Below are 143,156 nucleotides of genomic sequence, written 5' to 3' on the forward strand. Positions count from 1 at the left end.
GACAGGGGCAGGGGCAATAGGGGTAGGGGGTGCAGCCAGGGGCTGGGGGAGGGTGACAGGGGCTGGCTGCGGCGAGGGGGTGCAATGGGGGGGCAGGGCCGGGGGTGCAGACAGGGGGCTGGGGGCAGGGCAGGGGGTGCAATGGGGAGTGGCAGGGCAGGGGTGCAGACAGGGGGCTGGGGGCAGGGCAGCGGGTGCAATGGGGAGTGGCAGGGCAGGGGGTGCAGACAGGGGCTGGGGGCAGGGCAGGGGGTGCAATGGGGGTGGCAGGGCAGGGGGTGCAGACAGGGGGCTGCAGGCAGGGGGTGCAATGGGGGTGGAAGGGCAGAGCCCATCCAAGCGACCCGGCTCCAGCTCCCCCTACCCCCTTCCCTGCCCTGGCAGAGACCCGGCACCTCCTAGAATATCAGGGCTGGAAGGGACCTCAGGAGGTGTCTAGTCCAACCCCCTGCTCAAAGCAGGACCAATCCCCAACTAAATCCCCAAATGGCGCCCGCAAGGAGTCAGCTCCCAGCCCTGGGTTTAGCAGGCCAGTGCTCCAACCACTGAGCCATCCCACCCCCACGCCAGGGGCAGCCATGTGCTGGGGAATGACTCAGGGCAACAATTTCCCACCTCAACAAGGACAAATCGCTGCAGATAAAACGGGTGGGAAAATGCCCCTCACTAGAGAAGATTTTAAACTGACGTTTGAGACTCATGGGGAGAACGGGGGAAATCGGGGGAGACGGGAGAGCTGATCATTGGAGGGGATGGGGGGGAATCGCCCCAGATTTTATAGCCCCGTGTGAGACACTGAGCGAGAAAAGGGGCAGAACTAGAGAGAATTTGTATCGGGGGCGAAAGGCAAGTGGCACAAACAGGGACAGGATCCAATTAACTCACCTCCCCCCTTCCCCCGCCCGCCACTCCCCCCCCCGGGAATTTCCTGGCTGCCCAGAGACAGTTCAACACCCCCGCATCCCACCGACCTTCCTCCTACAACTCCAGCTTCTCCCCTCCCTGCCTGACACCCCCCATCTCCCCCCCCACCCCAGGGGATCCCCCCGCCAGGCCCCAGTCTCTGCCCCCCAAATCCCACTGGGGCGGAGGCAGCTCTGAGGCTTCTCCCAGGTTCCCCGGGGCAGAGTCACTTTCCTGCCCAGCCCCAGTGCCCCCCCCCGGGGTCTCTCACTCCCCGGGGGGCTCCGTGGGAGGCTGGACACCAGGGATGCAGGACGGCAGGAATGGGGGTGACAGGCCTCCTGTTCCTCAGTCTCACGGCGGGACCCAGGGGGCTCGTCGCTCTCCGGTTCGGGAGCGCTGGGAAGACCCGACCGTGGAGGGGCCGTCGCTGGGCGGGGGGGGGGGGACGGCCCCGCGCAGGCGCTGAGCACGTCCTTATATCACTTCTGTGGCGGGAAAAGTGCTGAGGAGATGGAACGCTGAGGGCTGGTTTTGGCGGGAAAAACCGGTTTGGACTGGTTTGAGCCTGTGTCCTGATGGTAAACAAGTCCCCTCTCAGAGCTGGAGTCCAGGGGTCAATAGTTCATATGCTCCAGATTGGATCTTATTTTAAAGCCAGTGATTTACTTCATAAACATCTTATTAACCAACTAATGGAACCTATTGAACAGTTTATACTTCTCACACCTAACAAAGCGATAAAAAAAAGATCACAGACAAACCTTGTCAGTAACGGCTAATGTCCCAGCTGGGAAGCACGTGAGCTTGTTGCAGAGCTGCTGCTCAGGGACGGGAACCTCCTGGCACCCAGCCTCCACTGACCAGGTGTCTGCTGGCTTTAGAACTGTGAGCTGAGACTAGGACCACATGCCGTGACTGGTGACATGGGGGGTACTGGAGACATGGCTAGAGAAGGTCTGAATGAGGAAGGAGATAAATCTGTGGGGAGTTTCCTTGGTCACTATGAAAGTTCTGCTCACTGTGGACACTGGTAAACCCACTGGGTGCACAGCTCAATAAGAAAACCCGGGGGCTGAGGGAGCTGTGTATAGCAATGCGTACAGTCATGGAGAGGTGTGTGATCAAAATGAAAAATGTCTCTGAGGTTCAGTACCGGGTATGCTATGGCACCAATGGCACTGCCCCACCAGGCTCACACTCGGAGCCCACAGTGACTACATAGGGGCCTACAAATATGTTTGGTACCAGGACCCAGAGAAGGTTAATCCGGCCCTGATTGCCTGAGCACTATTTCAGCCCCACATTTTTGGGTGGACCTCCCACAGTGGGAGCTGCAGAGCACTCCCCCGCAACACACACACACACACACACCTCCCTCCCGGTGTTGGGAGGGGAACAGGAGAAAGAACAAAATAAGCAAGAGAAGAAGAGAAAGGAGGGAGGGATGGATGGAGGAGAAGGTGAAACAAAAAGGACAAACCCTAATGTCCCCAGTGATTCTAAGGGACAAAATCCCAGGTGCGCAATAAAATTCTGCCTCTTTAAGCTCGTGTTTTCCATGCCTAGAATTCAACTCTCACCAGATGGATCAGACTGAACAGGTTTCAAACCTCCAGGAGGCTCTTACCTTCTAAACAGGGACGGCTGTTTTCTAGTAAAATCACTAAAAGGGAAGGAGAAAACTCGAAAGAGGTTCGTCCTGGCGCTCACGTCCGTGAACCCTAATACTCCCTCAGTCCTCGAAGAGAGACCTGGAGAAGGAGACTTGCTGAAGCAAAGCCACAGGGGTCTCTGAGGTTTCCCTGGCCCCTCGCCCCTGTCCTGCCTGGCTGATGTCAGCATCTCTCTGTGAGGTCACCACCTCCCCACCACCTTGGACCAATAGTCTGAGGTCCTGCAAAAGGCCTTTGTGATGTCACTGACACACCCCTCCCTTGCTGTGCCAATGTCCTGCCCCTGGCCAGGCACTTTGGAGGTTTGAGCTACTCCCTGTGGATCACCCCACTCAAGGAGCGTTCGTTCTAGGCAGCAAGCCAGCTAGACAGGGAAACATCAGATGCTGCTCCCAATGCTACACTCAGATTTTCAGAAATGAGTCAACTTTATGGCCAGAAGAGACCATTACAGCATCTAATCTGACCCCCTGCATATCACAGGCCTCCTGTAGGACACAAGAGCTACTTTTGGGGCAAACACATTCCAGAAAGGCATCTAGTCTTCATGAAATGACATCAAGAGATGGAGAATCCATCACTTTCCTTGGTAGCTTGTTCCTGTGGTGAATCATCCTCACTGTTGAATATTTGTGCCTTAGATGTAATATGAATTTGTCTCTTTTCACCTTCCAGCCATTGGGTCTTGTTATGCCTTTCTCTGCTCGCTTCAAGAGCCCTTTAATACCCAAATCTTTTCTCTCCATTAAGGCACTTCAGCACTTCAATTAAGTCACCTTTCAATCTTCTTTTGATAAGCTAAACAGGTTGAGCTCTTTCAATAGCTCACTAGAAGGCATTTTTCTCCAGCCCTCAGAACATTTGGTGGCTCTTTGCTGCCCCAGCTCCAATTTCACTGATGCCATGTCACCTCCTGTGACATTATTGACATAATCTGTAACTGTATAGATCACCGTTGCGACCGCTGTTCTATATTCGAAGCCAATATTGTAGAAAGGCTGTTGTGTAAGGGGTCTATGGAGAGGTTCTGATTGGCTGATTATAATTATGCTATCTCTAACTGTGTATCATTTTTGTAGTTGATGTTATGAATATTGGCTCTATGCTGCCCGTATTTCAAACTTGTGCTCTGCTTCCAGGGAACACCCCAGCCAGACAAGTTGGTGTCAGTTCTGCCTAGCCTGCTTGATGGCCCATTACGAACCATCAGCTCTACAATCAACCCACTGAGAAAAGGCAGATACACCTTGTGACTCAGCAAGCTATGCAAGGACCTGCCTATGCACAGAACTCTAAGGTTTTTCTATGCCATGTGCTTAGGGAGATGTATTTTCCATGCCCTGGTTCCTCGCTGACCCAGAGAGAACAAAGGAACACGAGAACAGAAACCTTCCCCCACAGATTTGAAAGTATTTTCTTCCCTAATTGGTCCTTTTGGTCATGTGCCAACCAGGTTATCTGAGCTTTTTAACCCTTTACAGGGTATTTTATGCTACCTGTAGCTATGACACCCTGTAAATAGCAATCTGCAGAATCTGATTCTGAGAAAGGGCAGAGTGAAGGGCAGTGGCTTCAGCAGATTTACTGAGCATGCTCAGTTCATGTGAGCATGCTCAGTGCACCATAAGTAGGAAATTCCTACACGCAGCAGTTTCTCACACTGCACCTGAGGCAGCATGAGGCAGGGGCTCCATCGCTGTCCAGACCCCACCCAAGAGCAGATCCCCAGGGGCTGCGAGACCCTCAGCTTCTGGGACCTGTGTGTGGAGTCTCTCTTCTGCCCACCCAGGGTTGCCCCTGGGGTCCCTCTGGCCCCTGGTGCCTGCGGCCCTTGGCCAGGGGCAGCAGAGCCTGGGACTGGGTCCAGCTGGAGAAAGTCCCCACCTCGGCTGGGCACAGAAAGTGCTTCAGTGAAAGTCTGTCCCTGGAGCAGCCCCTCTGGCGCCGCAGCAGCAGCAGCCCGGAGCTCAGCCCCGGCTCCCAGCGCACACTGGAGGCAGCAGCACCAGCAGTATCTGGTACCTTCCAAAGCCCGGCTACCAGGAGCTGCCCTATGGCTCTTTTCCTTGTTTTTCCTGCTTCCTTCCTACCAGCCCCCCACTGCTCCAGCCCCTTCCTGGCTCCTTCAAGCCCAACCCAGGCTGCAGCTGCCACACTCACCAGGCCAGGGACTGTCTGAGGTGGGAACTAGCCCCATCTCTGCTCCCCCTCCTGCCCCTGTGTGTCCCAGAGCCGCTGCAGGGACCTACCCGCACCCAGGCTCTCGCTCCTATTAGCACTCGCAGGGGCCAATCCAGCTACGGGAGAGTGAGCGCCCCTGGGAGCTGGGAAGTGACCAAGTCTCCCTGCCAGAGGGTGGAGGAAGAGGGAAGAAAGGGAAAGAGGAGAGACTGAAAGGGGATAAGGAGAAATAAGTGAGGAAAGCAGCACCCAGCTCTTTTCTACTGCATCACCCCTGAGCAGATTGCTCCTGAGCTCTGGGTAAATAGCCCCCAGTGTCCCCCAGATCCCCCTGCTCCCAAGGCAATGCACATAGGGATCTCCTTCCTGCCAGGCGTGATTACAAGCAGGTGTAGGTGTCACCCTTATGCCATGATTGGAGAAAGACAGCAAAGCTTGGGGACACGTGTCTGTATTTCCAGTCCAGTGTGACAATCCCGGCTCCAGGAGGGGTTTGTTCTCTGCTCCTGCTGGATGGGCACAGAATGGGGCAGCAACAGGTCTGTGTCAGTTTTTGTTGCTCCACGTTCCTTAACTTAGAACAGTGTGAAATGAAGAAAATGGAGATTGAATTAAAGGGAAATACACAAAGAAAAGTTCCAGCCCCTGTTGCTTATTGAAAGAAATGACTCAACTTCCCAGTTACATGTTTTATTAACACGAACAAATAAAGCCAAGAGCGCACGTCACTGAGGCTAAATGACTATAGACACCACTCAGCTAAGGGTTAAACAACACAGTGATAAAGTTCAGGTCAAATCAGGAAATCAATGAGTTAACAAGGATACTGCGTTGGAATTAAGTTGTCAATTTAGTCCAACCATCAGATTAATACAGTAGAAAAACCAACCCCCACGAATCCTAAAAGAGCAACCCAAGAAGGCACGTGCACATTTAGTGATGCCGAAACCCCAATCAGAGATTTTCACCCAGGCTGTGCAACCCAGATTTAGCCAGCTGAATATTTCAATACCGAAACCAAATTATTGCTTACATTTAACCCACAACCTCAAGGCTAATTAGTTTTCTCCTTAGATTTCACTATTCTGTAGCTAATACTTCTCCTCACCCTCTCGCCCCAAAACACATACAGACCTTAGAGAGACCTTAGTAAAAGAAGTTCAAACAGCTCTTGCTGAACAATATGTATCTGACTACTCAATTCCTTCCAATTCTTCCTTAGGTGAGGAACATGCGTTCGGTCATTTCATAGGGCAGAGTTTTTAAGGCTATTAAGATCTGGGGAACTATTTTTCCTAGCATCTTCCCTGTGTAGATTTCAGAGGTGTTCACACACTGACACCCACTGAGCCGCACTGTTACACCCCAAGCTAATAGAAAGGCTGGGAGGTCTCCAACTTCATTAAAAGAAACAGACAAAAATAGAAAAGGGAACAAAGCATTTCTAAGATTAGAAGGGGTTGGATCTCTGCACCTCTCGGGCTTTGGATTCACTGGGGTAGGAACTGTAGCTGCAGTTTAGGAACCAGGTAGTGGCATAGATGCTCCTGCACGCTGGGCTAGCAGGCTTTGCAGGTACAGGGAGACTAGTACAGGCTGCATAGCCCATCGCCATTGTGCTTCATTCCCCAGAGGGGATCAGTCCTGGGATCCTGGCAGTCAGTCTCTCTGAGGCTATGTCTACATTGACAGAGTTACTGTGCCAGGAGTTACAGTGCCGCTCAGAGAGCGCTGAAGGGAAACCACTATTGTGTGTTCACACTGTCAGCTGCCTGTGCAATAGCGTGTTCACACTTGCAGCAGTGTTCGGAGCGGTGCACTCAGAATCCCACTGAGCATCTCTTCCTCTTATGCTGCTAAGAGTTGTGGGAAGGCGGAAGGGGTCGCGGAGCATCCTGGGTCCTGTCCCAATGCCCCATGATGCATCGCTTCGCAGCCCAGCAATCCCTGTGTTTCCATTCACATTAGGGGCCATCTTTCAATGGTGGGTGTACTGCGCATTCTGCCCCTTTGGGCAGCAGGCATGGACCCCGCACGGTTGACCTATATGCTGCTCGCTCTCTAACACATCACGAGTGGCAGTGGAGTTATTCTTTAACCTACAAAGGCAAGAGGAGTTCGACATTGATCTCGCCACACGTAGTAGCTACGACAGGAGATTACTGATGGCATTCACAGAGCTGCTGACCACAGTGGAATGCTGCTGTGGAAACAAGCGCTGAGCGGCGGGATCACATTCTCATGCACATCTGGGAAGATGAGCAGCGGCTGCAGAGCTTTTGGATGAGGAAAGCCACATTCAAGGGACTCTGTGATGAGCTCGCCCTGGCCCTGCAGCACAAAGACATGAGAATGAGAGCTGCCCTGTTGTTGAAGCATGTGGCAATAGCACTGTGGAAGCTGGCTACTCCAGACTGCTACCAATCAGTCGCTAACCAGTTCAGAGTTGGAAAATCGACCGTTGGACGCATGTTGACAAAAGTGTGCCAGGCATTAATTGAATCCTGCTCTGAAAGACCCTGATTCAGGGCAACGTGCATGCCATTGCAGATGGCTTTGCACAAATGCGCGTCCCTAACTGTGGCGGGTGATAGATGGCACATATTCTAATTCTGGCACCAGACCACCTAGCCCCCGAGTACATTAATCGCAAGGGGTATTTTTCTATGGTTCTCCAGGCAGTAGTGGATCACCATGGGCATTTCACAGACATTAACGCAGGCTGGTTCAGAAAGGGGCACGGCGCATGCACCTTTCAGAACACTGGCCTGTTCAGGAAGCTGCAAGCAGGGACTTTCTTCCCAGACCAGAACATCAGCATAGGGGAAGTCAAAATGCCCATTGTGATCCCGGGAGACCCTGCCTACCCCTTATGAAGCCATACACAGGGCACCTTGACAGCGGCAAGGAGCGGTTCAACAACAGGCTGAGCAAGTGCAGAACGACAGTTGAGTGCTTTTGGCCATTTAAAGGCCGACTGGCACTGCCTAGATGGAAGGCTGGACCTGGCCAGTGACAATATTCCTGTGCTTATAGCCCCATGTTGTACACTCCCTAATATCTGTGACGGGAAGGGTGAAAGCTTCACTCAGGGCTGGACCACTGAGGCTCAGTGTCTGGAGGTTGAACCTGAACAGCCAGAGACCAGCACTATTAGAGGGGCGCAGAAAATTGCCTGTTGCTTTGCAGGGCTCTGTTCACTTTCAATTAATGGAATGAAGATTGCTTCCAAACCAGAACTATTCTATTAAAAACAACCACTGGAGGAGACACACACACACACACACACACACACACACACACACACCAGCACAGTGGGGGATGAGGGAAAGGAGTGTCCCATGAGTAGATGAGGTTAAAGATTTGTGTCAGTCCAAGTATCTATACAACCATATCCTTGGGAGTACAGTGCAGCAGGTACTGTGCTTCGGCAGGAATGAGCTGCAGAGGGACGGGTGTTGAGTGGACTGGGTACTAGGAGTCCGCAGGGCTGGACGCGTTGGGGCAGGAGTGGAATGCAGAAGGGTCCAGACTGGAGCCAGGAGGTTGATAAGAGTGCGTTGGCCGTGTCTGGGGGCACACAGGAAAGAGGTTTGCGACAGTGGCTGCAGGGGAGGGCATGCACAGCGCTGCCTGGTTTGCAGTGCTAGTAGCACCTGGAGAGTGTGTCCGCTTGGCACTCCATAACTCCTGCTTTCTGCAACCCTCCTGCCCCCAACAACTCGCTTCAGTGATTCCCAAAATCAAAGCCACTAGCCAGCTGTGAGTGGCTAGCCTCCTCCAGGGCAGAGAAGAACTTCTGGCTGCAAACATCTCTGACCTGCAAGTCATTCTCTGCCTCTGGGTCCCCCTCCACCTCCAAGTTTTCCTCCTCCTGGCTCGATCCACTCTCAACAGGCACGCAAGCCACCGAAATACCCACAGTGGCCTTTGCAGGGGAGGTGGGGTCACCACTGAGTATCGCATCCTGCTCTTTGTAGAATCTGGAGCTCGTGGGCGCAGCCCTGGAAAGGCAGTTTGCCTCCCACGTCTTGCGGCAGGTGTTCTGCAGGGCCTTCGCTTTGACCCTGCACTGCAGTGTGTCCCAGTCATGGCCCCTTTCTCTCATGCATCATGAAATTTGTCCATAGGCGTGATAATTCCTACCGCTGGAGCACAGCTGGAACTGGACAGCCTCCTCTCCCCAAATGCTGATGAGGTGCAGCAGCTCGGCCTTGCTCCAAGCCAGGGCTCACCTGGTGCGTGGAGCAGGCCTGGTCACCTGGAGAGATGCGCGGAGACCACGGCAGGCATCACCAAGCAAACAGGGAGGGGACTTTGAAAGCGTGCACACCTTGGAAGTTACAGGGCAGACAGCGGCTTTACCGTGCAGAAACTTGCCAGCGCAGACAAGGCCGTAGATGGCTTACGTAACATAAGAACCCAAACCTGGTCCTACTGGCTCAGACCAATGGTCCATCTAGCCCCGTGTGCTGCCTGAGAGTGACCAGTGCCAGATGCGTCAGAGGGAATGAACAGAACAGGCTTGTTGCCCTGCAAGGTGAGTCTTTCACCCTTATCTTTAACTTCATTGTTGTCAATTCCTACTGATGTTATCCTACCACCCCTCCCCCGAGGTTACTGCGCAAATCCGGTGTGAACCACTCCTTTGATACAGACGTGTCCCAATCCAGCTGAACTGAGGCAGACTTTGAGTCAATGTCCGTTTGGAAAAGGCCCACTTAACCCAGCAGGTTTCTCAAAGTACCTGTCGCTGTGAACCGCATGTAGTGTGGATGTGTGGACCCCAAAGATATCAAACATGAAAGAAACACAAGGCCAGCACTGAGGAGGTTTCCAGAGCCAGGCCTGAGGGTTAAACAGCTGTGCTCAACAGGAAAAGGGGCCTCCACACCTATAAAAATAACTGGTTGAAAAACCAAAAAAAATTAAATAAAAAACCCAAACCAAAAACCAACCCAGAAAAGCTCCCATCACACATCCATCACCATTGTAGATTTTGACATCTGCTGCCTGATGTGACGTCTTTGCTTTGCAAACAAGAGACCTGGGGAACTCTCTGGCTGTTACCCTCTAACTGGGTAAAAGGTTACACCTCTTGTATTAAGTAATTTTCCTCTTAACAAAAGATTTATTTTAAAATTTATCAAAATGAATTCCACTTGAAATAGAAATAATTACAGTCTATACTGGGTCTCTATTCTCACACAGGCTATTTCTCTCACCTGTTCCCCCACTCTAATTCCTTTGGAGGGAGGTTTTAATTTCAGGATTAGCCTCCATTTACGATACAGTAGGAGGAGGCAGGGAGAGAACTAGAAGAAAACCTGATGACTAACGGTTGCTGTGAAATGGGGGAACAGTACAACCGTGATGCTCAGGGTTTGTTTAGACTAGGAAAAGTGATGGAGTTTAGGTCAGGTCAAGGGGAAAGCTAATGGCAACCACTGCACCTGGGCTGCTTCTGCTCTATAACTATAATTGTCTTTTTACCCCAAGATCATTAACTTGAGCAGCCAACGCCATGTACAGCCCTAGTGGATGTCAGGCTCAGGTACTTTTTGCCTCAGTGTAGCTTGTTGGGATCAAACCTCTCTCCCACCTGGAGCTGATGAACATTCCTGGCAGGACGGACACACACTCCTGTGACTCAGAAGGAAAGGAGTTGATAGAAAAGATCACAGGACTGACCCCAAAGACGGGTGAGCTGCAAAAGGCAGAAGCAGGCAACTGATCTGGTGGAGTTGAGACACCACAGTGAAGATGGTGCAAAGATCACTATGTGGGAATTAGCAAATGTGATTTAAAAAAAAACAAAAAAAAACCCACCACTTTGGCCAGCCCTAGTCAAGGCATTTGCTACAGTTCTCTCTCATGTGGATTTTCTGATGTCTAATGAGGCTTGAGCTCTGATTGAAGCTTTTCCCACACTCAGAGCATGTGTAAGGCCTTTCTCCTGTGTGGATTCTCTGATGTAAAATGAGGCCTGAACGATGAATGAAGCGTTTCCCACACTCAGAGCATCCATAAGGTTTCTCACCCATGTGGATTCTCCTATGTCTGATAAGGTTTGAGCTCTGATTGAAGCTTTTCCTGCACTCAGAGCATGTGTAGGGCGTCTCCCCTGTGTGGATTCTCCGATGTGTGATAAGGGCAGAGCTCCGACTGAAGCTTTTCCCACACTCATGACATGTGTAGCGTGTCTCTTCCAAGTTGATTCTTTCATGTGTAATAAGGTCTGAGTGGCTACTGAAGTTTTCCTCTGGCCTGTGCTGAGTCTCACAGGATTTCACTTTTTCTGGGAGTGCACAAATCCTGGAATCATTCCCTTTGGATCTTCCTGATAACATCCCATGTGGTTCTTCTTGCTCAGCATCTTCCTGCTGGGGTTTCTCCTCCTCATTCTCACTCACCAGCCCATCACCTGATAGGAGACAGAGAGAATCCAGACACAGGTCACTCCCCGCACCTGAGAGAAAGGAAATCTCAGAGAGAGGAATGGAAAAAGGGGGGGAACAAACCAAAATATGTGCAGGAGAGATCAAACCTATCAGGTGCTGATTTTCCCCAAACCCTTCCACAGAGGAGAGAGGAAGGGATCAGTTTTGATCCACATCTCACCAGAACGCTCAGGGGAAAGAGAGATGGGGAGAGACCTGCTGCTAGTTGTCAGTCAGAATAGGAGGGAAGCCATGAGTCACATCTGCCTAATGATTCCAGATCTGCAGCGAACAATCCTGAACTTGGAGATCTCATAAGGTCTTTGTAGGGCATCCCAAATATTTCCTGTATTCACTGACAATTTTTGAGCTGGTTTAACCAATTCCCTACCTGTGCAGGCAGCTCTTGGAAGCACTTCTTTCTCAGAGCCCTGAAGGTCTGGGACCCACTGCACTACCCCTCGTTCCAGCTGGGAGATCACATCAGGTTTGGAAACTGGAATCCCTACTCAAGGCAAAGAAAACAAGGGAGGTCAGTGGAATTTGTGGGATACTTGTCACAAGGAATAGTCTATGGTTTTAACCCCAGCTCATTTTTAAGCAGTAACCTCCCAAGACCAGCTTCCTTGGCTCAAAGTGGCAGGAGAGTTATTATGATTATAAATCACATTCATTAGCTTAGTGCCTAAGGACCAACTAACAGTGGGTCTCCATTGTGCTAGGCAAAGTACAACAGAGAATAGTAGCTGGGCCATGCCCTGAAGAATTTACAATCTGAATAGACAAGACAGACACAGAATGGGGGAAGGGATAGACCCCACTGTTAGAATAGAGATATTCAGGCCTGCCTGTAAAGTCTATACTTTAAGAACTTAGGTGTATTTTTATCACTTAGCTACTTACAGGGGTATAAAAACAAAGAAACAAAATCACTGTCTGTATTTGTAAGGGCCTTCTCTTACTGTGACCATCTGAGGCCTTGTTCTTAGGCTAAGGCCTTTGGCTAAGCAGCAGGGGCACCCATAAGCTGGGAAGCGCAGGGTCACATCCTCACATCCCAAACCCGTCACACTGAAATAAGGTGCTATTGGGCTGTTAGGAAGACGATCCTGTCCTGATAGTGCCCATCACCACCAGATAAAGAAACAGATCTTAAGATGGTTAAAGAAAACTTAGTTTGACAGCAGCCGGTCTGGCAAGAAATCACTTCTCAATGGTTGTGGTTGTGAAACCCTCATTTCTGTATTGTTCTATCTTTATGGCCCCCACTTTTCCATTGTTAATCTGTCTGATTCTGTAATTATTTCTCTCTGCTGTACAGTTAATTTTGCTAGGTGTAAGTTAATTAGGGTGGTGGGATATAATTGGTTAGAGAAGCATGTTACAATATGTTAGAATTGGTTCGTTAAATTTCAGTAAAATGATTGGTTAAGGTATAGCTGAGAATATTACTATATAAACGGGGTCCAACAGGAGGGGGAAGGGAAATTGGAATCATGTTTGTTAAGGTGTGTGTGGGGGAAACAGGAACACAGGCAAGGCTCAGCTGCATCAGAGCTGGGAAGGGAACACTGGGGAACAGACTATCAGTAGATCAAGATAAGCCCGACTGGTGTGAAGGGCTTCGGAATATGCTTCCTTGGAAACTAACCCCAATAAACATGGCATTGTCTGCGCTTTGGACTTCTGGTCTTTTGCTGCTTCCTGTCTGCGTGACAAGACCCAGGGAAGTGGGAGGGTGAAGGGAAAACCTCTAACAAAACCAACATGACCTGATAACCAAGAGGTGAGCCTTTAAGGAAGGTTTTAATACACTTTGGAACGGATCAGGGATTCCCATGAGGACTGAGAAGGAGCGATGGTAAACACGCATTTAGATCCTTTTCTTGTTTTGTATCTTTTCCCCATAAGGCTGAACCTCTGGCACTGTCATGGATCCATAGGATCTGTGCAATGCCCTGGCTTTGAAACAGTCCTTGGGAGGTGCCCCTTGCGTGCACTAGACCCCTAAGGGCTCCCACTCTTCCACAAGGCCAGGCCATGTAGCTTCAACACCCGAGACTGAGCCTCTGGCTTCAACACTCCTACTTCAACCTGCGAGCTCTGCCAGCAGGTCCGGCTGAACGACACTCCTGTTCAGAGACTGTTCCTCATTCATGCTTCAATGCACCTCAGCAAGTTTTTGCTGTGACACTGGGCAGACTTTTAAAACATTGCAGGGTTTATTAGTCAACCGAGACACAGCACTGGAAAGTGTTTTCATTAGCACAGAGAAGCAATGAAGACAATATAGTCCACACTGGCCAATGCCCTTGAGCCAGGCTGCTGTAGAAAACAGTTTGGTTTCTTTTCACTGTGTCTGTCCATTTCTCTTCACTCTGGCAAAGCTCCCTGTGTCCCCGAGCCCAGTTCTTCCTGCTCTCAAAAACATAACGAGTCCATGTGTGCTTCACTCAGCCAAGCTGAGATCCTCCCATGGACAGGTGACAATTATTCCCTTGTCTCTGTCGGGTATTCCATTGATCTAAGTTGGCCCCAGCCAGTCCTTAATGACCCATTCATATCACCCCATGACAGCTACATGACAAAACACCTCATGTCTCCTGCTCGTTCTAATCATAGCAATACCAATCACAGAGGGAAACTGAGATGCGTATTGGCAGGGCCACCCAGAGGATTCCGGGGGCCTGGGGGTCTTCGGCGGCGGGGGGCCCCCGCTTCGGCAGTAAGTCGGCGGGGGGTCCTTCCGTTCCGGGACCCGCTGCCAAAGTGCCCCAAGACCCACAGCGGGGACCCCCCGCCGCCGAATTACTGCCCAAGCGGGACCCGCCGTCAAGGTGCAGCCCCCACCGCAGGTCTTCGGGGCACTTTGGTGGCGGTTCCCGGAACAGAAGGACCCCCCGCTGCCGAATTACCGCCGAAGACCCGGTGGCGGGTCCCGCTTCAGCGGTAATTCGGCAGTGGGGGGTCCCTCTGTCCCAGAGCGGAAGGACCCCCGGCCAGCGAAGATCGGGAGCGAAGAAGCTCCGGGGGCCCGGGCCCCGCGAGAGTTTTCCGGGGCCCCCGGAGAGTGAAGGACCCTGCTCCAGGGGCCCTGAAAAACTCTCGTGGGGGCCCCTGCTGGGCCCGGGGCCTGAGGCAAATTGCCCCACTTGCCCCCCCCCCCCGGGCGGCCCTGCGTATTGGCATCATACAAGTATCACCAAAAGTCCCACCTCTGTCTCAGACACACTGCTCACAGCCCCTGGAGAGAAAGCAAAGCACAGGAACTGGACGTTAGTCCAGCAAACACAGTGGAGGACAAGCTGCAATCCTCACACACTGATCAAAAAGGAGAGGCAGGTGGGTTCCTGCCTATAGAGAGGGGCTGGCTACAGGCCTGATACCTGAGGGGCCATTCCGTGAGCAGACCATGGAGGCAGGTGAAAGGCTTTGCTACCCCAGAACTGTGACATTGCAAAAGCACATTTTGGGGAATTAGGAAATCTAGTGACTCAGGTGTAATGGGAGGGAGAATTAAACTCCCCCAGTGGGAGGGGAAGGCTGGGGAATTACACACTAACATTCAGGAGCAACAGCCTCTAATTCTTCCGGAAAAGGAGAAGGTCAGAAACAAGAACTGGGCCACGCAGCCTCAGGAGGGACAGGCTCAGAGATCCAAGGAGCCTGGAGGGAAGACAGCTTGTGGCTGCTGCAGATGGGGAGAGGGGGGGCAAGACTCTCTCCAAACTCTCACTCTTCTTGACCCCGACCTGATTTTACGATCTATGACCCAGTCTCACGTCTTGTGGGCAATTTCATACTCACTAGAGGTAAGATGTCATGATCAGAGTATTGCTTATGAGCTTGGACCAAGTGTGGAGGGGCAAGGAGGTGAACATAGATAAATGGGTTATTCAGCTTGCTACAGTTAAGGGCCTTGTATTAGGCGGAGGCTTTGTGGGAGAAGTTCTGCTGAAGTCTGGGATTTACCTGAACAGGCCCCTAAGGAGAGAATCCCAGGTCAGATATTTTACACCCTCATTTTGACAGACTAACGAGGAACCACAAACAGGTGCAACACGCCACAGGATTCTGAAAGAAGAAAGTTTGGGGTGGGCTTTAGCAATTAGGTTGCTATGCAGGATCTCAGCAGTTGGTCGCATTCATATCTTGGAATTAATAACTAAGTGATGTAAATCATGAGTATTAATGCTTGATGCTTAATTATGGACTTTCCAAAGGCCACATACGGGTTGGGGCAGCTATTGACATTCTTGTAATTACAGTTAAGGAGCAGATATGGTATATAGCCATCCTATTACCATAAGGAAGTGGATAAATTACCTCTCCTAGTGACCATTTTTTCATTTTGTCAGGTCCCCGAGACAGTGTAAACTGAAGCAGGGCCTCCCTTCTGATGGGCTCCTTGCCCCTTGATCTTTGTTTCCATTGGTGTCATAACTTGTAAGTCCGCACAGTGCAAGCCCCTCTTTACTATACTTCTGTAAGGGCTAGTCTACACTTACCAGCTGGGTCGATGCGGTGAGTTCGACTTCTCGGAGTTCGAACTATTGCGTCTAATCTGGACGCGATAGTTCGAACTCCGGAAGCACCAAGGTCGACTCCGGTACTCCACCACTGCAAAAGGCGGTGGCGGAGTCGACCTTGGAGCCGCAGACTTCGATTCCGCGGCGTCTGGACGGGTGAGTAGTTCGAACTAGGGTACTTCGAGTTCAGCTACGCTATTCACGTAGCTGAATTTGCGTACCCTAGTTCAACCCCGCTTCTTAGTGTGGACCAGCCCTTAGTCTAACTGTTATGTGGATTGATCCTTGCCTGTGATTTCAGTTATAACTGTCTGTATTAAATCAAATTTCAGTGTGTTTCACCAAATTTCATCTTCTCAATTAACTTTGCGTAGCCATGTACAAGGGCGAGCTGAATCCCAATACGTAATCTTATAGGTGTAAAAATTGTACAGGCTACACCACCACCCTGTGACATCATCAACGAAGTGCCCATTTGTGCCTGGGAAGGGGCCCTGCTCTGGGAGGGAGGATGCAGCAAGGACTCAGGATCGGTGGCCAGGGTCTCTGTGCATAGAGATAGGGAGGTTATGTGGGGAGGGGGGTAATGAGCGGGAGAGGGAGGTCAAGAGTTAAAATAATAATATTTGGGGGAGGAAATGTATAATGAAGTGAAACTGAACAGAAAGAAAACTGGAGTGGAGGCTCTAGAACAACAAGGCTTGGGTAGGGATTCGGGGTTAAAGGTCTGGGATCCCCCACAGCTCTAGATTCCCAAACCTCTCCTCTCTCCCACTGACCCACCCAGCCCACTTCCTGGGTGCCCTTCCCCCACACTCCCCTCCGCTTCTTCCCATTACTCTCAGCCAGCACCACCTCCCGGCACCTTGGGAGCTTCTTGTGATCCCTCCGCGTCTCTCACAACCTCCTCCTCCCTGCTGCGTCCCTGCACACACCCGCCCCATGTCCTGGCACCCCAGGATTATCTACCCCCCCTTCTCTGCCCCTCCCACAGCTCTGTTCTCCCTTCACCCGTGGGGTCCTGAATGTCAATGTTATACTCTCTTCTATCAAAAGATCAGCTCATCTGACTGTCACACAAGCCATGCATCAGTCACACACCTATTTTTATTAATTAAATTATTTTTTAATAATTTTAAAAATATTTTTTTTATTTATTTATAATTTTATTAATTAATTAAAAAAACATTTATTAATGTAGTTACTAATATAGCCAATAAGGATACATTAAATGCAATTTCAAAATGACTGATGACAAATGTCTAAAAATTATTCCAGTAGGTGGGAGATGAGGCAAAAAAGGGGGGGCAAGGAAACTTGTCAAAACTTGAATGACAAATGAAGGTATAAAGTTATTACTACTCAGGTTCTTTAGAGACCCCACAGCTTCTAATAACCCAGGGGACAGGACTCCTTACCCAGCGAGGTCACAGTCTCATAGTTCTCCTGCATGACACCCCTGTAGAGGGCTCTCTGAGTGGGGTCCAGCAGAGCCCCCTCTTCCCTGGTGAAGTACACAGCCACCTCCTCGAAGGTCACCGGCCCCTGAAAGAGCAAGAGTCCAACACTCAGGACCTACTGCATCACTCACACTTTCAATCAAATGGAAGCTCTGGTGGATGATAGTCAACAGAGTCCCATCCCACCCCGCTCAGAGCAGCCAGGAAACGCCAGGGGGAGGGACGAAGCGAGAGCCCCTTGTCTCTCCCAGCAGATCCACCCCCCCCCACTAGCCACAGCCGGACACAGGAGATGGAGGCCCTGGCAGGGTGCAGGGAGAGCTCGCTGGCAGGGAGCCCAGTGCTGTTCTCATTGTGAAGAGCTGGACGGGGCCAGACTCAGTGGGGGGCAGATGACACGACGGTCCAGGGGGGCCGTGCTGAAGGGGTTCCTCCAGCAGGGGTGTCCTGTCTCTCCTCCCCCCACTTCTCTTCACCTCATAGAATCATAGAATTCAAGATCAGAAGGGACCATTATGATCATCTAATCACCTGCCTCCCCTGCAACTGTTCCTGCAGCCCTGCCCCCCCCCCACTTGGAGCTGCCCCGACCAAGCTGCTCCCAGGAGCCTCCTGTGCTGTGCGGGGGCAGGGGGGGGGTTGCTGATGTCGGGGTGGCCCCACCCTCCTGCCTCTGTGCCCAGTCTCTGCTGAGCTGAGGTGGGGGGACAAGATTCTGTGCTGCTGCCTCTGGGTCAGGAGTGGGAGCTGCTGGCCCCTGCTGCCGTGTGAACGAGCCTTCGGACTAGTGAGTGCCGCTGGGCTGGAAGTGACAGCGGGTGTGTCTCACACTCCCGCACCACACACACTTCAGTTACTGTTGTTACTTCCTTTTACTTCCTGTCAAAATGCACAAAGTACATGTAGTCTCTGTAATTTTATTCTTTCACATTCGGTCAGGATGACAGTGCTGGTAGTTTAGCTTTTTAACTGATCTCTGAATTTCATCATTTTATTTCTGTCTTATGCTTAAATTCAGTTCTTTGAGTAACAAGTTCTAAAATGCCTCACCTGGCCTCGCTGGAGTAATTATCATTATTACTGTTATTGCCGTATTGTGCTTTGTCATTTGCTATTTACAATATTTACAATCAAATAACAGACTGTACATTTTGCTTGTACTTACCTTCGCAGGGCTCGTTTGAAAAAAAAATAGCTAAACTCAAAACTTTAGACACTGTGCAGATGAAGATCATTTATCTTCAAACTGTATTTTTAAATCTGTCTGTAAAGTAACTTAAAATTTCTATGAAAATAAACGCAGCTCCAAGTATGATACTAATAGCAATGATGGAGTCAAATCTTAGTGAATCACATACATGATCGTGATATGCAGAGAACCAGGCACATGCAGGGCCGTGGAGTTTTTATAGCACATTGGGGGCCTTAGAAAGAAAAAGGTTAAGAACCTCCCCCCCCCCCTCCAGCCTCCCTTGCGGGTGCCCCCTCACATCTCACAGCAGCCGCTGGTTAATCAGGTCAGGCTCCAGCCCTGGGAGTCTTGTCTGTTTTCCTAGCCCCACCTAGGCAGGTTGTTTCCTGTCCCACAAATTTTTCCATGTATAAGACGCCCCCACATTTCTAACCCCAAATTCAGGTTTTTTTTTGCTCCCCTGCTTTGCCGCTCCGGCCATGCCCCAGGTTTTTTTGTTTTGTTTTCTTTTCCCTCCAGCCGCACTGCAGCTGTCCCCCCCGACTTTGCTGCTCAGGCCCAGGAAGAGGACGCGGAGGTAGGGGTAGAGGGAAGGAGGAGGGCCGTGCGCCCGGCTGGTCTCCGGCAGCAGCCCTGCCCGGCTCCTGCCGCATCCCTCCCCGGCCGCGCAACTCCTGCCGCCCGGCTCCCCCGGTCCCCAGCCGCCCGGCTCCCCGCGTCCCCAGCCGCCGCTGTGCCCGGACCGCACTACCGGAGCCGGGCAGCCGGGGACGCGGGGAGGCGGGCGGCTGGGGAGGCGGGGAGCCGCCCGGCTCCCCGGTCCCCAGCCGCCCGGCTCCCCGTGTCCCCGGCTCCCTCGGTCCCCAGCCGCCCGGCTCCCCGTCTCCCCAGCTCCCCGCGTCCCCAGCCGCCCGTCTCCCCGTCTCCCCGGCTCCCTCGGTCCCCAGCCGCCCGGCTCCCTCGGTCCCCAGCCGCCGCTGTGCCCGGACCACACTACCGGAGCCGGGCAGCTGGTGACGCGGGGAGCCGGGGAGCCGGCGGCTCCCCGCCCCGCGTCCCCAGCCGCCCGGCTCCCCGCCCCGCGTCCCCAGCCGCCCGGCTCCCCGGCTCCCCAGCCGCCCGGCTCCCCCAGTCGCCGCAGTGCCCGGACCGCACTACCGAGCCGGGCAGCCGGGACGCAGGGAGCCGGGAGTGGGCGGCTGGGGAGCCGCCTGCCCCTGGCTCCCAGCCGCCCGGCTCCTCGCGTCTCCGGCCGCCCGGCCCGGTAGTGCGGTCCGGCACTGCGGCAGCCGCGACCCCACCTACCCGGATGCCCGGCTCGGACACTGCCCGCCCCGCGCTCCCAGCTCCAGCCGCGGATGGATTGTAGCGCCACCAGCCACGTGCAGGCAGCGCGGTAAGGGGGCAGGGAGGGTGTTGAGAGAGGGCAGGGAGTTCCGGGGTGGGGGTGGATAGGGGTTGGGGTCAGAGGGCAGGGAACAGGAGGCTTACTTCCGTGTATAAGACTACCCTCAATTTTTAGGCTAAGGATTTTAGGAAAAAATATAGTCTTATACACGGAAAAATACGGTAGAGCATTTCCACCCTCTAACCTCATGGGTCTGTTCCTAGAATGGAAACCACATATTAAACAAGTCCCAACAGGTTTACTACACCCTGGCCTCCTCCCATTCTCCACCCTGGGAATTTCCTGCCCCGCTCCAACCTCCAAACCAGACTGCCCAAGCCTCCCTCCTCTGGTGCATTTGCTGCCCCTCTCCCTCCAGCAGGAACCCACCAGCAACCCCCCCAATAACCCCTACCTGAGCCGGCTCCACTGCAGCCATTTCCCTTCCCTGTCCCATGGGAGGATGGGATGAGCTGGAGCGAAACATGGACGACATCCTGCAGCCTGGCAGGGCGAGAAGGGCAGTTGTGGAGGTTTCAGAACAGGCTTTAGTTCATGTCACATCACGACTCCCCCAGGATCTTTCCCTGCAGAGACACAGCCTAGGCTCTGCCATGCTGGGAACATGCTCCAGCTCTTGATTGCAGGGGAGACCTGGCCCCTCCTGCCAGGCTAAGCCCACAGGGAGATTTTTCAGCCTCCCCAGTAATAAAGTCTCTGAACAAAATGCTGGAAAGGAGCAGAACCAAAGGGGCTGGGCAGGCTCCATAGGGACACTGGCTCCTCCCTTCCCCTCCTGTGCGGCCATGTCCTGTCACTGGCAGAGATCGGCCACCCCATCTCCCCCCCCAGAGGCAGCCGTGTCTGCGGGCTCCCCCAGCCAGCACCTACTAACCGCCACCCACGCTGGGGGAGTGACACAGGACAGCAAATTCCACCTACCCAAGGACAAATTGCTGCAGATAAACGGGCTGGGTTCATGTCCCAAAGCTGAGGAGAATTTAAGAATTACAGAGAAAATAAGGAAAATAAGAGACTAGAGAGTCAATAATTTTAGGGAAAACGAGGGAATCTCCTTGGATTTTCTAGCCACATGTGGGGAGGGGAGAGAGAAGGGGAAGAACTAGAGAGAATTGTTCTCAGGTTTGAGACGGAAAGAAATGGCACAAACAGGAAAAGGATGCAAGTAGCTCACCCCCGTGACCATAGGCGTGTGCAGCACATTTCATTAGGGTGTGCACCCAGGGAGCCCCCCCCAGCCCCACCCCATTCACTGCCTCCCCCTTCCTGCCCCCTGGCTGCCCCCCTCAGAACCCCCAACCCCCCCTGCTCCTTGTCCCCTGACTTACCCCTCCTGAGACCCCCCCCCCCACTGTAACTGCCTCCTAGGACCCTACCCCTACCTGTCCCCTGACCCTTATCCACACCCCTGTCCCCAGACAGACCCCCGGGACTCCCATGCCCCATCCAACCGCTCCCCGCCCCCTGACAGGACCCCAAGAACTCCCGACCCATCCAACTCCCTCTGCTCCCTGCCTGCCCCGATCCCGCTCCACCTCCTGAACCCTCAACCCATCCAACCCCCTGCTCCTTGTCCCCTGACCGCCCCTCCAGAAACCCCCACCCCAATCACCCTCCCAACTATCCAACCCCCTTCCCCACCTCCTGGCAGCTCTGTCTAGTGGCTGCTCCCACCCACACACTCAAAGTGGCGGAGGAGGTTCCCTCTCCTTCGGGGGGAAGGTTGCCTAGTGGTTGAGGAACAGGACTCAGGGTCAGGTGTTCTGGGTTTGAGTCTCTGCTCTGCCACAGACTCCCTGCTCAGCCTTGGGAAAGTCACTTCACCTCGCTGTGCCCTAGATCCCGCCTGCCCAATGGGGCCAACACTGACCCTGCCTCCTGGGCTAAATCCATTCATGGCTGGGTGATGGTGGGGAATGGAGATACCAACATGGGGAGAGTTGGGCTGAATTTCTCCACAGCCAGAGAGTGGGAGCCAGCTCCACAGGGGGGATGGGAGCGAGAGGGGCTCAGGCCAGCTCAACACAGAGGGGGGCGGGTCAGGGCTTCAGCCCTGCAACTTCTGCCACTAAGGTGTCTGGGGCTCCCGAGCCGGGGACTTCAGCCCCGCATCTTCTACCAGGGTCCGGGGTTCTCCTCCCAGCCCCAGGGTGGCTCCTCTCCCCCTCCATCCCCCCCGCGGCTTCTGGCGGTATCTGGAGCTTCTCCTCCCCCTCCCCCTCCCCCAGCCCAGCTGGGCTCCCCGGGGCACCCGCCGCTGCTGTGGCCGGAGCCGAGCCTGGCGGGCAGGGAGCAGCGATTCACGCGGGGGCCCTGGCAGAGCCCCCAGCCCGAGCGGGGCGGGGCAGCCCCAGGGGAGCGGGGGGGCTCTGCTGCTGCTGGCCCCGCCCCCCCCCACCGCCCCCTGGGGCTGTTTGGGGGGGGCTCACTCAGCCCCCCAGGAGCGGGGGGGGGCAGCGGAGCGGAGCCTGCCCAGCAAACAGCTGATCGCAGCTGCGCCCAGGCCGCCCCCGGGGAAAAGCTCCGCGGAGGAGGCGCCACAAGCTGCCGGCAGCGGGTCATTCCCGGGGGGCCGAGCACCCGCCTGCAGCCGCCGCAGCCTCCCCCCCCATCCCCCACGGAAGGGGGGGAGCAGCCTCCCCAGCCGGGGCTCAGGGCATTGGGGTGCCGGGGCTCCCCCCCTGCGCACGCCTGGGCCCGGGACACTCACACACACACTCTGCCCCGGGGCTCCCCTGGTGCCCAGAGACCGATCAACCCCCCGCCTGCGCCCCCGCCCTTCCCCGCCCGCAGCTCCGGCCTCTCCCCTCCCGCCCCGCCAGCCGCACCCAGGGGAGCCCCGGGCCCCAGGCTCTGTCCCCACCTGGAGCCCAGCGGGGGCAGCTCCTGCTGCAGCTGAGAACAGCGGCTCCGCTCCGGCCCGGGCGGCTCCAGCGCTGCTGGCAGCACGTGGCCACCAGGAGCAGCTGCTGAGCCCGGGCTCCTGCGTCACAATGTGCCAGAGCCCCGCCCCAGGAGCTGCCCTGCCCCGGGCTGTGCCAGAGCCCCGCCCCAGGAGCTGCCCTGCCCCGGGCTGTGCCAGAGCCCCGCCCCAGGACCTGCCCCGCCCCTGGCTCTGCCAGAGCCCTGCCCCAGGAGCTGGCCCGCCCCAGCTGTGCCAGAGCCCGCCCCAGGAGCTGCCCCGCCCCCGGGCTGTGCCCGAGCCCCGCCCCAGGAGCTGCCCCACCCCGGGCTCTGCCAGAGCCCTGCCCCAGGAGCTGCCCTGCCCCGGGCTGTGCCAGAGCCCCGCCCCAGGAGCTGCCCCGCCCCCGGGCTGTGCCCGAGCCCCGCCCCCAGGGGCTGCTCCGCCCCCGGCCTGCGCCGGAGCCCCGCCCCCCGGAACGGCCCCATGTTGGGTCTCTGGGCTTTGTTCTCCTGCCTCCTACGTCCCAGAGCCGTAACTAGCTACTTTTACACCCAAGGCAAAAATATAAAATTGCGCCCCCCATAGGGTACAGGTGGGGGAGGGGGAGCCCAGGGCTGGGGCAGCAGAGGGTGGGGGGGTGGGCGAGCACGGGTGGGGAGGGGGAAGCACAGAGCTGGGGCAACGTGGGGTGTGTGGGGGGGAGAGCCCAAGGCAGGAGGGTGCAGGTCAGGGGGGCAGAGCCCAGGGCTAGGGTGGCAGGGGTGTGTGGGGGAGCCCAGGACTGGGGCAGCAGGGGGCTGTGGGTGGGGGGAGGCCCAGAGCGGGGACAGCAGAGGGTTCAAATGGGGGGGGAGCCCAGGGGTTGGGCAGCAGGAGGGTGTGGGTGGGAGCAGCTAATTTTTTTTTCCTTTGGGTGGCAAAAAAACTAGAGCCAGCCCTGCCTCCACGCACTGTGAGGTAGGTAGGAGCGGATCATTTTTATCCCTACTTGAAAGAGGGAGAAGCTGAGGCTGAGAAAGGAGAATTGACTTGTCTGAGGTCACACAGCCAGTCAGTGGCAGAGTTGGGGATAGGACCCAAGAGCCCTGATTTTCAAACTATCCATCGGATCTTGAATTTCAGACATTGAATGACCTGAGTAAAGTGCTCTCAGATGAGCTCCAGACCAACAGTGCACAGGAATTATTCAGCAAGTATTTGAGGAGAACTGCAATGTTAGAGAGAATCATGAGCTGCTCAGAGACAATTAATGCAGAGAAGCAGCAAAATTCATCAAACACAGAACTGGTTCTGACTTATTTCCTTGGTCTTAAAAGAGAACAACAAGGACCTGAGTCTCCTCCCTATCAATAACCCCCTGCTCAGCCAATCAGGGTAGAGACTGAGGGCGGGAGGCTGAGGGTTCTCACCAGAGAGCCCAAAGGATGGCCCAGGTCACTGGTGGGGATCACTGCCCGAGCACTATTTCAGCCCCACATTTTTGTGTGGACCTCCCACAGTGGGAGCTGCAGAGCCCTCCCCCGCAAAACACACACACACACACACACACACACTCTCCTCCTGGTGTTGGGAGGTGAACAGGAAAAAGGACAAAAGAAGCAAGAGACAAAGAGAAAGGAGGGAGGGAGGAAAAGGGGAAACAAAAAGGACAAACCCCAATGACCCCAGTGATTCTAAGGGACAAAATCCCAGGTGCAGAATAACATTTTGCCTCCTTAAGCTCGTGTTTTCCATGCCTAGAATTCAACTCTCACCAGATGGATCAGACTGAACAGGTTTCAAACCTCCAGGAGGCTCTTACCTTCTAAACAGGGACAGCTGTTTTCTAGTAAAATCACTAGAAGGGAAGGAGAAAACTCGAAAGAGGTTCCTCCTGGCGCTCAAGTCCGTGAACCCGAATACTCCCTCAGTCCTCAAAGAGAGACCTGGAGAAGGAGACTTGCTGAAGCAAAGCCACAGGGGTCTCTGAGGTTTCCCTGGCCCCTCGCCCCTGTCCTGCCTGGCTGATGTCAGCATCTCTCTGTGAGGTCACCACCTTCCCACCACCTTTGACCAATAGGCTGAGGTCCTGCAAAAGGCCTTTGTGATGTCACTGCCACACCCCTCCCTTGCAGTGCCAGTGTCCTGCCCCTAGCCAGGCACTTTGGAGGTTTGAGCTACTCCCTGTGGATCACCCCACTCAAGGAGCGTTCGTTCTAGGCAGCAAGCCGGCTAGACAGGGAAACATCAGATGCTGCTCCCAATGCTACACTCAGTTTTTTAGAAATTAGTCGACTTTACGGCCAGAAGAGACCATTAGAGCATCTAATCTGACCCCCTGCGTATCACAGGCCTCCTGTAGGACACAAGAGCTACTTTTGGGGCAAACACATTCCAGAAAGGCATCTAATCTTCATGAAATGACATCAAGAGATGGAGAATCCACCACTTTCCTTGGTAGCTTGTTCCTGTGATAAATCATCCTCGCTGTTGAATATTTGTGCCTTAGTTGTAATACGAATTTGTCTCTTTTTATCTTCCAGCCATTGGGTCTTGTTATTCCTTTCTTTGCTAGATTAAAGAGCCCTTTAATACCCAATCTTTTCTCTCCATTAAGGCACTTCAACATTTCAATGAAGTCGCCTTTCAATCTTCTTTTGATAAGCTAAACAGGTGTCAGTTCTGCCTAGCCTGCTTAATGGCCCATTAAGGACCATCAGCTCTACAATCGACCCACTGAGAGAAGGCAGATACGCCTTGTGACTCAGCAAGGTCTGCGGGGACCTGCCTATGGACAGAACTCTAAGGTTTTTCTGTGCCCCGTGCTGGATAGAGTGTCCTTGGGACAAAGAAAGCAAAGACCACATGGCAAGAGACTATAAAAGGCTGATGCCTCGTCTCCATCTTATTTTCAGTCCTGCTTCATGTCTCTGGAGGGACTTTGCTACAAACTGAAGCTCTATACAAAGGACTGAATGACTCATCCCAGCTGTGGATGGACTCCAGAGACTTGATTTGAATCTGCAGTTTATTCCATCACTGCTACAAGCCTGAACCAAGAACTTTGCCATTACTGTGTGTAATTAATTCCTTTAAAAATTTTAACTCTCACCTATATTTCTTTCTTGTTATGAATAAACCTTTATATTTTAGATGCTGTAAGGGAAAATCCAGTGTTATCCAAGGCTTTGTAGGCCCAGGCCTCATGTCAAGCTGCCAGGGCCGGCCAGACAAGCCAAGTAGGGGGGCATGGAGGAGACAGTGGAAAGTCCTAACAGTCCCCAACTGAAAAACAATTTTGTAATATCCCCTACTGTCAACACGTAACCGCTGTGATGGAGCAAGGCCGGATGGCTACAGGAAAGTATTGAGAAGCAGGTATGTTAGCTCCAGGCTAAGCAAATCCCTAGTACCATAGGAATCAAAATGGCAGTTGCTCCAGGCTAATCAAGGCACCTGGGACCAATTAAGAACTTTCTAGAATATACCGGAGAGAGCTACATTGATTGGAGCACCTGCAGCCAATCAGGACAGGCTAATCAAGGCACCTGGTATAAAAAGGGGAGCTCTCTCCAGTCTGAGGAGGAGGAGCCAGAGGAAGGAAGTGCGTATGAGGAGCTGGGAGTCAGAGACACTAAGAACTGAGAGGGGGTACTACTGGAGGATTGAGAAAACACCATGCAATCTAGCAGCATCAGACACCAAGAGGATCCTGTGGTGAGGATAAAGAAGGTGTTTGAAGGAGGCTATGGGGAAGTAGTCCAGGGAGCTGTAGCAGTCAAGCAGCGGTTACAAGTAGCACCATAGAGACTGCTGCAATTCACAGGGCCCTGGGCTGGAACCCGGAGTAGAGGGTGGGACCGGGTTCCCCCCAAGTCTCGCTACTCCTAAACAGACATAGGAGGAGTTGATCCAGAGTGTGGGTTTCATCCAAGGGGAAGACCACTGAGGGGAGGAAATCCGCCAATAAGCGCAGGACCTACTAGGGGAGAGGAGGAACTTTGCCACACCGCATAGAACAGATAAGTAACAACAGGAAAAGCCTAATATGGAAGAAATTTACTCCTGCTCCAATCAGCATTAACTTTGCAATATTTTTTTAGCAAAATAATAAGGAAATTATGTGTGTAACTTGCATATTACAATTGTAGTTTTAAGCTTTATAAGGCTGTCTGTAACCAGCTTCAGGGAGGCCGTTTCCATAACGGTTCTCCCCTGCGTGCTTCTAATCAATAAAAGGCCTCAGGCTGATCTGATTGAAAACACAACACATGGATCAATTTTTCCATAACAATGCTAAAGGATTTGCAAAAGCGTGATTTGTGGGTAAGATCTGACTCATCTATTGACCTGCATCTGGGGCTTGGTCCTTTAAGAGAACCTTTTTTCTTTTACTGGGGTATTGGTTTTCATAACCATTCATCCCCATAAGCAGCGGTGCTGGTGGTGATACAAGGGAACTGGAATAGCTGAGGGAATTGCTTGTATTACGTCCGATTCGCCAGTGGGGTAAAACCAAAACCCTCTCTGCATGGCGGGTGTGACGTGCTTTAATAGTAAAGGGCACCCAGCCTCGGGCTCTGACTGCCCTGCTCCAAGCTATTTGTCCTGAATTGATACTCTCAGCAGTGTCCCGCCAGTGGTCGCATTGTTACAGGGGTCGTCCGGGATTACAACTGGAAACTCTCCGAAGCTCAGGATGCGCTTCCTCAGCTAGGGGAAGTGCGTAACCCACACACCTCCAGGGTGTGGTGGGGTGTCCCAGCTAGTGGCACCGAGATCACTTAGAAGGAGCAATAAAACGTGTCTTCTATACAGCCCTCGCCAACAGCCGGGTGGCTTTTAGTTCATGCTGTAGAGGCCCCCACACTAAGCTCCAGAGGTCCCCGGTTCAATCCCGCCCACCACCGCGTCACCAACCTGGATCCGTCAGCATAACAGAGGCAGCTGCCACCCCAAGGAGAGAGCTGCCATGCCATGCCCGGCTGAGAAGAGGTATCGAGCAGTGAGCTGACACCCTTCAGAGCTTCCTGTGATAAACTGTGAACTTAGGACAATAGCGGGGTGGTAAGAAGTGTTGCCCTCAGAATGGCCTGGGTCAGAGCCCATGGGAGGCCCTGGGCTACCCCCCCCCCCCACACGCCATCTGCTGCATCCTTCCCCCCAAAAGGGCCAAAACCCTGACCAAGAGGCAACATCCCCATGAGCAAAGGCCATCATGAGGCACCTGTCTTCGAAAGTTTGCAGAGGATGCGGGAGCAGAAAGGGGAGCGAGGATGAGGGTGGCTCTTGGGAAGAGGGAGGGAGGGAGCCTTATGGGAAGCTCTTGTTTACCGCCATCAACCCAATAATCAGATCATTGATGCCTAGAATCTTCCCGGACATGTTGTAATTGATTGGATCTAGGTTTTAAAATGGGTACCACATTTGCAGATGGAGAAATGTCAGGGAGTTGAGTGGAAGGCCATTGCAAGCTCAGCTAATTAGGCAATGTGGCTTATGCCCCATCTAACAAGCTCCTTAAACAATACCTCCCAGTTTTCATTCGCATTGTTCTGTTTAGTGTTTTTCTCCAAAACACTTTTACTAAACCTTTGGGTCAGCTTTGGAAAGTTGGCCCTTTCAGTGCACCAAATATAAATATTGCTGGTGGGGACTGCCTTCTATTAGTCATAAGAACAGCCATACTGGATCAGACCAATGGTCCAGCCAGCCCAGAATCCTATCCTCCCACAGTGGCCAATGCCAGGTGCCCGCGAGGGAATCGACAGAACAGGGAATCATCAAGCGATCCATCCTGTCGCCCATTCCCAGCTTCCAGCAAACAGAGGCCGGGGACACTTCAAGAGCATGGTTTTGTATCCCTGCCCATCCTGGCTAATAGCCAATGATGGACCCATCCTCCATCAACTTATCTAGTTCTTTGGTGGACCCTGTTATAGTCTTGGCCCTCACAACATCCTCTGGCAACGTTTCCCCAGGTTGACTGTGTGTGGGGTGAAGAAATACTTCCTTTGGTTTGTTTTAAACCTGCCGCCTACTCCTTTCATTTAGTGACCCCTAGTTCTTGTGTTATGAGGAGTAAATAGCACTTCCTTACAGATCCAGACTAACATGGCTACCCCTCTGATACTTCCTTATTTACTTTCTCCAAACCCGTCATTTTATGGACCTCTATCCTAGCCCCCCCTTAATCATCTCTTTTCCAAGCTGAAAACTCCCCTCAGTCTTATTAATCTCACCTCACATGGAAGCTGTTCAAGACCCCTAATCATTTTGGTTGCCCTTTTCTGTACCTTTCCCAATTCCAATATATCTTTTTGAGATGGGGGACCAGCTCCAGTATTCAAGATGTGGGCATACCACAGATTCATATACAGGCACTATTATATTTCTGTCTCGCTAGCCATCCCTTTCCTAAGGACTTCCCAACATTTTGTTGGCTTTTTTGACTGCCGATGCTCATTGAGTAGATGTTTTGAGAGAAGTATCCACAGTGACTCCAAGATCTCTTTCTTAAGTTGTAAGAGCTAATTTAGACCCCATCAGTTTAGATGTAGAATTGGGACGCTTTCCCATGTGCATTACTTTGCATTGATCCACATTGAATTTCATCTGCCTTCTTGCTGCCCAGTCACTCCGTTTGGTGAGATCCCTTTGTCACTCTTTGCACTCTCTTTTGGACGTAACAAACATGAGTTGGTTTGTATCATCTGCAAATGTTGCCACCTCAGTTTACCCCTTTTTCCAGATCACTCAAGAGTATGTTGAACAGTGCTGGTCCCAGTACAGACCTCAGGGGGACACCACTATTTACCTCTCTCCATTCTGAAAATCAGACCATTTCGTTCTTGCCTTTGAATCAGTTACCTATCCCAGAGAGGACCTTCCATCTTATCCCATTTTGCTTCAGAGCCTTTGGGGAAGAGACCATGTCAAAGGTTTTCTGAAAATCTAAGTATACTATATCCACGGGATCACCTTTATACACATGCTTGTTGACTCCCTCAAAGAATTATAGTAGATTCGTGAGGCATGATTTTCCTTTACAAAAACCATGTTCATTCTTCCCCAATGTAAGCGGGGGCAGACTCACCCGGCGGCACCTCCTGCTGGTCATCTTGGGAATTAGCTCTCCAGCCGTCAGAGCACCCTCTGCAGGCCGGTATTCGCCTTACCGCAGCTGGCCCCGTTCCTCCCAGGACCCCAGTGCCCCTTTTACCCTGGCAGTACCCCCCCCCAGTTCTGGGTCTCCCCCTCCCAGGGGAATCTCCACCCACTATCCCCACTTCACCTCAGTCTTGGCTACTGCCCAGTCTCCATCCAGCCCCCGTTCACTGGGGCAGACTGCAGTGTGAACCACTCATCACAGACAAAGGGGTTTGGACCTGCCGCCTCTGCTTCCCCCTGGGCTGCCCCATTGCAGTCCTGCACCTATTCAGCCTAGAGTCAGGCCTGCAGCCTGGGGCTTTCCAGGCCAGAGCTCCCAGCTCCTCTGGCCCTTCCCCAGCCCTACTCCCAATCTAGGTGTCTTGCTTGGGTCCCTGCAGCCAGGCCCTTCTCTCACTACAAGCAGAGGGAGACTGACTGGGCTCCTGGCTCACAGCCTCTTCTAGGGGCCAGCTGGGCCTGACTGGGGCATGGCCACAGCTGAGCCTGCTTTCCCCCAATCAGCCCAGGCTCCTTGCCCCAGCCCTCTCCTGGGCGCTTCAAGCCCCGCGGGGCAGGAGCAGGTAACCACCCGCTACACCCAGCAAATTCCCTTCACCGATGTGTCTAATCATTGGGCTCTACAATTCCACCCAATTTGCCCGGTACTGAATTAGCCTTAGTGGCCTGTAATTACCAACTGCATTTCTGGAGCCTTTTTCATACACTGCTCCAGCCAGGGACTAAAGGCCGCCCCAGACTTTCCCTTTCTCCCTTCTGGGAAATCAAGTTCAAATTCTACAAGCAGCTAAAGAAGCCTCAACCCTGCATCTGAATTAATGTCACATTTCTCACTGCCCGACACAAACAAATGTCATTTCAATCCTAGGTGAGTCCACTTCAGTCATTCCTCAGCCCCATTCCTTCACCCTCCTGCCTTAGCTTAGGGCATTGCGCCACCCTGTGGGCATTTCATGTCCCTCCTCAGTTTCACATACAGACACAATTTCCTTTGCCGTTCAACGAACAGCAAAACCTTTCTGTCTCTCTAGGCTGAGTCAGGGTATTCAATTCCATTGAAACCTTCTCTCCTGCAATGGCAACGGTCAGACAGAGGGGACGTGGCCACCGTCAGCCCTGAGAGTGAGATATTCACTCTCCTCTTTCTTCAAGCTGCTGTTGTTAATCCATAAAACATGTACCATGGAATAAAAAGCTGAGTTTACTCCAGGCTGAGGAAAGAAAGGAGCCACCAACTCCCCGAAAAATCTCTGTGCCCAGAGAGAACCTGCCCCTCCTATTGGAATCACTGATGTGCTTAAGCTACAATGGGGAGAGCATCTGCTCTCATGGGGGTACAGCTCAGTGGTAGAGTGTTTGACTGCAGATCAAGTGGTCCCTGCTTCAAATCCAAATGCTCTCTAATAAGCCTCTTATTTTTTTATTTTTATTTTTGAAAAAAGGGAAAACATTTTCATTTCCATTCTCCATTATGTTCAGGAGCTCCACTATACGGGGATGCTTGAAATGAATGTAACACTCAACATTTCACTGTCCAAATGCATAAAAACCTAGCAAACCTGTCCATCAGCTGAAATCAGCTCCTAGCCTCTAAGTGTCTAGTTTATGTTTTCATCAATTAAACAAAGGGATCATATGAATTTACATTTGCAGACCCCTCCTCTCCAGGGCTGTGCTGTGCAGGAGAACAAGAACCACATCCAGTTGGGGTTCAGGAGTCTGATGAGCAAAGGCCACTTGGTGCGGGCTAAAGTCACCAGCACTTTGGCTCCTTCCCATTCAACCAGCAGCTGGGCCCCCAGGACAAGGCATGAGAAGAAGACAGTGGCTGTGAGCAGGAAAATAGCCACCAAGAAGCTGGCTAAAGCTGTCAAGATCCCCAGGGAGGTCACCATGCCCATGTCTAGAATGTACTGACTGCAGCGGGGACCAAAAAGGCAGAGAAAAGCCCTCAAAAGTTCTAAGCTGCCAAGCCCCAGAAGGTGATCAAAATCCTACCTAAAATCAAGACAGGAGTAAGGCTAATGTCATCTCCAAAGCCAGGGCTAAGAAGGTAACACTGAGAAAGAAGTGGAGAGATTTCCATTGGGATGACTCCTGCTCCCCTAATGGCTCTGTTATGAATCACCACGGACCACCCGGAGAGATCAAAGTCCTGCAGGACAAACAGCCCCATGGCCAGTATAATGAAGTGGTGGCAGTGGGGGGAAGTGCTGTGTTTTGTGTAACACCTGCCAGGTGAGTGATGCACTGACAGGGCAGCTGCCCATGAGCTCATTCTCTTCAATCTGCTTCTGCTGTTATTTCAGAGCCGGCACTAGCGGGAGTGTCCCCCTGTCACTTCACCAGCTATAGAACAGGCTCTGTCTGCAGCCCAGCTCTGATTAATCCCACTTGTTAATGTATTCCTACTGCGATCCTTTCCCAGTTCTCTGCCTCATTCGAACATTCCAGTCAGAGACTGAATATGGGGAGGGATGGACTAATTTGTGTGACATTCGGTAAGTGGCCATCGTATGTGACTGAAACCTCTGCTGCAGGTGGGCAGGAGCCTGTTACACACATAAAATAGCTAAGCTTTACCAAACTACCTGCTACACATTCAAACCTTCCTGTACACACACAATAGAAATTGAGGCTCTGAGAAATGGCAACTTTCCTTTAACACAGATCATTGTTTTCTGTACTTCCAGAGGCACTGAAGTAGCAGCTGTTTAAAGGTAATGTGCTTTTATTTCATGATCAGCAGCAGAGCCTCTGTCAATTTACCACCCGTAGAGCTGATTGTTTCTAACTGCAGGGTTAGCCAGACCATTCAATAACATTATTGCTCTGTTTACAAAGCCTTTGGTTAGTGACGAATCATGAGACTTATCCCTTCCTGCTGTAATTCCACTGACTCCAGTGTCTCTTTCCCCAGTTCTGGTTCCAAGAAAATAAATTAAACCAACCTTCAAAACTAACATGCTGTGGGAAAGTGGAAATGTTGATAGCTCAAATAATTCAGTTTCTTCTGTATCTTGTGTGTGTCTATCTGCTTTGTGTGTGTGTGTGACCGACCAGTGGGGCTTTTTGTTTGCTCCTGGCAGGTGCAACCATGTCAGATTTGTCTGTGGGGAGGGGCCAGAGAAAACAGACACCCTGGCCTTCCAGCTTGGGTTAGGCAAAGGAATAACAACCCTGTCCCATAAAAAACAAAAAATGTTACAGAAACAGTGGTAGGAACAGTGCTAGAGAAACTGGTAAATAATCACAGTGCCCAGGCTTGAAGTAATCGGAAACACAGAATTCAAAAAGCAAAGCTCAGGGGCTATTGGGGGTTTATTCTCTGAGCTTAGTCATGTGCTATAGCACAGGGAGCACTTTTGGAAGTCTCCCATCCCGCATCGGGGGAAAGGAAAAGGATTCTTAGGTTCTAGCACGGATTGAAGGAGGATGGTGATGGGGAATAAGGGAATCCCTCTGACTTACCCTAACTACGTCTGTTGTTACAGCGGGTGAAGTGACATTTTTCCCTATCCCTGCCCTGTTCCTGCTCTTTGTTATAGTTCAATATATTTTAAGTGTGGAAAATGATCATAAAAATATCTGCTACCCAGCACAACCTGCAGCAACATCAGAGCAACTGGGAATGAAACAATTGGTTCCCCAAGGGAGAACTCGATGACTAACAATTGCTGTGAAATGGGGGAACAGTATAACCAGGATGCTCATGGTTTGTTTAGACTAGGAAAAGTGATGGAGTTTAGGTCAGGTCAAGGGGAAAGCTTGACCTGACCTAAACTCCATCACTTGACCTGGGCTGCATCTGCACTACAATTTTTTACATTAAGATCACTAACTTGACCAGCCAATGCCATGTACAGCCCTAGTGGATGTCAGGCACAGATAGTTTTTGCCTCAGTGTAGCTTGTTGGGATCAAACCTCTCCCCCAACTGGAGGTGATGAACATTCCTGGCTGGAGGGACACACACTCCTGTGACTCTAAAGGAAAGGAGTTGATAGAAAAGATCACAGGACTGACCCCAAAGAAGGGTGAGCTGCAAAAGGCAGAAGCAGGCAACTGATCTGGTGGAGCTGAGAGACCACAGCGAAGATGGTACAAAAATCACTATGTAGGAATGAGCAAATGTGATTTTTTTGAAAAGAATTTTTTTTGGCCAATCCTAGTCAAGGGATTTATTACAGTTCTCTCTCATGTGGATTTTCTGATGTCTAATGAGGCTTGAGCGCTGATTGAAGCTTTTCCTGCACTCAGAGCATGTGTAGGGCTTCTCCCCTGTGTGGATTCTCTGATATAAGATGAGGTCTGTACGATTAAAGAAACATTTCCCACACTCAAAGCATCCATAAGATTTCTCACCCATGTGGATTTTCCTATGTTTGATAAGGTTTGAGCTCTGATTGAAGCTTTTCCCGCACTCAGAGCACGTGTATGGCTTCTCTCCTGTGTGGATTCTACGATGTGTGTTCAGGGCAGAGCTCTGACTAAAGATTTTCCCGCACTCTGAGCATGTGTAAGGCCTTTCTCCTGTGTGGATTCTTCGATGTGTGATAAGGGCAGAGGGGCGATTGAAGCTTTTCCCACACTCAGAGCATGTGTAGGGCCTTTCTCCTGTGTGGATTTTCCTATGTCTGATAAGGTTTGAGCTCCGATTGAAGCTTTTCCCGCACTCAGAGCATGTGTAGGGCGTCTCTCCTGTGTGGATTCTACGATGTCTGATAAGGTCTGAGCTCTGATTAAAGCTTTTCCTGCACTCTGAGCATGTGTGGGGCACTTCTCCTGTGTGGATTCGCTGATGTGAGATGAGGGCTGAACTATCGATGAAGCATTTCCCACACTCAGAGCATTGAAGAGGTTTCTCACCTGTGTGGATTGTCTGATGTCTGATAAGGGCAGAGCTCCAATTGAAGCTTTTCCCACATTCATGGCATGTGTAGCGTGTCTCTTCCAAGTTGATTCTGTTGCGTGGAATAAGGGCTGAGTGGCTACTGAAGTTTCCCTCTGGCCTCCCCTGAGTCTCACAGGCTTTTGTTTTTTCTGGGAGTGCATAACTCCCGGAAACATTCCCTTTGGATCTTCCTGATAAAGTTCCATGTGGTTCTCCTTGCTCAGCATCTTCCTGCTGGGGTTTCTCCTCCTCATTCTGACTCACCAGCCCATCACCTGATGGGAGACAGAGAGAATCCAGACATAGATCACTACCTGCACCGGAAAGAAAGAAAATCTCAGAGACAGGAATGGAAAAAGGGATGAACAATCCAAAATATATGTGGGAGAGATCAAACCTATCAGGTGCTGATTTTCCCCAAACCCTTCCACAGAGGAGAGAGGAAGGGATCAGTTTTGGTCTGCATCTCACGAGAACACTCAGGGGAAAGCGAGATCGGGGAGGGACCTGCTGCCAGTTGTCACTTATGGCTTCCCTCCTATTCTGAATGACATCTGCCATAATGATTCCACATCTGCAGGGAACAATCCTGAACTTGGAGAGCTCACAAGGTCTTTGTAGGGCATCCCGAATGTTTCATGTATTCACGGACAGTTTTTGACTTGCTTTAACCAAGTCCTCACCTGTGCAGGCAGCTCTTGGAAGCACTTCTTTCTCAGAGCCCTGGAGGTCTGGGACCCACGGCTCTTCCCCTCGTTCCAGCTGCGAGATCACATCAGGTTTGGAAATTGGAAACCCTACTGCAGGCAAAGAAAACGAGGGAGGTCAGTGGAATTTGTGGGATACTTGTCACAAAGAATAGTCCATGGTTTTAACCCCCAGCTCATTTTTAAGCAGTAACATCCCAAGGCCAGCTTCCTTGGCTCAAAGTGGCAGGAGAGTTATGATGATTATAAATCATATTCATTACCTTAGTGCTAAGGAGCAACTACCAGTGGGTCCCCATTGTGCTAGGACAAGTACAAACCCAGAATAGTAGATGGCCCATGCCCTGAAGAATTTACAATCTAAATACACAAGACAGACACAGAGTGGGGGAAGGGATAGAACCCACTGTTAGAATAGAGATATTCAGGCCTGCCTGTAAAGCCTATAGTTTAAGAACTTCGGTGTATTTTTATCACTTAGCTACTTACAGGAGTATGAAAACAAAGAATCAAAATCACAGTGTGCCTGTGTCTGGGCCTTCTCTCACTAGGATAGCCTGAGGCCTTGTTCTTAGGCTAAGGCCTTTGGCTAAGCAGCAGGGGCAGCCATAAGCTGGGAAGCGAAGGGTCACATCCTCACATCTCAAACCAGTCACACTGAAATAAGGTGCTATTGGGCTGTTAGGAAGATGATCCTGTCCTGATAGTGCCCATCACCACCAGATAAAGAAACAGATCTTAAGATGGTTAATGAAAACTTAGTTTGAAAGCAGCCTGTCTGGCAAGAAATCACTTCTCAATGCTTGTGGTTGTGAAACCCTCATTTCTGTATTGTTTTATCTTTATGGCTACCACTTTTACAATGTTAATCAGTCTGGTTGTCTAACTGGTTTTGTCTGCTGTACTATTAATTTTGCTAGGTGTAAGTTAATTAGGGTAGTGGGATACAATTGGTTAGAGAATTATGCTGAACTTGAATTAATATGCAAACTAGACACAATTAACTGTGGCCTAAACAGAGACTGGGAATGGTTGGGCCATTACACTAATTGAATCTATTTCCCTATGTTAAGTTCTCCTCACACCTTCTATGGGCCATCTTAATTATCACTTCAAAAAGTTTTTTTTCCTCCTGCTGACAATAGCTCATCTCAATTGATTAGACTCTTCCTGTTGGTATGCATACTTCCACCTTTTCATGTTCTCTGTATGTATCAAAATCTCCTGTCTGTGTGTTCCATTCTATGCATCCGAAGAAGTGAGCTGCAGCTCACGAAAGCTCATGCTAAAATAAATTTGTTAGTCTTTAAGGTGCCACAAGTACTCCTGGTTTTTTTTATGTTTCAATGTGTTAGGATTGGTTAATTAAATTTCATTACAATGATTGGTTAAGCAAAGGTATAGCTGAGCATATTACTATATAAACTGAGTCAAACAGGAGGGGGAACAGGAACAGGGTGTGACGTTATTGATATAAATGGGAACCATATAGAACATGGGTTGCAACCAAGGTCCTGTGGTGGCACCAAATCCTAAGTAAAGGGGGTCATATAAGGTGTCTAAGACCAGGTTCTGGGTTGCTGGTTATGATTATGCTGTCTGTATGTCTGTGTATCATTTTGTAGTTTAAGTATAAGTATTGGCTCTATACTGTCTATATTTTGTATTATGCTCTGCCTCTGGGAAGTGTCCCAGACAAAGCTAATGTTAGCCCGGCATAGCTGGCTTGATGGCCCATTAAAGGGCCATCAGCTACACAATTGACCCATGGAGAGAAGGCAGACACGCCTTGTGACTCAGCAAAGTATGCAGGGACTGGCCCATGTGACTCCAGGCTCCATATTATTTTTGCTGTAAGTTTCCACCGTGAGGACAAAGGGATTCTTACACCTGGAAAAGTCTATATAAGGCGGATGCATCATCTCCATCTTGTCTTCAATCCTGCTTCTGACCTCTGGAGGAACTTTGCTACAAACTGAAGCTCTACACCAGGGACTGAGGACCCATCACCAGCGGGGGATGCATTCCAGAGACTTAAATTGAACCTGCAGTTTACTCCATCACTGCTGCAAGCCTGAACTAAGAACTTTGCCATTACTGTATGTAATTGATTCCATTTAACCAATTCTACCTCTCATCTCCACCTTTTTCCCTTTGTAAATAAACCTTTAGATTTTAGATTCTAAAGGATTGGCAACAGCGTGATTTGTGGGTAAGATCTGATGTGTATATTGACCTGGGTCTGGGGCTTGGTCCTTTGGGATTGAGGGAACCTTTTTCTTTTATTGGGGTGTTGGTTTTCATAACCATTCATCCCCAGGACGAGTGCACTGGTGGTGATGCTGGGAGACTGGAGTGTCTAAGGAAATTGCTTGTGTGACTTGTGGTTAGCCAGTGGGGTGAGACCAAAGTCCTTTTGTCTGGCTGGTTTGGTTTGCCTTAGAGGTGGAAAAACCCCAGCCTAGGGCTGTAACTGCCCTGTTTGAGCAATTGGTCCTGATTTGGCACTCTCAGTTGGGTCCCGCCAGAATCGCTCCGTCACACGGGGACACAGGGTAAATGCTCTGCGGTGTCAGAGCTGGTAAGGGGGACACGGGGAAAATGCTCTGCGGTGTCAGAGCGGGTAAGCGGGACACGCCGCCGAAGACCCCAGGCCCCCTGAATCCTCTGGGTGGCCCTGGGTGACAGTCATTCCCTGGTCTCTGTCGGGTATTCCATTGATGTAGGTTACTCCCAGCCAGTCCTTAATGACCCATTCATATCACCCCATGACAGCTACGTGAGAAAACACCTCACGTCTCCTGCTCTTTAGAATCATAGCAATACCAATCACAGCAGGAAACTGAGGTGTGTATTGGCATCATACAAGTATCACCAAAAGTCCCACCTCTATCACACACACACTGCTCACAGCCCCTGGAGAGAAAGCAAAGCACAGGAACTGGGCGTTAGTCCAGCAAACACAGTGGAGGACAAGCTGCAATCCTCACACTCTGGTCAAAAAGGAGAGGCAGGTGGGTCCCTGCCCACAGAGAGGGGCTGGCTACAGGCCTGATACCTGAGGGGCCATTCCGTGAGCAGACCATGGAGGCAGGTCAAAGGCTTCGCTACCCCAGAACAGTGACACTGCAAAAGCACAGTTTGGGGAATTAGGAAATCTAGTGACTCAGGTGTAATGGGAGGGAGAATTAAACTCCCCCAGTGGGAGGAGAAGGCTGGGGAATTACACACTAACATTCAGGAGCAACAGCCTCTAATTCTTCCGGAAAAGGAGAAGGTCAGAAACAAGAACTGGGCCACGCAGCCTCAGGAGGGACAGGCTCAGAGATCCAAGGAGCCGGGAGGGAAGACAGCTTGTGGCTGCTGCAGATGGGGAGAGGGGGGACAAGACTCTCTCCAAACTCTCACTCTTCTTGACCCCGACCTGATTTTACGATCTGTGACCCAGTCTCACGTCTTGTGGGCAATTTCATACTCGCTAGAGGTAAGATGTCATGATCAGAGAATTGCTTATTAGCTTGGACCATGCGTGGAGGGGCAAGGAGGTGAACATAAAGAAACGGGTTATTCAGGGCAGGTCGACACTACAGCCGAGATTGACGCTCTGAGATCGATCTAGCTGTGGTCGATTTAGTGATACGATTTAGTAAACGTGGCCTAAGCTTGCTACAGTTCAGGGCCTTATATTAAGTTGAGGCTTTGTGAGAGTGGTTATGCTGAAGTCTGGGATTTACCTGAGGTTTGGGTAGGGATTCAGGGTTAAAGGTCTGGGATCCCTCACAGCTCTAGATCCCCAAACCTCTCCTCCCTCCCACTGACCCACCCAGCCCACTTCCTGGGTGCCCTTCCCCCACACTCCCCTCCCCTTCTTCCCATTACTGGCAGCTGGCATCACCTCCCAGCGCCTTGGGAGCTTCTTGTGTTCCCTCCTCGTCTCTCATTACCTCCTCCCTCCCTGCTGCCTGCTAGTCTATGGGAGATAAGGAAAGAAAGGGGGGACAAAGAAACTTGTCAAAACTTGGGTGATGAATAAAGGTATAAAGTTATTACTGCTCAGGTTCTTTAGAGACCCCATAGCTTTTAATAACCCAGGGGACAGGACTCCTTACCCAGCGAGGTCACTGTCTCATAGTTCTCCCGCATGACATCCCTGTAGAGGGCTCTCTGAGCGGGGTCCAGCAGAGCCCATTCCTCCCTGGTGAAATACACAGCCACCTCCTCGAAGGTCACCGGCCCCTGAAAGAGCAAGAGTCCAACACTCAGTACCTGCTGCCCCACTCACAGCCCCACTACTCACAGAACAGCAGCACCAGGTAAATGGAAGCTCCGGGAGGCCCATGTTAACAGAGTCCCACCTCACCTAGCTTAGAGCAGCCAGGAGGCATCAGAGGGTGGAAAGAGAGAACCTTTGTGTCTCCCAGCTGACAGACGGAGGCAGGGTCATCACATTTATCACATAGCTACTAGCCAGGACTTGATATGGGGCTGTCTCTGGACCCTGCTGGTGGCTCCCTGGTAGGAATCCCAACACTCTCCAAATAAAATATATGGAAGAAAGGGGAAGTCAATAGTAAAGAATCTAAGTTAGAAGGTCAGAATTGTAGAAAGCTGGCAAGGGAAGCTAACAGAAATCAATGATCAACCAATGAAAATAAGAAGGAAGTTTTTAAAAGTACAAAATTAATCCTAACAATGGTAGTGCTACCTTACTAGATGGAAATGGCAGAATTATCAACAATCATGGAGAAGAGGTAAAAGTGTTCAATAAATATTTCTCTCCTGGATTTGGAGAAAAACAGATTATGTAACTCATATCATAAGATGTTGGGATGGAAAGACTGTCAGCGTCAACAATAGCTCACAAGGACGTTAAACAGCAGCTATTAAAATTAGATGTGTTTAGATCAGTGGGTCCAGATAACTAGAGTTTTGAAAGACCTGCTGGAGGAGCGTGGTGGACTGTTAATGTTGATTTTAATTAGGACTTGGAACACTTGGGAAATTCCAGAAGACTGGAATAAATCTAATGCGGTGCCAATATTTAAAAACTATAAAAGAGATGACGCAGCTAATGACAAGTGTGTCAGTCTGAAATCGATACTGGGCAAGAGAATGGAGCAGCCGATACTGGATTTCATTAATAAAGAAAGGAGGGTAATTTAATTAGTACCCATTAAAAAGGTGTAGGCACAATAGATCCTATCAAACTAACTGGATATCCTTACTGGATGAGATCAAAAGTTTGGTTGCAGCTAATAGTACTGATGTAATATACGTAGCTTCAGCACAATATTTTGACTAGAAACTGGGATTTTAAATAGGGAACCATGGTCGAGTGGATTTCTTTCTAGCGGGTTCCCAAAAGGATTGGATCTTGGCCCTGTGCTATTTAACATTCTTATCAATGACGTGGAAGAGAATATAAAATCATCACCGATAAAGTTTGTAGTTGTCACAAAGACTGGGGGTGGGGGAACTAATGAAGTGCCAGTAGGTTCAGGTTTCAGCACCGGGAGTCTGGGAAGTTGTCCCAGCCCTGGCTGGAGGGTTATTTCCTGTTCCACAAAGACAGGAAGTTTTATTCCCAACACCTGTGCCTTGAAATTAGGACCTATCTGACACTACAGCCCATATTCAGCATAGTGGCAGGATTATAATATGATTAGGACATGAGGCATTTTGTACAAAATGAGTCGTGTGGTGTCACTGGAAAAGTTATGATTTGCTGAATATGATTATCCTACCTGTGTGCATGGATCATGTTTGTACCTGAAGTTATGGATATTGACTCTGTATCTGTCTTTCAAAGGTGCTTACTCTGGGTAACAGCCACAACGAGCCTTTCAGGTAGAACAATGAAGAAACCAGACAGTGTTCATGGATCACCAACACAGACAATGGACTGTGGAAGAGCTTAGCCCTCCTGTGAACGTTTTTGCCAGCCTATGAGTCATGGCTACTATCACTCAGCAGGGCACTCTAGGACATGTGACCAGACCACATGACAATGAACTTCATTTTGGTACCTGTATTTTTCCACAAACTGGACTGGGAACTGAGTTTAGAACAAAGGGTTCCTGCCATATGGAAAAGGTACATAAGGTGGGGTGTGACATCATCTCTCGGCCTCATTCCCCACAGAAAAGAACTCCTGGAAGCACCTGAGGAACAAAGATTGAACTGGGGGAAGTGCTGGTTCCAGGGTAAAGGGATTTCTAGCTTGTGTATGGAAACTTGGTGGACTGCTTGTATCATCAGTCAGGGTGAGAAATTGCTAATTCACATTCTATCCATCTAGCATGTCAGGCTTGGTTTGAGTTTACTAGTGGAGTTCCTCAGGGATCAGTTTTGGGTCCAATCTTATTTAACCTTTTTATTACTGACCTTGGCACAAAAAGCGGGAATGTGCTAATAAAGTTTGCGGATGACACAAAGCTGGGTGGTATTGCTAACACAGAGAAGGACCGGGATATCATACAGGAAGATCTAGATGACCTTGTAAACTGGAGTAATAGTAATAGGATGAAATGTAATAGTGAAAAGTGCAAGGTCATGCATTTAGGGATTAATAATAAGAATTTTAGTTATAAATTGGGGACACATCAGTTGGAAGTAACGGAGGAGGAGAAGGACCAAGGAGTATTGGTTGATCACAGGATGACTATGAGCCGCCAATGTGATATGGCCATTAAAAAAGCTAATGCAGTTTTAGGATGCATCAGGCGAGGTATTTCCAGCAAAGGAGGTGTTAGTACCGTTATATAAGGCACTGGTGAGACCTCATCTGGAATACTGTGTGCAGTTCTGGTCTCCCATGTTTAAGAAGGACGAATTCAAACTGGAACAGGTACAGAGACAGGCTACTAGGATGATCCGAGGAAAGGAAAACCTGTCTTATGAAAGGAGACTCAAAGAGCTTGGCTTGTTTAGCCTAACCAAAAGAAGGTTGAGAGGGGATATGATTGCTCTTTATAAATATATCAGAGGGATTAATATTAGGTAGGGAGAGGAATTGTTTAAGCTTAGTACGAATGTGGACACAAGAACAAATGGGTATAAACTGGACACTAGGAAGTTTAGACTTGAAATCAGACGAAGGTTTCTAACCATTAGAGGAGTGAAGTTCTGGAACAGCCTTCCAAGGGGAGTAGTGGGGGCAAAAGACATATCTGGCTTTAAGACTGAGCTTGATAAGTTTATGGAGGGGACAATCGGTTCTAAAAAAGCTTTTAAATTTAACAAAGGCTCGGGCAGCTGTCCACCCGGCCCCCGGCCCCAGCTCACCTCCCCCTCTCCTCTGAACGCTCCGCCCTCCTTCTCCTCCCCCTCCCCTGCTTCCCACGAATCAAATGTTTGCGCGAAGCCTGAAACAAGCAGCAGGCAGGTAAGCCAGGCCGGGGGGGGGGGGGGACCGTGTGCACGGCCCAGTCCGGCTCCACCTGAGCGGCTCCCCGTGGCCCCGGCCGAGTGCCCCAGCCGGGTCCCAGCCAAGCACCCCTGGCTCTGGCTGGTCCCGGCTGAGCGGCTCCAATCCGGCCCAGCATGGGCCCTGCAGCACTGGTCCCGGCTGAGCGGCTCCATCCCGGATCGGGGAGTCGGATCCCGTGGCACCAGTCGCGGTCCTGGCCCCAGGCAGTGTGGTAAGGGGGCAGGGAGGGGGTGTTCGGTGGGTTGTGGGGGGCTGAATAGGGGTCGGGGCGCTCAGAGGGCAGGGTACAAGGGGGTTGAATGGGGTCCTGGGGCAGTCAGGACGGCGCTGGGGTTGGATGAGGTGCTGGGGGGCTGTCAGGGACTGAGAGAAGGGGTGGTTGGCTGGGGCAGCGGTTCCCGGGGCGCATCAAGCCTGAGAGGCAGGGTTTGATGTGGCGGCAGCGGGCACTCAGGGGCCAGGGAAGGAGGGTGATGGGTCAGGGGTCCCCGGCGGGGTGTCAAGGAACCCAGGGGGTTGGATGTGGCATGACCCCCTCGTGAGGTGAGTACAAGGGAACCTGTTGTTAATATTTTGGCAGCTCATCACTGGCTCCCACCCTCCTATACATTTACTGCTCCTCTCCTCCAAGCAGAACCCACCACCAGCTCCCTGAGAATCCCTTACCTGAGCCAGCTCCATTGAAGCCATTTCCTTCCCCGTGGGAGGACGGGATGATTTGGGGCGAAACGTGGATGTTGTTATTCTGTAGCCTGCCAGGGCAAGAAGGGCAATGTGAGAGAATTCAGACAGGGTTTCTGTCCTTTCCACATGTCGATTCCCCCCAGGTTTTCCCCTGCTAATGGACATTCTAGGTTCTGCCACACTGTGAAGCACAGAGTGACCTTATCCCAGTACAGGCCTAGCCCCCTCCCACCAGGGTGTAACCCTCTGAGACAGGGTGACACTCTCCCAGGAGCAGAGTCTTTCTCTTACACTTATCAAGTTTGCGGGCGATACCAAGCTGGGAGGGGTTGCAAGTGCTTTGGAGGATTGAACTGAAATTCAAAATCATCTGGACAAACGGGAGAAATGGTCTGAAGTAAATAGGATGAAATTCAATAAGGACAAATGCATAGTACACCGCTTAGGAAGGATCAATCAGTTGCACACATACAAAATGGGAAATAACTGCCTAGGAAGGAGCGCTGTGGAAAGGGATCTGGGGGTCCTAGTGGATCACAAGCTAAATAGGAGTCAACAGTGTTGCAAAAAAGCAAGTATCATTCTGGGATGTATTAGCAGGAGTATTGTAAGCAAGACACGAGAAGAAATTCTTCCGCTCTACTCCGCACTGATTAGGCCTCAACTGGAGTAGTGTGTCCAGTTCTGGGGGCCACATTTCAAGAAAGATGTGGACAAATTAGAGACAGTCCAGAGAAGAGCAACAAAAATTATTAAAGATCTAGAAAACATGACCTATGAGGGAAGATTGAAAAAAACTGGGGAAGACTCAGAGGGGACATGATCACAGTTTTCAAGTACATAAAAGATTGTGTGATAGACCCAGGCCAGGTGGGTACAGCAGAATAGCCCTATTAGCATCCAGGAAGTGGGCGGGCTTCTTAAAGGACCTCCCCCCAGCCTAAGGGGAGGATCCACAGGTCCGGGACACTAACTAATTGCGTGGGACAACCAATGAAAAAAAACAGGAGCGGGAGTGAGGTCATAGGGCTAAACGAAGGGAACCAGATGGGGACACCGAGCAGAGAACCCCGGACAACGCCCACTGCTCCTCGAAGGCGTCAAGGGAGCCAGTGGACGCCGCCCAGAGGAACTCCACCCGGATGCGTGAACGGACGGAGGAGCGGAAATAGGCCCCACAGTCGCAGGAAATCCCGTCGGCCAACCTCCTCTCCCTGGTTTTATAGATGGCCAGTTTGGCCAGGGCCAAGAGGAGGTTGACAAGGAGATCCCGCGACTTCGTGGGGCCACGAATGGGGAGTGCATAGATAAACAGGTGAGGAGAAAAGTGCAACCAAAAACGCAATAGGAGATCCAAGAGGAGCCGGAACAGGGGCTGCAACCTGGCACACTCTAAATAAACATGTGCCAGGGTCTCCTTCACGCCGCAAAAGGGGCAGGTGTTGGGGACAGGGATAAACCGCGCCAAGTACACGCCCGTGCTCACGGCCCCGTGAAGGAGCCGCCAACTGACATCCCCGGCAGGCCTCGGGACTAGGGCAGAATACAGGCTGGCCCACCGGGGCTCCTCACCCTCGAGAGGTGGCATGAGGTCCCGACATTTCGTATCGGGGCGGGATGCGAGGGTGAGGTAGTGAAGCGTGTGGAGCACGAGCGTGTACAGATGTTTTCGTGGCGCGGTCTGGAACAGAACCGGCTGCAGATCGGGCAGCCGGCTCGCTGTGAAAGGGCAAGGGGGGTGATTGGGTCCACGGGGCAGGGGCCCGATAAAAAGGTCCACAGGGCCCGGGGTGGAAGGTGGGCGGGGCGTGCCCTCTCGCAGGACCCGGTCGAGGTAAACTCGAGCAGCGGGCAGTAAAGCGGCCTTCACCTCCTGAAGTACGCGCCGGGGGGTACGAGGGCTGGAGAGCCCCATGCGCTGAGCGAGCGTCAGGGGATCCAGCCAGTCTCCCCGGTCGTAGTCCAGGAGGTCTCCGACCCTGGTGACTCCTACCAAGACCAGCCTCTGGCGCACCGCGGGGGACTCCGCCACCTGCACACGGAGCTGGGGGTTGTGTAGCAGGGGCTCCGCGAGGAGATCGACCCCCACGGTGGCCGCCACGGACCTGGTCGTTGAAAAGAGCTTCCAGGTCCGGAGGAGGTCTTGGTAGAAGACCGGCAGCCCGGAGAGGTCTCGCGGAAGGCCCCTCGGATCGAGATAAAGGAGCTGCCGGTCGTATCGGAGCCCTCGGAAGCGGCGGAGGAAGGCGTGCGCCAATACGCTCCACGCCGGACTACCCGCACCATACAGGAGTCTCTGCAGGGCCTGGAGGCGGAAGACGCGGACCTGAGTGCGCAGGCACTTCAGGCCCTGCCCCCCCTCCTCCAGGGGCAGATGAAGGACCCCTGCAGAGACCCAGTGCGTTCCTGGCCAGAAGAACTCCAGAACCGCCGTCCGGAGGTTGGCCAGGAAATCCGGGGCCGGGACCAGGGTGTTGAGCCGGTACCAGAGCATGGACAGGACTAATTGATTCAGCACCAGCGCCCTCCCCCGGAGAGAGAGGCACCGGAGTAGTCCTGTCCATTTCCGGAGCCGCGCCCTCACCCCGCCCTCTAAACCATGCCAGTTCTCCGGCGGAGACGGATGCGTGGCAGAAAGGTAAACGCCAAGATAGAGCAGCGGACCCGCGCTCCACCGGATGGCCTGAAGCGTGGGTGGGAGGGAGCTCGCCTGCCACCCGTCCCCGACCACCAGGCCAGAGCTCTTGACCCAGTTGACCCGGGCGGAGGAGGCCGCCGAATAAATGGCCTGGCAAGCCTCCACCCGCGCCAAGTCGCCCGGGTCCTGGACCACGAGGAGCACATCGTCGGCGTACGCCGACAGGACCAGCCGCAGCTCCGCCCCGGAGCACCAACCCCGTCAGCCTCCGACGGAGGAGACAGACGAAGGGCTCGATCGCCAGAGCGTACAGCTGACCCGAGAGGGGACACCCCTGCCGCACTCCTCGCCCGGCTGACCGGCTCGGTCAGGGTCCAGTTGAGCCTGACCAGACACTCCGCGGAAGCGTACAGCACCTGGAGAAAACCCACAAACTGGGGTCCGAAGCCGAACGCTTGCAGAGTGCCCAGGAGATACCCGTGGTCCACCCTGTCGAACGCCTTCTCCTGATCCAGGGACAAGAGGGCGAACGACAGACCATCCCTACACCCTAATTCCAGAAGGTCCCGGACCAGATACAAGTTATCAAAAATTGTGCGGCCCGGGACGGTGTAGGTCTGGTCCGGGTGGACCACGTCCGCCAGCACGGACCCTAGCCGCATCGAGATGGCCTTCGCAACGATTTTGTAGTCCGTGCTGAGGAGCGAGATGGGACGCCAGTTCCAGAATCGCGGAGGTCCCCTCTTCGGCAATAAGGCGAGCACGGCTCGCCTGCACGAGAGAGGGAGGACCCCGCCCCGCAAAGACTCGGCCCAGACAGTGACTAGGTCTGGGCCAAGGACGTCCCAGAACACGCGGTAGAACTCCACGGTCAGCCCGTCCATGCCCGGAGATTTATTGGTGGGCATGCGACGGAGGGCTTCTGAGAACTCGGCCAGAGTGAGAGGCAGCTCTAGCCGGTCCCGGTCGCCCGCGCTGACCGTCGGGAGTCCGTCCCAGAGCACTTTGCAAGCGGCAGGATCGGTCGGATCTGGGGAGAAAAGAGCCGCGTAGAAGGCCCTGGCCCTCCCGCATATCTCCACCGGATCCGTGAGGGGGGTGCCATCCTCCGCCAGGAGGCAGGTGACGTGCTTTTTGGCCCCCCTCCTTTTCTCCAGGGCGTAGAAGAAGCGGGAGCCTTGATCCATCTCCCGAAGGAGGTGGATGCGGGATCGAACAAAGGCACCCCGGGCTCGATGATCCTCGAGGGCCCGGAGCTCCTCCTGCTTCTCCCGGCATGCCTCGCAGAGGGATGGATCCTCGGGGCTGGCGGCCAGATGCCTCTCCAGCTCTAAGACCTCCCGCTCCAACTGCCCTATCGCCGCATCCCTCCGTCGGCTGGCGCCCCGGGTGTAGTCGCGGCAGAAGAGCCGGGCGCGCACCTTCCCCAGGTGCCACCATCGCCGCGCCGAGGGAAAGGCATGCCTCTGCCCTCGCCAGGCGAGCCAGAACTCCCGGAAGGACGCTACGAAGCCCATGTCCTCCAGCAAACTATTATTAAAGTGCCAATAGGCCGGCCCCGGCCTCTCCGCGCAGAGAGAGGCCGTCACGGTGGCAAGGTGTTGATCCGAAAAAGGGGCCGGCCGGACGCTGGAGGAGAGGGCTCGTGAAAGGTGGAAACGTGACAGGTAAATGCGGTCCAACCGGGAGTGGCGCGACCGATGGGCCTCCACCCGGACGAAGGTGAACGTCGAGACGTCGTCCGGTGGTGGTCGCGCCAGACGCCCACCAGGAAGTGTCGTTCGACGATCTCCTGGAGGACGTCCGCGGCGGCCGGGCACTGCTCGGTCCCCGAGCGGTCCCGTTCCTCGAGGGTGGTGTTAAAGTCCCCGCCCAGGACCAGGCACTCATGAGGATCCAGGGAGCCGAGGAAGGCGGATGCCTGCTGGTAAAAACGCAACCTCTCCGGGCCCAATGTCGGGGCGTAGACATTGACGAGATTAACCACAAGCCCCTCCATGCGGACCCGGAGGTGCAGCAGGCGGCCCGGCACAGCCTCGGCGACCCCCAGCACCTCGGGCCGTAGGTCGGGGGAGAACAGGGTCGCCACTCCTGCCGAGCGAACCGAGAGGTGGCTAAAGTAGATCGTGTCCCCCCACTCCAGCCGCCAGCTAGCTTCAGCGGCCGGATCCGTATGGGTCTCCTGCAGGAAAACCACAGAGTACCCCCCGTCCCGAAGGAAGGAGAGCACCTGGCTCCTGCGGAGACCCATCCTACAGCCCCGGGCGTTCAAAGTGGCAAAGACGATCGGCGCCATGAGGAGTGTTGGGGGGGATCCTCGCCGGCAGCCTCTGTTGGGCCGCGCAGCAATCCGTGACCAAACCCGTAGGTGAGCAGAGAGTCACGGAAAAAGCAGACCCGCCGGTAGGCCGCGGCGGCCTGCTTCCCGGTCCCCTTACCCTCCCCCATGAGGGCCCTTGCGGCCCGGAGGATCAGGTGGAAATCCCCCCACCGCTGGAGCACAAGATGGACTTTGTTGCGGGAGCCACGGATGTCCTCAAGGAACTCCCGCAGCTCCTCCCTCAGCGCATGGGGGGGTGGGATAACGGATCGACGACCGTCCCCCAGCAGGGCCCCCGTCACAGCCCCGTGGCCCACCGAGGCGGGCAGGCAGGGGGAGACCCTCGACGTGGCGCCTGATGGGCCGACGCTACGCGGCCCGCCCCGCTCCCCAGTTCAAGAGGGGGCGGCGGAAGGAGAACAGCAGCCCCTGATGGGTCAGGGCAGGGAAAAACAACTAAGGTCGTGCCCTGGGGAGTATCCCCAGGGGCGGCAATGGCATCACGGGAGGTGGAGGGGACAAGGGTGGGGCCAGGGGTCGGGTGGCCCACACCCAAGAGGGACACCCCCTGGGAATCGGGTCTGGGTAGCGGGGCACCGGCCGTCGCCTCAGTGGGCACGGCGGCCGTCAGTGAGGTGCCACCTGCAGATGGGCTGATGGAAGACCCCAGGGGACCCTCAGAAGTGGGAGCAGAAGCATCAGTCAGGGGTAGGGAACCCGGGGACAGGGGGACCGAGGTGAGGTCGCTCAGATCGAGGCCCGCTAGCAAAGGGTCGTCCTCCCCCTGCGCAACTGGGGTCAGACCCAGGGCCTCGATCTCCTCATAGATGGAGGGGAGATCGCCGTCCGCCACACCGGGGCCCTCCCCGCCAACACCCGAAGCGACGCCCACCGCAGCACTCGCAGGGGCTGCGGATGGCAAGGGGGCAAGAGGGGCTCCCTCGGTGGCTTCTTCGGGAAGGGACCCCGGAGGAGGGGCAGCGTCACCGTCCGGTGCTGCCACGTCGTGCCCAGCCAGCACCACAAAACGGGCGTCGTCAGGGGGCAAGGCGGAAGGCTCGTCATCAGAGACCCCCTTCCTGCTCTTCCAGGGGGTCTCCAAATCCGAAAGATGTAATGGGGCCTGAGCCTTCCGCTTGCCCCGCTTCCCCTGTACTAAGGACCAGCCCTCCATGGCCTCATCCGGGGGCTGGCTAACAGGGGTCGGGTCTGGGGGCAAGGACGATGGCTCAGAGACTCGGGGAAGCAATGGAGGGGCAACAGGAACAAGGGAGGTGTCTCCCTGGGGCGGGCCCTCTCCCAAGCCCGGCGTTAATTCTGCCACACCCTCCTCCACAGCGGCGGAACGAGAAGGAGGAGGGGCAGCTTCAGGTGCCGCTTCAGGTGCCGGGCAGCCAGGGGCACTGGCGGTGATAGGGCCGGTGCTTTGCTGGGGCTCGGGGGTCTCGGACGCTCCTCCATGCCGGGCCAAGGGGCAGTCCCTCCGGACGTGCCCCATCGCCCGGCAGAGGTAGCACCGGGCCTCCCCATTGAATAATGCACCGTAGCGGGCTCCTGGTAGGGGACCACAAGGACCCCTCGAGCGCCTCTCACGCGCCGCTCCGCCGGCGGCAGATGAAGCTGCACTTGCCGGCGGAACGAGAGGACGTGACGGAGGGCGGGGTCCTTGCAGCCCAACGGGAGAGGGCTGATGACGGAGATAGGGCGCCCCAGGGCAGAAAGGGCGGGCAGCAGGGCGGCATTGGGCAGGAAGGGAGGGACGGAAGTCAGGATCAAGCGGACTCCCAGGTCTTCCAATGGCTCAAGGGGCACGAACACGCCCCCCACCGCCAGACCCGTCTCTACCGCCTCCTGGGCGGCGGCCTCCGACGCCAGGAAGAAGACTACCTTCCCGTACATCTTGGAGGCCGCCACGATGGCCGTGGGCCCCACCACCCTCGCCAACGCCCGCACGTAGGTCTCCACGTGGGGCGAGGCGGGCACCAGGAGGCAACGGACGCCGTGCTTCCGGGTCAAGGTGGGGAAGGGGCCCCGGCCGCTATAGATGGAAGCGGAAGCGGCGGTTGGAGGAGCAGCGGCAGGCGGGGGGGCTGCCGCCACCTGGGCATACGCCCTGGGGGCCGGGGGAGGGACACCCGCGGAGCTGGTGGAGGGAACAGCGGGGAGGGATGCCGCGGCCGGTAGTGGGGCCGTGGCAGCGGGGGTAGTCCCTGCCATGGAGGGCTTGGTCTTTTTAGCGGGGCCCTTACCCTTCTTCCCACCCCGACCTTTCCCACCGGCTGGGGGGGCTCCCCCCGAAACGGAAGGGGCGAAGGACGTGGCAGCAGCGGACGCTTCCCCGGTACTCGCCGTTGCCGGTGCCCCAGCGGGGGCAGTGGCAGGTAGACCGGCAGCGGCGGTCGAGGTAGAGGCTCGGGGAACGGACATGGGGGTTTCCGGAGGAGGGGTGGTGGGAGCAGCGCGAGGGGTCTCCCCCACCGTGTCCCCCGCCATAACGAGAGCGGGGAGGGGGACAAACAGCGAGGGGAGGGGAGGGAAAGGAGGCGACCACCCCTCCCCGCTAGGCTGCAGGCAGGGGAGGAGGGTGCCAGAAAGGGAAGGCTAAAGGACCGAGGGGAGCAAGCAAGGACCCAGGGGCGGGAGGGTGGCAGGCCACCGACCCAGAGGGGAATTCCGGCTCCTCTAGTTGCACTAGGGGACCAGGGAGGCTAACAGCATGGGGGGGGTGCAGTGAACAAGGGCAAACTCAAATGGGGGAAGGGCACAAGCGCATGGGAGGGGGCATGGGCGCACGAGGGGAGGGGCCAATCAGGGCTGGGGGATCACAGGGCTGGGGGGGGAAAGTCGAGCTAGGAACAGGGCAGAGGGACCACGGGGCTAGCTGCAGGGCTGGGGCAGGACAGTCAGGGCCACAGAGGAAATGGGTGGGGCAGACAAATGCGGCAAAGGAGAGGGGGCCAGGCCAAGGGGGTGGGAGTGGGGGGTGCGCCCACGGGCACTTGTGCAAAAAAGTCAATGGTGGCTGCTGCTGTTGCAGGCCCAAATGGTGGAAGTGGGCGTGGCAAGCCAGGTGAGCAGCTCAGTCCCAGAGGCAGGAGATCGAGGTAGATGGAAAACAACCAGCAGGGGTGGTGGAGGGGGCAACGATGGTGGTGGGGGTGAAGGGGGACACGGATGGACCTGGGGCAGGCTCCACGCCACACCCCCGGCGTCCCAACAGACACAGTCCAAACCCCCACCACAAGAGCACAGTCTGAAAAATACTCAGTCCTTTAGTGCCCCCTCCACGGCGGTCTGCAGAGTCTCCATGAGGTCCTCCAGCAGCAGGCAGCTCTCTCCTCCTCCTCCTCGGGGCTCCAGCAGCTCCCCAGCAAACACAGCAGCTCCAGCAGCTCCAGGCGGTGGTCTGGTGGCCAGGCAGGAGGGACCCCACTCAGAAGATGGTGGTGGTGGAGCCCTCAACAACAAGGGCTGGAGCTGGGGTCCTCACCCTCCTCCGGGAGCAGGTTAGCAGCCTCCCAGGGGCTGTAGGTGGAGTAACAGCAGCAACTGGGTGGGGGGGGGAATCTACTAGCCAGCCAGCAAGCAGATAGCAGAGAAAGGGGGTGGGTGGTGGTGTCCAGCCCAGCCAGGGAAGCAGCCGGAGCAGTAGCAGCAGCAGTAGCAGCAGCGAGGGCCCAGCAGGAACAGCAACAGCAGCCCTCTCCCTCCTACCCTCTACAGCAGAGTAGCAGAAGGAAGGTCTTCTGGCCACTGGAGAAAGAGTCTTCTGTTCCCTGACTGACCAGAGCAGGGGCTGCTCCAGGCTAATGAGAACACCTGACTAATTAACCTGTAAAGAGTCAGGTGAGGCCATTCAGTTAATGTGACCACCTGACTCTAATTAAGGCCCTGCTGATACTATAAAAGGGCTCACTCCAGTCAGGCAGAGGAGAGCCGGGGAGCCAGAGGAGAGGAAGTGCGGCTTAAGGGCTGGTTACTGAAGACACCCTCAAACCATCGTTAAGGGAGCCCTAAGGTAAGGGTGAAGAAGGGAGAAGCAGGAGAGCTGTCGGGAAGTGGCCCAGGGAAATGTAGCAACTCTGGCAGTGAAAGGTTGGCTGCCAACAACTGCTACCATTAGGGTCCCTGGGCTGGAACCCGGAGTAGAGGGCGGGCCCGGGTTCTCCCCAACCCACCACTACAGGAACAGCTCCTGGAAGGGGAGTCAGGTCCATGTCAGGACAGGAGGCTGAACAGAGACTGTGGGAGTTCTCTCACCAACCTCCTTGCAGCCTGTGATGAAAAGGGCTCAGTAGACTGTAACCCTGGCCCTAGAGAGAGAAGGGCTACGTGGAGGGTCACAGTGAGTCACTGAGGCAGCATGAAGCGCAGGATCCACCGGAGCAGGGTCAGAGCTCTGCCACAGTTGTTACAAACATGCCGGAGAAAAATTGTTCTTCTTAACCTCTGAGGATACGACAAGAAGCAACGGACTTAAATTGCAGCAAGGGCGGTTTAGGATGGAGATTAGGAAAACAACTTCCTAACTGTCAGAGTGGTTAAGCACTGGAATAAATTGTCTCGGGAGGTTGTGGAATCTCCATCACTGGGGATATTTAAGAGCAGGCTGGACAAACACCTGTCAGGGATTGTCTAGATAATACTGAGTCCTGCCTTGAGTGCAGAGGACTGGCCTAGATGACCTCTCGAGGTCCCTTCCAGTTCTATGATTCTAAGAACCAAAGGCCAGAGAAGAGCAGAATCCAAGGAGTCACTCTGGCGATTCTCCCTGTCACTGTCCCCAAGGCAGCTCTCTCAGGTTTACAAAGCTGTTTGATGCTCCAGCCTTTATCCAGTCTCTCCTGGGAGTGCTCCTTTCATGGGCTGGGCCTAGTTTTAGCCTTTGGGAAGCGTGACTCCAAAAAGGGCTCTGAGACTGGGCCTTCTTGCCTCAGCACATCTTGTTTCTTTCTGTGGCTCCCCAGTGAGTCCAAATGAGTAGATACTCCTGATTGTCCTGCTTTGAGCAGGGAGTTGGACTAGATACCTCCTGAGGTTCCTTCCAGCCCTGATATTCTATGATTCTATGACTGGCAGTAACCTGAACATTGCTGTGATTCGTGGGGTAAGGCAGTGGTTCTCAACTAGGGGTCCTGGGCCCCCTGGGGGCCACTAGCAGGTTTCATGGCAGGGGCCAAGCAAGGGCAGCATTAGACTCACTGAGGCCCAGGGCAGAAAGCTCCAGTCCCAGCGCATGGGGCTGAAGTCCAGGGCCCTGAGCCCCACCACCCAGGGCTGAAGCCAAAGCCTGAGCAATGTAGATTTGTGGGGCCCTGTGGCATGGTGCCCCGAGAGAGGAAGAAAGTGCCCTGAGGACGCAGCCAGAGGGTTGAGCCCTGACACACGACTGGCTCAGAGGGTCTCTGCAGTCAGGAAGGACTCGCAGCAAGGGAAGCCTGGCAACTGATGGTTGGAGGGATGAAGAGGTTTGGGGTATGGTGGGGGAAGAAGCGTCTGGGACTGGATAACCTGGGGCTGGGCACTCGCCATAGGGGACACTGGCTCCTCCTGTGCCCTTTCCACACCCTCTTGCGAGTCGAGAATGACCACCCTGTCCCCACCTCCAGCGGCAGCCGTGTCTCAGGACTCTCCCCAGTTGCACCCACTAACTCTCCTCCCATTTGGGGTATAGCTCGGGGCAACAAATTACCACCAAGATGAACCCAGCTGGCTGCTGCCAGTTCTGGTGCAACACGGGCCTCTGGGGGTGAAAGGCAGAACTGTAGCACTTCTCAGGCAGAACATATCTTCTTCAAGCCAAAAAAAAGAAATTCTGCGCTGGACGTGAATTCTGTGCATACACAGCGGTGCAGAATTCCCACATGAGTAACTCACACCTGGCACAAACACAGCCTGCTCACTCCCATCTCTTCTCCCTATGTGTCGAGTCCCAGAGCTGCTGCTGTCATTAATGCACACAGGCTTTCCCTCCCGTTAGTGCTGGCAAGACCCAATCCAGCGACAGGACTGAACCCTTATTTTCCTATCACATGGGACAGTCTCAGCTGAGGGGGAGGTGAGATGGGGAGGGGGTACAAAGGGGAAAGTTGTTGTACCCATGTTGGTCCCAGGACAGCAAAGAGGTATTTTTAATTGGTTCTAAAACAATTACCTCACCCACCTTGTCTCTCCAAGAGATCTGAAAGTGGCAGGAGGAGACAAACAGGAAGACAGAGCTCAGGACTCTAAACCAAACATTTCAAACCCCTGGAAGAAACTACATTTCCTTCTGCCCCTGGGTATGTTTGTATCCTCTATGAGGACCACCCCATTCCCCTCACAGCAGCAACGGGAGACTGCAGCCAGCCCCAGATGGTCTTTCCCAATCCTGGGATGTTTGTTGTGACAAAGACTGTGTGTGGTGGGTGCACGGGCTGGGGACAGCCGGACTGATCTGCAGATTGGAAAGTCAGGGCAATTCTAGCACAGCTTGGAGGCTGTGGGCAGGGGGAGCAGTTCTGGAGCTGGGCCTCTGTCCTCTCTAGCTCGCATGGCAGATGGCTCTGGCAGCATCAAGTGGGTCCATCACTGCAGGGGAAGGTGGGGTAGTGTCTGAGATCAGGGTGAGAATTGGAGGGGGGTCTATGCCCAAGAATGGGGGATGGAATTCACCTCCCCACCCCTCTGCAGAGCTCAGCAACTAGGGATTTATCCAGTGAAGTGAATTTCACTCTGGGTGACTTTGAGTCAGCCACTGAAAGATCCTTGTGCCTTCGGTTCCTCACTGGCCACAGGAGTTTACTAGTTCTCCATCCCCAGACTGCCGGGGGCAGCCAGGGATAATTAGTGGGTTATGGGAATTAGAAGATGAAAATTCACTAAGAACAATGATATTTGTGTGTTTATTATTAAATCCCCAAACGCCCACCAATCCCCGTCCTCCTTCCGATGAGCTATAAATATCTAAGGGAGTCATCTACTGATCCTGCAGTCAGTTCCTGCCCTTCCCCACTTTCTAAAACAGCACTTTTAAGAACAGGGCAGGGAAACATGTAAATACTTTGAACCAAATTCCAGAAGCTGCTGAGCATGGAGAAGTTAAAATGCAACCAAGGTTCCGTCTCTCCAAGGACCTGGCCCCTAGTGCAAAATAACAAACACTCCCAAAAATCTGAAATGGCCACTTCATAGCTGATAAAATGTTATTAATCTGTTCACTTCTGGGAATTACCACTAAGAGAAACAACCCAGTGACAGTGATATCCTTAGGAAAAGATCTCATGTGTCTTTGGATCATACCGATTTGTAATCTGGAACGATATACACTAAAATGCCTAATTCGTAGCCCTACGGCAATTGCCTGGTGTCACTACAGGGCAGAATTAAGGTTGGTGCCTTAGTTGTGAATTCCCATCCCCTAGCATATTGCAATTGCTGTTAAGTGGGTTTGACAAAATTCATTGTGTCTATTTCTTTCTTTTAATTTCAACAGATAGAGATATTTATTTTTAAGCCCTTTTTTCAATGTTTACAATTTCAGTGTTCAGAGCTGTGGGAAGTTATGGGGGTCATCAGACAATTATTTAATAACAGTAACTGTTGAGAGTCCAAAAGCCAAATCATATAACTGTTCAAAGAGAAATTGTCTGTCACACCTAAAATATACAGTGTAAATATCCTTAAATCAAACTCCACTTTCTCTAGAAGCATTTCTGTATATTACCTATATAAATATTTTTTCATTTGTGTGTGTACAGTGAAATTAACATTTACTGCAATTTATTCATAAAAATCCAATCCTTTCAAGCATAATTTTAAGTAATGAAGTACTTGAATTCTTTCGCTTCCTAGACTGGAATGTTTCACTTCAGGATAATTACACCCTCTCTGTGATGTATTTCACTCTCAGTACTGTAACCCCCTCGTGATGTAGCTCCTGTCTAGGAGCTCTGCTGAAGCCAGTGGCATTATGATCAGGTGACACACTGACACAAGAGCAGAGACACATGGGGGAGGGTGGAGGATGAGGCAACATGGAGGCTACCAGAGTTGAACGTGGCCGTTAGAGCAAACGCTCTCTCAGCCTCTCCTCTCTCCCATCTCCCAGAGTCAGTAATTCTGAGAAATCGTTCCCTGAAATCTAAATAGCCCCAGTATGAGAGACAGTGATTAACGCAGGTACCTTAGGGGCTGCAGCGCCAGCCCCCTGCCTGGATGAGGAGGGTGAAGAATTGCAGTAGAAATGGGTTAGGCTGGGAGAGGGCACAGCTGATATGGGACTGGGAGCTGAGTTGACCAAGAGGCCAGAACTCATGGGGGGTTTGGGAGAAGAAGTCAACAGGACGGGTAGAGGCACTTCAGTGTATTTTCCCATTAACCATTCTGCCATGTATTTAATTTAGAAACTTTTCATTCCCATCTAAACACCTTGGAGCTAAGCTGGGTTGATACATTTCCACTTACAGTGGTACAGTTGTAATTAGGTGCTTAATCAGATGCTCATGCAGCACAAAGCAGTCAATAATGGGTGTGCTTCCATTCATTAACTTGACTGTGTGCTGTGCATCGCTTTGAAAAAAAGATGCTGTGAGGGAGTGTCAAAATTTTAGGCAGTAAGAAATGGTAAGTAGGTGTCAGTTCATTTCTCATGCGTTTCTCTCCTAATTTTAATGTCAGTTTTGAATCAGTATTAATACCATGTTGTTTTAACAGCAGTAGGGTCCATTTGTATAATTGTTTGCAAGATTTCATTGGATATTGTGACCCAGCCGTCTTCACCTTTTATTTTCAGATTCCTAAATACACCCCAGCGCACCTCTCCTGACAGACTGCAGGCCCTGGCCGGTGACATGTTCCTTAGAGAGCAAACACCTGACGATCCCTTTCGCCCTCAAACGTGCATCTGGCCCTTTGACGTTGCTTTATCCGCCCCACCAGAAAACGCTGTAGGGAACCCGGTCATTACAGCCGACCGTCACTAGGTACCGTTCTACCAGCTCTGGGCCAACATTCAAATGGTTCTGTTTGTTTATCTTTCATTCAGCTTTGCAATTCTTAGATCCCATTTAAAAACTGGAAGTGAAATAACTGAAGCAAGTTACGAAGAGAACGGCACCTGGCATAGGTGGGGGTAAAACAATAACTGGAAAGAACTGACTATGCAAAAAGGAACATCGCAAACTATCAGAGCCCCAGACCCCCGTCCAACTGAACCCACCCCAGCCAGGCATATCAAGCTGGGTCCCTGAAAAATCGCCCAGCCCGTCTGGCAGTGAACGCTGCGTGTTCTAGGCAGAGCTACGGTGTGTGCGTCTGCTCTGCTGACATGCTGCTTTGGTACGGAACGTGCCACGGCCACAGGGAGCAGAGACATGGACTCCTACAAAACACAATCCCAGATACACCTCCAATGCCGCATCCCTCCAACTCCCCCCACTGTCTGCCATCCCCGCCCCCACCTCCACATGGCCATTCTCAGCCTACTGCTAACAGTTCCTCCCAGCCTTCAGCACTATAAATAAATAAAACATGGTGTTACAAAAGGTAGATTGTGCCACAGAAACCTGATCTGGATGTCAGTGAGGCTTTTGATACAGTTCCACATGGGAAACTATTCATTAAATTGGAGACGATGGGGATTAATATGAGAACTGAAAGGTCAAGAAAGAATTGGTTAAAGGGCAGTCTACAAGGGGCTCATATTGAACGGTGAGTTGTCAGGCTGGAGGGAGTTACTAGTGCAGTTCCTCGGATCAGTCTTGGGACCAATCTTACTCAACACTTTTATTAGTGATCTTGGCACAAGAAGTGGGAGTGGGACACAGAGCCGGGAGGGATTGCCAATATGGAGGAGGACAGGAAAATCATACAAGAAAATCAGCATGTCCTTGAAAGCTGGAGTAATAGAAATGGGATGAAAATCAATAGTGCACAAATTCTAGTTGTTAGTCTCCAAATGCATAATTTTGCAATAAGCTGGGGATTTATCAATTGGAAGTGACAGAGGAGGAGAAAGACCTGGGTGTATTGGTTGATCACAGGATAATTATGAGCTGCCAATGTGATGCAGCCGTGAAATAGGTTAATGCAGTCCTAGGATACATCAGGTGAGGTATTTCCAGCAGACACATGAAAGGGTTAGTGCTGTTATACAAGGCACCGATGAGACCTCATCTGAAATACACCTCTACCTTCTGCCCTTAAAGTCTGTGAGTCTATAAGCTGTGCCTTGCGTTGCACAGACACTGATGGAGATCAGGGCCCCATCGTGCAGCACATGGCAGAGAACCTGACTGAGATCAGCAGCCCCATTCTGCTGGGCACGGCACAGACAGAGCGGGACAGTCCTTGCCCCAAAGAGATCACGATCCAAGTAGACAACAGGGAGGAGGAAAACAGAGAGGGGCTGTGACTTCCCCCAGGTCACCAAGCAGGTCAGGGACAGAGCCAGGAACAGACCCCGGTAATGCCAGAGCCCCGTCACCCGCAGCTTGGAAAGGTCCCCAGACCCCATTGTATTAGGCTTCAGGAAGAGGTGGTTTGTCCATGGATGCACAGGCTGTCTTGGCAGGGCAGCTCAGCGGCAGTCCCTGCACACAGCTGGGGGGTGTCCCCTGGGTCAGGAGAAGTCAGTGTCCAGCCCTGTGGGGCTGTGCTCCTGGCTCATACCTCCAGCACTCACTGCTGCCCCTCCCTTACCAGCTGCACTGTTCAGCCAGCCCCAGGACTCAGGGAGGTCACTGCCCCCCATCCTCTGCAAGCTTTCAAACAGGGACATGGTGCACTAGTGCCAATCAGAGTGCACTAGTGTAAATTCTGTCTGTACTAAGGGTTTGCACAAGTGCCTAAAACACCAGGGTGGCAGAGACCTTCAGTGCTCAAAACAGCAGTACGGTGGCACTAGAACTGGGATCTATTTCTAGCTCGGTCACAGACAGCCTGGGTGACCTTGGACACGTCAATGTTTCTCCTCCCAACTTTAGTCTCTTTACCCAGCCTGCCCACTCACCGGGGTCTCCTCTCTTTCCAGAGCTGCTCACCACTACAATCTGTGTGGGTGTCCCCAGAGCTAAGGCAGGTCAGCTCTGGAATAGTCTTACAAGGGGAGCTGGGGAGTCTCTGTCCCTGGAAGTTTTTAAGAACAAGGAGGACAAAGCTCTGTCAGAGATAATCTACATATACTTGGTCCTGCCTCGGCAGAGAGAGCTGGACTTGATGACATCTTGAGGTCCTATCTAGCCCTACATGTCTAGGATGCTATGCAATATATACGTATAAAACAACATACAGAATAAAACGACAACATGATGTCAGGCCATTCAAAAAACAACAACAATAAAACAAAAACCTACATTGCACAGCATAAAATGACACAATACTAAGGAGAAGAAAGCAACACAATGCAAACTAACACACCTTAGGACAAAAGTACACAATGCAAAATAGGTCAACTCAAATCAACACAACACAGACACCAAACACGCTGAGGCAAAACAATGCACCATAAAACTATGCAACACAACATGGGGCAATCACAGTTCCAAATGGCACCATGCAAAACAGCTCAACGTAGAACAGGACACAGCACAAAAGAGAATTATTTCAGTGTAGGCCTGGAAGGGATCCTGAGAGGTCGTCTACTCCAGCCCCCTATGCTGAGGCAGAACCAAGTGTTAGGATATAGATATTCAGGCCTGTCTGCAAAGGCCTGTACTTTAAGAATGTAGGTGTATTCTTATCACTTAGCTAGTTATAAAGGTATAAAAGAAGGAATCAAAGATCACTGTCTGTGGAATGGCCTTCTCTTACTGCGACAGGCTAAGGCCTTCAGCCAAGATGTAGTTAGGCAGCCATACGCTGGGAAGTGTCTGGTCACATCCTCACATTCCAAACTAGTCACATTGAAATAAGGTGCTATTGGGCTATTAGGAATACAATCCTGCCCTGATATTTCTATCACCTCCAGAGAAAGAGAAGAGCCTAGAAGATGTAAAAGGAAACCTGGTTTGATAGCGTCCTGTCTGGCAAGAACTCACTTATCAGTAGACACAGCTGGAAAACCCTTATGTCTGTATAAATGTAGTTGTGAAATCCTCACTTCTGTATTGTTTTGTATGTTTATTTGTATGGTCTCTGTCTGGTTCTGTGATTGTTTCTGTCTGCTGTACAATTAATTTTGTTGGGTGTAAACCAATGAAGGTGGTGGAATATACAGTAATTGGTTAAATAACCATGTTACAATATGTTAGGATTGGATAGTTAAATTTCAGTAAAATGACTGGTTAAGAAATAGCTAAGCAAAACTCAGGTTTTACTATATAGTCTGCAGTCAATCAGGAAGTAAAGGGTGGGGATGGGAACAGGGACTGGGGGAATTGGGATCATGTTTTGCTAAAGGGGGGAATGGGAACAGGGACAGGGTGTCAGAGCTGGGAAGGGGGACACTAAGGAAGGATACTGGAATCGTGCTTGCTGGAACTTCACCCCAATGAACATCGAATTGTTTGCGCCTTTGGACTACAGGTAATGCTGCTCTCTGTTCATGCGAGAAGGACCAGGGAAGTGAGAGGGTGAAGGAATAATCCCCCTAACATCAAGTTCCCCTAGACATTCCCACACTGGTGTATCTCTAACCTGGTCTTAAAAACCTCCAATGAAGGAAATTCCACAGCCTCCTTGGAAGTCAATTCAATGCAAACACAGACCAAAAGAACGCTGTACACACACACAAGCTGGGCTTGGGGTTAAGGGGAGAGGCAAGAACTGAAACAATCTGGGTTAAGTTCCCAGTTTTGCCCCAAATTCTCCATGAAAACTTGAGCAAATTACTTCAGCTCTCTGAGCTTCAGTTTCCCCATCTGTAAAATGGAGAGTCGCCTCCCACCATTGGCCTATTTAGCCTTTGAGCTTTTTGTGGCAAGGCCTCTGTCCCTGTGGGCATGTCCACACTGCAGTCAGACACCGGCGGCTGGCCCGTGCCACTGACTTGGGCTCACACGGCTCAGGCTGTGGGGCTGTTTAATTGTGGTGTCCATGTTCCGGCTGGGGCTGCAGCCCAAGCTCTGGCACCCTCCCACCTCACAGGGTCCTACAGCCTGGCTCCAGCCCGAGCCCAGACATCTACACTGCAATTAAACAGCCCCCTCGTCTGAGCCCGTGAGCCTGAGTCACCTGGCATGGGCCAGCTGGGGGGTTTTAATGGCAGGGTAAAGATACCCTTGGTGTCTGTGCAGCACCTGTCACAATGGGGACCCTGATCTTGGTCAGTGTCTGTGCAGAGCCCTCCACAACAGGGGGCCTGATCTCAGTCGGGGGCTCTGCAACTCCCAGCATTACAGGATCCCGGATTTTATTTAGGGCCGCTGCAGCAACTGGCAAAATGTGGGAGCAGGATCTCTGTCAGGGTCTGTGCAGTGCCCAGTACAGTGGTGGGGCGGGATCTGTTACTGCGCAAAGCTGCTGCTGCCGCTACCTCCGCCTCTGCGTGAGCCGGGCCCGGGGGGGTCTGTGCGGGGGGGCCCGGCCGGGGGGGGCGGAGCTTTCTCCAGCCGGGCCCCGCCCCGGGCTCTGCTGAGGCTCCCGGTGACGGAGCCCGGGGGGCGGGGCAGGTCCCGGCTCTGCGCGGTGCCCCCCCCCCATCGCTGCCCCCGGGGGCCGGAGCTGCTGCCGCGCTGAGGCCGGGAGGATCCTTCCCGCAGCGAGTCTGAGCCGCCCCCCCCCCCGGCTCTGCTGTGCCCGGTACCGGGGGCGTGAAGCGGGTCCCCCCGCCTGGTGCCCCCTTCCCCGCACGGGCGGAGCGGGGCAGCCGCGGGGAGAGACCCCGGGAACGGGGCGGTGACCCCGGCTCCCAGCCCGGGGCAGGGCGCTAGGGAAGGGGGGGAGGGGGAATTAGAGGGGGGGGCAGGTTCCCAGATCTCTGCCCCCCCCCGCACACTCACTGCAGCGTCCCTGCCCAGGGTCACTTCCCTGTGACCGAGGTGAGGAGCAGAGAGAGGAAGAACCAGCCCCGGACTCTCCCTGTTCCCCCTGCGGCAGGAGTGCGCTGCCCTGGGGGCAGGGTCAGGGGGACCCCCCCAAGGGGCTCCTTTGGGTCTGGTCTGGTCCAGGATTTGATTCACACCCTGTTGCTGGGAGGGCTTCAAAATGTCTTGGTTTGTTACTGCTGCTGGGGGGAGCACAAGGGGGAAAGGAGGGGCCAGGGGCCAGGTCTGTGCTGCACTGTGGGGACTGAGCATGTTCCCAGCCTGGCAGAATCTACAATCTCTGTCTGCAGGGAAAGGGCCTGGGGGAATCGTGATGTGAAATGAACTGAAGCCTGTTCTGAAACCTCCACAACTGCCCTTCTCGCCCTGCCAGGCTGCAGAATGACGCCCACCTCTCGCTCCAGCTCGTCCCAGCCTCCCATGGGACAGGAGAAATGGCTGCAGTGGAGCCACCTCAGGTAGGGGTTATTGGGGGGTTGCTGGTGGGTTCCTGCTGGAGGGGGAGGGGCAGGAAATACTGAAGAGGTGGCAACTTCTGGGGAGTTAGGTCTGGGTGAGGATAGGGAGTGGGGACAGAGTGTGACACACCTGCTGGGACTTGTCCTAGGACCAATCCTATTCAATTTATTCATAAATGATCTGGAGAAAGGGGTAAACAGTGAGGTGGCAAAGTTTGCAGATGATACTAAACTGCTCAAGAAAGTTAAGACTAAAGCAGATTGTGAAGAACTTCAAAAAGATCTCACAAAACTAAGTGATTGGGCAACAAAATGGCAAATGAAATTTAATGTGGATAAATGTAAAGTAATACACATGGGAAAAAATAACCCCAACTATACATACAACATGATGGGGGCTAATTTAGCTACAACGAGTCAGGAAAAAGATCTTGGAGTCATCGTGGATAGTTCTCTGAAGACGTCCACGCAGTGTGCAGAGGCGGTCAAAAAAGCAAACAGGATGTTAGGAATCATTAAAAAGGGGATAGAAAATAAGACTGAGAATATATTATTGCCCTTATATAAATCCATGGTACGCCCACATCTCGAATACTGTATACAGATGTGGTCTCCTCATCTCAAAAAGATATTCTAGCACTAGAAAAGGTTCAGAAAAAGGCAACTAAAATGATTAGGGGGTTGGAGAGGGTCCCATATGAGGAAAGATTAAAGAGGCTAGGACTCTTCATCTTGGAAAAGAGAAGACTAAGGAGGGATATGATAGAGGTATATAAAATTATGAGTGATGTTGAGAAAGTGGATAAGGAAAAGTTATTTACTTATTCCCATAATACAAGAACTAGGGGTCACCAAATGAAATTAATAGGCAGCAGGTTTAAAACAAATAAAAGCAAGTTCTTCTTCATGCAGCGCACAGTCAACTTGTGGAACTCCTTACCTGAGGAGGTTGTGAAGGCTAGGACTATAACAATGTTTAAAAGGGGACTGGATAAATTCATGGTGGCTAAGTCCATAAATGGCTATTAGCCAGGATGGGTAAGAATGGTGTCCCTAGCCTCTGTTTGTCAGAGGATGGAGATGGATGGCAGGAGAGAGATCACTTGATCATTGCCTGTTAGGTTCACTCCCTCTGGGGCACCTGGCATTGGCCACTGTCGGTAGACAGATACTGGGCTAGATGGACCTTTGGTCTGATCCGGTACGGCCGTTCTTATGTTAACATGGGCCTAGATCCTCAGAAGAAACACTTGGGTGTTGGGGGAGAAAATTCCCTAATTTGTGAAACAGGAAACAGACAAAGCAACTCCCTGGGCGGGGCTGGGAAAGCTGACCAGGTTTCCAGTGCTGACCCCTCAGCCTGCTAGCCAGAGGCTGGTGTGACATGGAAAGGGGGCACCCAGCAGGGAGGTGTAGGGAAGATGTCCCGGCCCCTCACATCCAGCTGCTGGCAGTGGGGAGGGTGTTGGGTTCCCTGCCATGGGGCTGTGCCTGGACCCTACTGGGGGCTCCATCTCCTGTATCAGCCTCTGGCTAGTAGGTCTGTGGTGGATCTGCTGGGAGAGACAAGGGGCTCTCACTTCGTCCCCTCACCCAGATGTCTCCTGGCTGCTCTCAGCAGTGTGGGGATAGGACTCTGCTGACTCTCTCAGAGCTTCCATTTGATTGGCTCCTTTCCTCCCTGAATAGTGGGGCTGTAAGTGGAGCAGCAGTTACCGAGTGGTGGACTCTTGCTCTTTCAGGGGCCGGTGACCTTCGAGGAGGTGGCTGTGCATTTCACCAGGAAACAGGGGGCTCTGCTGGACCCCACTCAGAGAGCCCTCTACTGGGATGTCATGCAGGAGAACTGTGAGAATGTGACCTCGCTGGGTAAGGGTTCCTGTCCCCTCGGTTTTTAGAAGGAGAAATGCAGAGTTAAGGTTCATGCCCTTCCCCCAATGCCACCTCTGCTCTGCCCTGTTTCAGCATCACCCTGACATGCCAGAGACACCCACACTAGCCCTCTCCCCTCCCCTGTTACAGAGCGCTCTGGGAACAGAGCAGTACAGCAGAATGTCTAACATGTTCTTCTCTTTGCTAAGATAATATTTGGGTTCAACTCCATCATGGCAAACAGAAGCTTCCTCCCCCTGGCCTGCTCTCCAGTACTGAACCTCCTGCACCCAGGCCATCTGAGACTTGCACAGTGTTACTACCCCCTTGCCCTCAACCTGAGTTTTCCTTTTGAGTCACTGCCTTCACTTACCCCTCACTAAGCCCCACAGATCACTCGAACATACGCCCCCAGGGTGCTGACAACCCCCATGGCAAGAACACGCCCTTGGACACCTTTGCTGACCAAGCCTACAACACTCAGCATGGAAATGAGGCAGAATTGCCCCCCAAGTTTCACATGCACCTCTCTGCATAGCACAGGCACAGCTCTGCCCAGCTGCTCCAACCCATCCCTCCATCAGCCAGTCACAGCTACAGCTGGCCCAGTGCACACAGCTGGAGGCATGCGGATAAATGCTGCGATTCCCACCTGTGAGCACAGCACAGACAATGTCTTTGTCTTAGTCTTTCCTCGGGTCGATTATAGGTTCATAGATTTTAAGGCCAGATGTGACTATTAGGTCGTCTACTCTGACGTCCTTCATACCACAGACCATAGAATTCATCCCGTTACTGCTGCATTGAGCTGAATACCTGAGTCCCTGTGGTAGTTGGTTAACCTTTGCAGCCCACACAGAACCATTCTCACTGGTTCTGGCCAGCTACAGGGTTAAGGGTTGGGGGAAAGTTTACATTAACTTTTCATTTCCTGGTCTGCAGAGGTTTAATTTTACTCACCGTCCATATGGTGCAAGGCAGGAGACAGCACTGGGCAACCTTAACGCTGCATTAATGTAGCTTATGAGCATTTAGTTTCCTGTTTTAAAAAATGGGTGCTTTTGCCGCTATAGCTGTGTCTGTAATTGAGCTTTGGCCAGCAGAGCCATGTTGGATGGTGTGCGTGTGTGCGCATGCGTGTGGGCACTTTTTCACAGCTTTAAACAATAGAGCTGGACGGGCAAAGCTTTTAAGAGCTACCTAAGACCTACCTAACTAGTTCTTCGACAGACACCTGACACGCCCCCTTTGGGTGAACGAATATGCGTGTACCTGGTCTGTGGGATCCCAGTAAAACATTAGGCACCCTGTGCCCTCTACCGGGTGGCATCAAGAGGTCCATGATGAGTCACATCCTTCTCCTCCTCCAGTCGCTGCATTAGAGTGTCTTTAGAATGAGCCGGCTGACCCCCGTTCCAGCCTTCTGTTTGGGTTCCACGGGGCTCTGTCCTTGGGCCTTTTCTTTTCTTCCTCTGCACCTTATTTCTGGGAATCTCATCCGCACACACACATTCAACTACCATCTCTGTGCTCCTAACTCCCAGTTCTGCCTCTTTGCTCCTGGCCTGTCTCCTTCTGTCGCAACTGAAATCTCTGCCCTTCTCTCTCTCTCATCTCCTTGCTGATGTCCAGCCATCAGCTAAAGATCAACAGCTGAAGCAAAGCTCGTAATATTCCCCAAGCCCTCCCCACCTTCTTTCTCTACACCGCAGACAGCACCATTGTGCTGCCTGTCACTCAGGCCCATAACTGTGCACACGGAGCTCCCTCTGGGGCCTCCTATCCAGGCTGTGCCTACACCTGGCATTTTCTCTTTGCGTAACATCCTTAACAATTGGCCTTTCATATCCATCCGCACAGCTAGAGCTCTTAGTCATCCTCTCCTGTCTCAGTTACTCCAACATCCTTTTCTCTGACCTCACCTTGCGCATCTCCATTCAGAAGGGAAAAGCGCCCTCCTGGTCCTCGAACATGACTTATGAGGGAAGGTTGAAAGAACTGGGCAGGTTTAATTTTGAGAAAGAGTGAGTGAGGAACTGAGAACAGTCTTCAAATATGTCAAGAGTGGTTATAAGAGAGCAGTGATTAATTGTTCGTCACGTCCACTGAAGGTAGGAGGAGAAGTAATTGGCTTGATCTGCTGCAAGGGAGGTTGAGGGTGGGTAACCAAAACCTTTCCAACGATAAGGATAGGGAAGTGCTGGAATGGATTACAAAGAGAGGTTGTGGAATTCTTGTCCCAGGAGGGTTTTAAGAACAGGTCAGACAAACTTCTGGCATATTTACACCTGATCCTGCCGCAGGGCGATGGGAATGGAGTAGATGACTTCTTGAGGTCCCTTCCAGCCTATATTAGAAGATTTTAGGATTCATTGCCTTAGCCCTTCGCTTTGATCACGTCTCCTGGTGGAGAATTCGGACCTCTTTTGTGGATCGGCTGCAGGTACAAATTTTGTTCCTAGAGCCCTGAAAATCTGCAGATCTCCATGGACCATTTTTGCGGATCGCAGATCGGATGCGGATATAAATTTTGTATCCATGCAGGGCTCTACCTGTCTTACTTCTGTCTATACCTACAACTTAAATCTATTTCGTACACAGTGACTACATCTGAAATAACATATGAGATCACCATAACAATGATCAATGAATGATAAAACGAACTAATTGGCTCCATGAACCACAGAGACTCTTCCTTTTCCATCCCCACCTGCAAGAGCCGCCGTCTCTCTTCTCTGCATGTTCTTTGGATCTTCAATTTGTCCCTCCTGAAGTCACATGGCCTGATTCTTATTTTTCACATTCTCCTTTGGCAGAAGAATTGGTCTGTGGCTCTTGAACTACACCATCTAATTTGCCAGCTTTCTCCACACACAGTGTTTTTTATGCTCCCTCCCTTTATACCTGACTCGCTAGGTTCCCTAATGCCGCAGGATGTGCTTTCCTGACATCTAATGCTGCTGAGATCCTGCCTTCAGTGATATCCCTGCCCTTCCTGGTCCTTACTCCACTGAACCCCCCAAGCCCACGCTTCCTGTTCCCAGCTTCCCCTGGACTCTCTCTTTGGCTCTGGACCTGTCTGTCAGCAAGAAGCAGTGCCAGGGACACTTGCCCTCTGTCTGGAGTCTTCACTTTCTGGGAAATGCAGTTCCAGTCTCTGTTTTTTAGGAGCCTCTTTGATAATGAGTGTCTGGCTGTGTGTGTTCCCAGCAAAGATGGGGATAGTTAAATCCCTCCTAAGCAGAGTGTTCTGCACCTTTGAGTACCTGGGGAGCTGGCCCTGCGATTTTATTGTTTAAAATGGACTGGGGTTAAACTAATAGAATGTTTTTTATGATAATAGATGGCCTATGAATTCCCCTGATCTCCTTTGTTTTCTTTCCCTTGAGCAGGGTTTCCAGTTTCCCAACCCTCTGTGATCTTCCAGCTGGAAGGAGGGGAAGAGCCGTGGGTCCTGGATCTCCCTGGTTCAGTGGAAAGCGAGATCCTGGGAAGTCCCTGCACAGGTGAGGAACCATCAAACCAACCCAAGAACTGTAAGTGCCTGAGAGAACCCGCTGGGATTCCCCACACAGACCCTGTGAGCTCAGGACAGTCCCCAGCAGATCTCACTCCTGGCTTCCTACAGATGATGATTGACACCTCGGCTGGAGCTCCCTCCCTTCCTACTGAGTGTTTGGATGGGATGTGGGCAGGGCCGGCCTTGGGGAAATGGCACCTGGGGCGAACTTGCATTTTGGTGCCCCTGGCTCCCATGGGCTCCCTAGGCAACCCACGTTCCCCTCCCCCCAACCTCTGCACTGTGTCCCTTTGCCCCAAATGCCTGCTCCCCCCCCTGCACCCCTAATCTCTACACCCATTCATTCCTAACCTCTGCCCCCCTCGTGCACCACAACACCTGCCCTCTCCTGAGCCCCTAACCCCAGCCCTGTGCCCCCTTCACCCCAGCCCTTGCACTCCACTCCTGTGCCACAATCATTAATGATCTGGAGGATGGCGTGGACTGCACTCTCAGCAAGTTTGCAGATGACACTAAACTGGGAAGAGTGGTAGATATGCTGGAGGGTAGGGATAGGATACAGAGGGACCTAGACAAATTAGAGGATTGGGCCAAAAGAAACCTGATGAGGTTCAACAAGGACAAGTGCAGAGTCCAGCACTTAGGGCAGAAGAATCCCATGCACTGTTACAGACTAGGGACCGAATGGCTAGGAAGCAGTTCTGCAGAAAAGGACCTAGGGGTTACAGTGGATGAGAAGCTGGCTGAGTCAACAGTGTGCCCTTGTTGCCAAGAAGGCTAACGGCATTTTGGGCTGTATAAATAGAGGCATTGCCAGCGGATCGAGAGACGTGATCGTTCCCCTCTATTCAACATTGGTGAAGCCTCATCTGGAGTACTGTGTCCAGTTTTGGGCCCCACACTACAAGAAGGAAGGGAGCAGAGACATGGACTCCTACAAAACACAATCCCACATACACATCCAATGCCGCATCCCCCTGCCTCCCCACTGTCTGCCATCCCCTCCCCCACCTCCACATGGCCATTCTCAGCCTACTGCTAACACTTCCTCCCAGCCTTCAGCGCTATAAATAAATAAAACATGGTGTTACAAAAGGTAGATTGTGCAGAGAAACCTGATCTGGATGTCAGTGAGGCTTTTGATACAGTTCCACATGGGAAACTATTCGTTAAATTGGAGACGATGGGGATTAATATGAGAACCGAAAGGTCAAAAAAGAATTGGTTAAAGGGCAGTCTACAAGGGGGTCATATTGAACGGTGAGTTGTCAGGCTGGAGGGAGTTACTAGTGCAGTTTCTCAGATCAGTCTTGGGACCAGTCTTACTCAACACTTTTATTAGTGATCTTGGCACAAGATGTGGGAGTGGGACACAGAGCCGGGAGGGATTGCCAATATGGAGGAGGACAGGAAAATCATACAAGAAAATCTGCATGTCCTTGAAAGCTGGAGTAATAGAAATGGGATGAAAATCAATAGTGCACAAATTCTAGTTCTTAGTCCCCAAGTGCATAATTTTGCAATAAGATGGGGATTTGCCAATTGGAAGTGACAGAGGAGGAGACTGGTTGATCACAGGATAATTATGAGCTGCAGCCGTGAAATAGGTTAATGCAGTCCTAGGATACATCAGGTGAGGGATTTCCAGCAGACACATAGAATCATAGATTATTAGGGTTCGAAGGGACCTCAGTAGATCATCTAGTCCAATCCCCTGACAGATTTTTGCCCCAGATCCCTAAATGGTCCCCTCAAGGATTGAACTCACAACCCTGGGTTTAGCAGGCCAATGCTAAAACCACTGAGCTAGACATGAAAGGGTTACTACTGTTATAAAAGGCACCGATGAGACCTCATCTGAAATACACCTCTACCTTTTGCCCTTAAAGTCTGTGAGTCTATAAGCTGTGCTTTGTGTTGCACAGACACTGATGGAGATCAGGGCCCCATCGTGCAGCACATGGCAGAGACCCTGACAGATCAGCAGCCCCATTCTGCTGGGCTCTGCACAGAGAGGGACAGTCCTTGCCCCAAAGAGATCACAATCCAAGCAGACAATGGGGAGGAGGAAAACACAGAGGGGCTGTGACTTCCCCAAGGTCACCAAGCAGGTCAGGGACAGAGCCAGGAACAGACCCTGTTAACGCCAGAGCCCCGTCACCCGCAGCTTGGAAAGGTCCCCAGACCCCATTGTATTAGGCTGCAGGAAGAGGTGGTTTGTCCATGGATGCACAGGCTGTCTTGGCAGGGCAGCTCAGCTGCGGTCCCTGCACACAGCTGGGTGTGTGGGTCATGGGTCAGGAGAAGTCAGTGTCCAGCCCTGTGGGGCTGTGCTCCTGGCTCATACCTCCAGCACTCACTGCTGCCCCTCCCTTACCAGCTGCACTGGTCAGCCAGCCCCAGGCCTCTGTCAGGTCACTTCCCCCCACCCCCACCTCAAACCTTCAAAGAGGGACATGGTGCACCAGTACCAATCAGAGTGCACTAGTGTAAATTGTGTCTGTACTAAGGGTTTGCACCAGTGCCTAAAACACCAGGGTGGCAGAGACCTTCAGAAACAGCAGTACGGTGGCACTAGAACCTATTTCTAGCTCGGTCACAGACAGCCTGGGTGACCTTGGACACGTCAATGTTTCTCCTCCCAACTTCAGTCTCTTTACCCAGCTGCCACTCACTGGGGTCTCCTCTCTCCAGAGCTGCTCACCACTACAGTCTGTGTGGGTGTCCCCAGAGCTGAGGCAGGTCAGCTCGGGAATAGTCTTACAAGGGGGGCTGGGGAGTCTCTTTCCCTGGAAGTTTTTAGGAACAGGTAGGACAGAGATAATCTACAGAGACCGGATCCTGCCTCAGCAGGGGGAGCTGGACAGAGACATGGCAGCTGAAGGCACTAGGCTGCCCTACAATAGATACGTATGAAAACAAATCACACAGAATAAAACCCACCACAACATAACGTCAGGCAATTCAGGGAAAACCAACCCCCCCCCCCCACACACACACGGGGGGGGGCAGGTGTCGATCAGGGATAAGAGCTGAGCGGTTCCCACCAGGGTCTGACCGAGGAGCGGGGGGAAAAGCGGCGCCGTTGGCCCCAAGGCCCGTCCGCGGGGACCCGGGCACAGGGTCGATCCGGCGGGGCCCAGCGCGGCAGTCCGGCGGCAGCAGCGAAGGCGGGAGACCGGGGCGGGGGTGGGGGGGTTGGGATGGTTTATATCCGTGTCTGAGAGTTGGAGGGAAAACGGGTCACAGACTCCGCCCCCGGCAGTGGGGAGACAAGCCCCCAGCGCGGGGCGGGGTGAGGGCCCGGGGGATTTACGGGGCGCTCCAGCGCGCGGGCAGTGACGGTTCCCCCTCACACGGGCCGCAGGGAGCCCGGGGGGGAGGGGGCGGCAGTGGGGGAGGGGCAGGGGCGAGACACGGACACACACTCACCTCCCCCCCCCACGGGGGTTTCCCGCCCCCCCCGCTACGGAGGCCGCCCCTGCACCCCCATCCCCTGCCCCAGCTCAGAGCCTGCCCCCCTCACTCACCCTCCCCACAGCCTGCAACCCTCCCGCCCCCCAACTCCCCCAGCCCGCGTGTCCCCCTGCACCCCATCCCCTGCCCCAGCTCAGAGCCTGCCCCCTCCTCAACCTCCCCAGAGCCTGCAACCCCCGCCCCCAACTCCCCGAGCCCGCGTGTCCGCCCCTGCACCCCATCCCTGCCCCAGCTCAGAGCCTGCCCCTCACTCAACCTCCCCATAGCCTGCACCCTCCCGCCCCCAACTCCTCCCCCAGGCCCGCACTTCTGCACCCCCTGCACCCCATCCCCTGCCCCAGCTCAGAGCCTGCCCCGTCACTCAACCTCCCCATAGCTTGCACCCCTCCTGCCCCCAACTCCCCAGCCCGCGTGTCCCCTGCACCCCACCCCTGCCCCAGCTCCAGGCCTGCCCCCTCACTCACCCTCCCCATAGCCTGCACCCCTCCCACCCCCAACTCCCCAGCCCGTGTGTCCGCCCCTGCACCCCATCCCTGCCCCAGCTCAGAGCCTGCCCCCTCACTCACCCTCCCCATAGCCTGCACCCTCCCACCCCCAACTCCCCCAGCCCGCGTGTCCGCCCCCTGCACCCCATCCCCTGCCCCAGCTCAGAGCCTGCCCCCTCACTCAACCTCCCCATAGCCTGCACCCTCCCGTCCCCAACTCCTCCCGAGCCCGCGTGTCCGCACCCCTGCACCCCATCCCTGCCCCAGCTCAGAGCCTGCCCCCTCACTCAACCTCCCCATAGCTTGCACCCCTCCTGCCCCCCAACTCCCTCCCCGAGCCCGCGTGTCCGCACCCCCCCTGCACCTCCATCCCCTGCCCCAGGTCAGAGCCTGCCCCCTCACTCAACCTCCCCATAGCCTGCACCTCCCGCCCCCAACTCCCCCAGCCCGCGTGTCCGCACCCCTGCACCCCAACCCCTGCCCCAGCTCAGAGCCTGCCCCCTCACTCAACCTCCCACAGCCTGCACCCCTCCCGCCCCAACTCCCTCCCCAGCCTGCGTGTCCGCCCCTGCACCCCATCCCCTGCCCCAGCTCAGAGCCTGCCCCCTCACTCACCCTCCCCATAGCCTGCAACCCTCCTGCCCCCAACTCCCCTGAGCCCGCGTGTCCGCACCCCCCTGCACTCCCATCCCCTGCCCCAGGTCAGAGCCTGCCTCCCTCACTCAACCTCCCGTAGCCTGCAACTCTCCTGCCCCCAACTCCCTCCCAGAGCCCGCGTGTCTGCACCCCTGCACTCCATCCCTGCCCCAGCTCAGAGCCTGCCCCCTCACTCAACCTCCCCATAGCCTGCACCTCCCACCCCCAACTCCCTCCCGAGCCTGCGTGTCTGCACCCCTGCCCCCATCCCCTGCCCCAGCTCAGAGCCTGCTCCCCTCACTCAACCTCCCCATAGCCTGCAACCCTCCCGCCCCAACTCCCTCCCAGAGCCCACGTGTCCACACCCCTGCACCCCCACCCTGCCCCAGCTCAGAGCCTGCACCCCTCACTCAACCTCCCCATAGCCTGCAACCCTCCCGCCCCCAACTCCCCCGAGCCCGCGTGTCCGCACCCCCCTGCACTCCCATCCCCAGCCCCACGTCCGAGCCTGCCTCCCTCACTCAACCTCTCCGTAGCCTGCAACTCTCCTGCCCCCCAACTCCCTCCCAGAGCCCGCGTGTCTGCACCCCCCTGCACCCCCATCCCCTGCCCCAGCTCCACCTCCCCATAGCCTGCAACCCTCCCGCCCCCCAACTCCCTCCCAGAGCCTGCACCCCAAACAGGGCCGGATTAACCTTTTGTGGGCCTGGTGCTAAACATATCTGTGGGCCCCCATGGGGGAAATGGGGGCAGAGGACAGGGGGGCAGAGTCCTCAGAGCGAGGGGCTGGCTGGGGGCAATGGGAGATGGGTCATGGCACGGCAGGGACAGCCCCACTCCACCCAGCCCAGTACAAGGGCCCTGTTTACAAACCGGGAGCTGCCAGACCCACACTGTCCAGCCCAGCCCTGCACTGCCATCGTGCTTCTTCCCCTTGGGGGCAGGTCTATGCTGCACCATGCTACCCCCTGCCCGGCACCCCTCCGGCTCCCTATGCCCAGTGCCGCACCACCCAGAGACCCCCACAAACCCCCTGCCCGGCACCCCTCCGGCTCCCTACGCCCAGCGCCACACCACCCAGAGACCCCCACAAACCCCTGCCCAGCACCCTCTGACTCCCTACGCCCAGTGCCACACCACCCAGAGACCCCACAAACCCCTGCCCAGCACCTCCGGCTCCCTATGCCCAGTGCCACACCACCCAGAGACCCCACAAACCCCTGCCCTGCACCGCTCCAGCTCCCTTTGCCCAGTGCCGCACCACCCTGCGACCCCCACCAGCCCCCCGCCTGGCACCCCTCCGGCTCCCTACGCCCAGTGCCGCACCACCCACAGACCCCACAACCCCCTGCCCAGCACCCCTCTGACTCCCTATGCCCAGTGCCGCACCACCCAGAGACCCCCACAAACCCCCTGCCCTCCACCCCTCCGGCTCCCTACCCCCAGCGCCGCACCACCCAGAGACCCCCACCAACCCCCTGCCTGGCACCCCTCTGGCTCCCTACGCCCAGCGCCGCACCACCCAGAGACCCCCACAAACCCCCCTGTCCGGTGCCCTCCCAGATCACTCCCCACCCACTCAGAACCCCCACAGATCCTCTCACTGACCAGTGCCTCTCAGCTGAAGACCCCCATAGCCCTCCCACAACTGCACAGTGCCCCCTTCCCACCCAGAGCCCCCTACAGATCCCCTCACTGTCCAGTGCCCCCGCCACAACTGCACAGTGCCCCACACAGACCTCCCACACTTCCCAGCACCCTCCCCACTGACAGCCCCCAACACACAGATATCTCCCCACCCCCACTGCCCAGCACCCCGCAGACCCACTAGAGACCTACTCTCCCACACCCTAACCCCCAGCCACAGTAGCCGGCCCTGATGGGAGGTGACTGTGTCTGCCAGGCTGAGATGGCAGCGCAGCCAGAGCTGGTCCTGGGGCAGGAGAACTCCGGCCCCTTGGGAGTGGTGGAAGCAGCCAGGCTGGAGCAGGAGCAGAGCCTACCCGGGCCAGGCTCCCTCAGGACCCAGCTGAGCCTCCCCCCTCCCCGACTGTCCCCTGTGAGTGGCTGAGACTGGCCCAGCCTCTGCACCAGTCCCAGGTGGCTCTTCCCCCGGGGAGGCAGGTGGGGCCCCGCAGGTCCCAGGCAGTGGAGACAGCTCAGAGCTGGAGCAGTGCTGGGGAGCGGGGCAGATCCCTGAGACGTGACTCCCGAGATCCCACCCAGCCCACCCACACCCATTGGCCCTGTGGCCAGCAGCCCTGCTGAGCCCGCATGGTGGCCCCCAGCTGCTGGGTGATGAGCCCTCTACAGCAGTGGCATAGCCAGGTTCTAACATCAGGGGAGCAAACACATAAAAAGAGGCACCACCCAACATATCAAATTACTAATTACATACGTTTAAATTTGTTATACGTATTTATTTTGTACTTAAAATAAAAACCCAAGAATGATCCAGCCACAGAAGGATTTGCACAGCCGGCATTTTGCAGGAGAACTTTAGATTATACTTAGATATACTTTTGATTCTAGAAAGTAAACGACAGAATACAGTAGCTTATAATTGTCACAAGTTTAAAAAAAAATACCGGCCATTTTTTCCAGTTACTAATTTCATTTTAAAATCAATCAATGAAATGCACTTTATTTATAATAGATCATAATACTAAAGTCACCAAAAAGGCATAGCAAATACAAGTTTTTGAGAATTGGTGAGCAAAGATCTAATAGCTCTTCAGGGTTGGACAAAGCAGTAATTTCCCTTAAAGTAGCTTTATTCATGGGGTTTTTAAAAAAAAACAGAAGATATCTCTATGACACAGGTTGGCAGTCTAACGTTTTTGAAACACTGAGTACTGAAAGTGAGACTATTTAACCAATTTAAGCTGTACACACACAACCCCCCCCCCCCTTCCTGCTTTCCTATCACCAGTTCTGTTACTACAGGAATGAAATCTAGACATCCTTTAAAAAGGACAGTTACCTGTTCTATAACTGGTGTTCTTTGAGATGTGTTGCTCCGGCCTATTCCACAGTAGGTGTGCATGCGCGCCACGTGCACCGGTGCCGGAAGTTTTTAGAGCACTGCTGCGACCCCTGGAGTGGCGCCTCTATAGCGCTATAAGGGGAGCTGTGCACTCCCCCCACCCTCAGTTCCTTCTTGGCAGACAACTCCGACAGAGGGGAAGGAGGCTGGGATGTGGACTAAACAAGAGCAACACATCTCGAAGAACGCCAGTTACGGAAGAGGTAACTGTCCTTTCTTCTTCGAGTGACTGCTCCTGTGTATTCCACAGTAGGTGACTCCAAGCTATATCTGATGGAGGTGGGTAGGAGTTTAAAGGTTATCGGGACGGAGTACCACCCTACCAAACCCGGCGTCATCCTGTGCTTGGGAGACGATCGCATAGTGCGAGGAAAAAGTGTGGACAGATGACCATGTGGCAGCCCTACATACCGGGTAGTTGTGCTCAACAGGAAAAGTGGCTTCAGCTCCTATACAAATAACTGGTTGCAAAAACCAAACCAAAAATTAAATTAAAAAACCAAACCAAAAAAAAAAAAAACAAAGAAAACACCACCCAGAAAAGTTCCTATCACACATCCATCACCATTTTAGATTTTGACATCTCCTGCCTGATGTGACATCTTTGCTTTGCAAACAAGAGACCTGGGGATCTCTGTGGCTGTTACCCTCGAACTGGGTAAAAGGTTACACATCTTGTCTCGAGTAATCTTCCTCTTAACAGAAGGTTCATTTTAAAATTTGTCACAATAAAATTCCATTTTAAATAGAAATAATTAGTCTATACTGGGTCTCTATTCTCGTACAGCCTATTTCTCTCACATATTCCCCCACTCTAATTCCTTTGGAGTGAGGTTTTAATTTCAGGATTAGTCACCATTTCCGATTTAGTAGGAGGACGGAGGGAGAAAACTAGAAGAAAACCTGAATTATATTGTAACTCTGAAAGTTATCATTTAATCAGCCTCTTATGTTACACTAATTAACTTCATGTTTAATTTCATTGTCGCTGGTAATAACTTATTCAAAGATTACAAAATATAAACCTATAGGGCAGTTTTCTCTTAATTCCCATTTCCATCCAGTCAGCTTTGTGTGAAGTCACATTCTACAACAACAGAGGAGCCTTCCATTTCTGTGAGTTCATTTCTCCCTGGGACTTCTCCCATGAGTGTGGGTGGAAGGCGTCTCACGCTATGTGGGAAGGCTGCATTATGAGAAAAATCACCTGTGCTCTATTTTCACACTTTCTAATCTTTCAGAGTAGCAGGAGGTGGAGAAGTGATAAAAATGCGTAAGACTAAGTAGCAAACCTAAGAGACCAAACCACAGACTCTGGACTCAGCATTCATGTATCCTGCAGTCTGAACTTGGAATTTGATACATTCCCTCATTAGGTACAATCATCTCCCCAGCAGGGAAGTGCTTCTTGTCCAACAAGGCAGCCAGATTGGGACCCGTAGGCATGGAATGGCTCTGAAGGAATCAGCTGTTTCTCTCTGTGCTTCATAAAACTTTGGTTCCAAATGGTAAAAGTCAGTTTTCTCAATTTAATCATGGCATCTTTTAGGAGTGTGATCAATGCCACTTAACTAGGGAGCAGCATTCTAAAAGTAGTTTACCTGGGCCACAGGTCACCATAGCTTCCATCTCTGGGGCAAAAATCAACCACTAGTTCTTGTCAAATCTTCCTTGGAATAATTTCACACTTCTCTGGCATAGAATTCTTCACCAACCATACAACGTATCAGTAGCAATAGTGGGGTATAACTTCCCCACATATACCCACTATACACATAGTTCTTTAATCTCATGGCACAGATTTAAAATAGGGATTAAATTCAGGTGCATTTTAGAATCTCTATAAGACACCAAATATCAGGTATGTTTTAAAAGTAGATATCTTTCTGCAGCTATATCACATTCAACACAAATTTCATTTTCTACACATTTGCAGCATCTCCCAAGGTGAACAGAAATGTCACTTCCATTTTTCCCATCTCAACCTAGACAGGAATTGCATTTCCCAAATAATAGGCAACATGCATCTGATTAGGAAGGAGATATCTTCAGGAGCGAGCTCCTGCAGGGCCTGGGTCACAACTGCTTTCGGAGTCCAATGCATGGGTATTTTGCTTAGTTCCAAGTCACTTACTAGGGAATCCTCTTCTCAGCCCTTCAGAGAAAATATTGACCTACCCAATTGAACAACGGGGGGGTTGGGATGGTGATGGGGAATAACAGAATCCCTCTGACTTACCCTATCTGCTTCTGTTGTTACAAAAGGTGAAATGACATTTTCCCCTATCCCTGCCCTGTTCCTGCTCTTTGTTATAGTTCAATATATTTTAAGTGAGGAAAATGGTAGTAAAAATATCTGCTCTGCAGCACAACCTGAAGCAACATCAGAGCAACTGGGAATGAAACAATTGGTTCCCCAAGGGAGAACTCAATGATTAACAATTGCTTTGAAATGGGAGAACAGTATAACCGTGATGCTCAGGGTTTGTTTAGACTAGGAAAAGTGATGGAGTTTAGGTCAGGTCAAGGGGGAAGCTAATGCCAACCCCTGCACCTGGGCGCATCTCCTCTACAACTATACTTGTCTTTTTACCCCAAGATCACTAACTTGAGCAGCCAATGCCATGTACAGCCCTAGTGGATGTCAGGCACAGGTAGTTTTTGCCTCAGTGTAGCTTGTTGGGATCAAACCTCTCTCCCAGCTGGAGCTGATGAACATTCCGGGCTGGAGGGCCTTCTAGGATGAGAAAACGGGCTCTGTGGATATGTGGAAAGTGGTGGAGGTGATATATCTTGACTTTAGCAAAGTTTTTGCTACAGTCTCCCACAGTATTCTTATCAGCAAGTTAAGAAAGTATGGATTGGATGAATGGACTATAAGGAGGATAGAAAGCTGGCTACATTGTTGGGCTCAATGGGTAGTGATCAATGGCTTGATGTCAAGTTGGCAGCAGGTATTAAGTGGAGTGCCCCAGGGGTCAGTCCTGGTCCCGGTTATGTTCAACATCTTTATTAATGATCTGGATGATGGGATTAATTGCACCCTCAGCAAGTTTGCAGATGACACTAAGATGGGGGGAAGAGGTATTTACACTGGAGGGCAGGGATAGGGTCCAGAGTGACCTAGACAAATTAGAGGATTGGGTCAAAAGAACTCTAATGAGGTTCAAGAAGGACAAGTGCAGAGTCCTACACTTAGGAAGGAAGAATCCCATGCACCGCTAAAGGCTGGGGACTGACTGGCTAAGCGGCAGTTCTGTAGAAAAGAACCTGGGAATTACATTGGATGAGAAGCTGGATGAGAATCAGCTTCTCATCCAATGTAGGGAGGAGGGATAGCCCAGTGGTTTGAGCATTGGCCTGCTAAACCCAGGATTGTGAGTTCAATCCTTGAGGGGGCCACTTAGGGATCTGAGGTAAAAACTGGTCCTGCTAGTGAAGGCAGGGGGCTGGACTTGATGACCTTTCAAGGTCCCTTCCAGTTCTAGGAGATTGGTATATCTCCAATTATTACCTTTTAGTACCAGTGTGCCCTCGTTGCCAAGGAGGCCAATGGCATATCGGGCTGTATTAGTAGGAGCATTTCCAGCAGATCAAGGGAAGTGATTATTTCTGTCTATTCAGCGCTGGTGAGGCCACACCTGGAGTATTGCATCCAGTTTTGGTCCTCCCACTACAGAAGGCATGTGGACAAATTGGAGAGAGTCCAGCGGAGGGCAACAAAAATGATTAGGGGGCTGGGGCACATGACTTTCGAAGAGAGGCTGAGGGAACGGGAGTTATTTATTCTGCAGAAAACAACAGTGATGGGGGGATTTGATAGCAGCCTTCAACTACCTGAAGGGGGGGTTCAAAGAGGAGGGAGCTTGGTTGTTCTCAGTGGTCGCAGACGACAGAACAAGAGGCAATGGTTTCAAGTTGCAGTGGGGGAGGTCTAGGTTGGCTATTAGGAAACACTATTTCACTAGGAGGGTGGTGAAGCACTGGAATGGGTTACCTAGGGAGGTGGTGGAATTTCCATACTTAGAGGTTTCCAAGGCACAGCTTGGCAAAGCCTTGGCTGGGATGATTGAATTAGTATGGGTCCTGCTTTGAGCAGGGGATTGGACTAGATGACCTCCTGAGGTCTCCTCCAACCCTAATATTCTATGAGTCTATAACACACACTCCTATGACTCAGAAGGAAAACAGTTGATAGAAAAGATCACAGGACTGACCCCAAAGAAGGGTGAGCTGCACAAGGCAGAAGCAGGAAACTCATCTGGGGGAGCCGAGAGACCACAGTGAAGACGGTGCAAAAATCACTATGTGGGAATTAGCAAATGTGATTTTTTTTTTTAAATCTTTTGGCCAGCCCTAGTCAAGGCATTTATTACAGTTCTCTCTCATGTGGATTGTCTGATGTCTAATAAGGTTTGAGCTCCGATTGAAGCATTTCCCACACTCAGAGCACGTGTAGGGTTTCTCTCCTGTGTGGATTCTTCGATGGGTGATAAGCTGTGAGCTCCGATTGAAGCGTATTCCACACTCGGAGCATCCATAAGGTTTCTCACCTGTGTGGATTGTCTGATGTGTGGTAAGGTGTGAGCGCTGATTGAAGCTTTTCCCACACTCAGAGCATGTGTAGGGCGTCTCTCCTGTGTGGATTCGCTGGTGTGAGATGAGGGCTGAACTATCAGTGAATCGTTTCCCGCACTCAGAGCATCCATAAGGTTTCGCCCCAGTGTGGATTCTTCTATGTGTGATAAGGTGTGAGTGCCGATTGAAGCGTTTCCCGCACTCAGCGCATCCATAAGGTTTCTCACCCGTGTGGATTGTCTGATGCGTGATAAGGTGTGAGCTCCGACTGAAGCTTTTCCCGCACTCAGAGCATGTGTAGGGTCTCTCTCCTGTGTGGATTCTAATATGTGTGATAAGCTGTGAGTGCTGATTAAAGCTTTTCCCACATTCAGAGCATGTGTAGGGCGTCTCTCCTGTGTGGATTCTACAATGAGTGATAAGGTGTGAGTGCCAACAAAAGCTTTTCCCACACTCAGAGCATGTGTAGGGTCTCTCTCCTGTGTGGATTCTAATATGTGTGATAAGCTGTGAGTGCCAACAAAAGCTTTTCCCACACTCAGAGCATGTGTAGGGCCGCTCTCCTGTGTGGATTCGACGATGTGAGATGAGGGTTGAACTATCAATGAAGCATTTCCCACACTCAGAGCATCCATAAGGTTTCTCACCTGTGTGGATTCTCCTATGTGTGATAAGGGCAGAGCTTCGATTGAAGCGTTTCCCGCACTCAGAGCACTTGTAGGGATTCTCTCCCCTGTGAATTCTCTGATGTGTGAAAAGGTCTGAGCTCCCATTGAAGCTTTTCCTGCACTTATGGCATGTGTAGCATGTCTCTTCCAAGTTGATTTCCTTGCGTGCAATAAGGTCTGAGTGGCTATTGAAGTTTTCCTCTGGCCTCTGCTGAGTCTTGCAGGCGTTTGCTTTTTCTGGGAGTGCACAACTCCCTAAAACATTCCCTTTGGATCTTCCTTTTAACATCCCATGTGGTTCTACTTGCTCAGCATCTTCCTGCTGGGGTTCCTCCTCATTCTCATTCACCTTCCCATCACCTGATGGGAGACAGAGAGAATCCAGACATAGGTCACTCCCTGTGCCGGAAAGAAATGAAATCTCAGAGACCGGAATTGAAAAAGGGATGAACAAAACAAAATACATGTGGGGGAGATCAAACCTATCAGGAGCTGATTTTCCCCAAACCTTTCCCCAGAGGAGAGAGGAAGGGATCAGTTTTGGTCCACATCTCACCAGAACACTCCGGGGGAAGCTATATTGGTGAGAGACCTGCTGCCAGTTGTCAGTCAGTATAGGTGGGAAGCCATGAGTGACCTCTGCCTAAAGATTCCATATCTGCAGGGAACAATCCTGAACTTGAAGAGCTCACAAGATCTTTTGTAGGGCATCCCAATTGTTTCCTGTATTCAAAGACAGTTTTTTTAGTTGGTTTAACAAATTCCTCACCTGTGCAGGCAGCTCTTGGAAGCACTTCTTTCTCAGAGCCCTGGAGGTCTGGGACCCACGGCTCTTCCCCTCGTTCTAGCTGCGAGATCACATCAGGTTTTGAAACTGGAAACCCTACTAAAGGCAAAGAAAACAAGGTGGTATTGGGCTGTTAGGAATACGATTATGTGTCGATAGGGCCCATCACCACCAGATAAAGAAACAGATCTTAAGATGGTTAAAGAAAACTTAGTTTGACAGCAGCCTGTCTGGCAAGGAATCACTTATCAACAGTTCTGGTTGTGAAACACTCATTTCGGTATTGCTTTATCTTCATGTCCCCCACTTTTCTATTGTTAATCTGTCTGGTACTCTAATTGTTTCTGACTGCTGTATAAATAATTTTGCTAGGTGCAAGTTAATTAGGGTACTGGAATATAATTGGTTAGAGAATTATGTTACAATATGTTAGGATTGGTTAGTTAAATGTCAGTACTATGATTGGTTAAGGTACAGCTGAGAATATTACTACATAAACTGGTGTTAAACAGGAGGGGGAATGGAAATTGGAATCATGTTTGTTAAGGGCGAAACGGGAATAGGGAATGGGGAAGAGAGACACACGCAAGGCTCTGCAGTGTCAGAGCTTGGAAGGGTGACACAGCGTAAATGCTCTGCAGCATCAGAGCTGGGAATGGAACACCGTGGAACAGACTCTATCGGCACACAGAGATAAACCCTACTGGTGTGAAGGGCTTCGGAATATGCTTGCTTGGAAACTAACCCCAATAAACATCGCATTATCTACACTTTGGACTTCTGGTCTTTTGCTGCTTGCGGTCTGCATGACAAGAACCAGGGAAGTGGGAAGGTGATGGGAAAGCCCTGTAACAAATGGACATGATCTGATAACCTAGACGTAAGCCTTAGAGGAAGGTTTTAATACACTATGGAACGGATCAGGGATTCCCACAAGGACTGATGCGGGGGAGATGGTAAACATGCATTTAGATCCTTTTCTTCTTTTATATCTTTTCCCCATAAGGCTTAACCTCTGGCACTGTCATGGATCCATATGATCTGTGCAATGCCCTGGCTTTTAAACAGTCCTTGGGAGGTGACCCTTGCGTGTGCTAGACCCCCAAGGGCTCCCACTCTTCCACAAGGACAGGCCACTTAGCTTCAGCACTTGAGACTGAGCCTCTGGCTTCAACACTCCTACTTCAACCTGTGAGCTCTGCCAGCAGGTCCAGCTGAACTACACTCCTGTTCAGTGACTGTTCCTCATTCATGCTTCAATGCACCTCAGCAAGTTTTTGTTGTGACACTGGGCAGACTGTTAAAATATAGCAGGGTTTATTAGTCAACTGAAACACAGCATTAGAAAGGCTTTAGATTAGGACAGAGAAGCAAAGAAGACAATATAGTCCATACTGGCCAATGCCCTTGAGGACATGCTGCTGTTAAAAACAGTTTTGTTTCCTTTCACTTTGCCTGTCCGTTTGTCTTAGCTCCGGTAGAGCTCCGTGCGTCTGCTAACCCACTTCTTCCTGCTCCCAAAAACATAACGAGTCCATGTATGCTTCACTCAGCCAAGCGGAGATCCTCCCATGGACAGGTGAGAATTATTCCCTTGTCTCTGTCGGGTATTCCATTGATGTAGGTTGGTCCCAGCCTGTCCTTAATGACCCATTCGTATCACCCCATGACAGCTATGTGACAAAACACCTCATGTCTCCTCCTCTTTATAATCATAGCAATACCAATCAAAAGGAAACTGAGATGTGTATTGGCATCATACAAGTATCACCAAAATTCCCATCTCTATCACACACATACTGCTCACAGCCCCTGGAGAGAAAGCAAAGCACGGGAACTGGGCGTTAGTCCAGCAAACACAGTGGAGGACAAGCTGCAATCCTCAAACCCTGGTCAAAAAGGAGAGGCATGTGGGTCCCTACCCATAGAGAGGGGCTGGCTAGAGGCCTGATACCTGACAGGGCATTCCTAGAGCAGACCATGGAGGAAGGTCAAAGGCTTAGCTACCCCAGAACTGTGGCATTGTAAAAGCACATTTACTCAATTTAGAATTCTATGGGTGGCATATTTTCCTCTTCAAATGAGGAAAAGGCATGAAAGCTGTAGTTATTAATGTCTCCAATAAGGATACATTAAATACAATTTTAAAATGACTGATGGCACCAAAAAGGCACATGTCCAAAAATTATTCTGATGGATGGGAGATAAGGCAAAAACATGGGGGCAAGGAAACTTGCCAGAACTTGTATGATGAATAAAGGTATAAAGTTATTACTACTCAGGATCTTCAGAGACCCCACAGCTTCTAATAACTGGGCGGACAGGACTCCTTACCCAGCGAGGTCAGCGTCTCATAGTTCTCCCGCATGACATCCCTGTAGAGGGCTCTCTGAGTGGGGTCCAGCAGAGCCCACTCTTCCCTGGTGAAATACACAGCCACTTCCTCGAAGGTCACCGGCCCCTGAAAGAGCAAGAGTCCAACACTCAGTACCTGCTGCCCCACTCACAGCCCCACTATTCACGGAACAGCAGTGCCAGGTAAATGGAAGCTCCGTGAGGCACATGTTAACAGAGTCCCACCCCACCTTGCTTAGAGCAGCCAGGAGGTATCAGAGGGTAGAAAGAGAGAAACTTTGTGTCTCTCAGCTGACAGACGGAGGCAGGGTCGTCACATTTATCACATACCTACTAGCTAGAGCTTGATATAGGAGATGGGGCTGTCTCTGGACCCTGCTGGTGGCTCCCTGGTAGGAATCCCAACACCCTCCAAATAAAATATATGGAAGAAAGGGGAAGTCAATAGTAAAGAATATAAGTGAGAAGGTCAGAATTGTAGAAAACTGGCTATCAGAAATCAATGAAAATAAGAAGGAAGTTTTTAAAAAGTATATTAAGTACAAACTTAATCCCTAACAATGGTAGTGGTAAATTACTAGATGGAAATGGCAGAATTATCAAAAATAATGCAGAAGACGTAAAAGTGTTCAATAAATATTTCTCTCCTGGATTTGAGAAAAAAAGATGTTGTACTCATATCATAAGATGTTGATGACAACGCTCTTTCCATTCCAACAAGAACTCATGAGGACATTAAACAGCAGCTATTAAAAGTTAGATGTGTTTAAATCAGCAGGTCCAGATAACTTGTATCCAAGAGTTTTAGAAGGCCTGGTAGAGGAGCGTGGTGGACTGTTAATGTTGATTTTAATTAGAACTTGGAACGCTGGGGAAATCCCAGAAGACAGGAATAAAGCTAATGCAGTCCCAATATTTAAAAAGTGTAAAAGAGATGACCCAGCTAATTACAAGAGTGTCAGTCTGACATCGATATTGGACAAGATAATGGAGCAGCTGATACTGGATTTTACTGATAAAGAATGAAAGGAGGGTAATATAATTAGTACCCATGAACAAAGGTTTAGAGAAAATAGATCCTATCAAACTAACTGGATATCCTTATTGGATGAGTTCAGAAGTTTGATTGCAGCTAATCGTATTGATGTAATATACCTAGACTTCTGTAAGGCATATGACTTGTTTCGGCACAATATTTTGACTAAAAAACTAGAATGATACAAAATAAACACAGCATACATTAAATAGATTAAAAACTGGGATTGTAAATGGGGAACCATGGTCGACTGGATTTATTTCTAACAGGTTCCATCAAGGATTGGATCTTGGCCCTTTGTTATTTAACATTCTTATCAATGACCTAGAAGAGAATATAAAATTGTCACTGATGAAGTTTGCAGTTGCCACAAAGATTGGGGGTGGTAGTAACAAATGAAGTGTCAATAGATTCAGGCTCCAGCACTGGAAGTCTGGGAAGATTTCCCAGTCCTTGTTGGAGGGCTATTTCCTGTTCCACAAAGAGGGGAAGTTTCATTCCCAACTCTTGTGCCTTGAAATTAGGCCCTATCTGACACTACACCCCATATTCAGCATAGTGGTATGATAATAATAGGATTAGGTCATGATTATGATGCATTATGTGCAAGATGTGTCATGTGCAGTGTCACTGGAAAAGTTACGATTTGCTGAATAGGATTATCCTATTTGTGTGCGCAGAACATGTTTGTATCTGAAGTTATGAATATTGACTCTGTATCTGTATTTCAAATGGTGCTTACTCTGGGTAACACCCACAACGAGCCTTTCAGGTACAACAATGAAGAAGCTAGACACTGCTGATGGCTCATCAACAAAGACAATGGACCGTGAAAGAGCTTATCCTTCCTGTGAATGTGTCAGCCAGCCTATGTGTCATGGCTACTATGATTCAGCAGGGCATGCTAGAGCATATGACCAGACCACATGACACTGAACTCCATTCTGTTACCTCTATTTTTCAACAAACTGGACTGGGAACTGAGTTTGGAACAAAAGGTTCCCGCCATATGGAAAAGCTACATACGGTGGGTGTGACATCATCTCTTGGCCTCATTCCCCACACAAGAGAACTCCTGCAAACACCTGAGGAACAAAGACTGAACTGGGGGAAGTGTTGGTCCCATGATAAAAGGATTTCTAGCTTGTGTATGGAAACTTGGGGGACTGCTTGTACCATCAGTCAGGGTGAGAAACTGCTCATTCTAATTCTATCCATCTAGTATGTTAGGTTTAGTTTGAGGTTTTGGTTATTTGCTAAGTAATCTGCTTTGATCTGTTTGCTACCACTTAGAATTGTTGGGACATGTTATGGTTCAGTAAAAGAGCTGGGAACTGCTAATGTGCAGACATGGGATTAGGGGACAAAGGCATAAGCAGGCAGGAATTCTTTGCTTAATAAATAAGTTGCCATATTTTTCCTTTCCCTGTTGCTTGTAAGAATTGATAAGGATGCAGCTGCATGAGAAATGTAGTTGTCGGAATGAATGTCCTTTGTGTGAAAGAAAATAAAAGAAATGTTACCTCCCCCTCCCTTCCTTTCCCAGCTACATAAATAAGCCCTGGTTTATGGCCTCTTCCTCCGTCCCCTGAGAACTGCTCATTGACCCTTCCTCCGTCCCCTGAGAACTGCTGATTAAGGAAATTCGTAGCAACACATTAATACAAAGTACTGTATTTTCAAGGTAAAAATGTCTGTATAACATGCGTAATCCTGTGAATAATAGATAGGGGTGGGTATACTAACAGTATGGGTGTTTCTATTACTTAATAAGGGTTTTGGGGGTGTTGTAATGGATGTAGGCGTGTACATACTAAGTTAGATAAAAGGAGTGTGATGTAACTAATCCAGTGCTTACTCCACAATTAGGGCGAGGGGAACAAGCATCGCAATAAAGATGCCTGTACTCATATCCGCTTCCGGGTCAACCTGCTCCTTTATTCTCCTAACAAAAATCACTTAATCTATCTTTCTGCAGTTAATAAACTCGTTTTATGCTTTATCTTAACCAGTGTTAAGTATTTTGAGTGAAGTGTCTGGGGAAAATCTGAGCTTGGTGTGCACAAGCTTGTTGTGCACATCTTTCCCGTATCAAGGGGAAGGCAAATTATATTAATGAGATTACATTATAGAGCTCCCTGTGCACTATAAGACGATACAATTCTGAATGTATCCTACAGCAGGTGTGCAAGGTTGGGGAGCTGGGAAATTGGCTGTTGTCTTCTCTCTCTCCTTGAGTGGCCTAGGTAAAGCACTCAGGTAGCTTAGCTGGGTGTATGGCGCCACCTGCTGTCGTGTTGGGTGATAACAGGCCCTGGAGAGGCTGGCTGAATCTCCAGCAAAGCAGTGTGAGAAGGGCCAGCCCAGCTTGAGGGTTAGAGGGCACAGCGGTTCCCAGAAGCTCCCCAGACTGCACCCCGGGGTGACAACCCATCACACCCTAAACTACACTAGTGTCCCAGCAGGTTTGTCACATCCTGTTATTTCCTGCCTCCCACCACCTGTAGCAGCTACCACCTTCCTATGCCTTTACTGCTCCTCTCCCTCCAAGCAGAGCCCACCACCAGCTCCCTGAGAATCTCTTACCTGAGCCAGCTCCATTGCAGCCATTTCCTTCCCCCGGGATGATGGGATAATCTGGAACAAACGTGGATGTTATTTTGTAGCCTGTCAGGGCGAGAAGGGCAATGTGAGAGAATTCAGACGGGGCTTTTGTCCATTCCACAAGCCGATTCCCCCCAGGATATTTCCCTGCTAATGGACATTCTAGGTTCTGCCACACACTGAAGCACAAAGTGACCTTATTCCAGTACAGGTCTAGCCCCCTCTTACCAGGGTGTAACCCTCTGACACCCTCTGAAACCCTCCCAGTAGCAGAGTCTCTGTGTTACACTTATCAAGTTTGCGGATGATACCAAAATGGGAGGGGCTGCAAGTGCTTTGGAGGATAAGATTAAAATTCAAAATGATCTGGACAAACTGGAGAAATGGTCTGAAGTAAATAGGATGAAATTCAATAAGGACAAATGCAAAGTGCACCGCTTAGGAAGGAACAAGCAGTTGCACACATACAAAATGGGAAATAACTGCCTAGGAAGGAGTGCTACGGAAAGGGATCTGGGGGTCATAGTGGATCACAAGCTAAATATGAGTCAACAGTGTAACGCTGTTGCAAAAAAAGAAAACATTCTGGGATATATTAGCAGGAGTACTGTGAGCAAGACACGAGAAGTCATTCTTCTGCTCTACTTCGCACTAATTAGGCCACAACTGGAGTACTGCGTCCAGTTACGGGTGCCACATTTCAGGAAAGATGTGGACAAACTGGAGAAAGTCCAGAGAAGAGCAAAAAAAAATGATCAAAGATCTAGAAAACATGACCTATGAGGGAAGATTGAAAACATTGTGTTTGTTTAGTCTGGAGAAGAGAAGACTGAGAAGGGACATGATCAGAGTTTTCAAGTACAGAAAAGGTTATTACAAAGATGCGGGAGAAAAATTGTTCTTCTTAACCTCTGAGGATAGGATAAGAAGCAATGGGCTTAAATTGCAGCAAGGGCGGTTTAGGATGGAGATTAGGAAAAAAAACCTTCCTAACTGTCAGAGTGGTTAAGTACTGGAATAAATTGCCTAGGGGGGTTCTGGAATCTCCATCATTGGGGATTTTTAAGAGCAGGCTGGACAAACACCTGTCAGGGATGGTCTAGATAATACTTAGTCCTCCCTTGAGGGCAGGGGACTGGACTAGCTACCTCTCAAGGTCCCTTCCAGTTCTATGATTCTATCAATCAGACGCCAGAGAAGAGCAGAATCCAAGGAGTCACTCTGGGGATTCTCCCTGTCACTGTCCCCAAGGCAGCTCGCTCAGGTTTACAAAGTTGTTGGATGCTCCAGCCTTTATCCAGTCTCTCCTGGGAGTGCCCCTTTCAAGGGCTGGGCCTAGTTTTAGCTTTTGACAAGCGTGACCCCGGGGGCTCTGAGACTGGGCCTTCTTGCCTCAGCACATCTTGTTCCTTTCTGTGGCTCCCTAGCGAGTCCCACAGCCTCATACAGACTGTGAACATAAGAAGAGCCCACTGCCTCAGACCAATGGTCCATCTAGCTTAGTGGTCAATGCCAGGTGCTTCAGAGGGAATGAACAGAACAGGGAATCATCAACTGATCCATCCTGTGTCACCCATTCCCAGCTTCTCGGAAACAGAGGCTAGAGACACCATCCCTGTCCAGCCTGCCTGTGACACTGGCAGATGAGGTGTTAGCTCTTGCAAAAGCCCCCATGTCTTCATTGAATATGAACAAACACATCGCTGGAATCAGTCTGACTCACCTGTGTTAGTATTGTTAAAACAGGTATTAGAATTATGAGAATGTGTTTAGACTTCATTGAATGCTCGTGAGTTGCTGCCTGGGATATCTGACTAGTTATATTGTGAGCCTCTGTGGCTCTGTAAATCACCAGACAGGAGAGAGACTTTACCTATGTGAAGTGCTGATTGGCAACAGAATCCATTACACTCTGCCTGGGAGGAAAAGTCCATCAACACCAGATGGACCATTATGGGATGTTATGGAGGGAGGGATAGCTCAGTGGTTTGAGCATTGGCCTGCTAAACCCAGGGTTGTGAGTTCAATCCTTGAGGAGGCCACTTAGGGACCTGGGGCAAAAATTGGTCCTGCTAGTGAAGGTAGGGGGCTGGACTCAATGACCTTTCAAGATCCCTTCCAGTTCTAGGAGATTGGTATATCTCCATTACCTTTAAAGAAGACACAAGACTGTTGTTGTGCTCTTGACTTCCCATTAGCTGAGTTTGCAGTTCAGATCACATGGCAGGAAGGGGATAAAAAACCCCATACAGAAATGTAGTGAGGCCGTGTGGCTCCCCGCCGCCCCAGAGGGGGAACAGCCCGGCCGGAGTGGGCAGAGCTAGGGAGCACCCCCCCAATGTTCTGTCTCTCCAAGGACCTGGCCCCTAGTGCAAAATCACACACTCCCCAGAAATCTGAAATGCCCAGTTCATAGCTGATAAAACGTTATTAATCTGGGAATTACCAATGAGAAACAACCCAGTGACGGTGATATCCTGAGGAAAAGATCTCATGTGTCTTTAGATCATAGCGATTCGTAATCTGGAACTTTATACACTAAAATGCCTAATTTGTAGCCCTACGGCAATTGCCTGGTGTCACTACAGGGCAGAATTAAGGTTGGTGCCTTAGTTGTGAATTTCCATCCCCTGGCATATTGCGATTGCTGTTAAGTGGGTTTGACAAAATTCATTGTGTCTATTTCTTTCTTTTAATTTCAATAGATAACGATATTTATTTTAACCCTTTTTTCAATGTTTACAATTTCTATGTTCAGAGCTGTGGGAAGTTATGGGGGTCGTCAGACAACAATTACTTAATAACAGTATGTCCTAGGGTCTTACCCCCACTTTGAGCTTGTGAGTTCAAAGATGGGGACCCGCAGGTATTCTCCCCCCACCCTAACCCTTAGGGTAGGGTTCCTTCTCGCTGCCACCACTCGATTATTCGGTGAATCGAGACACCCCTCTGTTCCCCCCTCCTCCTTCCAGAGACTTTCCTGGGGAAGCACAGATCAAATCACAGAGGGAGAAAGATTCCTTTCACTTCCCTCTCCCTTCCCTGCTTTCTCTGCTTGGAGACAACCCTTGTCTCCACAGAGTGGCGCCTAGCTTCCTTCCCCTGAATCCACAGGTAAGGAACTTAACCAAGTCCTGAACCTAAAAGAGTTTATTAAAAGAATAAAAAAAGGAAAAAAATACACAATCTCTATGAATCCAAGATAGACATTCATAGGGTCTAATCTTATTAATCCCTGGAGAAATTTCTCCCTTTTCCTCAGTACAAACAATACAGGCAAAATTACGAATAATCAATACAAACACACAGAATTGCAAACACAGGATTGTTATATGCAATTACCCAGTACTTCTAATACTCACTAGCTTGAATAGAAGAAATTAGTTCAGAAAGCTGAGCAGGCTTGATTAAGCGTCTGGGCTGGTGTAGTTCCAGACGGCTAAGAACACAGAACAAAGAACACAGAGACCCAAGTTCCCGCTCTCTGGGATTTTCAAATTGTCTTCCCTGATTGGTCCTTTGGTCAGGTGTTTCACCAGGTCTGTGTTAACCCTTTACAGGTAGAACTTAACCCTTAACTAACTACTTATGACACAGTAACTGTTGAGATTCCAAAAGCCAAATCATATAACTGTTCAAAGAGAAATTGTCAATGTCACACCCAAAATATACAGTGTAAATATCCTTAAATCAAACTCCACTTTCTCCAGAAGCATTTCTGTATATTACCTATATAAATATTTTTTCATCTGTGTGTGTACAGTAAAATCAACATTTACTGCAATTTATTCATAAAAATCCAATTCTTTCAAGCGTAATTTTAAGTAATGAAGTACTTGAAGTCTTTCACTTCCTAGACTGGAATGTTTCACTTCAGGATAACTACACCCTCCCTGTGATGTATTTCACTCTCAGTACTGTAACCCCCTTGTGATGTAGCTCCTGTCTGGGAGCTCTGCTGAGGCCAGTGGCATTATGATCAGGTGACACACTGACTCCATGGCTACACTTGCACTTCAAAGCGCTGCCACGGCAGCGCTTTGAAGCGCTAAGTGTAGTCAAAGCGTCAGCGCTGGGAGAGAGCTCTCCCAGCGCTGTCCGTACTCCACCTGCCTGTGGGGAATAACGTGCCGCGCTCCCAGCGCTGGGGCTTTGACCACACTGGCGCTTTGCAGCGCCACAATTTGCAGCGCTGGAGAGGGTGTGTTTTCACACCCTACTGCAGCGCTGCAAATTTGCAAGTGTAGCCAAACCTTGACACATGAGCAGACACACATGGGGGAGGGTGGAGGACGAGGTAACATGGAGCCTACCAGAGTTGAACATGGCCCTAAGAGCAAACACCGTCTCAGCCTCTCCTCTCTCCCACCTCCCAGAGTCAGTAATTCTGAGAAATCATTCCCTGAAATCTAAATAGCCCCAGTATGAGAGACAGTGATTAACGCAGGTACCTTAGGGGCTGCAGCGCCAGCCCCCTGCCTGGATGAGGAAGGTGAAGAATTGCAGTAGAAATGGGTTAGGCTGGGAGAGGGCACAGCTGATGGGGGACTGGGAGCCAAGTTGACCAAGAGGCCAGAACTCATGGGAGGTTTAGGAGAAGAAGTCAACAGGACTGGGTAGAGGCATTTCAGTGTATTTTCCCCATTAACCATTCTGCCATGTATTTAATTTAGAAACTTTTCATTCCCATCTAAACACCTTGGAGCTAAGCTGGGTTGATGCCTTTCCACTTACAGTGGTACAGTTGTAATTAGGTGCTTAATCAGATGCTCATGCAGCACAAAGCAGTCAATAATGGGTGTGCTTCCATTCATTAACTTGACTGTGTGCTGTGCATCGCTTTGAAAAAAAAGATGCTGTGAGGGAGTGTCAACATTTTAGGCATTAAGAAATGGTAAGTAGGTGTCAGTTCATTTCCCATGCGTTTAGCCCTTTCGCCCTAAAACGCGCATTTGGCTCTTTGACGTTGCTTTATCCGCCCCACCAGAAAACGCTGTAGGGAACCCGGTCATTACAGCCGACCGTCACTAGGTACCATTCTACCAGCTCTGGGCCAACAGTCAAATGGTTCTGTTTGTTTATCTTTCATTCAGCTTTGCAATTCTTAGATCCCATTTAAAAACTGGAAGTGAAATAACTGAAGCAAGTTACGAAGAGAGCGGCATCTGGCATAGGTGGGGGTAAAACAATAAATGGAAAGAACTGACTATGCAAAAAGGAACATCGCAAACTATCAGAGCCCCAGACCCCCGCCCAACTGAACCCACCCCAGCCAGGCATATCAAGCTGGGTCCCTGAAAAATCGCCCAGCCCGTCTGGCAGTGAACGCTGCGTGTTCTAGGCAGAGCTACGGTGTGTGGGTCTGCTCTGCTGACATACTGCTTTGGTACGGAACGAGCCACGGCCACAGGGAGCAGAGACATGGACTCCTACAAAACACAATCCCACATACACCTCCAATGCCGGATCCTCCTGCCTCCCCACTGTCTGCCATCCCCTCCCCCACCTCCACATGGCCATTCTCAGCCTACTGCTAACAGTTCCTCCCAGCCTTCAGCACTATAAATAAATAAAACATGGTGTTACAAAAGGTAGTGGGGGAGGGGGAGGGGCGAGACACGGACACACACTCACCTCCCCCCACCCCGCTACGGAGGCCGCACCGGGACCCCCCGCCCCGCCGCAGCTCCCGGCCCGGCCCGGATTCGCTGCTTGGGCTGCACGGAGCATGCGCAGCTGAACGGCGCATGCGCAGTAACCGCCGCTGTGGCCGCTGCCCGCTCTCTGCCCTCACCGCTCCCGGCGCTTCGCTGCCCGCTCCGCGGGGGGTGAAAAGCCCCGGGGGGCAAATCGCAGCGGGGGGAGGGGCTGCCAGGGGCAGAAATTCACGGGCGGGGGTGGGGGGTTGAGCTGCTGCAGGGGCGGCGGGGAGGGCCGGGGAAATGGGGAGCCGCTGCCAGACCCTGTGCGGGACAAACCCCCGTTGGGGGGGGGAACAGGGGCCCCTCGGGCCGCGCCCCCCGCTGCGCGCGCAGATCCGGGGGGGCCGGGCGGGGGGGGGCACCGGCTGTCTCGGTTCTGCCGCGTGTCAGCCGGGGGGGGCGGGTTCCCGGGGCTCCAGGCACCGCCCCCGCCTGTCCGAGCCCCGACCCCGCAGCGCCGCTCGGTCTGTGCCAGCGCTGCGGGCGGCCCCTGCTCCGGCCGGGAGCCCGAGTGCGGGACACACCGGCCAGACCCCCGCCCCCGGCTCTGCCTCCCGCCCGGGACTGTGGGAAAGTGTCTGTGTCCGTGTGAAACCCCGCAGCCCCTTCCTGGTGCAGCGCCGAGCTGCCAACTCCCCGAGTCTGCCCCTGCACCCCATCCCTGCCCCAGCTCAGAGCCTGCCCCCTCACTCACCCTCCCCATAGCCTGCACCTCCGCCCCCAACTCCTCCCAGAGCCGCGTGTCCGCACCCCTGCACCCCATCCCTGCCCCAGCTCAGAGCCTGCCCCCTCACTCACCCTCCCCATAGCCTGCAACCCTCCTGCCCCCAACTCCCCAGCCCGCGTGTCCGCACCCCCTGCACCCCATCCCCTGCCCCAGCTCAGAGCCTGCACCCTCACTCAACCTCCCCATAGCCTGCAACCCTCCCGCCCCAACTCCTCCCGAGCCCGTGTGTCCGCACCCCCTGCACCCCATACCCTGCCCCAGCTCAGAGCCTGCACCCCTCACTCAACCTCCCCATAGCCTGCAACCCCACCCCCAACTCCCCCGAGCCCGCGTGTCCGCACCCCTGCACCCCATCCCCTGCCCCAGCTCAGAGCCTGCCCCCTCACTCAACCTCCCCATAGCCTGCAACCCTCCCGCCCCAACTCCCTCCCAGAGCCTGCCCCAGCTCAGAGCCTGCACCCCTCACTCAACCTCCCCACAGCCTGCACCCCTCCGTCCCCAACTACCCCCGAGCCTGCATGTCTGCACCCCCTGCACCCCATCCCTGCCCCAGCTCAGAGCCTGCACCCTCACTCAACCTCCCCATAGCCTGCAACCTCCTGCCCCCAACTCCCCGAGCCTGTGTGTCCGCACCCCTGCACCCCATCCCCTGCCCCAGCTCAGAGCCTGCACCCTCACTCAACCTCCCCATAGCCTGCAACCCCCACCCCCAACTCCCCCGAGCCCGCGTGTCCGCACCCCCTGCACCCCATCCCCTGCCCCAGCTCAGAGCCTGCCCCCACTCAACCTCCCCATAGCCTGCAACCTCCCGCCCCCAACTCCCCGAGCCTGTGTGTCCGCACCCCTGCCCCCATCCCCTGCCCCAGCTCAGAGCCTGCCCCTCACTCAAACTCCCCATAGCCTGCACCCCTCCCGCCCCAACTCCCTCCCAGAGCCTGCGTGTCTGCACCCCTGCACCCCATCCCTGCCCCAGCTCAGAGCCTGCACCCCTCACTCAACCTCCCCATAGCCTGCAACCCTCCCGCCCCAACTCCCTCCCAGAGCCTGCCCCAGCTCAGAGCCTGCACCCCTCACTCAACCTCCCCATAGCCTGCAACCCTCCCGCCCCAACTCCCCCAAGCCCGCGTGTCTGCACCCCTGCACCCCATCCCTGCCCCAGCTCAGAGCCTGCCCCCTCACTCACCCTCCCCATAGCCTGCAACCCTCCTGCCCCCAACTCCCCAGCCCGCGTGTCCGCACCCCTGCACCCCCATCCCCTGCCCCAGCTCAGAGCCTGCACCTCACTCAACCTCCCCATAGCCTGCAACCCTCCCGCCCCAACTCCCTCCCGAGCCCGTGTGTCCGCACCCCCTGCACCCCATACCCTGCCCCAGCTCAGAGCCTGCACCCCTCACTCAACCTCCCATAGCCTGCAACCCCCACCCCCAACTCCCCGAGCCCGCGTGTCCGCACCCCTGCACCCCATCCCTGCCCCAGCTCAGAGCCTGCCCCTCACTCAACCTCCCCATAGCCTGCAACCCTCCCGCCCCCAACTCCCTCCCAGAGCCTGCCCCAGCTCAGAGCCTGCACCCTCACTCAACCTCCCCACAGCCTGCACCCTCCCGTCCCCAACTACCCCCGAGCCTGCATGTCTGCACCCCTGCACCCCATCCCCTGCCCCAGCTCAGAGCCTGCACCCTCACTCAACCTCCCCATAGCCTGCAACCCTCCTGCCCCCAACTCCCGAGCCTGTGTGTCCGCACCCCCTGCACCCCATCCCTGCCCCAGCTCAGAGCCTGCACCCCTCACTCAACCTCCCCATAGCCTGCAACCCCACCCCAACTCCCCAGCCCGCGTGTCCGCACCCCCTGCACCCCATCCCTGCCCCAGCTCAGAGCCTGCCCCCTCACTCAACCTCCCCATAGCCTGCAACCCTCCCGCCCCCAACTCCCCGAGCCTGTGTGTCCGCACCCCTGCCCCCATCCCCTGCCCCAGCTCAGAGCCTGCCCCTCACTCAAACTCCCCATAGCCTGCACCCCTCCTGCCCCCAACTCCCTCCCAGAGCCTGCGTGTCTGCACCCCTGCACCCCATCCCCTGCCCCAGCTCAGAGCCTGCACCCTCACTCAACCTCCCCATAGCCTGCAACCCTCCCGCCCCAACTCCCTCCCAGAGCCTGCCCCAGCTCAGAGCCTGCACCCCTCACTCAACCTCCCCATAGCCTGCAACCCTCCCGCCCCAACTCCCCCAAGCCCGCGTGTCTGCACCCCCTGCACCCCATCCCCTGCCCCAGCTCAGAGCCTGCCCCCTCACTCAACCTCCCCATAGCCTGCAACCCTCCCACCCCCAACTCCCCCAAGCCCGCGTGTCCGCACCCCTGCACCCCATCCCTGCCCCAGCTCAGAGCCTGCCCTCCACTCAACCTCCCCATAGCCTGCAACCTCCCGCCCCAACTCCTCCCGAGCCCGCGTGTCTGCACCCCTGCACCCCATCCCTGCCCCAGCTCAGAGCCTGCACCCTCACTCAACCTCCCCATAGCCTGCACCCTCCCGTCCCCAACTACCCCCGAGCCTGCATGTCCGCACCCCTGCACTCCCATCCCCTGCCCCAGCTCAGAGCCTGCACCCCTCACTCAACCTCCCCATAGCCTGCACCCTCCCGTCCCCAACTACCCCCGAGCCTGCATGTCCGCACCCCGTACCCCATCCCCTGCCCCAGCTCAGAGCCTGCACCCTCACTCAACCTCCCATAGCCTGCAACCCTCCCGCCCCTGCCCCAGGTCAGAGCCTGCCCCCCTCACTCAACCTCCCCATAGCCTGCAACCCCCCCGCCCCCCAACTCCCTCCCCGAGCCCACGTGTCCGCACCCCTGCACCCCATCCCCTGCCCAGGTCAGAGCCTGCCCCCTCACTCAACCTCCCCATAGCCTGCAACCCTCCCACCCCCAACTCCTCCCGAGCCCGCGTGTCCGCACCCCCTGCACCCCAATCCCTGCACCCCATCCCCTGCCCCAGGTCAGAGCCTGCACCCCTCATTCCACCTCCCCATTTCCTGCAACCCTCCTGCCCCCAACTTCCCCGAGCCCGCGTGTCCGCACCCCCGTGCACCCCAATCCCCTGCACCCCATCCCTGCCCCAGGTCAGAGCCTGCACCCCTCACTCAACCTCCCCATTTCCTGCAACCCTCCCGCCCCAACTCTCTCCCGAGTCCATGTGTCCGCACCCCCTCCTGTACCCCAATCCCCTGCCCCAGCTCAGAGCCTGCACCCCTCACTCAACCTCCCCATAGCCTGCAACCCTCCTGCCCCCCAACTCCCTCCCACAGCCTGCACCCCAAACAGGGCCGGATTAACTTTTTGTGGGCCCAGCGCTAAACATATTTGTGGGTCCCCATGGGGGACATGGGGCAGGGGGGCAGAGTCCTCAGAGCAAGGGGCTGGCCTGGGGCAACGGCAGATGGGTCATGGCACGGCAGGGACAGCCCCACTCCACCCAGCCCAGTACAAGGGCCCTGTTTACAAACCGGGAGCTGCCAGACCCACGCTGTCCAGCCCAGCCCTGCACTGCCATCGTGCTTCTTCCCCTGGGGGGCGGGCTCATGCTGCACCATGCTACCCCCTGCCCAGCACCCCTCCGGCTCCCTACGCCCAGCGCTGTACCACCCAGAGACCCCACCAACCCCTGCCCGGCCCCCTCCGGCTCCCTACGCCCAGCGCTGTACCACCCAGAGACCCCACCAACCCCTGCCCGCCCCCTCCGTCTCCCTACGCCCAGCGCCGCACCACCCAGAGACCCCCACCAACCCCCTGCCCAGCACCCCTCCGGCTCCCTACACCCAGCGCCGCACCACCCAGAGACCCCGCAAACCCCTGCCCGGCACCCTCTGACTCCCTACGCCCAGTGCCGCACCACCAAGAGACCTCCACAAACCCCTGCCCGGCCCCTCCGACTCCTTCGCCCAGTGCCACACCACCCAGAGACCCCACAAACCCCTGCCTGGTGCCCCTCTGACTCGCTACACCCAGTGCCGCACCACCCAGAGACCCCCACAACCCTCCTGCCCGGCGCCCTCCCAGATCACTCCCCCACCCACTCAGAACCCCCCCACAGATCCTCTCACTGCCCAGTGCCCTCCAGCTGAAGACCCCCCACAGCCCTCCCACAACTGCACAGTGCTCTGCACCTCCCCACCCAGAGTCCCCCTACAGATCCCCTCACTGCCCAGTGCCCCCCACCACCACAACTGCATAGTGCCCCGCACAGACCCCCCCCACACACACACAGATCTCCCCCACTGACAGCCCCCCGACACACACAGATCTCCCCACCCCCCACTGCCCAGCACCCCCCAGACCCACTAGAGACCTACTCTCCCACACCCTAACCCCCAGCCACAGTAGCCGGCCCTGATGGGAGGTGACTGTGTCTGCCAGGCTGAGCTGGCAGCGCAGCCAGAGCTGGTCCTGGGGCAGGAGAACTCCGGCCCCTTGGGAGTGGTGGAAGCAGCCAGGCTGGAGCAGGAGCAGAGCCTACCGGGGCCAGGCTCCCTCAGGACCCAGCTGAGCCTCCCCCCTCCCCGACTGTTCCCTGTGAGTGGCTGAGACTGGCCCAGCCTCTGCACCAGTCCCAGGTGGCTCTTCCCCCGGGGAGGCAGGTGGGGCCCACAGGTCCCAGGCAGTGGAGACAGCTCAGAGCTGGAGCAGAGCTGGGGAGCGGGGCAGATCCCTGAGCCATGACTCCCGAGATCCCACCCAGCCCACCCACACCCATTGGCCCTGTGGCCAGCAGCCCTGCTGAGCCCGCATGGTGGCCCCCAGCTGCTGGGTGATGAGCCCTCTACAGCAGTGGCATAGCCAGGCTCTAACATCAGGGGAGCAAACACATAAAAAGAGGCACCGCCCAACATATCAAATTACTAATTACATACTTTTAAATTTGTTATACGTGTTTATTTTGTACTTAAAATAAAAACCCAAGAATGATCCAGCCACAGAAGGATTTGCACAGCCGGCATTTTGCAGGAGAATTTTAGATTATACTTAGATATACTTTTGATTCTAGAAACTAAATGACAGAATACAGTAGCTTATAATTGTCACAGGTTTAAAAAAAAACTGGCCATTTTTTCCAGTTACTAATTTCATTTTAAAATCAAATCAGTGAAATGCACTTTATTTATAATAGATCATAATACTAAAGTCACCAAAAAGGCATAACAAATACAAGTTTTATGAGAATTGGTGAGCAAAGGTCTCATAGCTCTTCAGGGTGGTGCCGCGAGTGTGACCAGTATCGCGATGGAGAGTGGTGCCGACCTTCACCGGCACCGATGTCGGCTCGGCACCACTTCCTGTCCCCGCGGCCCAGGAAGCAACATAAGGCTCCTGCTTCTTCGGCACCGTCTGCACCACAGACGGAGCACCTATCTAAGATGGATCACCCAGCACCAAGACCCGCCACGGCACCGTCGATTTCGGTTCTGCAAGGGCCATCGAGTCCGGTGCCCGAAAGCTCCCCGGCTCACGCTGTGGTCGAGCTCGCTATCCCATCGACCCCGTAGACCTTCTCCACGGAGGGAATTGATCACGATGATGGAGACCGCGCTGCCTCAGCCCCCGGCACCGCCAGTGTGGGTCATTCATTCCATTGGCAAGCCTGCCCTGCTGAGGCCACCCTCCATGGGAACCGCTGAGACGTGCCAATCAAGATCTCGGTCCTGCCGGCGTTCTTGGTCCCGTCGCCGATCCCGGTCCTGACACCGCTCGCAGTCCCAGCACCACTCTCCATCGCGATACTGGTCGCACTCGCGGCACCACTCAGCCTCCCATTCGCCTGCCCGGTACACCCAGTACCGATCAGGCTCCCGGCACTGTTCACGGCACCGCTCATCTCGCAGCCATTCTAGGAGAAGGGGATCGAGATCCTGGTCGACCTCCCGACACCGATACGGTCGTAGGTCCCGGTCTCGTTCGCGGTACCATAACAGCTCCTGGTACCGCTCCCTGGTGCTGACCCGAGAAAGACCAACCCGAGATGTGGCTCCTTCTCAAGGTCTCTCAGCACCCCCTTGGCCGTCGAGACACACCTCGGTGTCATCTCATGCTGGTAGCGCTTCCTATGCACAGGACCGTGACTTGGACGTGCCCAGCCACGTGTTCCCGGAGACCCAAGGCCACGAGCAAGGCCCCCATCTGTGGTCTTTCTGGACACCTTTGGCTACCACCAAGCCCAAGGTGCTCCCCCAGATGCACCACGGTCTGCCCCATCGGAACACCGGGTGCCAGAGGCGACCATAAGCCGCCCCCCCCCTCCATGGGTACGGATGAGGCTTCGGTTCCACCGGCAGACACCCAGGCCCCACCTGAGCCTGACGCCGCCCCTCAAGAACAGGAGCCCCCACAGGACCCTCTTGTCCCTGGTCTCTCCTCTTCCTCCTCACCAGATGAGGTGGTGGCGGGGACATCCTCCTCCGGCCCTCCTCCAATGGATCTGAGGGCTCATCAAGACCTTTTGAGACGGGTGGCTCAGAATATGCATCTGCAGGTGGATGAGGGCCCGGAAATAGAGGATCCAGTGGTGGACATCTTATCGGCAGACACCCCTACAAGAGTGGCCCTGCCTTTTATTCGCCTCTACAGGCGAACGCTGATACCATCTGGCAATCCCCAGCCTCTATCCCCCCCTCAGCCAGGGGAGTGGAGCGGAAGTACATGGTGCCCTCTAAAGGGTACGAATATCTGTACGTGCACCCTCCTCCTTGCTCCCTAGTAATGCAATCGGTCAACGAGAGGGAACGCCATGGCCAGCAAGCTCCTGCTCCCAAGTCCAAAGAGGCTAGGCGCATGGACTTGTTGGGCCTCCAACTTAGGGTGGCAAACCAGCAAGCTCTACTCAGTCGCTACAATTACAACACCTGGGCGTCTATGGGGAAATTCACGGAACTGGTTCCCCAAGACTCCCGGCCATGAGTTTACAGCCCTATTGGAAGAGGGAAAGAAGGTAGCGAGAACCTCCCTCCAAGCTTCATTGGACGTAGCCGACTCTGCAGCCAGGACTCTGGCTACAGGAGTGTCGATGAGACGAATTTCCTGGCTTCAGGTGTCAGGCCTTCCACCTGAATTACAGCAAACTATACAAGACTTGCCCTTTGAAGGCCAGGGGCTATTTTCGGAAAAGACTGACCCTAGGCTGCAAAGCCTAAAGGACAGCAGAATAATCATGCGCTTGCGGGGGATGCACACCCCAGTGACCCAGCACAGGTCCCTCCGCCCTCAGCCTCACCACACTTACCCCCCACCTAGGCCACGGCAGGACTTCGGCAGAAGACATGGCCGGGGGAATCGCAGAAGACAGTCTGGGCCCCAAGGGGGTCAAAATCAGGGCCCCCCTAAACCAGCGGTGGGGCCCAAACAGAACTTTTGAAGGGACGCCCGAGGACGGCGCACCAGTTGTTTCCCTGGATCCTTCCCCACCTTCTACAACCACCTCTCTCATTTCCTCCCTGCATGGTCCCAGCTAACATCGGATTGTTGGGTCCTGCGCACGGTGGAATTGGGATACCACCTTCAGTTTGTTTCACCCCACCTTCCCACCCCCTCCTCATCCTCTTCAGGGACCCCCTCACGAGCAATTCCTCTTACAAGGGCGTATGGTCCTCGGAGCATGGGCTGTCTCTTGTCGGGAGGGTTGGTGTGCTCCCAACAGTGGCTTCCTCGGGACCGGGGACCCATCTCAGGCGGCACACCCGGCACTGGGAGGGAAAGGGTGTCACGCGTGACCTGTGCAGCCTCCAGCATCAACAGCATTCTCACCGCGGTAGAGGCACGCGCAGACGGGAACAGACTACTCTGCTCGGTGTAAGTCGGAGGTCTGGGTCCCGGGGGGGATCGTGGGCTGCCCAACTTGGGTCCGGCCTCACCTCTGTCCTTTTGTCGGCGCCGCTGAGTCTTCCCTTGCTTCTTAGCAGGTGAGCAGTGCCGACTGGTGGAGGGCGCCTCGCTCTGCACCGAGGATGAGGCACCCGGTGCTGAGTCCAATCGGTGTGCCGGTGCCGGGGCCAATGCAGATTCCATCCAGCGGGACCTGGAGCTGGATCTCTCACATTTCATTCGAGGCTTGAACGACCGACAGATCTTACAGTGATCAGTTACATGAGTCTCACGCAAGGAGCGAAGACACTGAGTGTGCGGGTCGCTTCTTGGCATAGAACTGGGACAGGAGTTGCACGACTTGAAGCCTGGGGCATGGGGCATGCCCCGCACCACACAACAAACTAAAGAAGTTATCCAACTAAGGAGAAGATGAGTACTACTAAGGCTACTAGAAGGCCTATTGCAAGGCTGGAGCACAAAGTTCTGACTACCTTCACTGGCGGCAAGAAGGAAGTGAGGGTGGGGGGAGTGCACAGCTCCCCTTATAGCGTGCTATAGAGGCGCCACTCCAGGGGTCGCAGCGGTGCTCCCCCGCTATGGGTACTGCTAAGGGAAAAACTTCTGGCACCGGTGCACATGGCGAGCACACACACCTACTGTGGAATACACAGGAGCAATCACTCAAAGAAGAATAGCTAGTTCCACATTGTTCTTCAAACCTCAGATCATTGAAATGCAGCTGTGCATTTGAAATACTATATGACTGTAGTGCATTTTGCACTGCCTCCATCTAACATCAGGACAGGAGAAGAGGACAAGACTGTCCCTAGCTTATACAAATAAAAAAAAAGGTGAGACACACCCATCCACTATCAATGCAACAAGAAGGGAGAACAGTAGCTGGGCCAAGAGAGAAGATGCAATGAAACCCTTCTGTATCCAAACACGTATTCACACACAAACAAGTGAAAGCGTGTGCCTCAATCATCCAGTAGATCAATTTGGCACATTAGACAGGAGGAAGCAGATCGTGAGTGTTTTCGACCGCAAACTCCATCCCTCCCGATTTGCAACCATCCCTGGACCAGTGACAGGTGCACAACCATCCCTGGACCAGTGACAGGTGCACAACCATCCCCGGACCAGTGACAGGTGCATAGGCAACCAAGTCATTGGAAATAAGCAAGGAGGAAGCCAGTGGAAAAAATGAAAGGGGCCGCTCTGATATCACCTTGGGGTCAGGGGTGTGCTCTGTACCCCCAAACCTTACCTCCCTTTTCACGTAGTCACACACAAACAAGTGAAAGAGCACACCTCACTCATCCAAAAGATCAGGGTTCGGCAACCTTTCAGAAGTGCTGTGATGAGTTTTCATTTAGTCTCTCTGATTTAAGGTTTCGCATGCCAGTAATACATTTTAATATTTTTATACGGTCTCTTTCTATAAGTCTATAACATATAACTAAACTATTGTTGTATATAAAGTAAATAAGGTTTTTAAAACGCTTAAGAAGCTTCATTTAAAATTAAATGAAAACGCAGAACCCCCCAGACCCCTGCAATAGGTCAATGTGGCACATTAGGCAGGAGGAAGCAGAATGTGAGTGTTTTCGACCACACACCCTGTCCCTCCTGATTCGCACCCCATGTACCAGGTGGCAGCAAGTCCTGAGCAGGAGCACAGATGGTTACGTTGTGCGGCAGAAACTGCACCTAGCTGCAAAACGGGAGGGTTGCACAATGTGTTGTCACACCGGCAGCGGGTCAGTCCTGGGGGGGGCCGAGCAGCCGCCGCAGCCTCCTCCCCCCCGGAGCCCCCACGGGCGGGGGGGGAGCAGCCTCCCCAGCCGGGGCTCAGGGCATTGGGGTGCCGGGGCTCCCCCCATGCGCACGCCTGGGCCCGGGACACTCACACACACACTGTGCCCCGGGGCTCCCCTGGGGCCCAGAGACCGATCAACCCCCCGCCTGCCCCCCCGCCCTTCCCCCCTGCAGCTCCGGCCTCTCCCCTCCCCTCCCGCCCCGCCAGCCGCCCCCAGGGGAGCCCCGGGCCCAGGCTCTGTCCCCACCTGGAGCCCAGCGGGCCGGGGCAGCTCCTGCTGCAGCTGAGAACAGCGGCTCCGCTCCGGCCCGGGCGGCTCCAGCGCTGCTGGCAGCACGTGGCCACCAGGAGCAGCTGCTGAGCCCGGGCTCCTGCGTCACAATGTGCCAGAGCCCCGCCCCAGGAGCTGCCCTGCCCGGGCTGTGCCAGAGCCCCGCCCCAGGAGCTGCCCTGCCCCGGGCTGTGCCAGAGCCCCGCCCCAGGAGCTGCCCTGCCCCGGGCTGTGCCAGAGCCCCGCCCCAGGAGCAGCCCCTGCCCCGGGCTGTGCCAGAGCCCTGCCCCAGGAGCTGCCCGCCCTGGGCTGTGCCAGAGCCCTGCCCCAGGAGCTGCCCGCCCCGCCCCGGCCTGTGCCAGAGCCCCGCCCCAGGAGCTGCCCTGCCCTGGGCTGTGCCAGAGCCCCGCCCCAGGAGCTGCCCCCAGGCTGTGCCAGAGCCCTGCCCCAGGAGCTGCCCCATGTTGGGTCTCTGGGATTTGTTCTCCTGCCTCCTTCTTCCCAGCACCCACCGCTCCCAGCTGGTCCCTTCCTGTGTCTGCAAACACCCCGGGCGGGCTGCAGCGCCGCTGGGGCTGGCTCCAGTGGCTGAAGTTGCCTCCATCTCTGCTCACCTGGGGAGGGGAGGGATGAAGAGAGGAGATGGGCCCAGGTGTGAAAGCGGAATCAGGGGCAGGGAAAGAAGGACTGTTTGGAAAGGTGGTTTTTTTTGCGGGGAGGGGTGATCCAGATGGAGTCAGAAGCAGTTGGGCAGCAGAGGCTCAGGGAAATTGAGGGAACCCCTGGGTGTCCCAGTGTTGGCCAGGGATTGTACAGCACCTAGCGCAATATGGGGTCCCAGAGCCATAACTAGCTATTTTTACACCCAAGGCAAGAATATAAAATTGTGCCCCTGCTGTGCCAAAACACCCCCAGCGCCACCCATCCCTGTGGAAACAACCCCAGCAGCGCCGCCCACTCTGCAGAATCAAACCGCCATTCCCCAGCACCGCGCCACCAAAACAGCTGTGGGCCGAAAAGGAAGGTTTGGGGGAGGGAGAAGAAACGGCCCCCATAGGGTGACCAGATCTCCCCGTCCCACCCCCTTCACCCCTAGCCCCCACTGGCCTGCTGCATCTCCTGCTAGTCAGTCCCCCACCCACCACACGCCTCCTTTCACCACCTACCACCCCAGCCAGAAACCCCCATGCGCGCACCGAGAGCCCCTGCTGGCTCACTACTCACCTCTGTGCCCACCTGCCATTTGCCCACCCGCTTGCCCACCTGCTCCCCACTTGCCCCCTCACCCCCACCCCCAGTATAAAGCCTCATTCAGAGACCCAGGGGTCACTATATCACTGCACACAGCAGTCACTCAATGCGATTGTAGATAAATCTCTGCATTACGCATTTTTGTATAACTTGTCTATGACTTTGTATTGAACCTTGGTAATATGTTATAGGGGGCCCCTAAGGTAGTGTAATTAAGGTAACAGAAAAATGTCTTTTTGCTAGAAGTAGAATAAGATCTTCCTCCCACTTGGTAATCCATCGCCCTGTTGAGTGAATCATAGAATCATAGAATCTCAGGGTTGGAAGGGACCTCAGGAGGTATCTAGTCCAACCCCCTGAATGAGGTGGGACTGAGGAAGGCAGCACCTCCAGACAGCTGCAACCCTTGGAGAGGGGCTGGGAGCCAGACCAGGGACAATCAGACTTGGCAAGTGGGCTGGCTAGAGAAGAGCCGACACACTGACGGCCTCGGGGGTTAGGAGCAAGCACCTTCCTGTGGGAACCCCTCTGTGCAGCACTGGGACAACCCCCAGCCCAGAGAAAAGCAGCAAAAAGGACCAACAGACACCGTCCCAGATTTTGAATCTGGGAGATTTGCCCCTCTCCATCCACCGACTCGCCACTTACCTCCTCACTCCCTCCTCCCCCGGTATAAAGCCTCATTCAAAGACCCAGGGGTCACTATATTAATGCACACAGCAGTCAATCACTGCAGTACCAAAAATTAAAATACTGAAAATGGATGCTCCCCTCCATCCAACTCGCCATTCGCCTCCTCACCCCTCCTCCAAGTATCTGGGTCAGCAGGTTTGTAGAAATTTTGGTGGTGCCCAGAACACTCAGAGCCTGCCCCCCCCCGCGAACTCTGCCCCCCACCTGCCTAAGGCTCTGCAAGGGAGTTTGGGTGGGGGGAGGAGGTCTGGGGTGCAGGCCCTGGTTGGGGCAGTGGTTTGAGGTATAAGATGGTTGAGAGATCGGGGTCTGGGATGGAGTTGGGTACAGGCTCTGGAATGGAGCTTGGGTACTGGGTGCAGGCTCCGGGCTGGGGCACAGGGTGGGGGTGCAGGATGGGTGGATGCAAGGGCAGCTATAGGCACCAGCAAAGCAAGCAGGTGCTTGGAGCAGCCCATTTGCACGGGCAGCAGCTGGCAGGGATCCAGCCTGGGAGCTGATAACCAACAGGGAGCCCTGGGAGCTGTAGTTCCTTGGTTAGCTCCCTGCCTATAGAGCCAGCCCTGGAGCAGGGAAAGAACTACATTTCCCAGCATTCCCTTGGCTGCTATCAACAGGAAAGGGAGGGGGAGGGAGTATGGTAGCTGAAACCTCATGCTGCACCTTGCTGTAAATGGAGAGGGGGGTGGCGCTGTGAATGGGGAACAAGTGTGCCCAAGGAATAGAAAGCTTTGGCCCAGAAGCAGCAAAATTCATCAAACATAGAACTGGTTCTGACTTATTTACTTGGTCTTAAAAGAGAACAAGGACCTGAGTCTCCTCCTTATCAATAACCCCCTGCTCAGTCAATCAGGGTAGAGACTGAGGACGGGAGGCTGAGGGTTCTCACCAGAGAGCCCAAAGGATGGCTCAGGTCACTGGTGGGGATCACTGCCCGAGCACTATTTCAGCCCCATATTTTTGGGTGGACCTCCCACAGTGGGAGCTGCAGAGCCCTCCCCCGCAACACCCCCCCCCTCTCTCCCAGTATTGGAAGAACAGGAGAAAGGACAAAAGAAGCAAGACACAAAGAGAAAGGAGGGAGGGAGGGAAGGAGGAAAAGGTGAAACAAAAAGGACAAACCCTAATGTCCCCAGTGATTCTAAGGGACAAAATCCCAGGTGCGCAATAAAATTCTGCCTCCTTAAGCTCGTGTTTTCCATGCCTGGAATTCAACTGTCACCACATGGATCAGACTGAACAGGTTTCAAACCTCCAGGAGGCTCTTACCTTCTAAACAGGGACGGCTGTTTTCCAGTAAAATCACTAAAAGGGAAGGAGAAAACTCGAAAGAGGTTCCTCCTGGCGCTCACGTCCGTGAACCCGAATACTCTCTCAGTCCTCAAAGAGAGACCTGGAGAAGGAGACTTGCTGCAGCAAAGCCACAGGGGTCTCTGAGGTTTCCCTGGCCCCTCGCCCCTGTCCTGCCTGGCTGATGTCAGCATCTCTCTGTGAGGTCACCACCTCCCCACCACCTTGGACCAATAATCTGAGATCCTGCCAAAGGCCTTTGTGATGTCACTGCCGCACCCCTCCCTTGCTGTGCTAATGTCCTGCCCCTGGCCAGGCCCTTTGGAGGTTTGAGCTACTCCCTATGGATCACCCCACTCCAGGAGCGTTCGTTCTAGGCAGCAAGCCGGCTAGACAGGGAAACATCAGACGCTGCTCCCAATGCTACACTCAGTTTTTCAGAAATTAGTCGACTTTATGGCCAGATGAGACCATTAGAGAATCTAATCTGACCCCCTGCATATCACAGGCCTCCTGTAAACACAAGAGCTACTTTGGGGGCAAACACATTCCAGAAAAGCATCTAGTCTTCATGAAATAACATCAGGAGATGGAGAATCAGCCACTTTCCCTGGTAGCATGTTCCTGTAGTGAATCATCCTCGCTGTTGAATATTTGTGCCTTAGTTGTAATATGAATTTGTCTCTTTTCACCTTCCAGCCGTTGGGTCTTGTTATTCCTTTCTCTGCTATTTTAAAGAGTCCTTTAATATCCAATCTTTTCTCTCCATTAAGGCACTTCAGCACTTCAATGAAGTCACCTTTCAAGCTTCTTTTGATAAGCTAAACAGGTTGAGCTCTTTCAATAGCTCACTAGAAGGCATTTTTCTCCAGCCCTCAGAACATTTGGTGGCTCTTTGCTGCCCCAAACTCTAATTTCACAACATCTTTTTCAAATGAGGACACCAAAACTGGAGGCAGTATTCCAGTATCAGTCTCACTGATGCCGTGTCACCTCCTGTGACGTTATTGACATAATCTGTAACTTTATAGATCACCGTTGCGACCACTGTTCTATATTTGCAGCCAATATTGTATAAAGGCTGTTGTGTAAGGGGTCTATGGAGAGGTTCTGATTGGCTGATAATGATGCTATCTCTATATGTGTATCATTTTTGTAGTTGACATTATGAATATTGGTTCTATGCTGCCCGTATTTCAAACTTGTGCTCTGCTTCTGGGGAACATCCCAGACAAGCTGATGTCAGTTCTGCCTAGCCGGCTTAATGCAGGTTAGGCAAATGTGAGAACGACTACACTACAGAAACTCCATTACAGTGCACTGCCCTGCCCTGCCCTCAAATTCCCTGCACTTTGGTGGTGCTCACCCTGGCACACACTGATAGGCGAACCTGGAGAAACTGGCAGCAGCTCCTTGATGGGTCAGCTGGAAGAGCAGAGGACTGGAGCCAGGGATCAGGAAGTCGTCCTTACATCACCTTTGTGACTCTAGCTTGAAGGGGAGCATCTTTTTCTTCCCCTTGCTGAGAAGCAGCAAGAGAAGAAAGAAAGGTCTGGTGAGTCAACTGGGTGCAGAAGCCAATGCTGCCTTTTCCTGCAGTGAAGCCCAAAATGAGGGACTTGCATTGAGTAGAGGTAGTGCTGTGCTTCCAGGAAAGAGCCCACTGCTGCATGAAGAGGGATGAAACAGTCTGCTGAAGCCTGGGATTGAACCAGGGACCTTCAGATCTTCAGTCTAACGCTCTCCCAACTGAGCTACTTCAGCACTTGCAGGGGCCCTTTTTGGGCTGCTGCTTCTCACCTTGAAGTTTATTCTCCATAAACCATCTCTCCAGTCAACAATGGCCAATGCAAGATGGACATTGCTTGCTATTTTAGCCCTTGGAAACGTCATCAACTAGTCTCTGGATCTCTCAACTGTTGTGCTTCAGTTCATGGGGGAAAGGCTAGAGAAGTGACCTTTGAACAAAGGGCCTGGGGTTAATATCCTAACGCTGTCTGTCTCCGACTGTAACACTATTTAATACCGGCCCACCCTGTGCTGGTGAGGGCTCCATTTCTAGATGTTAGTACATTTCAGTTACTGTCAAAATTAAAAGTTTCTATATGCTTAGAAGAAATGATTTTTTCATTTGCTTATATACGGCATGAATAAATACAGATTTACACATCCTAGCATGAACATTTATTGTCTTATATGATAGAGAAAATCATGCATCCAGATTGTGCATCAAAATAATGAAATGAGCTACAAATGCAATAAAAATAAGGTATTCAATGGTTTAACATATGGAGCGGGGCTGGGGGGTTCCGAAGACACGTCTTGCCTGGGACGCTACTTGGTCTAGGGGAGGCCCTGTCAGGCAAAGCAGGAGTTAGTCTCACACGCCTATTTCCAGGCTGTAATCTGTGGGTGCCCTGCTCTGGGGGAGGGATCGCGGCAGCCCAGACTCAGGGCTGGAACAGGCCCCGGATTGAGGGGGTGGCTGCAGGGTTTGCAGCACTCTGATGTCTCAGACAATGTGTCTCTCCCAAAGCCTCAGATCTGCGTCCCCAGAAGGCTCCTGCGCTGCCTCTGCTCCTTTCACAGTCTATAGCAAGGAGCAGCAGCAAGGGTCAGGGATGAGCCATGGGCACAAAGTGGGGGGCAGAGGCTTCAGGAGGAAACCCAGCCCCCAGAACAGAGGGGGATGGGAGGCTTTTTCTCTCTCCTTAGCCACGGGCTATAGCTCCAAGAGCTCTGTGAAATGCCTCCCCGCCCACAGCCTGGGGAAGGGGAAGGAGCCCCAGGTTCTAGCTCGATTTGGAGGAGGATCACTGGACCCTAGAACCAGTCACTGCCCTTTCCCAGAGAAACCTGTGATGCCCAGAACGGGGCTGAGATAAATGCTGACAGGAGCCAGGAATTGCTCCCCTGGAATAGCAGCAGGACTGGGCAGCTGGAAATCTCCCCAAAGGAGCTGAAGCCTTGGTGGGTCAGACATAGATGCCCCAGGTACTGCATGGGGGGGCTTAGGTTTGTTTCTGGACAAGAGCAGTGAGAGTTTTATTGCCTCAACATTTCAGTAGAAAAATTCAGACCCAAAGTGTGTGTGGGGGAGGTCGATAGCGGTTTCTTTGGGTTTGATTTAGTTTGTTTTCTCATTCTCGTTGTAAAAGCCCTGGGTCATTTTGATGGGAACAATGTTTGTGGAAGGCCAAGGACAAGTAAGAAAAGTTAAAAATCTGCGTTGGAGTGAGGGGTCTGTGTGGCCAGGGCAGGGGTGGAGATTTTCATGGGGAGGGGTTAGGGATAAACGAGAGGCTTTTATGGAACATAGGGGATGTTTTGCAGTTTAACCTCCCCACTTTCCTGTGCTGCTGCCCAGCTCCGACCCCACTGACACCCCTTTGACGAAGTTGGAATTTTCTGGATGTTTTGTTTGCATCTTGGGTGTACCTCAGTTTCCCCTATTTGTTGCACGATTATCTAGGTTAAAGGTCCAAAATGTGGGGTGCCCCCTGCCAGGGGGAATGGAGTAACATTCAGGGGGATGCAGCTGGGCCCAGGCCAGCCCCATGGGGATGGGGAGGGGAGCCACCCAGCTCCACTCTTGGCTCCAGCCCCAGCTCTGGCCCCTGCCTCAGCCCCCTTACCCCTGTCTGTGTCCCTTCCCCCTTAGCTGCGGCCCCACTCCCAGCCACGACCCGGGGGGAGCATGGACAGGGGTGGGGGGCATGACCCTGAAGTGTTTTGGGACCACGGATCTCGGTGGTGGGACAAGGGGGTTAAATCTTGGCAGAGACCCCCAAAGGGCAGGTGTGGCTGCTGTCGAGCTGCCTGGGCCCAGACAATGGCCACAAATTCTGTCTCCTAGCAACCGATGGCCGGGGCGCACCTGCTGCAAGAGGTCAGCTGGCCGGGAGGAGTCGGAGAACAAAGAACGAGCTGGAGGCCAGGTGAGCAGGTTGCCAGGGAAACAGGACAAAGGACAGACGAGGGGCAAAGGGCCTGGCTGAGTCGGGCTGTTGGGAGCAAGGAGTCTGCTGGGTTGGGACTCGAGGGGAGAGCCCAGGCTCTGAGTTCGGGGTCTCCCCAAGATGGACGTTGCTGAATCTTCCTGCTTCCTGTGCGAACACAGAACTTTCCCAGGCTGGATCCCAGACCCCTAACGAACCTTCTGTTGTACAGCGCTGGCTGAGAGTCACTGGTGACTGTGGAAGTTGGGGTGCAGGACTCCCCTTCGGGGCGGGTGAGGCTTTCCCAGGTGTCCGACTCAGGTGGACTCACTGCAGGAAGCTCCTGGTGTGGAACAGGGGGGCTGAAAGGTCCAAGGTCAGTCCCAGGAGGGGCTGAAGCCAAGGAGGCTTCCCCCAGTGAGAGCGTCCCCTGGGGGTGTCACACTGAGGAGGCTCCTGCCTGGGTTTGACTCCGAGCTGTTCCAGAGCACGGAGCCTGTGTGCCCGTCACAGCCCCCCAGCATGTGACCTACAGGCTCCACTCTGGCAAAGCTCCCTGTAAATCAGAGACAAACTCCCCCCTTCTCCCAGTTACTCTCCCCTGCACAGAACCCAGAGCAGCTCCTGCCTCGCTGGGTCTCCTGCCAGCCACAGCTGGCCAAGGAGCTGCCCGAGCCGCTCCCCTGGGTCCCTGTGCAGGGGCAGTGTCAGTTCCGACCTCACGAGTACAGTGGTGACTCTCCCTGCCTGTCACGGGGGGGACGAGGGCTTGATTCCCTGAGGAGAAAGCTGGGATTGTGACACCCGTGTATGTCTGCAGCACAATTAAACCCCACAGCTGGCCCAGGCCGGCTGACTCGGGCTTGCCAGGCTCGGGATCTGGGGCTGGAGCCCGACCACTGGGACCCTCCCCCCTCGCTAGGTTCAGTGGCCGATATACTGAAGATGAGTTTGTGAGTGGGGAATGTGCACTGGGTGCTGCCACTGGACAGACACTTCCCAGCAGGAGCCCCACCCCGTGAATGTGATCTACTCTAAACACATGTGATGAAGGAAAGTCAGCCTGGGGCTCTGGATTTATCATCTCGCAACGACTCGATTCAACTTGCTCAGGTTAGAAAGAAAGTTGGGTTTTTTTTATTGTGAGCCTGAAAATTGCCTCCGGTGTGAAAGTCAGAGCTGGATTATTTCACGCTCACGCACCCTTATCACTATTGAAGGAGTAAAGGAACGTGCAAACCAATGCAGCCTTAACATGTCATTTGCATCCTCAAGCCTTGTTCCTGTGGCAGGATCTCAAGGACAGACAGAAATGTTAGCCGGTGTCAGGAGGAGAGAGGAAAGCACTTCCCCTCGTGTATTTCCCCAGGCTGTTGTGCAAGGCAGCAGAGGCGCTTTACGGCATTTTCTGTCACTGATTTTTTTCATGTTGGTGTGGGAGGAAAGACTTAGACCTGCCAACTTTGTGACCCTGTGAATGTGAAGTGAGCAGATGATGAGTTAACAATGATGCTGTTGCACAGGGTTTGATTGGAATTAGAAAACAAAAGCCCTTAAAGTGGAACTCTTGGGTGAATAGAATGAGCTGATTTATAGTCAACCTTGAAAGGCAATAGATTGTTACATTGGGCAGAACAGCCTGGTTTGGTTGGTTGGTTGTTTTCCCTGATAAATTGCAGAGGGTTCACAGAAGAGCCACAGGAATGATTAAAGGCTTGAGCAGGCAGAGAAGTTTAAAAACAAACCGAACCTTCCCTGCTCCTGCCGGCTGTGACTGCTGAGGACATTTTCCTTCTCTACTCCAGAGTCTCTCTTCTGCCAGATTCTCAGCAAGTCAGGCCCCCTGCAGACTATGGCAGAGCAGTTTGGTATGAAGCTGCAGGACTCACAATGTAAGAGTGCAGCTGCTGTAGCATCTTGACTGACCATGGGCTAAATCCTGCAGCCCTGGCAGCCCAGGATAACCTCCCACTGATGGTGATGGGAATTTAGCCTTTGTAATGATCTGTTGGTACCTGAGCTCTCAGATGTGAATTAAACTGGGGGCAGACACAGCTCTGTCCAAACAAGTGAAGGATGTAAGTGAAAGAGCAAAGCTGGCCCTGGGGAGCTGCTGCAGTCCCGTAACCACAGCTGGAAGGGAACAGAGGGAAAACACCTGGAGCAGCACTGAGAAAAGGAAGTTTGTCAGTGAGATCAGTAGCAATAAATGTGAACTGAAGGAGTGCTTTCTCCTCTGTGCCGACAGGTTTGAATTGTGTTACTTTACTGTGAGATAAGGCTTTACAATATCCTGCTCTAATTTCAGGATGGGTCTATAACCATAATTAGTCTCTGTTGAACTGGGACTTTCAAAATTCCCAAGGAATTTAAGGGGTGGGGTTCATAGTTGGTCACCTGAGGGAGTGCAGTAGAGTTCAAACCAAAGGCCAGAGAGGCGAGAACAGGGATTGTGGGACACCTCCCGGAGGCCAATCACAGCACTGTCATCGACTAGGTGTCTACACTGGTACCGTGGCGCTGTAGCCCCGGCTCAGAAAGCTGTACGCCTCTCGTTGGGAATCCTCTGATTTACATCTCTGTGAGGTCACCACCTCCCACCAATAGTCTTTGACCAATAGTCTGAGTTCCTGCAAAAGGCCTTTGTGATGTCACTGCCACATGCCTCCCTTGCTGGGCTAATGTCCTGCCCCTGGCCAGGCACTTTGGAGGTTTGAGCTACTCCCTGGGGATCACCCCACTCAAGGAGCGTTCGTTCTAGGCAGCAAGCTGGCTAGACAGGGAAGCATCAGATGCTGCTCCCAATGCTACACTCAGTTTTTCAGAAATTAGTCGACTTTATGGCCAGATGAGACCATTAGAGCATCTAATCTGACCCCCTGAATATCACAGGCCTCCTGTATGACACAAGAGCTACTTTTGGGGCAAACACATTCCAGAAAGGCATCTAGTCTTCACTGAATGACATCAGGAGATGGCGAATCCACCACTTTCCTTGGTAGCTTGTTCCTGTGGTGAATCATCCTTGTTGTTGACTATTTGTGCCTTAGTTGTAATATGAATCCTTGATCTGGCTCCCAGCCCCTCTCCAAGGGTTGCAGCTATCTGGAGGTGCTGCCTTCCTCAGTCACACCTCATTCATTCAACAGGGCAATTGATTACAAAGTGGGGGGAAGATCTTATTCTACTTCTAGCAAGAAGGCATTTTTCTTTTACCTTAGGGGCTCGCTATAACATATTACCAAGGATCAATACAAAGTCATATACAAGTTATACACAAATGCACAATGCAGAGATTTATCTAAAACTGCATTGATTGACTGCTGTGTGCAGTAATATAGTGACCCCTGGGTCTTCGAATGAGGGTTTATACTTCGGGTCGGGGGCACGAGTCGGAGGTGGGAGGGTGGGCAAAGAGGCGAGCAGGGAGCTAGCAGAGATTCTAGGGGCAGGGATGGGGGTTTCTGGCAGGGGAGGGAGGACGTGAAAAGAGGCGAGTGGTGGGTAGGGGGCTGACTGAGAGGATGCAGGAAGCCAGCGGGGGGCTAAGGTGGTGGGGCAGAGCAGGGAGGGGGTGGGTCCTATTTTACTGCTGTGAAATGGTCACCCTATGTGCGTCATTTCTTTCCCCCTCTACAGGCCTCCAGATACCATCAGTGCCTTGCTAGTGTGCCATGCACCGTGAGAGATCTCTTCTCTTTGTGTGTGGCTGAGTGTTTCCCTTGTGTGTGAATTTATTCAACAAAATCTTGAGCTGTGTAATGGCTACCATGAATGAAAAGAAAAAGAGAATCAGAGCTCAGCGTTTTCAACACTGAATGGATGAATAAATACTTACATACTGAGAATGATACAATTACTAAAGGAAGCTTTCAAATTTCAAAGGAAATTGCTGCTGCTGGGAAACACTTCACAGAAGGCGAGGTTTTTTTTAAAAAAAAGTGTCTCTTGCTTGCTGTACCTGAGTTATGTCCAGAAAAGAGGGGAATATTTGAGAATGTCAGTCTATCACACAAGACTGTACAGAGAAGAATAGCTGACATTTTTACCAATCTAAGTGATCAGTTAAAGCAGAGAGTCAGCGAATTCTGCTTTTACTCAGACTCATAGGGCTTGGCTACACTTGAGAGTTGCAGCGCTGGGAGTTTGCAGCGCTGGTCGTGCAGCTGTGTAGGAACAGCGCTGGTGTGTGGCCACACTCACAGCTACGAGCGCTGCAGTGTGGCCACATTTGCAGCATTTGCAGCGCTGTTGGGAGTGCTGCATTATGGGCAGCTATCCCAGCACAAGTGTAGCCAAGCCCATAGACTTTAAGGTCAGAAGGGACCATTATGATCATCTAGTCTGACCCCCTGCACAACGCAGGCCACAGAATCTCACCCACCCACTCCTGTAACAAACCCCTAACCTATGTCTGAATTATTGAAGTCCTCAAATCGTGATTTAAAGACCCCAAGCTGCAGAGAATCTTCCAGCAAGTGACCCATGCCCCATGCTGCAGAGGAAGGTGAAAAACCTCCAGGGCCTCTGCCAATCTTCCCTGGAGGAAAATTCCTACCCGACCCCTGTGACGATGCGGTTCTGGCGGGACCCAACTGAGAGTGCCAATTCAGGACCACTTTCTCAAACAGGGCAGTCACAGCCCTAGGCTGGGGTTTTTCCACCTCTAAGGCAAACCAAACCAGCCAGCCAAAGAGGACTCTGGTCTCACCCCACTGGCTAACCACAAGTTACACAAGCAATTTCCTTAGACACTCCAGTCTCCCAGTATCACCACCAGTGCACTCGTCCTGGGGATGAATGGTTATGAAAACCAACACCCCAATAAAAAAAAAAGGTTCTCTCGATCCCAAAGGACCAAGCCCCAGACCCAGGTCAATATACACATCAGATCTTACCCACAAATCACGCTGATGCCAATCCTTTAGAATCTAAAATCTAAAGGTTTATTTACAAAGGGAAAAAGGTAGAGATGAGAGGTAGAATTGGTTAAGAACATAAGAACATAAGAACATAAGAAAGGCCGTACCGGGTCAGACCAAAGGTCCATCTAGCCCAGTATCTGTCTACCGACAGTGGCCAATGCCAGGTGCCCCTGAGGGAGTGAACCTAACAGGCAATGATCAAGTGATCTCTCTCCTGCCATCCATCTCCATCCTCTGACGAACAGAGGCTAGGGACACCATTCTTACCCATCCTGGCTAATAGCCATTTATGGACTTAGCCACCATGAATTTATCCAGTCCCCTTTTAAACATTGTTATAGTCCTAGCCTTCACAACCTCCTCAGGTAAGGAGTTCCACAAGTTGACTGTGCGCTGCGTGAAGAAGAACTTCCTTTTATTTGTTTTAAACCTGCTGCCTATTAATTTCATTTGGTGACCCCTAGTTCTTGTATTATGGGAATAAGTAAATAACTTTTCCTTATCCACTTTCTCAACATCACTCATGATTTTATATACCTCTATCATGTCCCCCCTTAGTCTCCTCTTTTCCAAACTGAAGAGTCCTAGCCTCTTTAATCTTTCCTCATATGGGACCCTCTCTAAACCCCTAATCATTTTAGTTGCTCTTTTCTGAACCTTTTCTAGTGCTAGAATATCTTTTTTGAGGTGAGGAGACCACATCTGTACACAGTATTCGAGATGTGGGCGTACCATGGATTTATATAAGGGCAATAATATATTCTCAGTCTTATTCTCTATCCCCTTTTAATGATTCCTAACATCCTGTTTGCTTTTTGACCGCCTCTGCACACTGCGTGACATCTTCAGAGAACTATCCACGATAACTCCAAGATCTTTTTCCTGACTCGTTGTAGCTAAATTAGCCCCCATCATGTTGTATGTATAGTTGGGGTTATTTTTTCCAATGTGCATTACTTTACATTTATCCACATTAAATTTCATTTGCCATTTTGTTGCCCAATCACTTAGTTTTGTGAGATCTTTTTGAAGTTCTTCACAATCTGCTTTGGTCTTAACTATCTTGAGTAGTTTAGTGTCATCTGCAAACTTTGCCACCTCACTGTTTACCCCTTTCTCCAGATCATTTATGAATAAATTGAATAGGATTGGTCCTAGGACTGACCCTTGGGGAACACCACTAGTTACCCCTCTCCATTCTGAGAATTTACCATTAATTCCTACCCTTTGTTCCCTGTCCTTTAACCAGTTCTCAATCCATGAAAGGACCTTCCCTTTTATCCCATGACAGCTTAATTTACGTAAGAGCCTTTGGTGAGGGACCTTGTCAAAGGCTTTCTGGAAATCTAAGTACACTATTACATACAGTAATGGCAAAGTTCTTAGTTCAGGCTTGCAGCAGTGATGGAGTAAACTGCAGGTTCAAACCAAGTCTCTGGAACATCCCCCGCTGGGATGGGTCCTCAGTCCCTTGTGTAGAGCTTCAGTTTGTAGCAAAGTTCCTCCAGAGGTAAGAAGCAGGATTGAAGACAAGATGGAGATGATGCATCAGCCTTATATAGGCTTTTCCAGGTGTAAGAACCTCTCTGTTCTTACTGTGGAAAATCACAGCAAAATGGAGTCTGCAGTCATATGTACAAGTCTCTGCATACCTTGCTGAGTAACAAGGCGTGTCTGCCTTCTCTCCATGGGTCAATTGTGTAGCTGATGGTCCTTAATGGGCCATCAAGCAGGCTAAGCAGATCTAACACCAGCTTGTCTGGGATATCACCCAGAAGCACATCACCAACTTGAAATACAGACAGTATAGAGCCAATATACATAACTTCAACTAAAAATGATACATGCACACAGACAGCATAATCATAACCAGCAACCCATAACCTGGTCTTAGACATCTTATATGACCCCCTTTACCTAAGATTTGGTGCCACTACAGGACCTTGGTTGCAACCCATGTTCTATATGGTCCCAATTTATATCAATAACGTCACAACTCCCTCAAAGAATTATAGTAGATTTGTGAGGCATGATTTTCCTTTACAAAAACCATGTTCATTCTTCCCCAATGTAAGCGGGGGCAGACTCACCCGACGGCGCCTCCTGCTGGTCGCCTTGGGAATTAGCTCTCCAGCCCTCAGAGCACCCTCTGCAGGCCAGTGATCCGCCTTACCGCAGCTGGCCCCCGGTCCCTTCCAGGACCCTTTTACTGGGTGCTGCTCCCTGGCAGTACCCCCACAGTTCTGGGTCTCCCCCTCCCAGGGGAACCCCCACCCACTATTCCCACTTCACCTCAGTCTTGGCTACTGCCCAGTCTCCATCCAGCCCCCGTTCACTGGGGCAGACTGCAGTGTGAGCCACTCATCACAGGCAAAGGGGTTTGGACCTGCTGCCTCTGCTTCCCCCTGGGCTGCCCCATTGCAGCCCTGCACCTATTCAGCCTAGAGTCAGGCCTGCAGCCTGGGGCTTTCCAGGCCAGAGCTCCCAGCTCCTCTGGCCCTTCCCCAGCCCTACTCCCACTCTAGGTGTCTTGCTTAGGTCCCTGCAGCCAGGCCCTTCTCTCGCTACAAGCAGAGGGAGACTGACTGGGCTCCTGACTCACAGCATCTTCTAGGGGCCAGCTGGGCCTGACTGGGGCATGGCCACAGCTGAGCCTGCTTCCCCCAGTCAGCCCAGGCTCCTTGCCCCAGCCCCAGCCCTCTCCTGGGCTGCTTCAGGCCCCGCAGGGCAGGAGCAGGTAACCACCCGCTACACCCAGCAAATTCCGTTCACCGATGGGTCTAATCATTGGGCTCTACAATTCCACCCAATGTGCCTGGTACTGACGTTAGCCTTAGTGGCCTGTAATTGCCAGCTGCGTCTCTGGAGCCTTTTTCATACACTTCTCCAGCCAGGGACTAAAGGCCACCCCAGACTTTCCCCTTCTCCCTTCTGGGAAATCAAGTTCAAGTTCTACAAGCAGCTAAAGAAGCCTCAACCCTGCAGCTGAATTAATGTCACATTTCTCACTGCCCGACACAAACAAATGTCATTTCAATCCCAGGTGAGTCCACTTCAGTCATTCCTCAGCCCCATTCCTTCACCCTCCTGCCTTAGCTTAGGGCATTGCACCACCCTGTGGGCATTTCATGTCCCTCCTCAGTTTCACATACAGACACAATTTCTTTTGCTGTTCAATGAACAGCAAAAACCTTTCTGTGTCTCTAGTCTGAGCCAGGGCATTCAACTCCATTGAAACCTTCTCTCCTGCAATGGCAACGGTCAGACAGAGGGGACGTGGCCATCTTCAGCCCTGAGAGTGAGATATTCACTCTCCTCTTTCTTCAAGCTGCTGTTGTTAGTCCATAAAACATGTACCATGGAATAAAAAGCTGCATTTACTCCAGGGTGAGGAAAGAAAGGAGCCACCAACTCCCCGAAAAATCTCTGTGCCCCAGAGAGAACCTGCCCCTGCTATTGGAATCACTGATGTGCTTCAGCTACAATGGGGAAAGCATCTGCTCTCATGGGGGTATAGCTCAGTGGTAGAGTGTTTGACTGCAGATCAAGTGGTCCTTGCTTCAAATCCAAGTGCCCTCTAATAAGCCTCTCCTTATTCTTTTATTTTTTTATTTTTTTTAAAAAAGGGAAAACATTTTGATTTCCATTCTCCATTATAGCAAAGAATCCTGTGGCACCTTATAGACTAACAGACGTTTTGGAGCATGAGCTTTCGTGGGTGAATACCCACTTCATCAGAGGCAAGTAGTGGAAATTTCCAGGATTACTACTTGCATCCGACGAAGTGGGGATTCACCCACGAAAGCTCATGCTCCAAAATGTCTGATAGTCTATAAGGTGCCACAGGATTCTTTGCTGCTTTTACAGATCCAGACTAACACGGCTCCCCCTCTGATACTATTCTCCATTATGTTCAGGAGCTCCACTATACGGGGATGCTTGAAATGAATGTAACACTCAACATTTCACTGTCCAAATGCATAAAAACCTAGCAAACCTGCCCATCAGCTGAAATCAGTTCCAAGCCTCTAAGTGTCTAGTTTATGTTTTCATCAATTAAACAAAGGGATCATAGGAATGTACATTTGCAGATCCCTCCTCTCCAGGGCTGTGCTGTGCAGAAGAACAAGAACCACATCCAGTTGGGGTTCAGGAGTCTGATGAGCAAAGGCCACTTGGTGCGGGCTAAAGTCACCAGCACTTTGTCTCCTTCCCATTCAACCAGCAGCTGGGCCCCCAGGACACGGCATGAGAAGAAGACAGTGGCTCTGAGCAGGAAAATAGCCACCAAGAAGCTGGCTAAAGCTGTCAAGATCCCCAGGGAGGTCACCATGCCCATGTCTAGAATGTACTGACTGCAGCGGGGACCAAAAAGGCAGAGAAAAGCCCTCAAAAGTTCTAAGCTGCCAAGCCCCAGGTTGTAGCCTGATTTGGGGTGGGTTAGTAGGGTCGGTGGAATTTATCCACTTAATTTAATTTGATAATTATTTTAAAATTAATTAGTAATAATAATAATTAATGGATATTAATAATATGGGTACGGCTTGCCAATGTGTATGATTAGAAGATAAAGTTTGTTCTGAATTAGGCTTTACAGAGTTTATAAAAGGAGCTTTGGGGTATATGACAGGAACTTACACTGAGACAGAAATAGTCATCAAGACCTTTTATTAAAATCAATGAAACAATAAGTAAATGTAAAAATGTTCAAACAGTTTGAGATTACAAAGTTACAAAATATTAGTTTTTTAAGAGATATATTTATGATAATACACTGTTATAAACTCACTTTGTGCAGTAGCACTTTGGGTGTTGTTCACACTTTTGATAAAGGAAGTTAACTTTAACCCTATATAAACTAGGTGCTTTTTAAAAGGTAAAGCAGAAACTAGATTCCTTTATACTTACAGCTTTGAAAAGAAATAATACCATGGCCTATCAATAGTTAACAGCCTTCGTAGATGGGTAGCATCGATGCGTAGATGGGGTTGAGGCGATGGGTAAACAGGAACAGATAGATGGGTGTATTGCCTGCCTAATGGTAATTTGTTTTACCTTTTATAGAGCATTATTTGGAAATCCTTCCTCCTATGCTCAAATTTTGTTTTCCCCCCACGGAAATGTTAGGGTACATTATAGGCTAACATGTGTGTGCGTATGAGTGACAGATATGTACGCATTTGTGGTGTACTTGTTAGATTTGTGGGCAAAAATCCCTATTTCCACCCTTTACTCTTATTGGTTCAGTTAAAGGTCTTCAGACATCTACGTAGGTAATTTGTCTTACTATTACTTTTCTGAGTAAGGGTCTTAAAGGTTGCCTTCAACGTCACAGGATGTCTGACCTGGATGTCTGGAGGTATCTTGCATTTCAGCTATTGCAAATCTATAAATCTATAAGCCTATTACATACTTAAATTTATCAAAAAGACATTTCATACAGACCAACAAATTAATCCTCAGGGCTACAAGGTGATCAAAATCCTACCTAAAATCAAGACAGGATAAGACTAATGTCATCTCCAAAGCCAGGGCTAAGAAGGTAACACTGAGAAAGAAGTGGAGAGATTTCCATTGGGATGACTCCTCCTCCCCTAATGGCTCTGTTATGAATCACCATGGACCACCTGGAGAGATCAAAGTCCTGCAGGACAAACAGCCCCATGGACAGTATAATGAAGTGGTGGCAGTGGGGGGACGTGCTGTGTTTTGTGTAACACCTGCCAGGTGAGTGATGCACTGACAGGGCAGCTGCCCATAGCTCCCACATGAGCTCATTCTCTTTGATCTGCTCCTGCTGTTACTTCAGAGCCAGCACTACTGGGAATGTGTCCCTGTCACTTCACCAGCTGTAGAACAGGCTCTGTCTGCAGCCCAGCTCTGATTAACCCCACTTTTTAATATATTCCTACTGTGATACTTTCCCAGTTCTCTGTCTCATCCTAACATTCCGGTCAGAGACTGACTAGGGGGAGGGATGGACTAATTGTGTGACATTTGGTAAGTTGCCATCGTATGTGATTGAAACCTCTGCTGGACGTGGGCAGGAGCCTGTTACACACATAAAATAGTTAAGTTTTACTAAACTACCTGCTACACATTCAAACCTTCTGTACACACACAATAGAAATTGGTGCTCTGAGAAATGGCAACTTTCCTTTAACACAGATCATTGTTTTCTGTACTTTCAGAGGCATTGAAATAGAAGCACATTGCCTTTAAACAGCTGTGTAGTGAGGTGGAGTGGCTCCCCTCCTCCCCAGAGGAAGAGCCCAGCCGGAGGCCAGAGTGGGCGGAGCTAGGGAGTTCTGAACCCGCCCCCAAACCATCAGGCGGCGACCCGGAACTATAAAGGCCGGCCCTCAGAGCTCAGTCAGGCCCCAGCGGCCAGAGAGAGCAGACGTCCCCAGGGGAGCTCGAGACTGGGAGGCTCCAGCTGCCCCAGGCAGCCGCCCAGACTGGCCAGAGCTCCCCTGCTACCCGGAGGAGTTGCCGGACCTGCCGCCCAGCCCCGGCCGCGACGAGCCCATGCTCCTGGGCCCTGCAGAGGCCGACGTCTGGATCCAGGTAGCTCCCAAGAGGGCGTACAGAAGTAGCCCGGGGGGCAGCCGACCCCAGTCTGGCTGCAGCAGTACCGGAGCCTATGTCGGTGTGTTGCGGCCAGGATCCCCACTGACTAAGCAACGGATCGTCAGCCGCTGCTAGGGCCCCGGGCTGGGACGCAGTGGAGTGGGAGGGCCTGCGTCCCCCCTGCCACCCCATTCCTGCGGGGCAGACTCCCCCTCTCCCTGGCCTGAGGAGGCCGAAGCCTGTGACTGTTGCTCAGCCCTGCCGAAGGGCCTGAGCCTCCTGACTCAATGTTTGCTGCCCTGTCCTAACCTAAGGCCAGGCCTTAACTGTTGTTACAGCTCAGCCCTGCCAAAGGGCCTGAGCCTCTTGCCCCACAGGGCAGGCGACTGCTGCAAGGGCTGCCGAGGGAGACCCCGGCTGGACTATTTCCCTGGATCCACCAGTGTGCAATGAGCCGGTATGGCTCCCCTCCACCCCAGAGAGGGTCGAGCTCCGGTGAACTTGTGTACAAGCTGCTATTTCATGATCAGCAGCAAAGCCTCTGTAAATTTACCACCCATAGAGCTGATTGTTTCTAACTGCAGGGTTAGCCAGACCATTCAGTAACATTATCGCTCTGTTCACAAAGCCTTTGGTTAGTGACAAATCATGAGACTTATCCCTTCCTGCTCTAATACCACTGACTCCAGTGTCTCTTTCCCCAGTTCTGGTTCCAAGAAAATAAACAAATTAAAACAACCTTCAGAACTAACATGCTGTGGGAAAGTGGAAATGTTGATAGCTCAAATAATTCAGTTTCTTCTGTGTCTTGTGTGTGTGTCTATCTGCTTTGTGTGTGTGACTGATGGGGCTTTTTGTTTGCTCCTGGCAGGTTCAACCCTGTCAGATTTGTCTGTGGGGAGGGGCCAGAGAAAACAGACACCCTGGCCTTCCAGGTTGGGGTTAGGCAAAGGAATAACAACCCTGTCCCATAAAAAACAAAAAATGTTACAGAAACAGTGGTAGGAACAGTGCTAGAGAAACTGGTAAATAATCACAATGCCCAGGCTTGAAGTAATCGGAAACACAGAATTCAAAAAGCAAAGCTCAGGGGCTATTGGGGGTTTATTCTCTGAGCTTAGCCATGTGCTATAGCACAGGGAGCACTTTTGGAAGTCTCCCATCCCACAACTGGGGAAAGGAAAAGGATTCTTAGGCTCTAGCATGGATTGAAGGAGGATGGTGATGGGGAATAAGGGAATTCCTCTGACTTACCCTAACTACATCTGTCGTTGCAATGGGTGAAATGACATTTTCCCCTATCCCTGCCCTGTTCCTGCTCTTTCTTATAGTTCAATATATTTTAAGTGCGGAAAATGATAATAAAAATATCTGCTCCCCAGCACAACCTGCAGCAACATCAGAGCAACTGGAAATGAAACAATTTGTTCCCCAACGGAGAACTCGATGACTAACAATTGCTGTGAAATGGGGGAACAGTATAACCGTGATGCTCAGGGTTTGTTTAGACTAGGGAAAGTGATGGAGTTTAGGTCAGGTCAAGGGGAAAGCTAATGCCAACCCCTGCACCTGGGCGGCATCTGCACTACAATTTTTCACATTAAGATCACTAACTTGAGCAGCCAACGACATGTGCAGCCCTAGTGGATGTCAGGCACAGGTAGTTTTTGCCTCAGTGTAGCTAACCTCTCTCCCCCCACCTGGAGGTGATGAACATTCCTGGCTGGAGGAACACACACTCCTACGAGTCAAAAGGAAAGGAGTTGATAGAAAAGATCACAGGACTGACCCCGAAGAAGGATGAGCTGCAAAAGACAGAAGCAGGCAACTGATCTGGTGGAGCTGAGAGACCACGGTGAATATGGTACAAAAATCACTATGTGGGAATGAGCAAATGTGATTTAAAAAAAAAAAATGTTGGCCAACCCTAGTCAAGGGATTTATTACAGTTCTCTCTCATGGGGATTTTCTGATGTCTAATGAGGCTTGAGCGCTGATTGTAGCTTTTCCCGCACTCAGTGTGATTCTCCTATGTGAGACAACGTTTAAGCTGTGCTTGAAGCTTTTCCCGCACTCAGAGCATGTGTAGGACTTCTCTCCTGTGTGGATTCTCTGATGTAAGATGAGGCCTGAATGATTAAAGAAACATTTCCCACACAGAGCATCCATAAGATTTCTCACCCATGTGGATTTTCCTACGTTTGATAAGGTTTGAGCTCTGATTGAAGCTTTTCCTGCTCTCAGAGCATGTGTAGGGCTTCTCCCCTGTGTGGATTCTCTGATGTGTGATAAGGTTTGAGCGCTGATTGAAGCTTTTCCCGCACTCAGTGCACGTGTAGGGCGTCTCCCCGGTGTGGATTCTCTGATGTGTGATAAGGTGTGAGCACTGATTGAAGCTTTTCCCGCACTCAGTGCACGTGTAGGGCCTCTCTCCTGTGTGGATTCTCTGATGTGTGATAAGGTTTGAGCGGTGACTGAAGCTTTTCCCGCACTCAGAGCATGTGTAGGGCTTCTCTCCTGTGTGGATTCTCCGATGTGTGATAAGGTCTGAGCTCTGACTAAAGCTTTTCCCACACTCAGTGCATTCATAAGGTTTCTCACCCATGTGCATTTTCCTATGTCTGATAAGGTCTGAGCTCTGACTAAAGCTTTTCCCACACGCAGCGCATGTGTAGGGTGTCTCTCCTGTGTGGATTCTACAATGTCTGATAAGGTCTGAGCTCCGACTGAAGCTTTTCCCACACTCAGAGCACGTGTAGGGCGTCTCCCCTGTGTGGATTCTCTGATGTGTGATAAGGTGTGAGCTCCGACTGAAGCTTTTCCCGCACTCCGCGCATGTGTAGGGCGTCTCTCCTGTGTGGATTCTACAATGTCTGATAAGGTCTGAGCTCCGACTGAAGCTTTTCCCACACTCAGAGCACGTGTAGGGCGTCTCCCCTGTGTGGATTCTCTGATGTCTGATAAGGTTTGAGCGCAGACTGAAGCTTTTCCCGCACTCCGCGCATGTGTAGGGCTTCTCTCCTGTGTGGATTCTCTGATGTGTGATAAGGTGTGAGCTCTGACTGAAGCTTTTCCCGCACTCCGCGCATGCGTGGGGCGTCTCCCTTGTGTGGATTCTCTGATGTCTGATAAGGTCTGAGCTCCGACTGAAGCTTTTCCCACACTCAGAGCACGTGTAGGGCGTCTCCCCTGTGTGGATTCTCTGATGTCTGATAAGGTTTGAGCGCAGACTGAAGCTTTTCCCGCACTCCGCGCATGTGTAGGGCGTCTCCCCAGTGTGGATTCTCTGATGTCTGATAAGGGCAGAGCTCCGATTGAAGCTTTTCCCACATTCATGGCATGTGTAGCGTGTCTCTTCCAAGTTGATTCTGTTGCTTGTTATAAGGTCTGAGAGGCTACTAAAGTTTCCCTCTGGCCTCCCCTGAGTCTCACAGGCTTTTGTTTTTTCTGGGAGTGCATAACTCCCGGAAACATTCCCTTTGGATCTTCCTGATAAAGTTCCATGTGGTTCTCTTTGCTCAGCATCTTCCTGCTGGGGTTTCTCCTCCTCATTCTGACTCACCATCCCATCACCTGATGGGAGACAGAGAGAATCCGGACATAGATCACTATCTGCACCGGAAAGAAAGAAAATCTCAGAGAGAGGAATGGAAAAAGGGATGAACAATCCAAAATATGTGGGGGAGTGATCAAACCTATCAGGAGCTGATTTTCCCAAAACCCTTCCCCAGAGGAGAGAGGAAGGGATCAGTTTTGGTCTGAATCTCATGAGAATACACAGGGGAAAGAGAGATCAGGGAGCGACCTGCTGCCAGTTGTCAGTCAGAATAGGAGGGAAGCCATGAGTGACATCTGCCATAATGATTCCACATCTGCAGGGAACAATCCTGAACTTGGAGAGCTCACAGGGTCTTTGTAGGGCATCCCAAATGTTTCCTGCATTCCCACACAGTTGTTGAGTTGGTTTAACCAATTCCTCACCTGTGCAGACAGCCCTTGAAGCACTTCTTTCTCAGAGCCCTGGAGGTCTGGGACCCACGGCTCTTCCTCGTTCCAGCTGTGAGATCACATCAGGTTTGGAAACTGGAAACCCTATTGCAGGCAAAGAAAACAAGGGAGGTCAGTGGAATTTGTGGGATACTTGTCACAAAGAATAGTCCATGGTTTTAACCCCCAGCTCATTTTTAAGCAGTAACATCCCAAGGCCAGCTTCCTTGGCTCAAAGTGGCAGGAGAGTTATTATGATTATAAATCATATTCATTACCTTAGTGCTAAGGAGCAACTAACAGTGGGTCCCCATTGTGCTAGGCAGAGTACAAACACAGAATAGTAGCTGGCCCATGCCCTGAAGAATTTATAATCTAAATACACAAGACAGACATAGAATGGGGGAACGGATAGACCCCACTATCTCTTTCACACACACACTGCTCACAGCCCCTGGAGAGAAAGCAAAGCACAGGAACTGGACGTTAGTCCAGCAAACACAGTGGAGGACAAGCTGCAATCCTCTCACAATGGTCAAAAAGGAGAGGCAGGTGGGTCCCTGCCCATAGAGAGGGGCTGGCTACAGGCCTGACACCTGAGGGGCCATTCCTTGAGCAGACCATGGAGGCAGGTCAGCTCTACCCCAGAACTGTGACATCGCAAAAGCACATTTTGGGGAATTAGGAAATCTAGTGACTCAGGTGTAATGGGAGGGAGAATTAAACTCCCCCAGTGGGAGGAGAAGGCTGGGAAATTACACACTAACATTCAGGAGCAACAGCCTCTAATTCTTCCGGAAAAGGAGAAGGTCAGAAACAAGAACTGGGCCACGCAGCCTCAGGAGGGACAGGCTCAGAGATCCAAGGAGCCGGGAGGGAAGACAGCTTGTGGCTGCTGCAGATGTGGAGAGGGGGGACAAGACTCTCTCCAAACTCTCACTCTTCTTGACCCCGACCTGATTTTACGATCTATGACCTAGTCTCACGTCTTGTGGGCAATTTCATACTCGCTAGAGGTAAGATGTCATGATCAGAGAATTGCTTATTAGCTTGGACCATGCGTGGAGGGGCAAGGAGGTGAACATAGATAAATGGGTTATTAAGGGCAGGTCAACACTACAGCCGGATGGACGCTCTGAGATCGATCTAGCCATGGTCGATTTAGTGATACGATTTAGTAAACGTGGCCTAAGCTTGCTACAGTTCAGGGCCTTATATTAAGTTGAGGCTTTGTGAGAGTGTTTATGCTGAAGTATGCGATTTACCTGAGGTTTGGGTAGGGATTCAGGGTTAAAAGTCTGGGATCCCCCACAGCTCTAGATCCCCAAACCTCTCCTCCCTCCCACTGACCCACCCAGCCCACTTCCTGGGTGCCCTTCCTCCACACTCCCCTCCCCTTCTTCCCAATACTGGCAGCTGGCACCACCTCCCGGCACCTTGGGAGCTTCTTGTGTTCCCTCCTCGTCTCTCACAACCTCCTCCCTCCCTGCTGCCTACTAGTGTATTGGAGATAAGGAAAAAAAGGGGGGACAAAGAAACTTGTCAAAACTTGGATGATGAATAAAGGTATAAAGTTAATACTGCTCAGGTTATTTAGAGACCCCACAGCTTCTAATAACCCAGGGGACAGGACTTCTTACCCAGCAGGACCACCGTCTCATAGTTCTCCTGCATGACATCCCTGTAGAGGGCTCTCTGAGTGGGGTCCAGCAGAGCCCATTCCTCCCTGGTGAAATACACAGCCACCTCCTCGAAGGTCACCGGCCCCTGAAAGAGCAAGAGTCCAACACTCAGTACCTGTTGCCCCACTCACAGCCCCACTACTCACAGAACAGTAGCCCCAGGTAAATGGAAGCTCCGGGAGGCACATGTTAACAGAGTCCCACCTCACCTTGCCTAGAACAGCCAGGTGGCATCAGAGGGTAGAAAGAGAGAACCTTTGTGTCTCCCAGCTGACAGGCGGAGGCAGGGTCATCACATTTATCATATACCTACTAGCCAGAGATAGATATAGGAGATGGGGCTGTCTCTGGACCCTGCTGGTGGCTCCCTGGTAGGAATCCCAACACTCTCCAAATAAAATATATGGAAGAAAAAGGAAGTCAATAGTAAAGAATCTAAGTTCGAAGTTCAGAATTGTAGAAAGTTGGCAAGGGAAGCTAACAGAAATCAATGATCAACCAATGAAAATAAGAAGGAAGTTTTTAAAAGTACAAAATTAATCCTAACAATGGTAGTGGTACATTACTAGATGGAACTGGCAGAATAATCAACAAACATGCAGAAGAGGTAAAAGTGTTCAATAAATATTTCTCTCCTGGATTTGGAGACAAACAGATGATGTAACTCATATCATAAGATGTTGACGCTGACAGTCTTTCCATTCCAGAAGTAACTCATGAGGATGTTAAACAGCAGCTACTAAAGTTAGATGTGTTTAAATCAGTGGGTCCAGATAACTAGAGTTCTGAAAGACCTGCTGGAGGAGCGTGGTGGACTGTTAATGTTGACTTTAATTAGGACTTGGAACACTTGGGAAATTCCAGAAGACTGGAATAAAGCTAATGCTGTGCCAATATTTAAAAAGTATAAAAGAGATGCCCAGTATCGATTTCAGACTGACACACTTGTCATTAGCTGCGTCAAGAGAATGGAGCAGCCGATACTGGATTTCATTAATAAAGAAAGGAGGGTAATATAATTAGTATCCATTAAAAAGGTGTAGACACAATAGATCCTATCAAACTAACTGTATATCCTTATTGGATGAGATCAAAAGTTTGGTTGCAGCTAATAGTATTGATGTAATTATACGTAGGCATATGAGTTGCTTCAGAACAATATTTTGACTAGAAAGGTACAAAATACACACGGCATACATTAAATAGATTAAAAACTGGGATTTAAAATAGGGAACCATGGTTGAGTGGATTTCTTTCTAGGGGGTTCCCGTAAGGATTGGATCTTGGCCTTGTGCTATTTAACATTCTTATCAATGCCCTGGAAGAGAAAATAAAATCATCACTGATAACGTTTGCAGTTGCCACAAAGACTGGGGGTGGGGGTAACTAATGAAGTGTCAGTAGGTTCAGGCTCCAGCACTGGGAGTCTGGGAAGTTTTCCCAGCCCTGGCTAGGGGGTTATTTCCTGTTCCACAAAGAGGGGAAGTTCCATTCTCTACACTTGTGCTTTGACATTAGGACCTATCTCACACTACAGCCCATATTCAGCATAGTGGCAGGATTATATGATTAGGACATGAGGCATTTTGTACAAGATGAGTCATGTGCGGTGTCATTAGAAAAGTTATGATTTGCTGAATATGCTTATCCTACCTGTGTGCATGGATCATGTTTGTATCTGAAGTTATGGATATTGACTCTGTATCTGTCTTTCAAATGTGCTTACTCTGGGTAACAGCCACAACGAGCCTTTCAGGTACAACAATGAAGAAGCCAGACAGTGCTGATGGCTCATCAACAAAGACAATGGACCGCAGAAGAGCTTAGCCTTCCAGTGATTGTTTCAGCCAGCCTATGAGTCATGGCTACTATGACTCAGCAGGCCATGCTAGGACATGTGACCAGACCACATGACAATGAACTTCATTTTGGTACCTGTATTTTTCCACAAACTGGACTGGGAACTGAGTTTGGAACAAAGGGTTCCTGCCATATGGAAAAGCTACATAAGATGGGGTGTGACATCATCTCTTGGCCTCATTCCCTGCACAAGAGAACTGCTGGAAGCACCTGAGGAACAAAGACTGAAGTGGGAGAAGTGCTGGTCCCAGTGTAAAGGGATTTCTACCTTGTGTATGGAAACTTGGGGGACTGCTTGTAGCATCAGTCAGGGTGAGAAATTGCTAATTCAAATTCAATCCATCTAGTATGTTAGCCTTGGTTTGAGTTTTTGGTTATTTGCTAAGTAATCTGCTTTGATCTGTTTGCTAACACTTATCGCTGGGAAATTGGCTGTTGTCTCTTTCTGTCCTTGAGTGGCTCAGGTAAAGCACTCAGGTAGCTTAGTTGGCTGCATGGCGCCACCTGCTGTCGTGTTGGGTGATAACAGGCCCTGGAGAGGCTGGCTGAATCTCCAGCAAAGCAGTGAGAGAAGGGCCAGCCCAGCTTGAGGGTTAGAGGGCACAGCGGTTCCCAGAAGCCCCCCAGACTGCACCCCGGGGTGACAACCCATCACACCCTAAACTACACTAGTGTCAGCAGGTTTGTCACATCCTGTCCCCTCCCTTTCTCCACCCAGGATATTTCCTGCCTCCCACCACCTCTAGCAGCTCCCACCAGTGGTGAGCTCCAGCTGGGTCGCATGAACCGGTTGTTAAATTTAGAAGCCTTTTTAGAACCAGTTGTTCCAGGACAACCGGTTCTAAAAAAGCTTTTAAATTTAACAAAGGCTCGGGCAGCTGTCCACCCGGCCCCCGGCCCCAGCTCACCTCCCCCTCTCCTCTGAACGCTCCGCCCTCCTTCTCCTCCCCCTCCCCTGCTTCCCACGAATCAAATGTTTGCGCGAAGCCTGAAACAAGCAGCAGGCAGGTAAGCCAGGCCGGGGGGGGCGACCGTGTGCACGGCCCAGTCCGGCTCCACCTGAGCGGCTCCCCGTGGCCCCGGCCGAGTGCCCCAGCCGGGTCCCAGCCAAGCACCCCTGGCTCTGGCTGGTCCCGGCTGAGCGGCTCCAATCCGGCCCAGCATGGGCCCTGCAGCACTGGTCCCGGCTGAGCGGCTCCATCCCGGATCGGGGAGTCGGATCCCGTGGCACCAGTCGCGGTCCTGGCCCCAGGCAGTGTGGTAAGGGGGCAGGGAGGGGGTGTTCGGTGGGTTGTGGGGGGCTGAATAGGGGTCGGGGCGCTCAGAGGGCAGGGTACAAGGGGGTTGAATGGGGGTCCCGGGGGGCAGTCAGGAAGGAGCAGGGGTTGGATGAGGTGCTGGGGGGCAGTCAGGGACAGAGAGAAGGGGTGGTTGGATGGGGCAGGGGTTCCAGGGGGGCATCAAGAATGAGAGGAAGGGTTTGATGGGGCGGCAGGGGGCAGTCGGGGGACAGGGAAGGAGGGGGCTGGGTCGGGGTCCCTGGGTGTCAAGGAACACAGGGGGTTGGATGTGGCATGACCCCCTCGTGAGGTGAGTACAAGGGAACCTGTTGTTAATATTTTGGCAGCTCATCACTGGCTCCCACCCTCCTATACATTTACTGCTCCTCTCCCTCCAAGCAGAACCCACCACCAGCTCCCTGAGAATCCCTTACCTGAGCCAGCTCCATTGAAGCCATTTCCTTCCCCGTGGGAGGACGGGATGATTTGGGGCGAAACGTGGATGTTGTTATTCTGTAGCCTGCCAGGGCAAGAAGGGCAATGTGAGAGAATTCAGACAGGGTTTCTGTCCTTTCCACATGTCGATTCCCCCCAGGTTTTCCCCTGCTAATGGACATTCTAGGTTCTGCCACACTGTGAAGCACAGAGTGACCTTATCCCAGTACAGGCCTAGCCCCCTCCCACCAGGGTGTAACCCTCTGAGACAGGGTGACACTCTCCCAGGAGCAGAGTCTTTCTCTTACACTTATCAAGTTTGCGGGCGATACCAAGCTGGGAGGGGTTGCAAGTGCTTTGGAGGATTGAACTGAAATTCAAAATCATCTGGACAAACGGGAGAAATGGTCTGAAGTAAATAGGATGAAATTCAATAAGGACAAATGCATAGTACACCGCTTAGGAAGGATCAATCAGTTGCACACATACAAAATGGGAAATAACTGCCTAGGAAGGAGCGCTGTGGAAAGGGATCTGGGGGTCCTAGTGGATCACAAGCTAAATAGGAGTCAACAGTGTTGCAAAAAAGCAAGTATCATTCTGGGATGTATTAGCAGGAGTATTGTAAGCAAGACACGAGAAGAAATTCTTCCGCTCTACTCCGCACTGATTAGGCCTCAACTGGAGTAGTGTGTCCAGTTCTGGGGGCCACATTTCAAGAAAGATGTGGACAAATTAGAGACAGTCCAGAGAAGAGCAACAAAAATTATTAAAGATCTAGAAAACATGACCTATGAGGGAAGATTGAAAAAACTGGGGAAGACTCAGAGGGGACATGATCACAGTTTTCAAGTACATAAAAGATTGTGTGATAGACCCAGGCCAGGTGGGTACAGCAGAATAGCCCTATTAGCATCCAGGAAGTGGGCGGGCTTCTTAAAGGACCTCCCCCCAGCCTAAGGGGAGGATCCACAGGTCCGGGACACTAACTAATTGCGTGGGACAACCAATGAAAAAAAACAGGAGCGGGAGTGAGGTCATAGGGCTAAACGAAGGGAACCAGATGGGGACACCGAGCAGAGAACCCCGGACAACGCCCACTGCTCCTCGAAGGCGTCAAGGGAGCCAGTGGACGCCGCCCAGAGGAACTCCACCCGGATGCGTGAACGGACGGAGGAGCGGAAATAGGCCCCACAGTCGCAGGAAATCCCGTCGGCCAACCTCCTCTCCCTGGTTTTATAGATGGCCAGTTTGGCCAGGGCCAAGAGGAGGTTGACAAGGAGATCCCGCGACTTCGTGGGGCCACGAATGGGGAGTGCATAGATAAACAGGTGAGGAGAAAAGTGCAACCAAAAACGCAATAGGAGATCCAAGAGGAGCCGGAACAGGGGCTGCAACCTGGCACACTCTAAATAAACATGTGCCAGGGTCTCCTTCACGCCGCAAAAGGGGCAGGTGTTGGGGACAGGGATAAACCGCGCCAAGTACACGCCCGTGCTCACGGCCCCGTGAAGGAGCCGCCAACTGACATCCCCGGCAGGCCTCGGGACTAGGGCAGAATACAGGCTGGCCCACCGGGGCTCCTCACCCTCGAGAGGTGGCATGAGGTCCCGACATTTCGTATCGGGGCGGGATGCGAGGGTGAGGTAGTGAAGCGTGTGGAGCACGAGCGTGTACAGATGTTTTCGTGGCGCGGTCTGGAACAGAACCGGCTGCAGATCGGGCAGCCGGCTCGCTGTGAAAGGGCAAGGGGGGTGATTGGGTCCACGGGGCAGGGGCCCGATAAAAAGGTCCACAGGGCCCGGGGTGGAAGGTGGGCAGGGCGTGCCCTCTCGCAGGACCCGGTCGAGGTAAACTCGAGCAGCGGGCAGTAAAGCGGCCTTCACCTCCTGAAGTACGCGCCGGGGGGTACGAGGGCTGGAGAGCCCCATGCGCTGAGCGAGCGTCAGGGGATCCAGCCAGTCTCCCCGGTCGTAGTCCAGGAGGTCTCCGACCCTGGTGACTCCTACCAAGACCAGCCTCTGGCGCACCGCGGGGGACTCCGCCACCTGCACACGGAGCTGGGGGTTGTGTAGCAGGGGCTCCGCGAGGAGATCGACCCCCACGGTGGCCGCCACGGACCTGGTCGTTGAAAAGAGCTTCCAGGTCCGGAGGAGGTCTTGGTAGAAGACCGGCAGCCCGGAGAGGTCTCGCGGAAGGCCCCTCGGATCGAGATAAAGGAGCTGCCGGTCGTATCGGAGCCCTCGGAAGCGGCGGAGGAAGGCGTGCGCCAATACGCTCCACGCCGGACTACCCGCACCATACAGGAGTCTCTGCAGGGCCTGGAGGCGGAAGACGCGGACCTGAGTGCGCAGGCACTTCAGGCCCTGCCCCCCCTCCTCCAGGGGCAGATGAAGGACCCCTGCAGAGACCCAGTGCGTTCCTGGCCAGAAGAACTCCAGAACCGCCGTCCGGAGGTTGGCCAGGAAATCCGGGGCCGGGACCAGGGTGTTGAGCCGGTACCAGAGCATGGACAGGACTAATTGATTCAGCACCAGCGCCCTCCCCCGGAGAGAGAGGCACCGGAGTAGTCCTGTCCATTTCCGGAGCCGCGCTCTCACCCCGCCCTCTAAACCATGCCAGTTCTCCGGCGGAGACGGATGCGTGGCAGAAAGGTAAACGCCAAGATAGAGCAGCGGACCCGCGCTCCACCGGATGGCCTGAAGCGTGGGTGGGAGGGAGCTCGCCTGCCACCCGTCCCCGACCACCAGGCCAGAGCTCTTGACCCAGTTGACCCGGGCGGAGGAGGCCGCCGAATAAATGGCCTGGCAAGCCTCCACCCGCGCCAAGTCGCCCGGGTCCTGGACCACGAGGAGCACATCGTCGGCGTACGCCGACAGGACCAGCCGCAGCTCCGGCTCCCGGAGCACCAACCCCGTCAGCCTCCGACGGAGGAGACAGAGGAAGGGCTCGATCGCCAGAGCGTACAGCTGACCCGAGAGGGGACACCCCTGCCGTACTCCTCGCCCGAAGCTGACCGGCTCGGTCAGGGTCCAGTTGAGCCTGACCAGACACTCCGCGGAAGCGTACAGCACCTGGAGAAAACCCACAAACTGGGGTCCGAAGCCGAACGCTTGCAGAGTGCCCAGGAGATACCCGTGGTCCACCCTGTCGAACGCCTTCTCCTGATCCAGGGACAAGAGGGCGAACGACAGACCATCCCTACACCCTAATTCCAGAAGGTCCCGGACCAGATACAAGTTATCAAAAATTGTGCGGCCCGGGACGGTGTAGGTCTGGTCCGGGTGGACCACGTCCGCCAGCACGGACCCTAGCCGCATCGAGATGGCCTTCGCAACGATTTTGTAGTCCGTGCTGAGGAGCGAGATGGGACGCCAGTTCCGTAAATCGCGGAGGTCCCCCCTCTTCGGCAATAAGGCGAGCACGGCTCGCCTGCACGAGAGAGGGAGGACCCCGCCCCGCAAAGACTCGGCCCAGACAGTGACTAGGTCTGGGCCGAGGACGTCCCAGAACACGCGGTAGAACTCCACGGTCAGCCCGTCCATGCCCGGAGATTTATTGGTGGGCATGCGACGGAGGGCTTCTGAGAACTCGGCCAGAGTGAGAGGCAGCTCTAGCCGGTCCCGGTCGCCCGCGCTGACCGTCGGGAGTCCGTCCCAGAGCACTTTGCAAGCGGCAGGATCGGTCGGATCTGGGGAGAAAAGAGCCGCGTAGAAGGCCCTGGCCCTCCCGCATATCTCCACCGGATCCGTGAGGGGGGTGCCATCCTCCGCCAGGAGGCAGGTGACGTGCTTTTTGGCCCCCCTCCTTTTCTCCAGGGCGTAGAAGAAGCGGGAGCCTTGATCCATCTCCCGAAGGAGGTGGATGCGGGATCGAACAAAGGCACCCCGGGCTCGATGATCCTCGAGGGCCCGGAGCTCCTCCTGCTTCTCCCAGCATGCCTCGCAGAGGATGGATCCTCGGGGCTGGCGGCCAGATGCCTCTCCAGCTCTAAGACCTCCCGCTCCAACTGCCCTATCGCCGCATCCCTCCGTCGGCTGGCGCCCCGGGTGTAGTCGCGGCAGAAGAGCCGGGCGCGCACCTTCCCCAGGTGCCACCATCGCCGCGCCGAGGGAAAGGCATGCCTCTGCCCTCGCCAGGCGAGCCAGAACTCCCGGAAGGACGCTACGAAGCCCATGTCCTCCAGCAAACTATTATTAAAGTGCCAATAGGCCGGCCCCGGCCTCTCCGCGCAGAGAGAGGCCGTCACGGTGGCAAGGTGTTGATCCGAAAAAGGGGCCGGCCGGACGCTGGAGGAGAGGGCTCGTGAAAGGTGGAAACGTGACAGGTAAATGCGGTCCAACCGGGAGTGGCGCGACCGATGGGCCTCCACCCGGACGAAGGTGAACGTCGAGACGTCGTCCGGGTGGTGGTCGCGCCAGACGTCCACCAGGAAGTGTCGTTCGACGATCTCCTGGAGGACGTCCGCGGCGGCCGGGCACTGCTCGGTCCCCGAGCGGTCCCGTTCCTCGAGGGTGGTGTTAAAGTCCCCGCCCAGGACCAGGCACTCATGAGGATCCAGGGAGCCGAGGAAGGCGGATGCCTGCTGGTAAAAACGCAACCTCTCCGGGCCCAATGTCGGGGCGTAGACATTGACGAGATTAACCACAAGCCCCTCCATGCGGACCCGGAGGTGCAGCAGGCGGCCCGGCACAGCCTCGGCGACCCCCAGCACCTCGGGCCGTAGGTCGGGGGAGAACAGGGTCGCCACTCCTGCCGAGCGAACCGAGAGGTGGCTAAAGTAGATCGTGTCCCCCCACTCCAGCCGCCAGCTAGCTTCAGCGGCCGGATCCGTATGGGTCTCCTGCAGGAAAACCACAGAGTACCCCCCGTCCCGAAGGAAGGAGAGCACCTGGCTCCTGCGGAGACCCATCCTACAGCCCCGGGCGTTCAAAGTGGCAAAGACGATCGGCGCCATGAGGAGTGTTGGGGGGGATCCTCGCCGGCAGCCTCTGTTGGGCCGCGCAGCAATCCGTGACCAAACCCGTAGGTGAGCAGAGAGTCACGGAAAAAGCAGACCCGCCGGTAGGCCGCGGCGGCCTGCTTCCCGGTCCCCTTACCCTCCCCCATGAGGTCCCTTGCGGCCCGGAGGATCAGGTGGAAATCCCCCCACCGCTGGAGCACAAGATGGACTTTGTTGCGGGAGCCACGGATGTCCTCAAGGAACTCCCGCAGCTCCTCCCTCAGCGCATGGGGGGGTGGGATAACGGATCGACGACCGTCCCCCAGCAGGGCCCCCGTCACAGCCCCGTGGCCCACCGAGGCGGGCAGGCAGGGGGCAGACCCTCGACGTGGCGCCTGATGGGCCGACGCTACGCGGCCCGCCCCGCTCCCCAGTTCAAGAGGGGGCGGCGGAAGGAGAACAGCAGCCCCTGATGGGTCAGGGCAGGGAAAAACAACTAAGGTCGTGCCCTGGGGAGTATCCCCAGGGGCGGCAATGGCATCACGGGAGGTGGAGGGGACAAGGGTGGGGCCAGGGGTCGGGTGGCCCACACCCAAGAGGGACACCCCCTGGGAATCGGGTCTGGGTAGCGGGGCACCGGCCGTCGCCTCAGTGGGCACGGCGGCCGTCAGTGAGGTGCCACCTGCAGATGGGCTGATGGAAGACCCCAGGGGACCCTCAGAAGTGGGAGCAGAAGCATCAGTCAGGGGTAGGGAACCCGGGGACAGGGGGACCGAGGTGAGGTCGCTCAGATCGAGGCCCGCTAGCAAAGGGTCGTCCTCCCCCTGCGCAACTGGGGTCAGACCCAGGGCCTCGATCTCCTCATAGATGGAGGGGAGATCGCCGTCCGCCACACCGGGGCCCTCCCCGCCAACACCCGAAGCGACGCCCACCGCAGCACTCGCAGGGGCTGCGGATGGCAAGGGGGCAAGAGGGGCTCCCTCGGTGGCTTCTTCGGGAAGGGACCCCGGAGGAGGGGCAGCGTCACCGTCCGGTGCTGCCACGTCGTGCCCAGCCAGCACCACAAAACGGGCGTCGTCAGGGGGCAAGGCGGAAGGCTCGTCATCAGAGACCCCCTTCCTGCTCTTCCAGGGGGTCTCCAAATCCGAAAGATGTAATGGGGCCTGAGCCTTCCGCTTGCCCCGCTTCCCCTGTACTAAGGACCAGCCCTCCATGGCCTCATCCGGGGGCTGGCTAACAGGGGTCGGGTCTGGGGGCAAGGACGATGGCTCAGAGACTCGGGGAAGCAATGGAGGGGCAACAGGAACAAGGGAGGTGTCTCCCTGGGGCGGGCCCTCTCCCAAGCCCGGCGTTAATTCTGCCACACCCTCCTCCACAGCGGCGGAACGAGAAGGAGGAGGGGCAGCTTCAGGTGCCGCTTCAGGTGCCGGGCAGCCAGGGGCACTGGCGGTGATAGGGCCGGTGCTTTGCTGGGGCTCGGGGGTCTCGGACGCTCCTCCATGCCGGGCCAAGGGGCAGTCCCTCCGGACGTGCCCCATCGCCCGGCAGAGGTAGCACCGGGCCTCCCCCATTGAATAATGCACCCGGTAGCGGGCTCCCTGGTAGGGGACCACAAAGGACCCCTCGAGCGCCTCTCCGTCACGCGCCGCCGGCGGCAGTTGAAGCTGCACTTGCCAGCGGAACGAGAGGACGTGACGGAGGGCGGGGTCCTTGCAGCCCAACGGGAGAGGGCTGATGACGGAGATAGGGCGCCCCAGGGCAGAAAGGGCGGGCAGCAGGGCGGCATTGGGCAGGAAGGGAGGGACGGAAGTCAGGATCAAGCGGACTCCCAGGTCTTCCAATGGCTCAAGGGGCACGAACACGCCCCCCACCGCCAGACCCGTCTCTACCGCCTCCTGGGCGGCGGCCTCCGACGCCAGGAAGAAGACTACCTTCCCGTACATCTTGGAGGCCACCACGATGGCCGTGGGCCCCACCACCCTCGCCAACGCCCGCACGTAGGTCTCCACGTGGGGCGAGGCGGGCACCAGGAGGCAACAGACGCCGTGCTTCCGGGTCAAGGTGGGGAAGGGGCCCCGGCCGCTATAGATGGAAGCAGAAGCGGCGGTTGGAGGAGCAGCGGCAGGCGGGGGGGCTGCCGCCACCTGGGCATACGCCCTGGGGGCCGGGGGAGGGACACCCACGGAGCTGGTGGAGGGAACAGCGGGGAGGGATGCCGCGGCCGGTAGTGGGGCCGTGGCAGCGGGGGTAGTCCCTGCCATGGAGGGCTTGGTCTTTTTAGCGGGGCCCTTACCCTTCTTCCCACCCCGACCTTTCCCACCGGCTGGGGGGGCTCCCCCCGAAACGGAAGGGGCGAAGGACGTGGCAGCAGCGGACGCTTCCCCGGTACTCGCCGTTGCCGGTGCCCCAGCGGGGGCAGTGGCAGGTAGACCGGCAGCGGCGGTCGAGGTAGAGGCTCGGGGAACGGACATGGGGGTTTCCGGAGGAGGGGTGGTGGGAGCAGCGCGAGGGGGCTCCCCCACCGTGTCCCCCGCCATAACGAGAGCGGGGAGGGGGACAAACAGCGAGGGGAGGGGAGGGAAAGGAGGCGACCACCCCTCCCCGCTAGGCTGCAGGCAGGGGAGGAGGGTGCCAGAAAGGGAAGGCTAACGGCCCGAGGGGCGAATCCAAGTACCCTGGGGCGGGTGGGTGGCAGGCCACCGACCCAGAGGGGAATTCCGGCTCCTCTAGTTGCACTAGGGGACCAGGGAGGCTAACAGCATGGGGGGGGTGCAGTGAACAAGGGCAAACTCAAATGGGGGAAGGGCACAAGCGCATGGGAGGGGGCATGGGCGCACGAGGGGAGGGGCCAATCAGGACTGGGGGATCAAAGGGCTGGGGGGGGAAAGTCGAGCTAGGAACAGGGCAGAGGGACCATGGGGCTAGCTGCAGGGCTGGGGCAGGACAGTCAGGGCCACAGAGGACATGGGTGGGGCAGACAAATGCGGCAAAGGAGAGGGGGCCAGGCCAAGGGGGTGGGAGTGGGGGGTGCGCCCACGGGCACTTGTGCAAAAAAGTCAATGGTGGCTGCTGCTGTTGCAGGCCCAAATGGTGGAAGTGGGCGTGGCAAGCCAGGTGAGCAGCTCAGTCCCAGAGGCAGGAGATCGAGGTAGATGGAAAACAACCAGCAGGGGTGGTGGAGGGGGCAACGATGGTGGTGGGGGTGAAGGGGGACACGGATGGACCTGGGGCAGGCTCCACGCCACACCCCCGGCGTCCCAACAGACACAGTCCAAACCCCCACCACAAGAGCACAGTCTGAAAAATACTCAGTCCTTTAGTGCCCCCTCCACGGCGGTCTGCAGAGTCTCCATGAGGTCCTCCAGCAGCAGGCAGCTCTCTCCTCCTCCTCCTCGGGGCTCCAGCAGCTCCCCAGCAAACACAGCAGCTCCAGCAGCTCCAGGCGGTGGTCTGGTGGCCAGGCAGGAGGGACCCCACTCAGAAGATGGTGGTGGTGGAGCCCTCAACAACAAGGGCTGGAGCTGGGGTCCCTCACTCCCCTCCTCCGGGGAGCAGGCCAGCAGCCCCCCCCCCAGGGGCTGTAGGTGGAGTAACAGCAGCAACTGGGTGGGGGGGGGAATCTACTAGCCAGCCAGCAAGCAGATAGCAGAGAAAGGGGGTGGGTGGTGGTGTCCAGCCCAGCCAGGGAAGCAGCCGGAGCAGTAGCAGCAGCAGTAGCAGCAGCGAGGGCCCAGCAGGAACAGCAACAGCAGCCCTCTCCCTCCTACCCTCTACAGCAGAGTAGCAGAAGGAAGGTCTTCTGGCCACTGGAGAAAGAGTCTTCTGTTCCCTGACTGACCAGAGCAGGGGCTGCTCCAGGCTAATGAGAACACCTGACTAATTAACCTGTAAAGAGTCAGGTGAGGCCATTCAGTTAATGTGACCACCTGACTCTAATTAAGGCCCTGCTGATACTATAAAAGGGCTCACTCCAGTCAGGCAGAGGAGAGCCGGGGAGCCAGAGGAGAGGAAGTGCGGCTTAAGGGCTGGTTACTGAAGACACCCTCAAACCATCGTTAAGGGAGCCCTAAGGTAAGGGTGAAGAAGGGAGAAGCAGGAGAGCTGTCGGGAAGTGGCCCAGGGAAATGTAGCAACTCTGGCAGTGAAAGGTTGGCTGCCAACAACTGCTACCATTAGGGTCCCTGGGCTGGAACCCGGAGTAGAGGCGGGCCGGGTTCTCCCCAACCCACCACTACAGGAACAGCTCCTGGAAGGGGAGTCAGGTCCATGTCAGGACAGGAGGCTGAACAGAGACTGTGGGAGTTCTCTCACCAACCTCCTTGCAGCCTGTGATGAAAAGGGCTCAGTAGACTGTAACCCTGGCCCTAGAGAGAGAAGGGCTACGTGGAGGGTCACAGTGAGTCACTGAGGCAGCATGAAGCGCAGGATCCACCGGAGCAGGGTCAGAGCTCTGCCACAGTTGTTACAAACATGCCGGAGAAAAATTGTTCTTCTTAACCTCTGAGGATACGACAAGAAGCAACGGACTTAAATTGCAGCAAGGGCGGTTTAGGATGGAGATTAGGAAAACAACTTCCTAACTGTCAGAGTGGTTAAGCACTGGAATAAATTGTCTCGGGAGGTTGTGGAATCTCCATCACTGGGGATATTTAAGAGCAGGCTGGACAAACACCTGTCAGGGATTGTCTAGATAATACTGAGTCCTGCCTTGAGTGCAGAGGACTGGCCTAGATGACCTCTCGAGGTCCCTTCCAGTTCTATGATTCTAAGAACCAAAGGCCAGAGAAGAGCAGAATCCAAGGAGTCACTCTGGCGATTCTCCCTGTCACTGTCCCCAAGGCAGCTCTCTCAGGTTTACAAAGCTGTTTGATGCTCCAGCCTTTATCCAGTCTCTCCTGGGAGTGCTCCTTTCATGGGCTGGGCCTAGTTTTAGCCTTTGGGAAGCGTGACTCCAAAAAGGGCTCTGAGACTGGGCCTTCTTGCCTCAGCACATCTTGTTTCTTTCTGTGGCTCCCCAGTGAGTCCAAATGAGTAGATACTCCTGATTGTCCTGCTTTGAGCAGGGAGTTGGACTAGATACCTCCTGAGGTTCCTTCCAGCCCTGATATTCTATGATTCTATGACTGGCAGTAACCTGAACATTGCTGTGATTCGTGGGGTAAGGCAGTGGTTCTCAACTAGGGGTCCTGGGCCCCCTGGGGGCCACTAGCAGGTTTCATGGCAGGGGCCAAGCAAGGGCAGCATTAGACTCACTGAGGCCCAGGGCAGAAAGCTCCAGTCCCAGCGCATGGGGCTGAAGTCCAGGGCCCTGAGCCCCACCACCCAGGGCTGAAGCCAAAGCCTGAGCAATGTAGATTTGTGGGGCCCCTGTGGCATGGTGCCCCGAGAGAGGAAGAAAGTGCCCTGAGGACGCAGCCAGAGGGTTGAGCCCTGACACACGACTGGCTCAGAGGGTCTCTGCAGTCAGGAAGGACTCGCAGCAAGGGAAGCCTGGCAACTGATGGTTGGAGGGATGAAGAGGTTTGGGGTATGGTGGGGGAAGAAGCGTCTGGGACTGGATAACCTGGGGCTGGGCACTCGCCATAGGGGACACTGGCTCCTCCTGTGCCCTTTCCACACCCTCTTGCGAGTCGAGAATGACCACCCTGTCCCCACCTCCAGCGGCAGCCGTGTCTCAGGACTCTCCCCAGTTGCACCCACTAACTCTCCTCCCATTTGGGGTATAGCTCGGGGCAACAAATTACCACCAAGATGAACCCAGCTGGCTGCTGCCAGTTCTGGTGCAACACGGGCCTCTGGGGGTGAAAGGCAGAACTGTAGCACTTCTCAGGCAGAACATATCTTCTTCAAGCCAAAAAAAAGAAATTCTGCGCTGGACGTGAATTCTGTGCATACACAGCGGTGCAGAATTCCCACATGAGTAACTCACACCTGG

General features: G+C 53.0%; 2 protein-coding genes and 2 non-coding genes across 4 annotated transcripts; 1 reads left to right on the forward strand and 3 right to left on the reverse strand.

Moving 5' to 3' along the window:
- Positions 1-34,205: 34,205 nt before the first annotated feature.
- Positions 34,206-81,189, reverse strand: LOC120381614 (zinc finger protein 271-like; the record flags this gene model as incomplete). The annotated part of the gene is made up of 2 exons (XM_039499768.1): positions 34,206-34,645; positions 80,376-81,189. Coding segments are annotated over 2 exons (1,254 nt in total), but the record flags the coding sequence as incomplete, so codon positions are not given.
- A 28,104-nt stretch (positions 81,190-109,293) lies between these two features.
- On the reverse strand, positions 109,294-109,366 carry TRNAF-GAA. The gene has a single exon. It is a non-coding gene; the product is annotated as a tRNA-Phe (tRNA).
- Positions 109,367-119,972: 10,606 nt separating this feature from the next.
- TRNAC-GCA lies at positions 119,973-120,044 on the forward strand. Its single transcript has one exon. It is a non-coding gene; the product is annotated as a tRNA-Cys (tRNA).
- A 5,164-nt stretch (positions 120,045-125,208) lies between these two features.
- LOC120381739 (zinc finger protein 271-like) lies at positions 125,209-126,366 on the reverse strand (the record flags this gene model as incomplete). The annotated part of the gene is made up of 1 exon (XM_039499853.1): positions 125,209-126,366. A coding segment is annotated over one exon (1,158 nt), but the record flags the coding sequence as incomplete, so codon positions are not given.
- Positions 126,367-143,156: the final 16,790 nt, after the last annotated feature.

This window comes from Mauremys reevesii, linkage group 14 (assembly GCF_016161935.1).
Source record: "Mauremys reevesii isolate NIE-2019 linkage group 14, ASM1616193v1, whole genome shotgun sequence".
NCBI lineage: Eukaryota > Metazoa > Chordata > Testudines > Geoemydidae > Mauremys > Mauremys reevesii.